This window comes from Hakea prostrata, chromosome 4 (genome assembly GCF_041222555.1).
Source record: "Hakea prostrata isolate BN-2017 chromosome 4, UWA_Hpros_2, whole genome shotgun sequence".
Classification (NCBI taxonomy): Eukaryota; Viridiplantae; Streptophyta; class Magnoliopsida; order Proteales; family Proteaceae; genus Hakea; species Hakea prostrata.
This window is the reverse complement of record NC_142603.1, coordinates 10,854,232-10,980,171: the sequence shown is the minus strand read 5'-3', so window position 1 is coordinate 10,980,171 and position 125,940 is coordinate 10,854,232. Positions and strand designations below refer to the sequence as shown.

At 37.9% G+C, this 125,940-nt stretch overlaps 8 protein-coding genes and 1 pseudogene across 12 annotated transcripts; 4 read left to right on the top strand and 5 right to left on the bottom strand.

Moving 5' to 3' along the window:
• Positions 1-4,569: 4,569 nt before the first annotated feature.
• Positions 4,570-56,126, top strand: PDR2 (phosphate deficiency response 2). Of its 2 annotated transcripts, XM_089152161.1 has the most exons (22): positions 4,570-4,809; positions 5,022-5,278; positions 7,547-7,639; positions 8,373-8,578; positions 19,303-19,375; positions 20,500-20,672; positions 20,747-20,918; positions 25,617-25,721; positions 25,851-25,961; positions 26,051-26,137; positions 27,318-27,500; positions 27,916-27,966; positions 28,051-28,176; positions 28,540-28,619; positions 31,991-32,099; positions 48,870-48,998; positions 51,716-51,781; positions 51,913-51,984; positions 52,253-52,404; positions 52,620-52,731; positions 52,807-52,923; positions 54,605-56,125. In XM_089152161.1, exons 2-22 carry the CDS (start codon positions 5,030-5,032, stop codon positions 55,688-55,690), a joined length of 3,552 nt encoding a protein of 1,183 aa, XP_089008287.1. In that variant the 5' UTR covers positions 4,570-4,809; positions 5,022-5,029; the 3' UTR covers positions 55,691-56,125. The 2 variants fall into 2 exon arrangements, with proteins under 2 accessions (XP_089008287.1, XP_089008288.1); XM_089152162.1 differs by lacking the exon at positions 4,570-4,809 and having other exon boundaries at positions 5,024-5,278; positions 54,605-56,126.
• A 3,881-nt stretch (positions 56,127-60,007) lies between these two features.
• On the top strand, positions 60,008-61,180 carry LOC149017832 (UPF0496 protein At4g34320-like). Its single transcript, XM_089154420.1, has one exon. It carries the CDS (start codon positions 60,104-60,106, stop codon positions 61,178-61,180), a length of 1,077 nt encoding a protein of 358 aa, XP_089010546.1. The 5' UTR covers positions 60,008-60,103.
• Positions 61,181-64,275: 3,095 nt separating this feature from the next.
• On the bottom strand, positions 64,276-68,461 carry LOC149017831 (S-adenosyl-L-methionine-dependent methyltransferases superfamily protein). The gene is made up of 7 exons (XM_089152160.1): positions 68,103-68,461; positions 67,883-67,979; positions 66,050-66,188; positions 65,299-65,381; positions 65,039-65,173; positions 64,841-64,945; positions 64,276-64,708 (listed from the first exon to the last, which is right to left on the bottom strand). Exons 1-7 carry the CDS (start codon positions 68,186-68,188, stop codon positions 64,580-64,582), a joined length of 774 nt encoding a protein of 257 aa, XP_089008286.1. The 5' UTR covers positions 68,189-68,461; the 3' UTR covers positions 64,276-64,579.
• Positions 68,462-68,857: 396 nt separating this feature from the next.
• On the bottom strand, positions 68,858-76,594 carry TIC62 (NAD(P)-binding Rossmann-fold superfamily protein). Its single transcript, XM_089152159.1, has 15 exons — positions 76,311-76,594; positions 75,265-75,382; positions 75,100-75,172; positions 74,966-75,017; positions 74,643-74,819; positions 73,311-73,392; positions 72,839-72,911; positions 72,648-72,758; positions 72,101-72,253; positions 71,268-71,389; positions 71,124-71,195; positions 70,462-70,668; positions 69,707-69,907; positions 69,365-69,439; positions 68,858-69,227 (listed from the first exon to the last, which is right to left on the bottom strand). Exons 1-14 carry the CDS (start codon positions 76,486-76,488, stop codon positions 69,385-69,387), a joined length of 1,674 nt encoding a protein of 557 aa, XP_089008285.1. The 5' UTR covers positions 76,489-76,594; the 3' UTR covers positions 68,858-69,227; positions 69,365-69,384.
• A 1,250-nt stretch (positions 76,595-77,844) lies between these two features.
• Positions 77,845-79,002, bottom strand: LOC149017829 (transmembrane family 220 helix protein). Its single transcript, XM_089154391.1, has 3 exons — positions 78,779-79,002; positions 78,374-78,700; positions 77,845-78,232 (listed from the first exon to the last, which is right to left on the bottom strand). Exons 1-3 carry the CDS (start codon positions 78,873-78,875, stop codon positions 78,156-78,158), a joined length of 501 nt encoding a protein of 166 aa, XP_089010517.1. The 5' UTR covers positions 78,876-79,002; the 3' UTR covers positions 77,845-78,155.
• Positions 79,003-89,036: 10,034 nt separating this feature from the next.
• On the top strand, positions 89,037-94,766 carry LOC149017828 (BEL1-like homeodomain protein 4). Of its 2 annotated transcripts, none has more exons than XM_089152158.1 (5): positions 89,037-89,289; positions 89,514-90,823; positions 91,844-92,229; positions 93,163-93,223; positions 93,784-94,766. In XM_089152158.1, exons 2-5 carry the CDS (start codon positions 89,600-89,602, stop codon positions 94,432-94,434), a joined length of 2,322 nt encoding a protein of 773 aa, XP_089008284.1. In that variant the 5' UTR covers positions 89,037-89,289; positions 89,514-89,599; the 3' UTR covers positions 94,435-94,766. The 2 variants fall into 2 exon arrangements, with proteins under 2 accessions (XP_089008284.1, XP_089008283.1); XM_089152157.1 differs by having other exon boundaries at positions 89,511-90,823.
• A 4,237-nt stretch (positions 94,767-99,003) lies between these two features.
• LOC149017827 (protein DA1-related 1-like) lies at positions 99,004-106,945 on the top strand. Of its 3 annotated transcripts, none has more exons than XM_089152154.1 (12): positions 99,004-99,216; positions 100,562-100,713; positions 101,096-101,186; positions 101,750-101,891; positions 102,501-102,621; positions 102,801-102,884; positions 103,817-103,936; positions 104,041-104,253; positions 104,376-104,438; positions 104,556-104,674; positions 106,243-106,301; positions 106,404-106,945. In XM_089152154.1, exons 2-12 carry the CDS (start codon positions 100,603-100,605, stop codon positions 106,730-106,732), a joined length of 1,452 nt encoding a protein of 483 aa, XP_089008280.1. In that variant the 5' UTR covers positions 99,004-99,216; positions 100,562-100,602; the 3' UTR covers positions 106,733-106,945. The 3 variants fall into 3 exon arrangements, with proteins under 3 accessions (XP_089008280.1, XP_089008281.1, XP_089008282.1); XM_089152155.1 differs by having other exon boundaries at positions 99,005-99,216; positions 101,753-101,891; XM_089152156.1 differs by lacking the exons at positions 99,004-99,216; positions 100,562-100,713 and adding an exon at positions 100,726-100,842.
• A 236-nt stretch (positions 106,946-107,181) lies between these two features.
• Positions 107,182-107,973, bottom strand: LOC149017826 (putative calcium-binding protein CML41 pseudogene; annotated as a pseudogene).
• Positions 107,974-109,801: 1,828 nt separating this feature from the next.
• Positions 109,802-112,966, bottom strand: LOC149017825 (disease resistance protein At4g27190-like). Its single transcript, XM_089153815.1, has one exon. The coding sequence runs from the start codon at positions 112,964-112,966 to the stop codon at positions 109,802-109,804; it is 3,165 nt and encodes a 1,054-aa protein (XP_089009941.1).
• Between the last annotated feature and the right edge of the window lie 12,974 nt (positions 112,967-125,940).

Sequence of the window (125,940 nt, the reverse complement as noted above, 5' to 3'; positions counted from 1 at the left end):
TCATTACTCAATAAACGAAATCTATTTATTCTTTAAACTACATTTGCAACAAAGTTTCCTTCATCAACTGTCATTCAAAGTTCAAACCACTGCCGATCCTGTGAGTTTTCAAGTTTGGAGTTCCGGGTTTTGTTTTCTTTTCCCTTTTGAGTTGGTGGATGGAAAAAATACATAAATTATCAATAGTTACGGTTGTCCATTTTAAGTCATCATGTGAATGGGAATATCTACGAGATGGGATTTAAATGTGCATGGAGGGTATTTTGGGAAACATGGCAGCACCTACATAGATATGTGGGTCCTACAATAATGTGATGGACCATACCTTTATTTCATGCAAAGAATCTTATGAAAAGTCTTGAAGGATGTAATGAAGTATAATTATTTTTAGAAGATATTTTGTAGATTCATATATACGATTTATATCGAAAGAGAACAAGAGAAAAATTTTGTATATAAGAGATTATCTTATCGACTTCCTCACTCACTGGGGCAAATTAGTAAATATGTTTATGTCATCTTATAACTTGAATAAATTTTTTTATTTCATATCAGATATATAGTTAGATGTGTGAGTGCATTTAATGTTAATCATTATAGATATGAAAATATGCAACCTCTCATCTTTAAACGTTAAACCAAATCAAATGATGGGCTGAAAGCCGAATCAATCCAGTGAGGATAGAATTTGATTCATATAGGTGATTATGATTGGTAGTTGAATAAATTGATTTGCTTTGCATCTACCTGTCGTGGTTAATTTCTAAACATTAAATAGGGTTGTTGGTCAATATTGACAATTTTTTAACTCTATTAGAAAATAATAAAATAACAAATAATTTCATATTATTACCATATATTTTCAAATATATCTTACACAATTGTGGTGGCTAGGCCATACTAGGTCCAGCTTGTAACTATAATTTAATTTTACCTCGAATTCAAGACCACGATAACATAAATTTTACTAAATCCCATTTGAGGCTTTGAGTGGAGCAGAGCATGTTCGAGCATCAGGCGACCTTGCAACCATAAGTAATGGTGCCACTTTTTTTTTTTTAACTAATAATGTTGTCACTTAATTAACCTATTTTCAACAAATAATTTATATGCACCATTACCACCAAAATATGAATGCTTCATTAACTGAAATTATTGAAATTTTAATTCATTGCCACAATTTTGTATATAGTTTTAATGCACTTGATACGCATGTCATAAAATCAATTTTGATCTTGATAAGTATCAATTCCATAATAGAAGGGTAGGAAGTACTACCAAAAAAAAAAAAAAGAGCAAGTGAACTTTTGGGAGTCATCAATAGCTATCCAAACAAGGCAAATTGCATAGTTCACCAATGTCGGGCCTATATTAAACTATTACGAACGGTTGACCTAACACAACCTATGAATCCAGCATTTTCATACCTTTGATATGGAAAAAGAAGCTCTATCACTGTATCACACATCAAAATTTATTAGGATTTTTTTGGTAAGAAAAATTCATCAAAATTCAACGACCACCTTTAATGAAAATAATTGGAAAGTTTCTCAAGAATCTTTAAGGATTTTGTTAGGTTTATTTATGACAAAGAAATATTGGATCAACAATTTTCCTCTAGATGAAGAACCGTGTCCATTAGTCACATCCAAAGATTGATGTGAGATTTATAAGATAGAAAATTTAATATGAACCTTTAGATGTGACTGATGGGCATGTGCCATAAATACTTTTAGCTTCGAATGTAAATGTTTATATTTTCTGTTCAAAATCTATTGTTAAGAATAAATAATAATATTTTGCAATGAACTATAATGGTCACAAAACTACCACAACCTGAATCCAAATTGTTAACATAAATTGTTAGCCAACCATGACCCAAAACGCACTGAATTGAAACCATTATTTTACAAATGGGCTATGTTTTGACTTAGTGTTTTTCACCCCAAAACTATTAAGCTCAAACTAAAAACCGCCACAAACTTCACTGTTGACACTCCTAATTAAAATCATAATAAATTTAAATAATCAAATAAAATTTGCAATTAAAAAAAAAAAAACACCATTGTTACCCATGGTTTAGATTGATAGTGGCCTCTAACTTGGAATAACTAATTAAGATGCCGAGACTTTGTCGCTCATTCTGGTGAGTTTTTATGTGTCACCCTTAACATGCTTGTCAGATGTTTGAATCTTTAGAATTATAAGTAACATTAATTAGACACATAATATTCAACGGATGATAATGTTTGTTCACAAGTTCAGAGGCAATTATAAACTAAGAGATCGTAATTTAGATTGCTGGTAAAGCAAGAAGATTGACAGCCACATGGTGTTCATAGATAAAATGGACAGATTAAGATCCATTGTAATTCGGAGCAAATTGCATGTGAGTTATTTGGTTGTTTCCATTTTATTAGTGTTTTGGATTTGGATTCTCCTATTATATTCTCCAATATATTCTCTTTTTGGTTCTCACCACAATGAATGTCTCTTTATTAGTGTAATGTAGTTTTTTTTCCTACCTTAGGCCTTGGCCTTATATTGGTGCAACAATGTCCATTGAACATCAGTGTTCCTAATTTCTGTTTAATTTTGTAAGACACCCTTCTTTCCTTGACATATCCATGACTCTTAGGGCTCAATTTTTTGAGCAGACTCTTGACACCTAGAGGTGCGACTTCTATGGAATTGGTGACAAAGGTGCCTTAAGGCAAGTGAGAGACTCTAGGGTAGAATTGTGTTTGTAGTGCCCATTTTGGCTGGCATTCTTGGGGGCCTTTGCTGGTAGGGGAATGAGTAGGCGGAGTTGTGGACCCTATCATGTAATAACATGACTTTTTGGAGTGAGCACTTGGAAGGACACTACTTTTTTGTAGCACGGTAGCTGTCCATTAACAGTGTTGCTGGTGGAATTTGAGGCCATTGAATTTCTGGTGGTCATCCCTGTTTGTGGAGACCTATGAAGGGATTGCAAGAGTGAGATAGAGATGAATTGAGACAAATGGCCATAGAATGTGGGCCCTGTGTGGATTGTGAATACCTGTACGTGACTTTGTTTGTACATGCGTGCATTAAGTGTGTAGGGGTCATCAATGTCTTCCTTTTGTCTATAGGCTTGTCTAATGGGGTTGGCTCCTTATTTATAAGCGTGCTAGCACCTTAGTGAGGGATTATGTTTTATGGGAGGTGACATTTAGTACTGAGGTCATTTTACTTGGGGGCAGATAATGCGTAAATGATAATTATAGTTCTCTGGGGCAATATGACTTTGGGGGAGGTGATGTTTGGCGGGTATATGTTTTGTATTTTGTAGTTAAATTAATTATGGTATTCATTTTGTTTTTGCCAATGTTTGGGTCTTTGTTTGTAATATAAGATGGTTATTAAGTTAATAATTCATTTGGCTTGTTGGTTATTTTGGTTTTATGGAGGCGTTTGAGGTAATTAAATTAAGTACAAATTTCATATAGACCCTTGGATCTGTAATCAATTACATTTACTACCATTGAAAAAAAATCAATTTCAAAAACACATTACTGTTAGGTAGTAAAGCTAAATGATGATATTAATAGTAAAGAATATTTACTACTTAATAGTAAATAAATATTTGTAATTGATTTATTTTTAAGGGTAGTAAATGTTATTGATTACAATTTCAAGGAGTCTATATGTAATTTATCATTAAGTTAATGATTTAATTAGCTTGTTGGTTTTATAGGGGCGACCCTTGGGTTTCTAGGAGGGGTTGGTTTTTGGAGAGTGGGGTGTGTGTATATTTTGCGAGTGGCGTAGTTTGACGGAAATCGCGTGGGGGATGGGGTTGGGGGATGTTTGAAAGGGCATGGTTGAAAACAACATTATTGTTGGTTGTTTTCAACCCTTTTTAATTTGTCCATTCCATCTTATTGTGTCAAATTGAGGGATTCTATTTGGTGGTTGTTTAGATGTGAGATCTACCATGAAAATTTTCATTTTTCTTTGGACATATATGGCCATTTCAAGCTCAACAAACACATTCCAGGCAAAAAACTACTCAAGCTCAATATTAGGAACTAGCCCAAGCAAGACTGGATCTCAACAGATTTTTATTATGTCCGTTTATGAGATGGAAATTGACTATCCATTTTTTTATAGATGAGTGACATTTGTTCATAGGTTAGATTTAAGGATTGAAAATGAAAATAAAATAAATTTATTCGTATCTTTCAATTTAACCTCTAACCTTTAAATTTAAGTTTGAACTCTGTTGCTCATTCATAAAAATGCCAGAAATTTCTACCAAAAAAAAAAAAATGTCAGAAATATATAGGGTGAAAATCCAGTGCTCGGCTAAGGCGAACCAGTGTCTAATTCCAATCAACTTGGCCAAAGGACTCGAATGAGCATTTTAAGGGAAGAATTTTTGATATCCACTTTTGACTAGTCAATGACTCTCCTTTTTCTTGTTTGTTAAAAAAAAGTGATTCTAATCGGACGTTTCGAACATTAAGGAATATTGGTCACAAACCGATTCCAATCTGACGTTCAAAAGGCCATCTCACGGATGTTGCATTTGGTAATTCCAACGAAAAAGTTCGACGTTTTCAGTCTGTTCCGGACGCCGTTGCAAACTCTCGATCTCGCGATCTGAAAAAAGGTTGCTTGAAGAGGTGGGGAAGCGGCCTTGCAGATCAACAGAGCACACGAGTTACTGAAGATTTTTTCCCCCATTTTATGTCTCTTTCCAATTGATCGAAACCATCCATGCTTCGACCTAACTTCAGTATCTTTTCAGTCGAACTTACTGCCTAGTCTGAGCTATTCAAAGTAATTTCTTTCTTGATTCCCAATTCATTTTTAGGGAATTGACGTTTTTTTTTTGGGTCCGTCCTGTAGAGCTGAATTTCTTCATTTGATGATCGGGCAAACGTTTGCTCTTTCAATTTTTTGTTTGTTTGGGGGGGGGGGGGGGGGGCGGTTTGCTGATAATCTATTGAAAGAGTTTTTTCTGTATGATGTGACTTTGAACTTTGTTGCAGGAAGAGAGATGTCAAGAATCCATATTGGTGGGAAAGTGGTGGAATCGGTTGACTTGCTGAAGAAGAGACACTGGCCATGGCGTTTAGATGTGTGGCCGTTTGCCATTCTTTATGCTGCTTGGCTTCTTACCGTCGTTCCTAGCATAGATTTCGGGGACGCTGTGATAGTTTTTGGTGGACTTGTCGCTGTTCATATCTTGGTGTTGCTTTTCACGGCTTGGTCGGTGGATTTTAGATGTTTTGTCCAGTTCAGTAAGGTATGCTGTCGGTTAGGTTTCTCTGGTACCATTTTCTTTTGTGCTTGCAATCTTGCATAGTTACATATAGTGTATGAAATGTGCACTTGGTGTCTGGTCCCCTTGGCTTTTCATTGTACTGAGTGATATATAGGGAAGGAAAAGTATATAGTCCTAACTATCATGTAAATATGAGTATGACCAATTCAGGAGCTTGCAGGAGCGACTAGGGGTGTACTCTGCAATCAATTTAAAATGTATACTGAATAACGTCTGATTCGTGAAACAAAAGGAGTGATAGTGGTGCAATACTATATCTAAGTGTGCTACTCAGTTAATGTGTTCATGGGGGTGAAAGAATAAACGAGTTAGCACTTATTAATCTTTGAGGGAAAAAGTATTTCCAAGTACCCTCTAAAAATCTGCTTAAGATACACACTTTTTGCACCATGCTGAAGATGTCTGGGGATTGGTCTGAGTGCTATGCATTTTTGTATCTTTCAGCTTTTCATGTATTGATTGACATTCAGGCTTCCATAGTCTAGTATTTTTCAAGAGCTTTACTTTGACATTTTCCAACTCCAATTTGGCTGAAACTTGATGTTATATGGAATCACTTCTTCACAAGACTTGGGCCCCATCTGATCTGCCTTGTGGCAGAGTTTCTGACAATCTAAACGATAAAGCTAGTCATACTTGCACATTTAGTGGTATCAGTTCTCACAGCTTGGGAGAAGTGGCTTACCTTTAACCCAAGAAGGGAGCAAGAAAATGGATGTAGCTGTATATCTTATTTTAGAGGCTTTATGGGTAATGATTACCGAGATGTTTGCGGATCTTTTGCTGGGAAATGGCAGAAGTTTGATGTTTGCATTTTGCAGGATAGGGTGTCTATCCACTGCAAGACGAGTGAAACATGGCACAGGGTCCATGTAAACGAAGCTCTTGTCTTTTAACTTATTATGAGTTTATGTAGACTAAAGAAGTTCGTTTTGGATTTAGTAAGCAAAAGAATGAAAGACCTAAGTCTCATTCCTTGTCATATTGACTTGTAAAAAGTCCCATTTTGTTTATCGTGTGAAACTTGTGAGTGACTTTCATTCTTCTTATGATGTAGTATCGATTGTCAACACTTCTTAGGATTATAGGATTTGCTTTAGACATTGGTCAAGGAACACAATGGATCAGGATAAACTGGTATATCATCCCTGCTGGGGCTCTAATGAATTAACTGCTCCCAGACCTCTTGGTTTAGGGTCAAGTTTGGTGCTTGGTAAACTATAGGCGCTGCATAGGTTGTTCTTTAAAAAGTTGTGGATACCTTGCATAATCAAAACTATGTGGAAACCAAAAACTGTTGACCCTTCCATGAATGGTAGTTGTAAAAAGTTCAAGCTGCCGGGGATATTGCCCAGTTTTGAGTCTTGCAAATGGCACTTTGTGTAAAGTACCCCAAAAGCTTAGGAGTGCCTCCAAACTCTCCCCTCCCAGGACCCTCTGTTTGCTGACCAGCTGTGGGTGATGGCCCATTTGTAGACAAGGGGAATAGTTCCTTGGGCAAATTAAACCATAAAAGTATCATATCATCCCCAGTCAAATAAAAAATTTCATGCTTTCAGCTATATCCACATTCTGTCCAAGTATTCCCTTTAACTTCTTTTGTCCTGTGGCTGGTATATATCACCCGTAAGGTTTGGTTATTTATTCATTTATCCCTTTAAAAATGGTCTTTCTCTGGGTATTGATCTATACTGCCAGTAGTTCTTGTGAGCGTGCAAACTGAAAGAAAGAACCCCCCGGTGATCATGCTTTCGAGCAAGTTTAAAGTATCGGTATCGAGTATCGTATCGGTTAGGTAATTTTAAGAGACGTATCGTCCTGTATCGAGTATTGTATCGCTCTAGTTAATGTATTTTAGTGTAATTTAATAGAGAGATGTATCGAGATGTATCGTATCGGTTGGGTCAAATATGGATACGTATTGGCTAGTATCGTATGGTATCATGGGATACTTTAACCTTGCTTTCGAGGACTGGTTTTCCCCGACGTTGGAGTAGCCACGGGTGACTGGATTAATTAGTTCATTTTATCTGTTTTCATCTAGATTTGTCCTTGTCTGGCACTCCAGTCTGTTCCATTTCATTTGATTGTCTCATTGAATGAATTGGGGTGTCGATGGACTTGGGATATGCTTATTACCATCCTCTGTAAATGGATAGCCTGCAAATTTTTTACACAATTTATTCCACCAATTTGATGATGTGGTTGTTTCCTGAATTGATTGTACAGGTGAAAAATATTCGCCAAGCAGATGCATGCAAAGTAACTCCATCAAAGTTCTCTGGTTCTAAGGAAGTTGTTCCACTTCATTTTCGTAGAACAGTAAGTCTGCTTTTTCCATTTTTGAAATCTTGATTTTCATGTTTCCGATTATTGCATCTGTGGTGTTTTTTTTCGGTTATTGGTAGAATGTTTGTTTTTGCTGATTGTTAACATTGCTTATGGTGAAGATTAGCGTCATTTTGCTGACATTTTAATTGGGAGGACCTTTGGTCTTGTCTAATATATTTTGAAAGTGTCTCTAGATATAATGATCTTAACATATCCTTCACCCTGAAGAATTGACAGCATAAGAAGTGTTGTATTTGATAAAGATGGGGAAAATAATGTTTGCCTTTTATTTTGTTTTGTTTTGTTTTGGGGGTGGGGGGTGTTAAGGGCTACATTGCCAATGTCTTTCAAAATTAACCTTCAGTTTATACACTCAATTGCCCCACGTACTCACAAAATGAGAAGACATCATTAAATGCAAGAGATGTAGGGCAAACAAATTATTGGCTGCAACTAAGAGCCAGTTGCAGAGCCTAAAATAAGGACTTGTGATGTTGTGGCTAGGTCAAATTAGTGAATGACACTCTTGCTTTTCATCTTATGGTTCTTCCTGCCTTTTTCTTTTTGATACTGAAAGTTGGATATAGTTCGTCTTACTTTACCAGCTTAAGTTTCTACCTTGATATAGTTTCAGTAGTTATAGTTTTCACGATTTCATTTTGATGATACTGGTTCTCAGTTCATTTCTTAGCTGGTTAAATTAATCTGCTCTTGCTCTGGGCAGTTGACACATTTGTCATCAACTCCGTCGGATGCAGAGGAAATATATTTTGATTTCAGAAAGCAATGCTTCATTTTTTCGAAGGAGACGGAGACCTTTTGCAAGCTTCATTATCCTTCAAAAGAAACATTTGGATATTACCTCAAAAGTACGGGCTACGGGTCAGAAGCTAAAGCAACTGCAGCCACTGAGAAGTGGGGTCGGAATGTGTATGCTGTCTTTCCACTGTTTGTTTTTTCAGTTTCTAATCTCAGTCAATTGTTGATTATTTTTTGACATACTAGGTTCTTTATTTTTCCTGATAGGTGGAAATTTCTGAAACTACTTTAATTCATTTTTGAGGTCTCCCTAACTCCTTGATTCCATTTGGCTGAATAATAATTCATCGCTAATGGAAGAACGAATATGAAAGGCAAAACCCACCTTCACATAAGGGGAGAATCCCAGGAGTTTATAGTGAGCCTATTTCAGAAGAGGGGGGGGGGGGGACAACGTGTTGACCAGGAGACCAAGAAACTTGAGAATTGACTACAGAGATGGAGTTCCATTTCTGCTGAAAGGATCTAGACTTCGAGGTCCACCTCCTGAGCTAAGTTTCCCACTTAACTGCAACAGGATTTTCCTGCAGATGCTATGTCACCCAGATCTGTTCTGGCTCTGGAAGGCAGACCTTTCTTCTCGTAGGCCAACATTTAGCCAAGAAGCCATTACAACCCACAGAAGAAAAGGGGCATCGAAAATATCCACATCTCTAAAGGCTTTCCAGCATTGGCAGCATTGCGGTGGGCAAGAATCCGATAGCAGATGATAAAAGACTGCATAGGGAGGTAGATAGTGGAAGCTTCTGAAAAGATTGCTTAGGGACGTAGCCAGTGAAAACCTCTGAAAAGACTGCATAGGGAGGAACCAGTGAAAACCTCCAACAGTGAACTTGTGGTGAGGGATGTGTTGTGGCTTTTGAACCAGACCAAATTCTGTCAGAATTTAATGCTACTTCAAGCCTAATAAGATCCCGAGGCAACTGGGAACTAAAGAGACCCTATAGAGAAGCAGAACAGGTAAAAAGTGTCACCACCCTCAGTAGGTCTTCTATTGATGTTTGGCAAGAAACTCCAGATGGTATTCAATAGGAGGGAAGTGCTATTTTTTTTGTTGGGAGGGGGTTGGGTGTGGGGTGACCTGAGCCTCAGGATCTTCCTTCTGAACCAAGAATCATTAGGTGGAGAAGTAGCAATCCAAATGGATTCATTGCACAGGGGACATGACTAGACCCACGTAATGTAAACACCTTTCTTGGCCATTAAGTTCCAAATCAGCTCAACAGTTCTAGCATTATTGACTTCTTTGATTCTTCTCAAGCCTAGGTTTCATCTTTGAGAAGACAAACAGAGACCCAGCTGACAAGGTGGAGAAATTTGGAAGTATCAGATGGGATGAAGCCTTTTGTAAGGGCGATCCAGGATAGAAAAACCATGATACGCAATCCACCCTTGAGGGGATCAAAGGCAAGTCCTACTTGATGGAAGATGGCTCACGGGGAACCACACTATCTTTCTAAAGCAAAACAATTCAGCCTCACTGACTGGCTGACTCACACTGAAAAGGAGAGTAGGGGTGTGGAGCAGGTAGCATGGAGATCAGTGAGTGTGGAAGAGGTTCAAGCAAGACAAAATGGAAGTGGCTGAAGCGTGTCAGCTTTAGGGAAGATTATGAAACCATTTGATGCAAACCTAGGGCTAGGGTTAGCCTCCAGGACCTTCAAATAAGGTTACAGCAACTAATTAGGGTTTTAGGGTAAACTTAGGGTTTCAGCTAGGGTTGAAATTAGGACTAGGGCTGCTGGTCTGTGGCCTTAGGGCGCTGTTGTTTTTTTTCTGTAGTCCAGAACTGAACTAAGAAGAAAAGGATGGAAATTGAGAAGTTTCTGAATTTTCTGGAAATTTCAAAATTTCTGCAACTACTCAACGAAGAAGGTGGAATTGCAGAAAATTTCAAACTCAGAAAATAAAGCTGCTTTGGGGAAACTGAAGTTAGGAATGAAGACTAGGGGTTTCTGCGATTCCAGTGATAGTGGAAGTGTGGGGTTTAGGGCTGGGAATTAGGAATTCCTACTCAGGCTAGGACTGAGGGGCGTGGGGAAGAAGAAGATGAAGAGGAAGCTTGCGGACACTAAGGGGAAGGTCTAGGGTCCAAGGGAAAGTGAGGGGAAGGGGCAGGAATGATTTGCAATTGGGGGGGTGGTGTTTACAAGGTCTGAAACTGAGGGGGAAGGGATGGGAAGGCCGCGGACAGAGCTGGAGAAGATTAGGGTTAGGAATGGGGTCTCTTGCTTACTTGTAATTGTAGACTTTCTGAGAATTCTGTGCTAAATGCTTGAATCAGTGAATGAAGCCTTGAAGGGTGAAGAATATCCAGCCGCAGGGTGTCCCTTAGGATCCGTGATCCCTCAACTCAATTCTCAATTCTCAAAACTCAACTTTATTCAATATTTAAGACTGCCAAAATACATAGAGGACAAGGCTATTTGTAGCCACTCAATACCCAACTAGACTGAACTACCCCTTCCTAATTTGAAACAAACTCCAAATAAGTTTCCTTTAAGGAAACATCTCTCTCCTAATTGAAAACAACTCAAGATAAGACTCCTTATAGGAAATAAGTCTTTCCTAATTTAAAACACCCAACAAGATTCTTGCCAATCAGGAATTTCAAACCAAAAAGGAAACAAAGAATTACCACAACTACTCAACCTTTCAAACCAAAAAGGAAACAAAGACATACCACAACTACTCAACCATTAAGACTCTAAATTAGGAAATAAAACTATTATTAGACTGGACTTGGTCACCATTAATATTCGATCAAGGGGTATGAAATGACAATCCACCCTTGGATGGATTCAGCCCCTGGTTCACAGGTGGGCTTGGGCCCTCTTTGGGGCTGGCTGGGGCTGGATGCATCACATTGGTGAAGGCCAAATGGGAGATCTTATGAGATTACATCTGGACATAGGGTTGATGAGAAGCTGCCCATGCTTAGGTTGGATTGATCTGGAAAAGCTTCATTAGATAAATTGGTTAGGGGTTGGGATAGCCATGGAGAATGGCAACAGAGGAAGAGGAGAACCCGACAGGACTACAATGACCAAAACTGAAAAGCTGGCTCAAGAATTGCAATGGTAAACCCAGCTGATGGAGATGGAAGGAAAGGACATATTATACAAGACACTGATGAAGTTCCAGGATTAGAAATCAAAGGCTTTGTGAAGGTCAGGGCAGCAGGGGATTGGATTTTCTGGCCAAACCTCTGAAAGCTTGGAGCAGAGGAGAATGATGTAACTGAGGGACCTGCCATGATATAAAGCTCCTTGGTTTGCAAGAATTTTGACAATAAATTTGTACAAAAGTTTGTGAAGTTGATTGGAAAGGAAGTTGGATAAGAAAGAGAACCTTCTTTCTTGTGATGAGGTGTAGAAAGGTTTGGTTGGTGCCTGTAATCTATAGAAGAAACTCTGCAGGGTAAAAATGAGGTCTAGTTTGATGGCATTGCAGGTGGAGGAGAAGAAACTCTGTTAGAACTTAGAACCATCTGGACCAGGGTAGCTGTTTACTTTGAGGGAGAGAACAGCAAAGAGGTCTTTATCAGAGGGGATAGCTTGGAGAAGAAGGAACGCAGAGGAAGGGATAAATTAGTTCAGGAGACTGTCAGGGCTGGAAAAGAGGTGAGGGATTGTTAAAAACAGTGATGAAGAAAGTGAAATGCAGAATCTTGATGCCTCTAACTGTGAAAGTAAGCAGCCTAGGGTACTACCAGCAGCGTTAGAAGTTTGGCAGCAGGGGCATTTTGGTAATTTGACAGTCCCACTCGCGTCCACCTGGACCTAATTGAGGCGTTTGAAGAGTCCAAATGATGTAAACCCTAAATCTAGGCTTAGTCTTTAGGATTAATTCAGTAAATCTCGAGTTTTATAACCCTGCAGTTAGGTGTAGCGTTGATTTGAATTTGTTTTAGGGTATAGGAATGGGGTGTATAGGTTCGGGTTTGACTTAAGGTCTAGGTTTTAATGAATTCCAGATCTGAACCTTGCTGTACAGTAAAAGTCAGAACTGAACTTTAATTTTAAGGTTTAGGAAAATTGGGGTTTATTAAGAATTAGGGTTTTCAGGGAGGGGGTTAACTAAGGCTAGGGTTAAAGTCGAAGGTAAAGGAAGGGTAGGGAATAATGATTCTAAAATGAAATAGGTTTTGGATGAAGGGCTTGAGAGATACAAGTGAAAGAGGGTTTGGTGATGAAGATGAAGTGTAGGATAATCTAGGGTTTTGGGTGAAGGAAATGAGGCTGAAGTCAGGTTGAAGGTGAGGGGAGGGGAGGGGTGTTTGAATGAAGTCGGTGAGGGGTTTGGAAGATCTAAGGCTTTGGATTAGGGATGAAGGTAGGGGAATCTAGGGTTAGAAAATTAGGAAAACTATGCTGCTGCAAGGTGGAGTGAAACAGCCACAGGCTGGCAGAGGGGAGGAATGGGGCTGCGATGGGGTAGGTTTTAGAGAGATTAGGGTCAGGGTTTTTTTTGGGTGAGGGTTTCTGCCCCAGGTAAGGACGGAGGGGAAAAGGTGTTGCGAAGGATAAAGAAGAAGAATAGAAGATAAGGTTGGGGTGGGGGATGTTGCACTTTCTTGTAGGAGAGGAGGGAGGTTGAGAACCTGAAAATTTGCAGCAATTTAGAACACTATAGACTCCCTTCCTCAGGGAACCCATGACTCCAATATTGACCTTCAAAAGTCAAGTCTGTCCTTGCAAGCTAGGGGCTTTATTTGTAGCCTTATACTAGGGGACTCAAATACCTATTGGACCTAGGGCTCATGTTCTAACAAGGATTCTGACTTAACTCATCTTAGGATAATTCAAATTACAAGACATGAGAAGGACTAGACTCCTTGTAGAACTTGAACTATGACTAAGGGGAATCCCTCTTTAATTGGGACTCCAAAACTGACTAGGAATCTTCAATAAATTAAGCAAATCAAAACCAAACTCGAAACAAAAGTAGAGTTGGAATCCTACTAACATACTAGGTCCAACTAACCCTAATTGGACTCACTTTATGCACAATTTCTTGTAGGGCTGTAGTGCTGGACTACCACTCTAGGCTTTGTTTTGGCCTTCAGTCTGGCTCTGGATTTGGTTCACATCAACTCTCCTCCGCTTGAGAACATTCATCCTTGATGAGTGGGTGAGCTTCCTTTGGATCTCACATGGTTCTGGATTGATGCCTTGTTAGATCGCAATGATCAGCCTTTAGGTTCTTTGGGTGGGATCATCGGGAGTTGCTGATTAATGTTTGAGTCCTTTTGGTTTGTCTAAAGGGCTTGTTTCTTCTTGGCTTCCTTAGGTATATTGAGGAGCAGGGCTGCAGGAGCACGATTTTTTGGCCTTTGTGCTCAAACTCACATGTTCTCTTTGTAGCTTGTCGGTGATAGTGACGAAGTTGTCCAACAACCATGCCCTCCCAAGAATTCTGTTGGAAGTGAGGAACTATGTTGCACTAGATTTTGTCAGAGTAGGAGTATGGACTTATTATTACTAGCCAACTTGAGATTACCTTGAGTGTGGCACCATTTAGGAGGGATACCTTGTTCGTTTGGGAGTGCTTTTCAGTCTTGAGTCTTGCTCTCTTGACGGAGCCCTTTGACACTGCTTCCGTTGTCCTTGATGGTTGATCTAGAAGCCCTGCTCTGAGTTTGGTGTGGAAAATGCTGCTCCTTAATCTTCTCCTTCAGGCCCTGTCACTAAGATTTTGGAATTTGGACCATGTTCAGGTGAGGATTGTGGTTTGCGTACTCTTCCTTGTACTCAAACTCTTCTAGCTTTGTTTTTAGTAAAGGTAAAGTACCTCCTCTTCAGGAACCTTTGACACAAATTCCGCTTATTTGAGGACACCGGTCTCGGCAAAGTGTCCTTTCTCATGACAAGTATGACAATCCTATATACAATAGGTGTGAAGGTGATGAAAGACTGCCCCTAGAGGTAGACCCTATTGTACACCACTCGCACTATAAGACATCATTGGATCCTACTTTAATAGAGGACCAAAGGAGAGGTGGAGATCATCACAAGGTTAAGATCGAGCTCAAAGAGTTCAATAATTCTCTTGATCTCTAAGAATACGATGACTGGAGCATTGTTGAAGATCTCGCGAGATCTTCCTGAGATCTCGCTTTTGTGAGGTCTCGAGACGAGATCTGAGGTGAGTCTCATGAAATATAAAATCTCGACCATGATCTCGGTTCGACCCGAGATCTTGGCCAACCCATTGTTTTAAATCCCTTTTTTTAGAGCGAGACAGGTTGCGATCTCGACTTGTCTCACCCTCTTTGGCTTCTTCTTTGCCTCCCAACTTGCTGAGACCATGCAAAACTTATTTTTTGTTAGATTGACTCCGGATCTTGACCTGTAGCAAGGTTTAGCACATCTACATCTAGAAAGGAAGATCAAACATGGCGTTTGAATGAGTTCTTCAACAAAGGCCACAACAACTATTCATGGGCCCAAGCCCAAACTGTGAAGGAAATCATGAGGTCCAAAATGATATAAGATCGGGGGAAGGTCGTAGGTGACAAAATGTGAAACATGAGCCATACCCAGCACATCTGTTATGAACTTATGATTTATATTGAACTTATAATGGTTGTATTATTGTATTCTCGAGAGTTGAGAATGTGATGCTTTATTGTACTCATATGGATGGAATTCTATTAGTATTTAAGTTATTTGTAGTATCTTATCACTTACTTTTCATTTATATGTCGTAATTGTTTTATATTTCATGTTTTATAACCTTCATGTTCAATCCTGCAGCATCTCAGGGTTGTTTTCTCACAAAATTGAGGCTACTAGTGCTTAGAAGGCCTAGAATAGGCTAAATACTAAAATTTTGAGCCCAACCTAACGCTTAAAACCTTCGAGATGGGCCTTCGAGTTCACTTGAGTTGGTCCGGGAAAAATACAAGATCTAAAGCAAGATCTCACTTTTTCTCAAAGGTGATATTGCCCTCAAGAGCGAGATCTTGAACCTTGGATTGGAGGGCTGCGCTGGATGACTACTTTGATTGGTATAACTTTTTTTTGATGGAAATAAAATAAAATTCATTAAAAGAAAGACAAAATAGTACCAACAACAATCCTGATCATCCTGAGTCTTTGATTGGTGTGACTTGTCAGAAGATAGAAAGATGAGATTAGCTGAACCAAATTAGTAGGTGCTGTCCGAGATTGGTGGAACACAGCTGAAAGGGAACTGTACTATGAAGGCAGAGAACTTACAACATGGAATCAGATGAGAAGGGAATTGACTGAAAGGTGCCTACCCAAGTACTACAGAACCAGGTTACAAGAGTAGTTCCATACCCTGAAGCAAGGTAATATGTCTGTTGCTGATTTTATCCAACAGTTTGACTCCCTAGCATTTAAAATAGGGACTTGGGAGAGTAAACTTCAGAATATGACCCAATACAAGTTTGGCTTAAAATATGAGATCCAAATGGTACTTGGAGTGACAGATGTATATGACATTAGGGACTTATTTGTTTAGGCCTTGTAAGCAGAAAACTTGCCGTCCCAGAGGAGATACAACAATCAGAATCTTGACTTTCCACCAAGCTCTAAACCCTTCATACTAGCCATCACCTCTATAGTTCCCCCATGAGGTGTCAATCCTCCTAGGGCAGGCTACAAGGGAAGAGGCTCCACCCACAACTGCAGTGTTGGAGAATGTTACTGCAGTCATGAGAAGGGCCACTTTTCTAGGGAGTGCCCTCATAGTAGGGGAGTTGCTGTCCTTGATGTCAATCAATAAGATCTTGAAGGAGGAGTCATTTGCTACCCACTAGAAGCAGACCTAAAAACTTCTATGATGAAGAGTACTTGGACCAAGAGCCTCACATGAATGTAGTGTCCAAAATTTTTGTAGCAGAAGCAGACTAGAAGACTGTAGAAGGAGCTGCATTTTCTACCCCGGACTCAAGGTAGGTGAACATCTAACCCCAGTAATAGTGGAAAGTGGCAATAGTGTAAGTGTGATGTTTGAGGGTTTTGTCCAAAAAGCTGGTCTCAAGACTGAAAAAATCCTCAGCCCTACAAAGTTTCCCTCAATAGTGCCAGACTAGTGGTTTCTTTGTGATGTCTAGTACCCAGCAGCCTACACTCGTACTCTAAAGAGATTTGGTGTGATGTTGTTCGCATGAGGTCATCAAATATTATTCTCAGGAGGCCATGGTTGTGTGATAATGATGTCACCATCATGGGTAGGGAGAATAAATGTTAATTTGACAGAAGGGTCAGAAATTTGTACTCCTACCCCTAAATCTGCCAGAAGAAATCCAGAACAGGCATGTCCTTAGGACAAACCAGAGAAGTTCAACAAAGTGGTGCTAAATAAGGCGGTTGAAAAGCGCCTTACCGCCTAGGTGGACACTTTGACGACCATGCTATAGAGCATCAGTTGCGACTGGCTCAACCTAAGCTCCCTATTGAAGACTCAATTGAGTTAGTTCTCAATGACATGCATAAGACTGCTCATAAACGGTTAGGATACCATCCCTTTCTTGTTATGTGGAAGGGCAAACCTAGGAGTGAGAGCAGTGGTCCATGCTGATGATTTCTAGAGGACTGATCCTGAATTGTATTAGAAGTATATGACCTTCACCCATTCATAGGAGATGAATGTTTTCAAGAGGGAGAGAGCTGATGTATGTCCCCACAACCATGCGAAGAAGACTCTTAAGGCCTGCAAGAATAACTAGGCTTGCTTCCCAGCAGCCTAGGGCACTATCAGCTGCATTAGAAGTGTAATTCAACAACGGTGGTATTTTGGTAATTGGCAGTCCCACCCGAGCCCAGCAGGGCCTAATTGTAATTATGCGTTTGTTGAGTCCAAATCTGTTTTTAAAGTCAGTATAGGATGAGATAAGTAGAAGTTCTATTTAAAATAGAAGTCCAATTTAGATTCTGCTTTTGATGTGTAAATATTAAAAAATTATTAGTGGTGGGCCTAGTCATAAATATTAACAAAAGTATTGAACAAGACTGTTTTGATGAATAAAATTATTGAATAGAGTTGTTTCAGCAGAGATCAAGGATCAAGTGAGGTCCTTGGGTTTCAAGTAGAAGGAATTCTCCTTTGGCAGCACTGTTTGCCTACACTTCCCCATCCCCATCACAGGCTTCTAGACTTGGTAAGTAACAAGCCTAGACTGATTCTCCCTCTTATCCTCCATGCTAACTTACTGTTTCTTCTCCCCTTACCCTGCGGCCTTCCTTTTCTTTCCCTTTGAAACCTAATTTCCATATCTCCCTGACCCTCTATCAGAATTCCCCACCCTTCTAGATCCATATTCCCCCCACTCCAATCACTACTTGATCCCAATATTGTTCCTGTCCCCCCCTCACAACTGCTAAAAACCTTGATCTCCTATAATCACCAAACCTAACGCTAGTCTGAAATCTAAAAATAAGAATAAAACAGTTCATATTTCTTCAACCCTAGATCAAAACCCTAAATCAGACCTGAAACTCCATCTGAGAAGCCCTACAAACCCTAACACCCTGAGCTGAAGGTTTAGTTGACCCAAATTTGACTGTTCATCTATTTGATCTTGGTTTCTTGGCCCTCACCTTACTGAGGCTACATCAGTTAGAGTCACTATGATCCAACCACCAACTAGATTTTTACAGAAGAAGCTCTTACCTTGAGCCACTAAGGAAAGGAGCTCTACTGCTCTAGGGAGGCTGACTTCTCCTTGATAGTAGGGCTGTTCTTATTTTACCTGGGGATTTGAAATACCTCCTCTTGATTATATTTCTCCTGAGATTGAAAAAAAAAAGAGGGGGGGGGAAGGAAAAGAAAAAAAGAAAGGCAATCTCTCTTTTCAGAGTTATCTACCTCTATTAATCTACTAATAAATCGTTTCATGGCAGTTCCATCTGTTGCTTTAATGTGAAAGACTAGATCAGCCCGTTCTGCAAAGTAACTCCGTCTTTCACTGAGAGTTAGAATTTGACAATGGATTTGATTCAGCGATTTGGACCATAGGGACATGTCGAGAATGTTGAAGGGAAATGTAACTGAATGTCGGTGAGTTTAGTCTGCAGTTGAGACAGAAGAGGAAATGTTTTGAAGGAGGAGAAATTATAAGCTTTGAGGGCATGTTTGACATTCTGGAGATTCCTGGAGAAGGAGATGATAGCGAAGGAATGAGCCTGGAGTAAATTATCCTAAGCCACTCTTATCATAAAGATTAGAGAGGAAATCTGGATAGATCCTAAAACCTGGATTGTAATGTCCTTAGTATTTGTTATGATGTTGCTTTTACTTTTTACTACTTGAGCTTTCTCTGGATGTGTATTTATCATGACCCATCGGACCTCTCTTCTTGGGCGGGGTGGAACTGTTATTCTGAGCTAGAACAGTTATACCAGATCCATGTACGGTCATTGGCAAATGCATGTCTTATGCACCCTTCTTCAACTATGAATTTGGTTTCCAGCTTCCGTTAGTTGGATATTCCAAAGTTTGTGCATGACCTCTCTGAATGAGAGTTTATCAGAGTACAGGGCAACAGGCTGACAAGAACGGACTGTCTATGAACTGGAGGAGATAGACAACAGCATTCCCCCCCTCTCTTCTTGTGGCTGTTCCCTTCACCTTTTTCTCTTTATTTGTTTTTTAATTTATTTGTAGCTTGTAAAATCCGAAAATTATTTTGCCTCTGCACTCGACTTTCATCTTTTCTATTTCCATTTTTAGTTATCAATAAGAAGTCCTATGCTGCATAATTCTTTCTTGGACGGATATTTTCAGATCTTTCATTTATAAATGTGAGAACTCTTTGATGGCTAGTATTTCTGTCACTTACTACCCCTTCTTTGGTATTGCAGATTTGAATATCCACAGCCCACGTTCAAGAAGTTAATGAAGGAGCACTGCATGGAACCTTTTTTTGTCTTTCAGGTTTGTCATTAGCTAAAGCTTCTTAAAAACCCCCGCCCACTCAAAAAAGACAGAAGGAAAAAAAAAGTGGACAAAGAAGAAGAAGACGGACTGACCGATTTACCAACTTGGGTCTGACTGCTATTTGTGTTTCCTAACAATTTAAAATGAACTGCACTGAAATTCAGTGCCTGAGCCCTGAAAAATGTAATATGATAATATCAATGGCTACTTGACTCGGACTGAGATGCACGATGAACAGATTTGCTCTTAGGTGGCAAACCGGGAACAGGTTGAGGTCTGGTTTGTAGAACTTGCTTTTTTACACCTGTCCAATCCAGACCTAGTCCAAAACTAGATTTGTAGGAGGGAGCTCATTTGTCCATGTCGGACCTAGTTTCTATCTGAGTTGCTGTGTTCAACCTAACTTTTCTTCCTTGAATATCATGTTTTTGTATAAAGTTAGATACATTAAGAAAATATTGATACTAATTACTAAGTATTATTGTGAAGACTTGAACTCATCTCCAACCATATGGGCATCAAGGTTTTGCCAGCCAAGTTATCAATTTACCCATCATTTTCCAACTTTTAACAAAGCTTTATGTCATTTGATTTTTATCTTAAACATTTCAAGTTTGGACACACCAGGTTGACTTGTGCAGTTGTGCTAGTTAAACTTTGATCTGACATGTTTTTACATTTCTTACCTGAATCGAGTTTTATCTTGGTTAGCATAAATTGCTGCAGTAAGGCTGTGCAGGAAATTAAACACCCCCCCCCCCAAAGGGGCGTGGGGACTGCTTGTGTGGAATGCTTCTGCACTGGCTTGGTCCTTTTTATTTACCAAAAAAAGGGGGTTGTCCTTTTTAGACAGATGTAGCAGCCCTGGTTAAGATTTTACGTCTACTATCTGCTTTAGTCCTTATGTTCCATATGAATGTTATCCGGTCCTCTTACCCTAATGTTAGTGAAATGTTCTGGCCAATGTGCTGTTCCGACCCTTGACTACCATGCCAAGATGCTCTTGACATGGTCCAGTTTTAAATGCATCTGTTTTTTTCTTCACCACTCACTTCTCTTTGTGCTTATTTATTTATTTATTTCTTGCTAACACTAGTGTTGGAACAATTTGACATTTGTAGGTTTTTTGTGTGGGTCTCTGGTGTTTAGATGAATATTGGTATTATAGTTTGTTTACCTTGTTCATGCTATTCCTGTTTGAGTCTACAATGGCAAAAGCTCGGTTGAAGACATTGACTGAGCTTAGGCGTGTGAGAGTGGATGCACAGACCCTAATGGTGCATCGCTGTGGAAGGTTTGCCATCTGAACCCCATTACTACTGTGTCATGTTCTTTTAATCTAATCTTGCTATTCACTTTTGGGTGTAGGTGGGTGGAGCTCCCTGGGACAGAACTTCTTCCTGGAGATGTTGTCTCAATTGGGCGCTCTTCTGGTCAGGATGGTGAAGATAAATCTGTCCCAGCAGACATGCTCATATTATCTGGAAGTGCAATTGTGAATGAAGCTATCCTAACAGGAGAGTCTACTCCTCAGTGGAAGGTGATTCTCTATTTCAATTTGCTCATCTACTTGTCTATCACTTTTGGACATGGTTTTTACTTTTATTTTTAGATTTTTGTGTATGAGGAATTTTATGCACATACCTAGCTCAACCAGTCCCATCACCCCCATCCCCTCCCCCCCCAAATGAAGGGAAAGTTATAAAAAAATAAAAAATAAAAAAATTTAGAAAGTTTTTTAGGTGATTAATTTTAGAGAAGAGGTTTCTAAGTGGTCCATCTAGTAGGAGTTTTCTATGTGGCGATATCTATCATGTGGCAACTCTGATGAGGTCCTAAATTTGTGGACTGGTATACCTTAAGGTCAAGTTTTAGCCAGGTAGGGTTTGTCAAGTCACATGATTGTACAGAGGGTGCATGGAATCTAGAAGGTTAATGGCATACATGAGAAGGTTGGCACATGGAATATGAGACAGTTAATGGATATACATGAGAAGGTATGGATATATAATGTATGATTGCATACATTTATGAAATTTGACGTGTAGCTAGTCAAGATGGTTATATCAAATGGCTGATGAGTTAGATCAAAGGTCCAAGTGTTGCTGTAGAAACAAGCACCAAAACCAGTCACCAAGGTTGTGGCATTCAATTGCTTTAAGAGGTGTCCTGGTCTCATGGTGGTGGTATGTTTCTGTTGTTTCAATGAGCATCTGATAAATCCAAAGCATGATGAAGAGATGGGACCAAATTGAAACTTTAATTTAAAAAAGGTTACCCTGTCACATGAACTGTACCATGAGTTGCAATAGTGATTTGGGTGCTGATATGGACTCTTGGTGTGAGGATGAGCTGCCGGATGTTTGTGGAATAATACACTATAATCTAATATTAGTTTACTTTAGGGGCGGGCCTCGGAGCAATGGGCGGTGGACCACGTTGTAGGCTTGTAGCCAGCCTCTCAGCAAAAGCCACCCCCCGCCTTTGGTGGGTACTATGCTTTTCCAAAAGCCTTAGGAACCTTGTTCGGCCCTCCCATTAATTTACTTTCTGTATTCATTAGGTTCCTGTCTTTGAGAGACTTTATTTATTAAAATCTTAGGCCAAGCTATAAATTGGCCCCATCAGTTCTACTAAAATTAAAACTTGATTAATGGGTTTTCTACTGCAATTGTTTGGTCTGAGAAATACTTGTTTCACCAGGTGAGATAGCTGCAATGAGAGGCTGTAGGCTGAGATACCCTACTATCTCTTCTTGAGAATGATTCTCAGAATGGGCTCTGTATTCAGATTTTCTAGAAATTGTTAAGTGTTAAGACCCAATCTTCTACACTTCACTCACAGCACCCACACCTCAAATTACACTTCATTCACAACACAAAACACTCACATATGCACACAGCAATCAAATAGCAAAGCAGAACTTAATGGAAACTGTAGGGAACTATTTTCATCAATTCAGCAACTGTAACTACTATTTCATTCAGTTCAGATTTCAGCCTAAATTCATTATGTAACGTTCACCAAACTGGAATACATTCATCTATCCACTGTTGCCTGAGAGTTCCCCGTCCCCTGCAAGCTCAGCTTGCCATTTTTCTTCTTACTTCTTGCCTACCCCTCTCTTCTTCCCCTCCCCTCCATATACCCACAAAAGACTAAGTCTTTCCACATGGACCACTTTCTCCTGCCAAATTCCAGGTGTGCTTGGTTGTTGTTGCTCCCAGTAGACTTCATCCACCTGTCCCTTTCTGTCACTTTTAGTTGATCCTGGCCCCTTGAGCTGGAATTGAACCCCTTGCTCCCTTCTATTCTTGTGGGTGTACACACCTTAAGTTATTAGGGGCCTATCAGAAATCATTTCCGGCATCATGTGTTTCTTTTTCCTGATTCGAATTTGCAGGCAACTGTTTCTCTTTCTAACTCGCTATCCATTCTAGAAACTATTCATAAGAAAGAGTGATAAAACTTTTCAGGCTGGATACCAGTGACCTCATTAGTAATCACTGGGGATGTGAGCAAGGAAGAAAATTCGACCGAAATAGGAATTTCGACCTTGCAAAAGGCCGAAATTTCGACGTTTCGGTCGAAATTTCGATCGAAACTGGACACTTTTTGTGAAAATTGGAACTTCAATTTCAGGCCTCATATGGACTCAAAATGATTTGGATTCTTGTATACTACCTATTTCAAGCATAATAAACACAATGGAACTAGTATTTTGTAAAAAACAAAACTATTGAAAATTTATCATTCAAGTATACTAACAAATGACTGGTTCCGACAAGTGCAAACTGTATTGCATACATGCATAGAATCAAAAACATACATGAATTGTTTGGTAGAATGGTTACATATACAACAAGTCAACAAAATAAAATGACCGACTAGATCAAGTGATGGTGTCTCAAATATATTAAGCTAAAGCCTATATATCATATATACATAAAATAAAAATACATAATTTTAGAAAATAATTATTAAAATAAAAAAATGAAAAAATGGTAGCAAATAATAAAAAGATAAGTTTAACAAAACACAATTATAGATCATAGTCCTAGGCTAAACATATATTAATTTCAAGGCAATACAAGATCATTTAAGGCATAAACAAAACAAAAATAAAAAAGGGGAAGTTTGGAACTGTTGGGTGTGGCTCATGCTTCATATTCTAGTGTTGCTGGAGTTTCCTTTGTAGCTGTTGTGGCTTAGGAGGTGTTTGGAGGCAAAAAATGAGCAAAAGTGGTGTTTGAAGGCAAAGGAGTAGTGAAAATTAGGTGAAAATGGGATAGAAATCAACAAAAGCTAAGGAAAAACAAGTTGGAATGCTGATATGTCGAAATTTTGGTCGAAATGGTCGAAATTTCGGTCGAAATGGTCGATACGAAACGATATGGATACATTTCGTGCCTACTACTACATTTCGTTTCGATTTGGATTTTTGCAGGCATTTCGGTCGAAATTTCGACCATTTCGATCGAATTTTCTTCCATGGATGTGAGAATGGATTGTGTGGCCTATGTTGAATTTGAAAAGATGAAAGGAGCGAGTTGTTACGTGGTTCTTAGCCAATGTAGAAGCATGAAGAGGAAGGGAAAAGCCTCGTATCACGAGACTATATATGACACATTTTATTGTGTCCCCACAAGATGAGGATATTGGTCTTCCCCTGATTTTCATGGGTTTTACTGTTTTATATAGTATTTCATGTCTCACTTTCATGGATTGTGTTTACAAAATTTATCTTAGGCTGCGTTTGTTTGCTAGAATAAAAGTGGGGTGGGAAAATTCTTGAAAAAAGTGTAGATTTCTTACTTTTCCCTTTAAATCCCAAAATTGTAGATTGTTTGGTTGCTTGGGGTGGGAAAGTGACAGATAAGCTTCTTTGAATCAAGGAAACTTGTTTGGTGATGTGGCAGCCCAACTTTCCCACCCCACAAATTTGGTGGGATTTTGTGGAAAATTTTGGAAAAGTAAAAAGTGGGACCCACCACCATCACTTTTCCACAAAACCCTTTCCTTTCCTTTCCTTCTCCCTCACCCCACTATACATGGGGCCCACATGTTTTTTTTTTTCCCCCCACTCCTTTTTCCCACCTCACCTTTCCAAACAAACGCAGCCTTATGGATTATTGGATAATCCATATTTTTCTTCATATTCTACTTGGAACAGAATGTGGATCCTTATGAATGTTTATAATGGACGGGAACTAGTGTCATCAGAAATAATTGGGAAAAGACCTAATGATGATGACACTTGCTTTCCATAATGCAGACCGTTTCAATGAAAACACTTCTATAAAAAAAAAGTTTAGGTCTCTTCAATCATAGGGAGAGAATCAAATTGAAATTTGGTATTGGGTGAAATCAACAATTCTGTAGATATCTATGGGTCTGGTCAGTACAGGAAAATCAACTGAAATTGGTGATAAGGATGGAAGGTAAGGACAAAAGAGATACAAATTGATGATAAGAAATAGAAGTTTAAGTAGCTGCAGATGAACTCTTTGGTCCTCACAGTTGTCCACTTACCTGTCGAAGATTTGGCAACTACTGCTGCCCTCGCTTACTTAGGCAGTCTGTCACTTTCCTGTAGGGTTAGTTTTGGGTGGTTAAAACTTGTCTATTATGTAATTTGTGCCATTCAAAAGGTTTTTATTTATTAATCCTATGAGAGCAAGTCTGTACAGTTCTGAGTTGTATCAGGATGTTACGACTTACTTATTGAAGGGGTGGTAGTCTGTAATGGGATTTTTATTTCTAGATGCATAGTTCTTTTAAGCAGGGTAATCCTCTCTCTCAGGGATCTATACATATCATTAGATTAAAGAAAGGAAAGGTATCTATAGATATATACCAACCATTAAATTAGAATGAGATTGTCAAGGTGTCTACTTGGTAAGTTTTTTCTTATACATGCATTATAAAGGCTAAAATGTTGAATACTTTCCTATTTGGCTTTGCAAGGATATTCTCTCTTGTTTTTTCCCCTGATTTTTTGGGTTTCACAAAGATTGGGTGCTACTTCATTGACTTATTCCAAATTATTGGCGAGTTGCTTGGTTGCTTCAATTAATTCCACCTACCATGCGTGGCTGTCTCGTGTGTTCTGGAATTCCTTCTTCTCCCTACTCATTTTCTATTTTATCAACGTTTAGTTGCAAGGCAGGTTTGCTTTATAAAAAAAATCTGGTTCTACTTATAAATTATAACTAGGTGGAACTGATTGTTTCTTCAGGTCTCAATTGTGGGTAGGGGATTAGAAGAGAAGTTATCAGCTAAGCGAGACAAAAGTCATTTGCTCTTTGGTGGCACAAAGATATTGCAGCATACTCCAGATAAGGTAGTTTGCTTCAACTAGTGGAAGTAACTGAATATCATCACTATTGTTGTTGTTGCTATTGCTATTACATGCAACCTTGTTTCAGCATCCTCAAATTCTCACTAGTTGCTGTTTATTTTTTGGAGTCAGTCCTCTCACCTAAAAACTCCTAATGGAGGATGCTTGGCAATTGTACTGCGAACTGGATTTGAGACTAGCCAAGGCAAACTAATGCGGACAATATTATTTTCTACTGAAAGGGTAAATTATTTCTAATCCAAGAGTTAGTAATTTTGGAAAACAATTCCTTTAATTACACACAATAACATTCTCATCCATTTTTTTTTCAGGTTACTGCTAATAGCTGGGAAAGTGGGTTGTTCATTTTGTTCCTAGTAATATTTGCAATCATTGCTGCTGGTTATGTACTTAAGAAGGTATCTTCATTGCTTTTGGAATTTATCTCATCTCTTGTCTCCATCAAATTTTCTTTTGGAGGGGAAAAACTAACTAGCCTTTGTGAGCTTTCTTTTCATGGCAACATCACATCTTCATATCACTTGGCAGAATTTCAAGCAGAGCAAATAGGTCCATGCGAAGTGTATTTTATGAGGGAATTTAATGAGCTGAAGTTTCACAAAATACAAGATTGCCATTATTATTTTGGTTTCTTGTGGCATTTCTGTAATTTGTGTTGCTTCTGACTTGGTTTTAAGTTACTCGTATTCATTTTGAGCTGAAAGTTAACCAATGAGATGGTTGTTAAGTTCTGTCAGTCATTATATCACTTGAAGTCTTGAACCCACAAATATTTCACTGTTGTAGTTGTGTTGATTTTTTTCCCCTTATTGTAATCATGATCCTTGTGACATGGATTTTCATCTTATTGTCATCATTGTAGTTATCATTGTCATTAGGTAGTGATTCCCTTGTTTAGCAAGGAAGCCATTCCTTGTCCACCTGGAGTGTATCCATAGTGTGGCAGTAGAATTGGCATTTGAAAATTATGGACAATTTCTGAGCCATCATTTTCTACTCATATAGTCATATATCTAGTGCAAGTCTGTTGGGCTTCAACATATGTAAAAATAAAGTTGCAAAGATCTGTCAGTTCTGAATTTTGCTATTAGAAGCAACCCCAGAAGAGTCTCTTACATGGTGAGAATCATGATTTGGACTGGGAATGTAATTAAAGTGAGGTCTAGGATACCCCTTCTATCCCTCTGTTTCTTCAAATAAAAAATTAGCTATCCCAAGAAAACATTGATTGGAAAGTCAACCTCACAGCTGAATATGGGAGTGAAATTTAAAAGTTCAATATGATAGGCCATTAGGCCTTGTGGTTCAGATGAGGCTTTAAATTCGATATGTGGCTACTCCAGTTGTTTAATATCAGTCAGTCCGGTCCTGGGTTAATGTGTTCATCGGAGACCATGTGTCTCTTGATGGCAAGAGCCATGTAAAGGAGATTTGTTCTTACAAAATGCATTGTTTGTATTGTTGTACTGTTTCTTTTTTGCATTCCCACTCATGTTATTTCATGATGTTGGGCTGCTTGTGTTAGTATGCTATTTTTATTTCCCTCCTGCATGATAAATGATTTCATCTTTGATGCAGGGGTTAGAAGATCCGACAAGGAGCAGATACAAGCTTTTCTTGAGTTGTTCCTTGATTATTACCTCTGTCATTCCACCTGAGTTGCCAATGGAGCTATCAATTGCTGTTAATACATCTCTAATTGCATTAGCACGACGTGGGATATTCTGTACCGAACCATTTCGAATTCCCTTCGCTGGGAAGGTCAGTAGTCAGTGGGTTGAATGGTTGATGCCAGTTCTTTTGTGCATTCTACACAATCTGATGCCTTTTGGATATCATTTTCCAGTTCATATGTTATACTTAGCACACCTACACTTCTGTGAAGTGATTATTTCTGCTTCAACTGCCAAAACTTGGATGTGGGAACTGCCAATAAACCATATAATTACGTAATGCTAAGATTCTGAGCTATCTTCTTAGGTCAAGCAGCTGATATCCCAAACAATGAGGAGAGAGACCTGTCCCTTATTTTCTGTTCCCCCTTCCCCTCTCAAAGATGGTTAGGTGTTTGCAGCTTTATAAGAATACAGTGTGTTAAGTAATGAAACTTCCATGTGGCCTTGAAGTTCATCTGGAAGCTATGCATCTTATACTGTGAAGCATCTCTTCTCTGCAGGTTGATATTTGTTGTTTTGACAAGACAGGAACTCTCACATCAGATGACATGGTACGGCTGTTGCAAGGGTGGGCCTGCTTTCTATTCATTTTTTGTCTTTCATATAGCTTATGATTCTGCGTGGGTACCTTTCAGGAGTTCCGTGGAGTAGATGGACTGACAGACACTATGGACTTACAGTCAGATATGACTAATGTGCCTGTTAGAACAGTGGAAATTCTTGCTGCTTGTCATGCCTTGGTGTTTGTTGACTACAAGCTGGTACACTAGAATTTAGTTTCCAGGGATGAAACAATGTCTACTAACTTCATATTGCTTTTGCAACTCATTTAACCCTGCAACACTACCAAGCAAGATGCCATTCTACCAAATAGAAAGCTTTTACTTCTTTTAAATGCTGATTTTGATTACTAGACCGTAGATGAAATGAAAGAGCTGTGGTATAGAAACTGAGCCAGTGCAAGAAGATATTTACTGAATTTTGATACTCGTGGCACTGCACTGAGTCTGTATGTAGTGCCTGAGATCTTCCTCAAGTTTCTGTTTCATCTCTGCAGATTTCATCTGCTGGTTTAGAAAAGTCTATATCTCCAAAAGATTGTTTAAATTCTTCTTTTTTGGTAGGTTGGTGATCCTCTTGAAAAGGCAGCACTTAAAGGAGTTGATTGGTCTTATACATCTGATGAGAAGGCTATGCCCAAAAAGTAAGTTATAATACAATTTGAAATTAGTCCTCTAGTTATATTTGTATGAAGCACCAAAATTTAGTAGTTCTTATGGTTTCACTCTTGAGATGTTATCCCCATGGTTTGAGATCTTGATCTTGATAGGGATCTCGGTCTCTCAAAAAACAGAGATCTGACGAAACCTCGGCCAAGATCTGGTAAAAATCCTCGGTAAACTCGAGGGCCCATCTTAGTGGGTATTAGTGCTTAGTTTGGACAAGACTTTGGTATAGTCTATTTTTGGCCTTCTAAACTCAATGATGGCTTTAGATTTGTGAGGAAACATGTGTATATATGAGTTCCAACTCGGCCTTTACTTTGAAACCGATACACCGAAGGAATGAATATGCATACTTATAAAACACAACTCGAGGTCCCATCTTAGTGGGTATTAGTGCTTAGTTTGGGCAAGACTTTGGTATAGTCTATTTTTGGCCTTCTAAACTCAATGATGGCTTTAGATTTGTGAGGAAACATGTGTATATATGAGTTCCAACTCGGCCTTTACTTTGAAACCGATACACTGAAGGAATGAATATGCAGACTTGTAAAACTTGAGATAACAACAATTACTTTAGATAAATTGATCGTGTCGCCAACCAATCAAAAATAAAATCCTATACTATTCTAGCTAGTAGAAAGTACGGGGTCGAACTATGGGGAACTAAAAGGCTAAGTTACTGAGATTGAATTCAACAAAACCTAATTTTAAATTAAATCTATTAATCAATGCAAAAATTTTAACTATGAATACGTGAAGATTTTTGGGATTTCGAATCCCCAATGCTTTTCACTAACTGATATAACTCTACGCTTCTTAACAATGGATGGTCTTTCCTAGATATGCCTTATCTTTGCAAGACTATCGTCCTTTGCCGAAGTTTGGCACACTTAGTTTGCTTAGCTATAGAACATCTTTGGCCAGACTCAAACACAATCAACTAGAATATATAGAACAATTAAATTAATGAAATAAGCAATGGTTCATCTACATCCCAAAGAAAAGGAACTAGCTACTCATTATAACAAATAAAGATAAAATTTAGAGAGAGATGAGAGCCTCCGCGTTCGCCGTCTTCCTCTTCTCTTACCTGCGCATAATGAATTCGTCCTCTTTACCCATACCTTCAACCTTTATGTGTTCGAATTCTGGAAAAACTCAAAACTAGAAAGTTGTAGATATTGTCGTTATCTTTCCATAGCATCTTGAATCACCACAATCCGAGTTCATACGAGAGAGATATGCACAAAATACTCAAGGTGGGTCAGTTTACCCGATTTTCAGATCTTATTACCAATTTGTTCCTTGGACCTCCACCTGTTTCCAATTTGGCTAAGATTAGTGCTCTCCTTGCATTAATTAAGTTAGATATCAGCTTTCATGATTTCTTGGGTAGCAAGATTGAATCCAGTGATTTTATTTTAATTAAAATTCTCTAATATATTTGCCAACTTTACTCCACATTATCTGTAATAACCAAAATCACCTTATTCCTGAAAAAGACAAAATTACACAATTAGCTCTCTTTTAATTAACTAAGTATGGAAAATTAAATAAAATAAATAATGATAAATACATGCTTATCAGAAATGAAAACGTAAAAGTTTAAAGTCAAATAGTACTTCAAACATGTTATGTTCACAATTTCACATTCCAACATTGGTGTACTTATAAGTTCCACCATGAGAGTACGAGAGTAAAATCAATGACTAAGCAACTCCTTTAACTTCTTCGCCACCAGCACCACCTCCATCAATGTAGAGCATAGTTTTTGAGGGGAAAAAAACCGAAGTTTTGGAAGAACACTCACCTTGCTTCAAGATTGGTTCAAATTCTGTATACCTTTGTTCTAGATGGGCTAAATAGCTTGTTGATGCACCCTAGGAAGAGATCTGACCAACTTTTGGGCAAAAAATCCAGCCAAAACACCATAACCAGGAAAGGCAGGAGTGTTGAGATAGGTCGAGATCGAGATATCTCGACATGTCTCAACTGAGATATGGTATACTACTATACTTAGAGACTGGGTTGAGCTGAGACCTTGTGAGATATGAGGATCTCAAACCAAGATCTCGAGTTGATCGAGATCTTGGCCTAGATCTTGTATTTTTCTGGGATCATCTTGTTTGGCCTGAGATCTTGTCTCGAGGTCTCAGAAAAAGGAGATCTTGTGAGACTTCGAACTATGCTTATCCCCCTTACTTTGGACTCTTATCTCTTCTTTTTCTTTGGATTGACTATTCTGTAGCGTTTGCCAAAAAAAGGGGAAAAAGAGAGAGACTATTCTGTAACCAATTTGTATGTGCAAACTTTAGTTGTCCTTTAAAAACCAGCTGAAAAATAAAAGGAGGTGCTAAAAACCAAAGATAGATGGCTGCCGCATCCATGATCACACTTGCCCTGTACCAGTCTTTAATGTAGTATAGCACATTTTGTATCAAACGGCAGCTGTCTTGCTTCTAATCATGAACTTCTTAGCAAGGTTTGGACTTTAGCATTTGAATTCTTTGCTACTGCAGTTCTGCAGGGTTGTTTGCGTATTACAATGGCGTTCATCTTTGCATCAGCAAGGACAACACAACCAAGTCTGAAAAAACCAGTTCCCCTTTCTGCAAGAAGCATAATAATATGCTGTCATTTGTCCTGTTAGGTTTGGGGCCAACTTATCTCCCCAATATGGAAATACCCAACTGTGCTGTGGTGCAAGGATTGCATTCATTACTTTTGTATTCAACTTTGGAATCCCTTCCCAGAATAAAAAAAAGTATTTGTGGAAATAGGTTACCGTAGAATCACATGTATAGTTCCTCCTCCAAAAGACTCAGAATGGTACTCGACTAGAAACCTAATCTAGCCCCACTGGAACAATTATTTGCAACTTAAATTGAACCACATAGAATTGGTTCAACTGAACTAAGCGATGAAAACTTAAAATAAACCAGGTAAAAGAACAATCTAAATAACCCTGTATGCGACCTTATTACCCATAGTTTAGTGATGCAGATCCGGGGTTCAGAAACCATTTATTGGATTATTAACAATAGGATTTAATTAATGAAGGTTTGGTAATTACTGGAATTCTAAAATAAAACAAATGTGCAGAACAGAGGAATCTGACTTATGTTAGAGATGGGAGGGCAAATTTAGAAGCAACTATAAGACAAAGATGGTGGGTACTAAAATGCAAAGTGAAGGGGAAAGAAATTGAAATAGCAACCTGGTTGTCTTCAACCTCATGGCTCATGCTGACAGCTTGATACAAACTGCTTTTCCCATTATTATAGATAGTGTACTGCTTGGAACTATCTTGTATAGTTGTATGTAATATTTGTCTTCTCTGGTCTTGCAGGGGGGGTGGCCAAGCTGTGCAGATTATTCAAAGACATCATTTTTCTTCTCACTTGAAGAGAATGTCAGTTGTTGTACGTGTCCAGGAGGAATTTTTAGCTTTTGTGAAGGTTTGTTGTTTGTATGCAGTTTTAATACATGTTTGTAAATATCACTTGTTTCCAGTGCTAAATTCGACTTTCTTTTTGGAAACTTTCTGGGTCTCCCCTGTGGTTATTCTCTATTTATTTTTACTCTCTTCTCAAAAGTTTCACTTCTGATTCGCCCTAAAATGTAAACTGTTACCTCTCCTTCTCCCTTGATATTTCAAAATGGCCAAATCACCCTTTATTTGCGCCCCTTTCAAAAGATTAACTCATTTCTTTGACTTGTTCCCCCTCATTTTGCCCCCCCATTTTTTTTTATAGGAATCTGTTATATATGATTGGGTGTATTTTTATTATTATTTCCCCACCCTCTTTCATGTATGTTTTTTTAAATTTTCCCCCCCTCTCTTTAGATAGATTCGTATAAAATAGATGAGAAATAAAAAAGATACATCTTATCATGTTTAATAGATTCTAATAAAAGATGGAGGAAGAAAGAAAAATTACGTCTAATCACATTTAATAGATTCCTATGAAAAAAGGGAGAAAGAAAAAAAAATATAAGTTCTCTATAAAAGAGGAAGAAAGAAAAAAAATATATAAAAGAAATACATCTAATCACACATAATGGATTCTTATAAAAGAGGGAGAAAAAGAAAAAGAAAAAGAAAACAAAGAAACTCAAATAAAAGAATTGACAAAATAGATTAAAGAGGTAAAAACAAAGGGAATTTGGCCATTTTGAAATATCAGGGAAGACGAGAGATAATAGTTCAATTTTTTGGGAATCAGGGGTGAGACTTTCGAGAGGGGAGTGAGAGTAAATAGAGCCCCAGTGTAGGGGAGACAAAAATTTTCCTTTGTTCCCCCACTCCTCCTTAGCAATAACCCATAGGGATGTGTTTGATTGAAGATCTCTGCTGGTTAGATTTTCTTGGTGCGATAAAGTGCTCTTTAATTAATTGTTCTTTGTATTATGCTTTTTAATTACTGGTCTAGTAGAAGACTTAAACCAATGCTAGAAAGTGGCTTAAGCCCGTGCTGGAAAATTGTGAACCTTATTTTATAAAATTCACGCAGACCCCGCACACCGCACACACACACACACACATATGGTCTTGAGGGGAGATACACTGTATGGACTATGGTCTTGAGAAGATGAGGATGGACCAGAAGACATTGGATTCATCAATTTAGTTATTTGAATGAGACAAGTATAATACTTTATTTTTATAAAAAAAAGAAAGAGCTTTCCATTGCTAAAAGTACCATTTGAAACAGCCATTCAAGGCAAAGTATTCACAAATTTCTTTTTATTTTTTGGATGAATAAATATATTTATTAACCAAAGGGAAGAAAAAAACGAAAAAGGGGGAGGGGGAATACAAATTAAGGGTGGAGCCCAGCCTATAAAGAAGAAAACAGAAGTTCAACAGAAGGCACCAAGCCTTAAAACAAAGCTAAAGGGAGAGCAATGAAAGAAAATAGCTTATACAAACTAGGGAACAATAAGACTTAGTTTTTGGTCCTATTCTTTTTCTTCTTCCTAGGAGACTTAGAATCAACATGGAAGTCTCCATGAATTTGGTAACACTCCTTGGGAATATGGTTGCTTCTCCTGCAACCATCACTATAAGAGGCAAACGTTGAGGTAGGGCCGGCGTCCTCGCACAACAAGGGAAGGTATATATTGCTACAAGCAAGCTGCCTATAATCAAGAAAAAGGGGGGGGGGGAGGGGAGCACGAGATGGAGAAGGGGGTAGCCAATGTCTAGAGAAAATTGGATGTCTCCAAGACTGGAGTGGCAGGAAAAGAGGAAGAAGTGATCAAAAGAGTGGGGTGAGGAGGGAGAAGCGGGATGGAGAACCCTTGCAGGAAGGTAGAGGAATCAGAGGGTGGAGGGGGCCAAAGATGGTTGGGGGAGGGAGGGGGCTGGAGAGGCAAGGAGAGAGGTTGAAAGATAGACAGGCACTAGGTGGGGTAGGGGGAAGGTAGGCTGGGTAGGGGGAGAGTGGAGGTATTGGGCAGAGGGACGGGGGATTGGAGGGCTGGTTGGGAGCAGGAAGGGGAGGGAGAGGGAAGGGGTTGGGAACTAGGATGGGCCAAAGGGATTAAAGGAGGCTGGGGGTGGGTCAAGAGGAGGGGGTAAAGAGGGTTGGCCTGAGAGGGAGGATAGGCGGATTGGGTTGGGCATGAGGGAGGAGGGATAGGAGGGTTGAGTTGGGCCTAAGGGGAGGGGTGAGGGGGTAATAGGTTGGATGGGATGGGCTGAGGGGGTAAAAGGATGGGTTCTAGTTGGTAAAAGGGGTGAGAGGGGAGAGAAGAGAAGGGGGGGGGAGATTGTGAGAAAGTTTAAGCAGCGGGATGTCTTCGGCTGGCAAAAGGGGTGGTGTGGGGAGTGTGCAAGGTGGGGGGAGAGTTTATGTGGGCTTGGCTAGGCCAAAGAGGAGCAGGGAAGATTTGAAGTCTACTGGGGAGGTTTAGGGCCTGTAGGAAATGAAGAAGAGAGACATGAAGGAGAGGAGGTTTAATGAGGCGGCGTTGTGTGGGGTGAGGGAGAAAATGGCATAGGAGGATGAGAAAACTGGGGGATGAGTGGAGGGACCCACAGGGATGAGGGAGAAGGGGGTCAAGCAGAGGATGTACACAAGAATGGATGATTCAATTCCAGGTCGAGATTCAGAGGAAGAAGCATTACTTGGCAGGAGAGGAAGGTGGAAGAGGACTAGAGAGAGCACTACTGCATGTGGCATACGGTTAGGTTTATGGTGGTAGAGAGCTTAGGGTTGATAGGTTCAGCAGGTTCTGGGTCATGGGATCCCTTGAGAGAGCTTAATCTGGTAGGTTTGTAGCAGGGGGTACTCAGAAGGGGGTTTGCAGGGAAAGGCTATGTTCGAGGTCAATCTCCTCTGACAATGCCATGAAATGATTTTCCTCTAGCTGAAATTGACTAGCAGAGCTAGCTGGTGGCGCATTGTTCATTGCCGGAACTTTCGCCTTTCTTTCTTCCCTCTTTGGTTCTTTATTCTGTTCCTTCACTTTCTTTCTGTGTCCTGCAGATCCCATTGGGTTTTTTTTTTTTTTTTTTTTTTTTTTTCCCCCCTTCTCTCTCCCGGGGGCCCCCCCCCCCCCCCTTTTTTTTTTTTTTTTCTTTTTTTCTTTCCTTCCTCCTCCCTGCTGTGTTGCTGCCCCCCCCCCTTTTTTTTTTTTTTTCCCCTTCCCCCCCCCCCCCTTTCTTTTCCTTTCCTTCTTTTTTTTTTTCTTTTTTTTCCCTCTTTTTTTTTTTTTTTTTTTTTTTTTTTCCTTTTTTTTTTTTTTTTTTTTTTGGTAACCGAAACTTTAATTAGAAGAGTGGCAAGAAAAAGCCAAGACATCCTGATTACAAGCTTCAAGAAGCCAAGGAATGGAATTAGGCCAGACCGTCCTACTTGCCAAGGACAGGGCCTTCCTAGCTAGATAATCGGCTACCGAGTTAGCCCATCTAGAAACAAAATGAACCGACCAAGACGGTTCACAGGAAAGAAGTTGGCGAATGTCCTCCACCACCCGATAAGCATCTGACTCCACGGGAATGAAAGGATCCACAAAGCAATGTGTGAGCCTCTGAGAATCACATTCAAACACAACATTCTTGAACCCTGCATTTAAACACCACGAGATCGCCTCCCTTAAAGCCAAAGCTTCGCCCGTGAAGATGTTGGAGCATTCAACAGGGATTGAGATGGCAGAGAGGCAATAACCGTTTGAATCCCTGAGCACGAACCCCAAACCAGCTGTGCTTTCGTCATCTGCCATAGAGAAATCAGTGTTCATCTTCAACCTTCCTTCAATCGGAGGAGTCCAGTACCTGAGCACGGTCACAGAGGGAAGGCACACCGGCCCTAGAGAATTCCAGAAATCCGTATACGTTTTCCAAGCTCTCTCAACAATGCGATCCGGCTTCCATAGCGAACCTTTAAAGCTAAGGTCGTTCCTTGCTAACCAAATTGACCAACAGGTAAACAAGAAAAGACTTAGAACTTCCCTGTTTGTTTTTTTATCTGGAAATTTCAGGCTCTCCCATCTGTTCAAGATCTGAATCAGGGACCTCTGATTGTTGGTTTCAATGATATTCGAAATACCCATTCCAAACCAGATTGCTCTCGACGACTCACAATCAAAAAGAATGTGATCAATAGATTCAAACCCTTTGCAACATCTTCCACAGGTAGGATCAATCTTAACCTGTCTTATTTGCAAGTTTTCCCCTGTAGCAATCGCCTGATTCAATGCCTTCCATACAAAGGTTTGTATTTTTGGATAGCACTGAGCTTTCCAGATCAACTTCCAAGTCTTTGGATATACCTCTTCCCACTTATGCCTCCGAGATGTTGAAGGAGAGAGTGAAGTTCGAGCATCCCTATTATTGCATAATAGATGATATGCACTCTTCACTGAGAATACTCCATTAGCAGCTCCACCCCAAACGATTTTATCTTCTGTTGGTAATCTCCCTAATTGAATTTTCTGAATAGCCATAGCTTCCTGAGATGTAAACAATTGGTATAGTAAAGGCCTATTCCAAGAACCTGTGATGGGATCAATTAGCTCAGCTACCCATTGAATAGAACACCAACTGGGTTTATCTGATGATACTCTGAAATTAGGTAGACTGGGAACCCAATTTGAACTCCATATAGGTGTGCTCAACCCATTACCAATTATCGATATTAAACATGCCATAAGAACTTCTCTTCCTTTCAAAATGCTTTGCCACGCCCACGAAGCTGATGCTCCTCTATGAGCATCCAAGAAATTACAATTAGGAAAGTATACAGCTTTCATAAATTTTGCCCAAGGAGATTCAGGCTGAGTCCAAAGCCGCCAAGCCACCTTCGAGAGTAGTGCCCAGTTATGTAACACAGGATCCCGAAGCCCCAATCCTCCTTTACTCTTGGATTTGCATAGCCTGGTCCAAGACATCCAATGGATCTTTCTTTCCTCTTCTTTCTGCCCCCAGTAGAAGTTTGAGATTGTCTTCCTTGTTTCATTATGTAACGAAGTCGGAAGGAGAAAGTGAGATCCAGAGTAAGAAGACATAGCGAAGCAACTTGATTTGATGAGAACCTCACGTCCCGCTTGAGACAATAATTTAGCCTTCCAACCATGGGTCTTCTTTTTGATTTTTTCCCCTACTTCTCTGAATAAATCAGATTTCTTGACTCCAAAGTCGTATGGAAGTCCAAGATACTTCGCAGGGCCATCTCCATATTTAATCTTCAGACTTCTCGCAATCCATCTCCTAAACCGAAGAGGAGTATTGGGACTGAAAGTACAAGAAGATTTACTTTCATTAACTTCTTGACCACTGGCACGGCAGTAAAGATCCAGGCTTGCCTTGAGGTGGTTGATCTGTTGGAGATTAACTTCAGAAAACATAAGACAATCATCAGCAAACAAGCAAATGTGAAATCGAGGAGCTCGGTTTTTCACCCTTATTCCTTTAATTAGATCATGATTTTCCGCCTCTTTCAGTAAAGAACTGAGCACCTGGGAGCCAAGAATGAAAATGAAGGGAGAGAGAGAGTCACCTTGCCGAATACCTCGAGAGGGGCAAAAGGAACCTTTCTCCACCCCATTTAAAAGAAGAGAATACGAAACTGAAGTGATGCATTCCATAACCAAATTCACCCATCTCAAAGAAAATCCCAGTTTTAACAAAGTAGCTCTAATAAAGGGCCATTCAAGTCTGTCATAGGCCTTCCGCATATCCATTTTCATGGCAAGAAATTTTTTCTTTCCTTTCTTTCTATGTTTCACATAATGAAAAATTTCATGAGCCATGTAAATACTATCAGATATGAGCCTACCAGGGACAAATGCCGATTGAAATGGGGAAATAATATCTGTGAGAGAGTTCTTGAGCCTATCCGCAAAGATCTTAGAAATGAGCTTTACCACCACCCCGCATAGACTGATTGGTCTAAATTGATCTGGAGCCTCTGGGTTGGGGGATTTAGGAATCAAGCACACGAAGGTTCTGTTCAACTCCTTTGGCATAGAACCGCTTACGAAAAACTCTTTCACACTTTGGCATATCTCTTCATTGGTGATATCCCAATATTTCTGATAAAATAATGGGGGAAAACCATCTGGTCCAGGGGACTTTAAAGGTCCCAATGACTTCAAAGTAGAGAGAATCTCATCATCCTCAGGGGTTTTACATAGTAAAACATTCACCTCCTCCTCCACCATAGGATGTACTCTATCCAGAACTTGGGATAAAGCCGATTGAGAAAAGCCCTCAGATGTTACTGCACCACAAAAATGATCTAGCAAGAGATCATGAAGTTGATTCTCATTGGCAGTCCAAGACCCATCCTCTTTCTTTAGCTTTAAGATTCTATTCTTTTTTCTTCTTTGAATTGTAGAAGCATGAAAGAAAGCAGAGTTCTTGTCACCCAACTTGATCCATTCAATTCTAGATTTTTGATGCCAAAGCATCTCTTCTCTACAAAGCTCCTCATCAAGTAGATCCTTCAACCTTTCCTCCTCATCCATAAAATTCTTATAATCATCCTTCTTTTGAATCAGTTCAATCTGAATTTTCAGCTCCTTAATCTTCTCTTGAACAATGCCAAAATCCTCCCTATTCCACTTCTTATATTCTTTTTTACAATTTTCCACTTTTTGACAAAAGGGATGCAATCTCTCCCTAGAACCATTGGACCTCCACCCACGAGCCGCCACCTCTTTGCATCTAGGATGTCTCATCCACATGGCCTCAAACCGAAAAGGGCGAGAGCCTCTAACCTTGCCACCTACCGAATCCAATAATACGGGATTATGATCTGAGCAATAGGCAGGTTTAATGGTAACCGCTGCATCCTCAAATAACACATTCCACTCAACGTTGGCCAGAACTCTATCAAGCTTAATTCGAATATTAGCATCTCCTCTACGTCTATTATTCCACGTAAAGCACGGCCCATGAGCTCCCAGGTCCATTAGACCACAATGAGAAACCATATCTTGAAATCGCTTGATGTCCCTACTACCTTTTCTATTACCACCCTCCTTTTCATGCCAATTCAAATAGCTATTAAAATCACCTAAGCATAACCATGCACCTATTTTCTGATTGCTGATTCTCATAATTTGATCCCATACACCTTGCCTCTGCTGTCTAACTGGAGCCCCATACACACATGTCATGAAGAAAGATTTGCCTTCACCCATAACTTCCACATCCACAATGTGCTCATCCGCTGAAATGAAGTTGATCCTAATCCCATTTCTCCAAAACAATGCAAGACCCCCAGCTGATCCTATAGCATTAACACATATGAAATCATCAAATTTAAGCTTTCTGCTCAACTCTGAAATTTTAATCTGCTGACTCTTGGTTTCAGCTAAGAACATGATATCCGGTAACACAGAGATGGAGAGATTCTTTAGAGCCCGAATTGCCCTGGTACTCCCCAGACCTTGGCAATTCCAGCTAAGGATTTTCATATGGCCCCATGGGACTGATAAACCCCAGTCTCCACGGGTCCAGACAATAAAAAATGCTCCATTTCTTCTAGTTGGAGTTCGGCAGAATCAGATAACTCTACTGGTTTCTTCCTTGGGCGGCCCTTTCTGCTCTTAGAAACGATTCTTGATGGCTCAGCAACGTTTAACTTACTTCTCTTTTCTGGAGCTGGGTTGAGCAGAGATGCTTCTGCTAATACTCAGAGGAGGTGGGTACCCTGGCTCAATAGATGGTTGGTTTGGGCTTAAGGTAGTTGAAATAGTTGGTTTGATTTCAGACACAGGTAGATTTGGGCTTAATATAGTTGAGACAGTGGGCTTGGGTATTATGGGTATAAAACCAGGTGGGCTTGAGTGGGTAATGTTTTGGGAGATGGTAGGCCCACAAAGGGTATGGCCAATTTGCAATGTACGCCCCGTCGAAGGAAGAGAAGTGGTACAAAGAGGGGAGCAGAGACTCGCATCTCAAGTATAACTAGGAGGGAAAGTTGACCTAGGTAGTTCTGTGGCCATGGATTGAGACAGGTTAACGTTCGCCAGATGATTCAACAGGGATATAATGGCAGGAGAGTGATCTGGACTGTTCCTGAGGTATTCTTGAATGGGTTGAGGAAGTTGATTTTGGATTTCTGTATCAGGCTGGAAATCAGCTTTATCCTTCTGAGTAGAAACAGCCAAAGCCATTGATGAATGAGGTAAAATACAAGGGGTGATTTCAGAAAGTAGCTTTTCATACCTATCATCAGATTGGCAAAGAAGCTGTCTGTTCCCATCAGTCAAACGTCTTTCTCTGTCAAGAAATCCAGCATTGGTCGAGGACCCTGCAGCTCTGTTCTCCATCGAAAATTCCGCCTTCCCGGAGTACGCCCTCTCGCCCGTTGGAGTTTCAGCAGCACCAATATCTCCGGCCTCCGGATTACCAAGGTCGAGGGGGTACTCAGAGCTAGTCCCTTCATCTTCCACAGAATATTGCTTAGAGAAAATGATTTTGGCCGTTTTGATGAGCCGAGCATCGGTAGTCAATCCCCTGATTTCCCCAGTACATTTCGGGTTTGGTCTGTCCCTGCAAAAGCTCAGTTCGCTGCAACCATGACTTTCACGATGAGCTTTAAGGTCCTCGAACTTCTTGATGCATCGATCTTCTTCGTGACCGATTTTTCCACAGAAAGGACAATATGATGGCAGCCTTTCATATTTAACCATAGCTTCAACAGGAGGCCCCTGAAAACCTGTCACTCTAATTTGCACTCGCAGGGATTTTTGGATATTTATGCGGACTCTGGCTCTTAGGTATGAAGTTTTAGTGCCAAACTGCATCCCATCAATGAGCATAACCGAGCTTGTTTCCCCCAACTTTCTTACTAGTTTCATCACGATAATAGGATCCAAGAACTCAGTAGGAACATTATGGATTTGAATCCAAAAATCGCAGTATTTGAACTCCCAGTTTTTCTTCTCATTCCACGGTTCCAGAACAATGAGATTCCCACCAACCGTCCACGGACACTCTTTCATGACATTCTCTTTATCCAATGGGTGTTGAAACTGAAACAAGAATTTCCTTTCTTCCAGTGTTATAACTTCCACATTATGACAGGTGTTCCATGCTCTAATAAGCCCCTCTGTTATTGCCTGTTTTCTGAAATTTCTTCCTTCCATTACACAGCCTGCAATAGTATTCTCCCATGATTTAATCACTCTTACCTCATCCGCTGCATCCAAGGTAATTTCATCGTCCGATTCCTCTGAGCCATAATCCTCTCTAGGAGTATCTACCTGGGTAGAAGCTTGGCTATGCGAAGAAGGAGCCCTCTGTCCAGAAGTTCTAACAGGAACTAGCATTCCAGATGAAGATGTCTTTTGACCAGTAGAAGCCATTGAGAAGTTAAAAAACTGAGGGGGTAATGCAGATAGTAGAAAAACTTGGAGATTGGAGCTATTGAAAATACTCCGGACACAAGATCAAGATATAAAACAGTCACGCCGGAAGGCGGAGGAAGTACACGCCGGAAGGCGGAGGTGAAAGTTGCCCTTTGGAATCACATTTTCAACTACTAGGAACTTTAAACCAAAGCCAAAGGAGAAGATCGCTCCATTCGTAGTTTTAGATACTATAAGTTTCTTCACATTTTCCTTTTCCTTTGTTTCTTTGTTACCCATAAAATATTTTTAGTGGTCATTTGTCTTCCATCCATAGTTTTAGTTGTTATTGGTTTCCCTTGTTCTCACTATGTATACATTATCCTTGTTTCATTACTGTTATTTCCTTAACCATTGTTTTGCAGCCCATCAGAACCAACACGTATATTTATTTTCCTTGTTATCTATCTTTAGTTATTTCTCATCCCATTTTTATTTTTGCAGCAGATACATTTGCATTAATCCTTGTTTTGCTTACATTTTTTTCTGTGCTGCCTTTCCATGTTAGAAATTGGATCTTGATTACTATTTTCCTTGGTTTCTTGATAAACTTGTACTCGTATCAGGGTTACCATGCCATAGTCCCATCCTCATATTTCCCTAGTAATTCTTGTTGGTTGTGTTCGTTAGCCTAGGGCTGATATGTTGTTTGATCTGCATTTTTATCAGATTAGTAGCTGCTGCAATTCCCTCGTATTTTACTATTTCACATGAAGAATTTTCAAAATAGTTTCCTAACTCTGAAATTCATCTAAGGAAATAGAAAATTACTAACTCTAAGGATTAGTAATCAATCCTTGAAGGTTCCCCTAGATTCTAGGGTTCCCCCTCCATGAAATCTCGAGCTCTCTATAAGAAATGTTGCCTTTTTTTGTTCGGTGGGTGGGGTTTTTTTGGATTAATGTTTTGGTAGTCAAATCGACATGGTTGGTTCCAAAACTTCAAGGAAAGCTTCTTTTAATATAAGTGAGAGCTTTCAAATTGAAGACACACACTTACACAATCTAGTGATTTGAATTTGCACCCTTGCTTGGTAACATGGTGGGGGATCTCGCTCTCGAGCGAGATCTCACCACTCCAAAATAGAGAGATCTCTACCGAGATGGCGAGATCTCGGTCGAGATCAACCAAAATTTTGGCGTAATCTCGGTGACCCATCTTGGTGGGTTTTAGGGCCCCGGTTGGGCTGAAATTTGGTATTTAATTTATTTAAGGCCTTTTGAACACATTGGTGGCCTTAGAATTGTGAGAAAATAACCCTAACTACGTCTTCTAAGTCAACCTTATGTGTAAAACCGAAATGTAGAGATATCAAGTAATTCATGTTATCAACTATAAAGTATTAAATACATTACACATCAAACTATCAAAGAACTTAAATGGCTTCAAAATTTTACAACCATAAGAAGTTTTAGACTTTTAGTAAGTCATAAATCATAATCCATAAGTTCACAATCACAATCACAACAAGTATGTGAGTAATAAGATTACAAGACTACAAGACAACAAGAGTACCACTCAGCATTCTGCATCAACTGATTTTGAACGGTGGCCACATATGACTCCCAAATCAACTCATCACTATAGTATGTCACATATAGGTTTAAATGTCACATTAAATTGGTTTCCATGAAAGTTAGATCAAAGCTTGTGAATTAACATATATTTACACTCACACACCCATTGTAGAATATTCTATTTGTAAAAAATTCAAATTTGGGGGAAAATCTTACCTTTGTTGTAGATCTAGTTGAAATAGGCTTGAATGATGATAATTTGATGTTTTAAATGTCTTAAAGATGTTTAGAAGTTGAATCCCCAACAAATTCCGACAAAAAATCATGTTTCTGACAATTTTTTGTGGTTGCAGCGAGAGAGAGGCGAGATCTCAGCGAGATATGGCGAGATCTTGGTGAGATGTGGCGAGATCTCCCATCTCGCCTCTCATCTCGTCTCGCTATATCAAAATAGCGAGATATCTCGCGAGATCTCGCCGAGATCTCCCACCATGCTTGGTAACAAAGGTTGAACCCTTGTTGATTGTAAACATGTGGTATTGTAGGCTTCACTGAGTTTGGATCTTTGAATGATACAAGACATAATTGTCAAGTAAATTAGACACTAATCAGCAATTAAGACGAAAATTAACCTCCATTGAGTCCCTCTTCTACAACTTTCTTTGGAAGGGCAAAAGAAACCACCAGTTTTCTCCACCCTATTAGTTGGAAAGCTGTCTGCAAGCCCAAATCTAAGGGATGCCTTTGCATCTAGAGAATCAGAGATTACAACATTGCGTTGATGTAACTTGGATTGGCAACCGTAGGGCACCTAAGATTTTGAGCCCAAAAGATGCACCCATGGGCTCGGTGAACCATAACCACCCCCACTAGGATCCAACATCTACCTTTTGTTTTTTCGATTGGACAAGTGGTAATAGTCCCATTTTGGTTAGGAGTCACCTATTTGCTGTATGCTTCTTGTTAGAATTCCATATTTACTCATACCTTCCAAATTGGACCCCTCTAGGGTGAGATGGATAAAATCTTTGTTTGAGTTGAAGTCTTAAGTCAAGTAGGAGTTTTAAGTATTAGTTTGCAAGTTAGATTTCAAGTCCGTTTTCTTTTTAGAAGTTTGAGTCCATTTATGTCTTCCTTCATGTAGGCTATAAATAAGCCACTCTGGGTTGTGACAAATCAGATTTGAATTATTGAGTTAAGGTAAAAATTGAAGGAAGAGCATTTTAGTTGTGGGTTCCCCTTGGGGGGTAGCCTGCGGGCGGTGGGTTTGTGAGACTGTGTTTGTTAAAGATCTTCTACTTTCCTTCCCCTACAATTAAGTACTGCGTCCGCAACCCATTCTAGTTTCCTCTTCTCCCCTATCCGTCCATTGCACCCTTCTGTTTAATTTTCTTGAATTTTCAGACTTTTCTGAAGACCAAATTTCAAGGTCAACTGTACACCCTTCTAACAGTTAGATATGTCCCGAACTTTGGGAACCTTATCCCCATCCTAGTGACCTTAGATCCAAATTTTACCCTTTTGACTGTCTGAATTCATGGTATAATTATTTTTTTGAATTTTCGTACATCCCAAGACCCTGGAAACAAGAACCTTAGTATCTTTGATCTAGCGATCCAAACCCCACCAAACTTGGGGAATCATATCTCTATGTTATTTACCTACCATCTTCCAAGTTTCAACCCATTATGACATCTAGACTCAAGTGTCCATCTTAAGGAATTTATCCATATCTCTCATGGGATGGGTTTTGTATCTTTGAGATCCATAAAAGCATATCTAACTACAAAGCATTAACCTTAACCTTTTTCCATAGGAAATCATCCCTTCACAATCCCTATCACAAGGAAACCCCATATCCCTTAAATTCCCAAAACTCTAGAAACCTTAATTCCTCTCAAACTGTAAAATTTCAAAACCATAAGTGATAAAATTCCATCCCCTTCAACCATAGGGTATTCTGAACCCTAGAAGATTGCTGGTTCTATAGAAGAGGATCGTGGAGTGAGCCTAAATCTAGGGCATACATCATCCAGCCAAACCCTAGATCCTAGTTCACATCAGCCGGCCTCCTCAAGCTCATTTAGAAAATCATCTCTGAGGAAGACTCCATCTCAGGCGCGATTCCTTCTAGTTCACCTTGGTCCCTCCTTAACCCTCCCTAATTTGGGGGAATCTCGTCACTCTCTGACCTCTTACATCGTCGGCCATCTCTCTCCACGTTGTCGATAGCTCCTCCTCTTTTTGGATCAATCCTTGTTGTCTTGCTGGAACGCGCTCCTAGGTGGCAGGTGGCTAAGCACTCTACTCTTCCGATATCCCTAGAAATGCCCCTCTCTCCCTCTTCATCTCCTTGGGCTCCTGGTGGCCCTTACCGGCTTCATCGTTGCCGTTGATCCGATTTGGTTTTGGTGTTGGCTAAGACTAAATCACTTGGCTCCCCTGCACTAATGGGCTCTTCTCAACCTCCTTAGCTTGGATCCACGTCCGCTCCCCTGTCCCCTGGGCCACCTCAATTTGGTTTGATGGCCATATCCTTAGGTAAGCCTTCACCACATGGAGAGCCCTCTCCAACTATCTCCCCACCCAATCTCTTCTCCTGTATCCTAATATCCCGGTCTGTCCCCAGTGCATCCTCTGCTCCTTGCTCGCTAGAAAGCTTCCCACCTTTTCTTTGCTTGTCCTTTCTTTGAACCCACATGGCGCCTCACCTTAGCTTATATGTAGCACCATTGCAGGCAACCTCGGCCCTTAGACCCGAATTCTTGTTGGGTGTTTGCCACGTTCAGGGGTACCTCCACTGTAGATATGGTTGGGAAGCTGGTCTTCAACATGGCTCAAGATCTCACTCTTGAGTGTGATCTTGCTCCTTCCAAAAACTGTGATTTCAACCGAGTCAGCGAGATCTTGGTCGAGATATGATTTTTTTTGGGCCAACTCGATGGGTTTTAGGGTCGAAGTTGGGCTCAAAACTCGGTAGTAAGCATAATTTAGGCCTTCTGAACACAATGATGACCTTGGATTTGTGAGAAAACAACCCTAAGTATGAGTTCTATGTTGACCCTAAGTGTGAAATTGAAATGTTGTAAGATTGGGGAAGACAAGGTTATACAACAACAACAACAACAATAAGCCTTGTCCCCGGCTACATGGATTCTTGCCCTCCAATCAGTTCTGTTTGAGGTCATGCTAGATACAAGGCCTAAGGTATACATATCCTTTCTCACCACTTCTCCTAAGGTTATCTTAGGTCTACCCCTAGCTCTTCTAGTTCCTTCAATATGGATTATATCACTTATTCGTTCAGGGGCATTTATAGGTCTCCGTTGAACGTGGCCGTGCCACCTCAAACGACTTTCTTGAAGCTTATCTCTTATGGGAGCAACTCCCAGACCAACTCTAATATGATCATTTCTTATCTTATCCATCCTAGTTTTGCCACTCATCCATCTTAGTATCCTCATTTCTGCTACACTGAGTTTATCTATATTATTCTTTTTAACAACTCATCACTCTGCACCGTACATCATAGTTGGTCGAACAACGGTCCTATAAAATTTTCCTTTAAGCTTTAATGGAATATGCCGGTCACATAAGACCCCGGACGCACCTCTCCACTTCATCTACCCTATTTTAATTCTTTGGGAAACCTCATCCTCTAAATCACCTCTTTTACTTATGATTGAACCTAGGTACCTAAAACAATCACTCTGAGGAATCTCTTTATCGTCAAGTATCACCACCTCATCATCTGCCCGATTATGACTAAATTTGAAAACTAGATATTTTGTTTTCGATATACTAAGTTTAAAGCCTTTTGATTCCAAAGCTACTCTCCATGATTCTAATTTGGTATTAATCCCCACTTGGGTCTCATCAATCAACACAATATCATCTGCAAAAAGCATACACCAGGGGACCTCATCTTGAATGGTCTTTGGTTAATTCATCCATTACCAGTGCAAATAGATATGGGCTTAAAGTTGACCCTTGATGTAGCCCAACTGTTATCGGGAATTCATTACTTTGTCCCAACACTGTTCTAACACTAGTCACCGAACCATCATACATATTGTTAACTATATCTACATATTTACTTGCAACACTTTTTTTCTCTAGTACTTGCCAAATCAATACTCTAGGGACTCTATCATAAGCTTTTTCTAGGTCAATAAATATCATATGAAGGTCTTTCCTACATTCTCTATACCTTTCCATAAGTCTCCTGATTAGGTAAATAGCATCCGTTGTAGATCTTCCCGGCATAAACCCAAATTGGTTCTCCGTAACTGTAGTTAAGTGTCTCAAACGGGTTTCAATTATTCTCTCCCATAATTTTATCGTATGGCTCATCAATTTAAAATGCCCCTATAGTTATTACAACTTTGAATATCTCCTTTATTTTTGTAAATTGGAACCACGACGCTTCTCTTCCATTCATTTGGCATTTTCCCTGTGCTCATAATCTTATTAAACAACTTAGTCAATCAAACCAGTCCATGGGTTCCTAAGCTTTTCCATACTTCAATTGGGATTTCATCAGGTACTTGTGTCTTGCCGATTTTCATCCTCCTTAAAGCTTCTTTTACTTCGGACATCGAAATTCTACAACATGTAATATAGCACCTTTAAGGCTTATAAATGAAAAGTAAGCGTATTAAATACATCAAATAACTTAAATGTCATCAAAATTTCATCCGTACGAGTATCACAATCTCGACTTTAGAATAGAATAATAAAATTATACAACCATTAAAAGTTCCGTATAAGTCATAATACATAAGTTTATAAGACAAGCATAGAATGATTGATCTTCCTTTGGTGTTATAGATGTGCTATGAGTAGTTGCAAGTGAAAATTCAGTTGAAATCCGTAAAAAAAGGGGCAAAAATTGAGAGTTACAGCAAGATATGGCGAGATTTCAAGCGAGATGTGGGAATCTCGCCCTTCATCTCATCTTGCCTGCTTAAAAAAGCGAGATATCTCACGAGTCTCAAACCATGGTCTTCAACTCTTGTATGTCCCACATTTGGCTTGAAAGGAGTCTTCACAAATGGACTTCCAAATCCAGATCTTCTAACCAAATTTAGAAAGCCATCTGTAAAGAAGTTTGCTCAAATATTTTGTTGTATAATCTTGTGAGAAATGAGTGGGATAAGGTTAGAAGGTGAATACAAAGAGTTTCCCCCTTCTCCAGACCAAAACAACAAATTTGTAGCCTTTTTGGTGAAATTTAAAAAATCATGATTTGAGTCATCGCATTTTTATAGGGTGCCTGAGACCCAAAAATCAAACACTCTCTTAAAATCTTGGTTGGAAAGCTCTCAATCGATATATTACATTTTCATATCTTATATGCTATCTCATGTCGACTAGGTTGTGATACTTGTGATTTTTGAGATCTCAATGAGTTTTTGAACTTCGTATGCTGGTGGTCTAGAGTTTCGTAATTTCAACTTTTGAAAGGTGTGGTCCTGGTTTTGGTTGAAAAACAAAAGAAACCAAATTTTGGTGATGTGTCGAGGAATGTTAGATATTGTGATTTAATGTTTTTCCAAATTAGGCTCAATGATTCCCCTTTCTTGTCCAGTCCAATGCTTCAAATATTGGGGGTTGCATCTTAATTGTTCAGAATATTATGTTCATAGTGTAATCTGCAAAGATGTCTGTGCTCTTCAAGTGCTGAGTTTGTCTTGCTTTTGTCAATAAGGTGATTACTGCTTATTGCGTGAGAAATATGTAAGACAGCATGACTATAGGAACATGATATAACTTAAGGTTCCACTTGGCTTCACGCCGAACCTATAGTTATTTATTATCTTATAACATAGTTCCTTATTTCAGGGTGCCCCAGAAACTATTCAGGACAGGCTGACAGATTTGCCGTCATCATATGTTGATACCTACAAGAAGTATACACGCCAAGGATCTCGAGTCTTGGCCCTTGCATACAAGCATCTTCCAGAGATGGCGGTATGGATGGTTTTTGTTTCCATTCCCTTGTTTTGATGGATCAGGAAAATTTTCAATGCTTTTTCAGTTGGAGCGTTTGTCACTTTGCTCCAAATTTGGTGGTGTTTTTTTCTTTTTCTTCCTGTACAAATTGTTTACGCATCAGCTGTCGTGAAATAAGTTAGAAATATATCTTCACTAGTCTGAACTTTTTTCCATTCATTATGATGTTATTTCTATCTAATCTTCCTTTTATTCACAACACAAAATATAGACTGCCCTTATATATTGCAAATTATTCATTCCACTACAAGATGGGGAAAACGCTATTCAATATATAGTTCACTATATAAAGAAGCAAAGCTCAGAGGTAGAATGCCTAGAAAATTGTTAGTATAGTCATGTATGATCTCTTTAAAAGTACTGTATTATGATCTCCGTAGTTTTCTGAACTCTGAAGCTCGGCTGGTTAACATTAGTAATCTCCCTAGGTGACCCGATGAGAATCACCAATCAGTAGATGGTGGAAATTGTAATTAGCTGACAGGTAAACATTGAACTAGGATAAGTGATGTAAACTAAATCTAGGACCACCAAATGAAGGCCCAAGGGGATTACTAGCACCCTACGGCCTTACCAGCAATCCTAGTAATTTCGTCCAAGTATAGGAGTATTTTTTTAATTTTGCCAATTTCATGGTGTCCTAGGTATGAGTCTCACTGTCCATTTTGTTGTCTGGACCCTACACTTATTTTTTATTTCTCATTTGGATTAGTATTCTGTGAATTATTGCAGAGTCATTGTCTGGGTGTAATTCCCAATTGTGTTGGGATCCCCTAATTTGAGTCCACCTTTATTCTACATTTTATGAGGACTCCATATCTGCTCTTTGAATAAGGGTTGAAGTTCTCGAGGGTAAGTTATGGAGGCTCCTTGTGCAAGTTAAGGGTCTTAGTCAATCAGTGGTTAAGAGTTAGAGTCTTAATTGGTTTTCCAACTTTGAATCCTTTTATGATTTCCTTTTAGAGGCTATAGATAAAGTCTCCATTATCTGTAATTAACAAGTTGAATGGAATAACATATTGAAAGTTTGGAAACAAATAAAGTCGTGGGCTTACTTGGGAGGGCCAAGGTGGATTCAAGAGTGCATCTTCTTCAAGTGCAGTCATTGTTCTTCAATTTCAGCAGTCCTGTTCCATCTTCAAGGTAGTAAACAACGCCCTAACCCCATCTCTAGCCTTCCCTCTTCTTCCGTCATTCATATTCCATCACGAATTTTTGGACTTATCGTAAGACTCAAATTTTAAAATTAGATCTGCATCAATCTAATTGTTAGACCTGTCCCAAACTTTAGGAGCCTTATCCCCCATGACTTTGTTTGAAAAAAAGCCAGCATAAATAATGGTCTTGAATGGTCAGAAATTAGATATCATAATAGGTGAAGAGGGGTGATTGAGTGGAGAGGCAACAAGGGAGGATGTGGGGCTGTCTCAGCCAAGGAAGTGTCTCCTGCACTTGGGCTCCCTCCTCAGCCTCTCATAAGACAGTTACATTTTGCCAAATTTTCTTCATTAATATTGTGGGAAAGGATGTACGGTCTGTTACTATTGTAGATTTAAAACAACTACTCAGCTTTATCCCAACTAATGGTTGGGGTGCATGGACTCTTCAAAATATCAGAGGGAAAACTGAGATCCACAAGAAGGGAAATCGAAGTAAGAGGGAAAAGGATAGCTCAGGAAATCCGAAAAATGTGGCTACATGGTGTTGACAGCATAGATCCTTGTCCTCCAGTAGGCTCTCTTAGAGTCATACATGACATGAGTTCCAGACTTCAAACGTCGTTCTTCACAACATCAGCTTTGGTCATTATAGGCCTGCCTTGATGTAGCCTTAGAGCTTGAAGAGGTTCAACTAGGGCCCAGTTTTCCAGGATCTCAACTCAAAAAGTAAGGCTTTAGGGTCTTAAGATTTTGGGGTAGTTGATTGGGATACACAAGTAAATAGACTTTGGTGGTTGGATAGTTCTGGAGAGATTTAGAGTACCGGGGTATATGGATGGATGTGGCAGGTTCATCAGATGTGGGGCGAAAAGTTATTGGAATGGGATGGTGAAACTTGGAGAGAACTTTTGTAATGATCCCTAAAGTTTGGAACCGTTCTAATGGTTAGATTGGAGTAGATCCAAGTTTGAAATTTGGGTTTCTTAGGGAGTGTGAAAATAGAGAGAGGAAAAAAGGGGGAAATTAGGGTAGGGAAAATTTGGAAGATTAGAAGATTAGGAAAAGAAGATTGGGGTTGCGCATAATTTAATTTACCTTTTGTGATATTCTTGAACATCAGCTTGAATGAGGAAAGATATAATTGTTGGGAGAAGAAAAGAGAAAAATAAGCACTTGCCCACCCTTATGTTGACTTCTGTATTGTACTTTCGAACATACAATTGATCTGCATCAAAGAGGACCCCCTGTTGCCTACTTCATTTACCTGGGAAAAACTTGATTTGAGGGACTTAAGATGATGTGGTCATTGATGATACACATCTAAATTGTACGAGTGGCATTCATGCATTAATAGATGTTGTGGACATTGATGATACACATCTAAATAGTATGAGTGGCAGTCTTGTATTAATTCTTTTCAATATAAACATCACTTTCATTCCTTTACATCTGAGAACAACTGCTGTAAGTATGTAGTATTTGTTATAATGCTAGAAATTTTCCATTGCATGACAGGTTAGTGAAGCTAGAAGCTTGGAAAGAGATATAGTGGAGACTGGTCTTACTTTTGCGGGCTTTGCAGTAAGTGATCCTAATCTGTAATTATTTCTTCTTGTTGCTTTCTTCTTACCCAATTGATCTCTTTTCATTCAGTTTACAAGTCAGCAATATATGAAATACATTGCCAATACTTTGTGTTGTCTGTGATTCAGGTTTTCAACTGTCCTATTAGATCAGACTCAGCTTCTGTGTTGTCTGAACTGAGGGGATCTTCACACGACTTGGTATGTTGCACACATCCAAACCATGACTTTTCTTGATTAGTATGTCAAATACCAGGGTAAAACGTATGCTGGAAGGAGCCAAAGCATACCTCTGTTGAGTTGCTTCAGTGATGGTATATTTGGTGCAAAGTGCATCTTTTTAAGCCAAAGTTGGCAGTTGGAACCCTTGCTGTTGTCTTTTTTTTGGTTACCTTTTGTATCAATGTTGGCTTGATAGAGTATTTAATTCTTTGAATATCTTGACTAAGATGAAGTTCTTTAATTGTAGGTTATGATTACTGGTGATCAAGCTTTGACAGCTTGCCATGTCGCCAGCCAAGTTCATATTATTTCAAAGCCGACATTGATTTTGAGTCCAGCAAAGAATGGAGATTGTTTTGAATGGATTTCACCAGATGAAACTGATATTATTCCCTATAGGTAATGTATAATTAGCCTGCCAAAGAGGCTGGCACTCAATTTTTTCCTAGAAAACATCATTTGTTTGTTGTCCCCCCCCCCCCCCTCCTTTTCTTACACTTTGTCTCGTCTGTTAGTCTTCATGTCTTAGATGAAGCTGAAATAAAATTCATAGCATCTGTTATCAGTATTTTTTTTCTTTCTGATATATTTTACTTGAGGCATTCTGGTTACAGTGAGAAAGAGGTGGAAGCTTTGTCATCCTCCTATGATCTTTGTATTGGGGGGAACTGCTTTGAAATGTTGCAACAGACTAATTCTGTTCTCCAAGTCATCCCATATGCGAAGGTTGTGATCCACTCTGTTCAAACTTATATTAGATAGTTGCTTCAACTTGATAACATGCCACAACAATGCTTTCAGGTTTTTGCAAGGGTTGCTCCTGAACAGAAGGAACTTATCTTGACTGCTTTAAAATCTGTGGGGAGGATAACATTGATGTGTGGAGATGGAACCAATGATGTTGGAGCTTTGAAGCAGGTGAAAAACATAAATCTTATATTTTTTTTCTTTCTATATTTAAACATGTAACTATTTTAGGACCTACTATTTTAGGCTTTTTAGATTAATTGAAAGCCGGGGGTGTCCTAGGTTTGTATATTGTTTAATTTTTTACACTGTACGGTTATAAAATTTATTATATGGTCAACAATTGTAACATACAAGCAACACCAGGTTTAAGAAAGAATATTATGATAGTCAAAAGGTAAAATCGTAAAAGTGGTCCGGGGGGGGGTAAAATGCCGAGAAAATGTGTAGTGCTATTCGGTCTTTTATGGAGTCTTTGTTATTACAATGGAGTTATGAACAATCTATTTTGGTTAGTTCATTACTAGATTTCTGCCAAACTATCTTACGTCATTAATACGAAGGAACAAGGAACATACAAAATTTTTGGAAAATTCAATAACTTAAAACTAAACTCTGCTGCATCTGACTTTTAGTTCTAAGTCCAGTTTAAAAGGGATGACAGTTCTTCAAGGGCTGAAATCTGGTGATTAAGTACTAGGTAATGGAACTATCCTACTGGAATTAGGAAAGTACCAGAAATGCGGAAATGATGATAGATTTCTAGCAAGTAAAACAGTAGTCTACTGATGATTACTGTTTCTCTTCTGTAGATTCACCCTGGTGTCAATCGGGTTGATTCCTGACAAGCCTTCTCTTTAATTCCTTTTATTTTACCTCAGTTTCGGATTTTATTTTTACACAACCCTGCTAGCAACCTGCTTAATCAGTTACTAGTGTTAGATTCTGTTTAATAGATTTCCAATCAATTTCAGGTTTCCCATTGCAACTCCACTTCTGAGATCCGGGTTTCTGGATCTGATTTATTAAACCTTATTTTCTGTTTACTGGTTAGTTTTAAATAAGGAGTTGATTAAATTCTACTCAGAATTCCTGAAGTTTCTGCTGTTGACTCTCTAATCTGTCTGGTTTTTCAAGTATTTAATGCTAGTTTTCTTCTGCTATGTCATGGAATTGACCATTAGGTTCAAATCATTTTCGATGGATTGTTCTTGTCAAATAGATCGACCAACCAAAGTTTGAACGTAATAAAACCTGTTCTAATAAAGTTATTGAATCTTTGTTTGTGGTTTGGTTCATACCTGCAATTCTGTATTTTCATTGGGGTTTCATAACCCAAATCCTTTAGGTGATCTTACTTTTGGTGTGGTGCAAATTCAAGGGCCATGATTGTATGGATTGTGCCAAGAATATTTTTCTTGTTCAAGGTCTTCAGATGGTATTACTTTCGGAGTGGACTTCTTTTCTTTCTGCTCTCAGGACATAGTTTGAATTTTCAGCCTATTGTTTTATGATGTTAGATGATCAATCATACAATCTTCCTTTTAGAGCTCATATTTGCACTCTCTTGCAGCAAATATTTTCCATGTTTAAGAGCTATATTTTTTCTAAGTATACTATTTGCAGTCTCATGTTATATTTGGTTTAGTGTTGCATGTCGTATAGTATCAAGTGCAATCTCTCATACACCTATGCAGTTTTATTTCATGATAAGAAAACCTTCATAGTTCTCAGGACACTGAATCTCAGAGGCAGCTAATTAATCTTAGCATCTGCATTGCTTCAATTCTTTGTTTGATAACTGTTTAAGGTTTTGGGAGGTATGAGATATTCACTCTCCAAAATCTTTCAGGCCAATGTAGGAGTTGCTTTACTCAATGCAATGCCACCAGCTGATTCTAGAGCTTCGTCATCCTCACAATCTTCTACGTCCAAAACAAAGCCAGCCAAGTCAAAGAAAGCAAAGTCCGTCTCAGAGTCAAGTGGTAATAACAAAGGTGGTATCTCCACATTGGACCCTAGTGCTCCTTCAGGAAGCAATCGCCATATTACAGCTGCCGAGAAGCAGAGGCAGAAATTGAAAAAGCTTATGGATGAGATGAATGAGGAGAGTGATGGTCGTTCAGCACCTATTGTCAAGCTTGGTGATGCATCTATGGCATCACCCTTCACGGCAAAACATGCATCTGTTGCCCCCACCATAGATATAATCAGGCAGGGCCGCAGTACATTGGTAACTACCCTCCAGATGTTCAAGATCCTTGGCCTCAACTGTCTTGCAACTGCATATGTGCTTAGTGTAATGTACCTGGATGGTGTCAAGCTTGGTGACACACAGGCCACAATTAGTGGAATCTTCACAGCTGCCTTTTTCCTCTTCATTTCTCATGCACGCCCCCTTCAAACGCTATCAGCTGCCCGGCCCCACCCAAACATCTTCTGTGCATATGTCTTTCTTTCCCTGATGGGGCAATTTGCAGTTCACATATTTTTCTTGATTTCTTCTGTCAATGAAGCTAGCAAGTACATGCCAGAGGAATGCATAGAACCAGACTCAGAATTCCACCCTAACCTGGTGAATACTGTTTCATACACAGTGAACATGATGATCCAGACTGCAACCTTTGCTGTCAACTACATGGGCCATCCATTCAACCAGAGTATCCCTGAGAACAAACCATTTTTTTATGCTTTGTTGGCTGCTGGTGGGTTCTTCACAGTCATTGCTTCAGATTTGTTCAGGGACTTGAATAACTGGCTGAAGCTGGTGCCACTTCCAGAGGCATTACGAGGGAAGCTTTTAATTTGGGCGTTACTAATGTTCTCCACTTGCTACATTTGGGAAAGATTCTTGAGGTGGGCTTTCCCTGGTAGAATGCCAGAATGGAAGAAGAGGCAACGAGAAACAGCTGCCACCCTACAGAAGAAGAATTTGTGATTCCAGAGCATACATTACAGTCAAGTGGCCGTGAGCTCTGCTGATGTGCCACTAAATAGCAGAAAGGGCACAAGATGACAGCGTCAATGCAGTAGCAATATGTCCCCATTAGAAAAACCAGCTGTGATTTTGATCCACAATGATGGCCTGTGGACATTTTTCCCCGGTAGTTATGGCCAAATAGACTCTGCTTAACTTCAGGGTTAGCTTTATTCTTTTCATGGGAATTCGGTGAAGTGCTGAGGACTATCAACATTCTGTAATATCATAAGAACTAGGTCAAGGTGTAAAAAACAGGGTAACGGGCCTAACGGCTATGAACATTTAACATGAGGTTTCAATTTTTGAGGTACCCATATAGCTGCTATCTTCTGCCTGGAAAAAATAAAAATAAAAATAAAGCTGCTAAGTTGATTATTTGACCCGAACTAGTCAGATGGGAAAATGTAAATTTATTCCCTTTTTGAGGAGAAAGACTCCTTTAAAATAAGAGATTTTTACATGAGCCCCTCCATTTTCATGGAAAATAAATTGCACCCCCTCTAAAATCAAAACCTTGCAAATATTTTCTTCACCGTTAATCCCGTTACTTAGGATAGTTAAATAATTTTAATATGACCATATTACCCTCAAATATGATAACGTTGAACTTCTTATTTCAAGAATTTTTTACATGAGCCCTTTCCATTTTCATGGGAAACAAGGTGCACCCCCTCTAAAATAAAAAAACCTTGTAAATATCCCCTCTACCGTTAACCCCGTTACTTAGGATTGTAAACTAATTTTAATATTACCATATTACCCTCAAATATGATAATGTTTGAACTTCTTATTTTCAAAGCCATACCACCTCACTCCTCACAGATACTCACGATTCTTCGTAATCTTTCATCACCACTGCCAATCAACGCCCACAATTATCACCGGAGAGACATTTGAGGAGAAGCAATGTGTACCTCATTTGCATTTTTTTTCTTCTCAAGATGAGGTATGCACTGTTTCTCCTCAAATGTTGCTCTGGTGATAATCTTGGGCGTTGATTGGTAGTGGTGACGACATATTACAAGGCATCGTGAGTAACTGTGAGGAGTGAGGTGATATTGCTTTGAAAATAAGAAGTTCAAATGTTACTATATTTGAGGGTAATATGGTCATATTAAAATTATTTAACAGTCCTAAGTAACGGGGTTAATGGTAGATGGGGTATTTGCAAGGGTTCTTTTTTTTAGAGGGGGTGCGCTTTGTTTCCCACAAAAATGGAGGGGGCTCATGAAAAAAGCTCTTGAAAATGAAGTTCAAACGAACCATATTTGAGGGTAATATGGTCATATTAAATTTATTTAACAGTTCTAAGTAACGGGGTTAAAGTTGGAGGGGGTATTTGTAAGGTTTTGATTTTAGAGAGGGTGCGATTTATTTTCCATGAAAATGGAGGGGGCTCATGTAAAAAACTCTTAAAATAAAGTTATTATCATATGCAATTCCAGGTTAGTGTTGGACTTGGGTTATAACTGGTTTGTTTATTGCATCTCCCATTCTAATAGGTTTAGTCAGTAATTTGATAACTTGGGTTGTGTACAAAGGTATTAGGTATAGGGGTCAGGCCGTCAGAGGTTTTGAAATATACTAATCCAAAGGGGTTGGGGAGATCACCTGAGCATAATGAACTGGTAACACCTATAGAAGAGCATTAGAATCCCAGCAGTTGTTGCCACCAAATCTAGGGGAAGTAAACGAGTAAGAATACCCTAACCAAGAAAGTTGATACACCATCTTCAACTACCCTTTTTTTTTCTTCTTTTTTTCATTCATATAATTAAAAAAAGTACAAACATAACCGCATGAAAATACAAGGTTCGAAACGAACTAAGGAGCGGACAAGGACCAAACTGTCATACATGCAATAGACAGGGTCAGCCAGGGTAAGGGTTGGGTCAAGCCCAAAATGGATCACGTCTTCAAAATCCTTAGAACAGAAACACCAATAAAGCACTAACACCCACATAAGGGGACAAACACAAAAAAAAAAAATGTGGGTCTCATGTGTAGTGGAGTGAAGAGAAGTAAAGGAAATGAGTTTTGTAGAGAAGTGATAGTGGTGGGTCCTATTTTTTACTTTTCTTAATTTTTCTACAAAGTCTCACAAAATATGTGAAATTTTAAAATGGCTTGGGGTGGGAAAGTTGGGTTGCCACTATCTCCAGACAAGTCTCATTTTCCCACTCCAAGTAAAATCTACCATTTTGAGATTTAAGGGAAAAGTAAGAAATATATAATTTTTTCAAGAATTTTCCCACCTCACCTTTATTCCAGTAAACAAACGCAGCCCTAAGGATTTATGAAAAGAATACAGTGTTCTTCCAAATGCGAGATTGAAAAAAAGAAAAAAAAAGAAAGAAGAGGAAGTAGGAAAATACTTTTCCTTCAAAACTATAGCTCAGATTGATGAAGGCTCACGAGAGACAGGAAGACAGGTTTTGTCCCAGCTAATGATTTAGAATTGCACTTCTCACCTATGTCAAGTGTTTTAAAACTACTAACAATAGAGTCCAACTTGTGGCAAACCTACTTTGGTAAGTAAAACGCATTCATATAGTAAGTTGGGATTGACAATGAGCAAAGATAATTAACACCCTATCCCCTGCAAAGCTTAGACAATTAGCTCGCTAGGTATATATGTAGCTTAGAAGAAACTAAGGGCCTGTTTGGTTACATGAATCCAGAGATTTCAAACTCTTGGATTCATGAATCTGAGAATTGTACCCGTTTGGTTGTAAAAATCTCTAGATTCATGAATTCTATAGATTCACCTTTTTACACTAAAAACGTGAATCTGGAGATTTATGGGTAAGGGGTGAAATCCAGAGATTTCAAAAAAGCTATACATTTGCACATTCACAAAAATCATGTAGATCAAATAGTTTTTTAGGATGAATCCACAGATTTCATTCCACAACCAAACACTTAATTTTATAAATTATGACTCCATAGATTTGAAGTCTATAGATTTGAAATCTCTAGATATTTGAAATCTCCAGACTCATGTAACCAAATAGGGCCTAACTGAATTAGAAAATCAGAGTAACACTCTTGAGATCTTGATTAAAATAAAGATGTCCATAGATGTTTACTTTTCCTGTCATATCAAGAAAATACCAATTTGGTTACTTAGATATTCTTTGAGTTCGAGGAGAGACATTTTTACTAAACTAGACACTACTGTTTTTGTGAAAGAGTTTTGTTGTTGTTGAGGTCTTGGGTTAACTTATTTCATTCATGAAGTCAAGTCACTAGAGGATTACTACTAGAATTTAACTTAAAGCAGGAAATGGGTAATGCAGTCATGTTAGTGATGGGGTTGTTAAATATTTCTCACTTCGTCATCCATCACATCATCGACCACACTAGTGATCTAACAATCCTAATCAACCAAGAAAATTATGGAAGAGACGCCTCAACGAGAGTCGAACCTATAACTTCTTTACTAAGAGGTGTATTTCTTACTGCTAGAACAACTCTCTGTTGACAAATCTACAATCTACAATCAATAATTATTGCCTCTATTTAGTGTTAAAATTTGTTCACAATTATTAGATTATTAGGGAGACAAATAATTGCATGCATTGAATAGTATAAAAAAGAAAAGAAAGGGAAATATCCACCGTCCAATTACCAAAGTACCCAACATTTTAACCATTGCGAACAAAAATCTCCTTTTATCAAGTGACAAATTTACTGTTCTAGACTTCTAGCTTGGGACCGTGGAGACATATTCACCGTCCGATTTTAAATAGGATTGACACAAACTCACAGTTGAGTAAACTTCTCGATTCCCATCCAACCGTCAACATTAGATGTTATATCTCAAAAATATAGTGCCGTTAAAGGAGAACGAAATTAGAAAGTACGGTGTTTCCTAATGCAAGTTACTACGCTCCAATACTAGCCGTTAGGTTTGCAGGTTGCTTCGACCGTTGGTCAAGTGGTACGCTTCGCGCCACTCCAAAGACGGAAACACCTTCATGGACAAGAATAGCCCCCAGTGACCAGGACAAAGACAAGAATAACCTCTAATAAATAATTGCTCTCAATCGAATAACGGGGGTAGTTTAGACTTTATATGGGTAAATTTGTTAAAAATCACATTTCTGTGGTTTTTTGAACGTTGATATTCGAAATTTCAAATTCGAAAATTGAAATTTTTAGGATAAAAATAGAAACAACCATGGTGGTTACTTTTGTAATTTGAAAGAAAGACGTTGTTGACTTGTTTGCATCCTGTAGTTTCCAATTTTTACATCGCCGCCGACCGACACAACCACTCGTTTTCCGGTTAGTTTTCATTCGTGTAAGCCGTTCATTCTCAATCAAAATCTCATAGTTTATCTGTTCTGAGTATTGCATCAATCATCAATGGGGGCAAAATGCAGCAGGAAGGTAGGGGACGATCGTCCCGTGATTGATCTCGATACAGGGCAGTTGAGCTCAGTAGAATTTAAGCTCGATCGGGATTTGCACTCGTTCCATTCCATTTTGCGGAGGCAGAATAAGCGTGTGATCAACACTGTTGACTCAGGAGTGGAGGTTCGGGCTGTCTCACTGGATTCACTGAGAGATGTCACTGAGAACCTGCTTGCGATGGACCAGCAAGTCGTAAAAGTGATATTGGATTGTCCTGACGATATATTGAAGACAGCAGAGCTTTCAGAACTGGTGGAGCATTACTTTGACAACAGTTTGGAAACTCTAGGTTTCTGCACTTGCTTGGGGAAGTGTTTAAAGAAGGCTCGTGACAGCAAATTAATTCCCTGGGTAGGTGCGTTGCAAGAATTTGAAAAGCATGATGGGTTTAAAGAGAAGAAGTATATGGAGGAATTGAAAATCTTTAGGGATGCTGGATACCAATTCTGGAATGATTTCATCGAGCACTTTCAGATCGTTTGCCAGAATCAGTTGTTGATACTGAAGAAATTACAGAGTCAAACGAAAAAAGTTGATAAGAAGCTGAAATTTGCAAAGAGATGGAGGAAATTTTCAAAGTTTTTATTTTCGGCAACTTTTACTGCCATTGTTATTTCTGCTGTCGTAGCTGCTGTAATGGCAGCACCTCCAGTTGCTGCTGCCTTGACAGTTGCAACTACAATCCCAATAGGAGCAGCTGGGAAATGGTTTGACTCAATCTGGCAGAGCTACGAGGATGGACTGAAAGAACAGAAGCATGTGATGGACTCAATGCAGGTTGGGACACAGATTGCTATCAAGGACGTTGAGGGCTTGGAAATGAAGATCCTGGCTCTAATGGAGAATGCTGATTTTGCATTAAGGCAAGAGAAGTCAGTGAGGACTGGAGTGGAGGAGACGAAGAAGAAGTTGGAGAGTCTGATGAAAAGCGTAGAAGATTTGAGAGAACAAACTGACAGATGCAGCCAGGATGTAGGTAAGGCAAGGACAGTTGTTCTGCAGCAGATTATTAAGCATCCCGACAACTGATGAAACATGTTTGTATGTTCTGCTGACCACTGACTCTGTAATTTTCATTCTGTGTATGTTCTGCCTCAATTGGTAACTCCATGTCTTCGTTGGAATGGTTCCCCATTTGGTGGAGAATGTAAGAAGAAAGACTTGATAGTTAAAGTTCTTAGGTTAAATTTTCAACTTTTCATTGGGGGTGTTTTGTTCTTGGGGGAGGGGGTTTCACAAAGTTCTGGTCAACTATTGTTGGTCTTATTTGTTTGTATAAATGACACCCGATTGCAGATCACTGGTTATAAATTTATTTTTGTGATTTTCCTTTCAATAATGAAATTGTGGAGTAAAATTCACCCTCTGTGTGTGCGTGTACTAGACACTGATTCTCCATTATCAACGATTCAACGTCTTTGATTACCATCTTAATTATACAGTTTATACCTTGATTGCACCTTACTGTAGGATAAAATATCTGAGAGATTAGAGTTCTTTCAGACTATGGCAAAAATCTTGCACTCATAAAGCTTTAATGAACTAGCTCTGTGATATAAATTCTGACTACCTGGCGTGTGGATTCTGGTTGGCTCTTATTGAGTGCTTTTCTAAAGTTCAAGATGTATATCAAATTTAATAGATTGTGAATGTCTAGTCCACTAGCCACAGCTGCAGGCTTAGTTCAATGGTACGGGTTTGTTTTGGACCCTATTGCCATAGTCCGTGGCGTGGCCTCCAAAGTTCAGACTGTAAACTAGTCCCATCCAAGGTAGCTTTAAACAAGTTGTAAAGAGGGCCCCTTTTTATACTCTACAAATAGCTGGGTTCTTCCCCTGTTAGAATTTTCCTGCATAATTTATCGTTTTAGAGATCCTTTTACTGTGGTCAGAAGCTACTTTTCCTTGTCTCTGGGGTGGGATTGGGTATTGAGGCTCTGCCCTTCTCCTTCTTTGCTCTTATTGGCATATTGGGGTTCACCACTTTTTCAATGTCTGTAAAACTATTTACTGAATCCTTGCAATGGGACTTCTTCTAGCATCTATGATAGAATTTGTTTTGATTGATCAAGGCTTTCTATCTAGTTGGGGACATGTTTGATGATATAGTCTAGTTTCAGGCTTCTGACTCTCATTGTTGAAGGAGATTCAGCCAGTTCATAGATTGGATGAGTTTACACTAACAGATTCTTTGGAGGTTTTCACATGTCATTAGGTGCATCAGAGTTACTGCTTCTATAATGAACTGGTCATTTGATTGGAAGCCCAGGTCTGCTAATGACATTGGCAGATTGGCTGGCAAAACAGGGGTTAATACGTTAATTGAGAGTTTTGGGGGTTCTCTACCACTTGCAGATTAAGATAATCTTTTATGATGCTACTTTTCTGGAGATTACATGTTCAGGCCAGTCTGTCTCCTGGGTTTCCTATTTTCCTTCAGATCTCAGCTGCACAGGCCCCAATTTGGAATACTTGAATGTTATAAGGTGTCCAAAGACCAGGCATAAAACTTGAATGGAAGAGAAAACTATTATGTATGCCTCAATTTCTTGTACCTGACTCGATGTATTGTTCCATTCTCATATACTTTGGTGGTGAACTGAGTGACCTGCTTTCTGAGATCTGTAATGGGAGTGGAGGGCTTTAGCCTGTGGTATTGTTTTCTTATTACCCGTTTGGAGCACTGTTTATATGCCTTGTGTTTTGTAAACTAAGAGTTTTTGATTTAGGTCGTTTTGACTGTTACTGAAGGATATCCGTTGTTATCTTCCTCCATTACATAGTGAAATTTCTTCAGCTCACCTGTGGACATAGTACTTTGCTTGGTGTGTGAATCACATTTAAAATTCCGTATTGCCTTGTTTTGTTTCTGCATTTGTTTGTTATTTTTTGGGTGTATGTTCTAACGAAAAGTCCTGCAAAAGTGCCTTTTAGTAAGATGCCGCCCCTTTTCATTTTGTTTTCTTTTTTCATCACCCTCATGGGCAGTGAGGAAAAAAATTAAATGATATTGTTGAAGTTGTGACAAAGTTGGACAGAAGAAGCCAGCAACAAGAAGAAGAAGAGAGAAGATGTTGATAGACTCACAGAACAAGTGAGATAGGGAGGGAATCTACCATTTAGAAGGAGAAAATCCCCTACTGGTACCGATAAGATCTATACCAACTTAACTACTAAGGTTAACAATATATTAAATAGATCTAGAACAGAAACATAAAGACTAAAAAGTACCTCATGTTAGACAGTGTAGTCTTAAATTTAAAAAAAAAAAAAACCAACTGGAGTGTAGGAAATGAATGTGCGCATAGAAAAACTAGAACAGGAATCAACCATCAGATCCAGGCCTGAATAGATATAACTGTGATAAAAGCAATGGACTGCAACACAACAAACTACAAGAAAAATGTCTCCCAGTCCCAGCTCTGACAGAAGAACTGCAAAAAGGAGAAACTTCTACTTGCAGTAGCACACAAGCATATCAGCCACCACCAACAAGAATGGAGGAAAAAATGTCAATGAACGAAGAAATCAGGATAACAGTACGAGTGGCAGAAAATACTGAGAATCGGTGATAAACAATTCATTACTGTAGGCCAAAAATGTTAAAAATAATAGAAGAAACTGGAAAATAGTAGCAGGGAAAGATGAACAAATCACCACTATTTGCTTCAGATAAACACAGAGAGAGATCTCAAAAGAGAAGAATTCCAGGCATATAAGAAATCCATTATTACACATTTTAATAAGAAGACAAGTATATAATCTTCAATGACAAGATGGAGGCAGATTGAAAATAATCTATAAGAGAACCGATAAATAACTAAGATTGAAACTCACAGTGGCGGAGGAGAAACAGATGTTGAATGAGAAATGGCACAAGGCCTATTTTAGTTGTAAGCATGGAAGACACCATGTACGTTATTCTGCAATTCATGTAGCAGTTGCTCTCAGACGTCTTTCAGCAGAGCAACAGACACGACCGTTTTGGTGAGTATGAGTTATGCATTTCCTGTATTTTACCCTTTGTATAAATAAGTGGCAGAATAACGAGCTTACCAAATGACGTGTGCTCTACACATTGTGGGATTTTTATTTGCAGCAGCAGCTACATCTACAAAATATAATCGGGCAGGTGCAATTAAAATGGTGGGAGCTTATTAGTATTTATAAATCTTTCATTTTACATTATAAGATTCAATGTTGTGTGTTTGCAAATATCTTGGTTTTACTTATCTGAAGAAAATAAAATGTACTTTTCTCAACTGTTGTCTTTGTTGAAAAGTTACATTAATAATTTTAAGGCAAAAGATGATCAAAATGCCAGTTTTTCAGTATGCTGCAAAATTACTATAGAACACAATATCTTCAATAATACACACCCTTTCTCCATGACATGAAACACACTGTATAGGAGAACCTCTTCTGACATTTAAATATCATACTCATCAACATTGGTTCGGAAAATATAGTCTTCATTCTCCAACTCCTCATGAAGTAAACTAATTGATGGCATATCAATTCTCTGGTTGAAACTTTTACTGTCTGCTGATCTCCTCCCCTAGATCAATCAATGACAAATACAAATTCAAACCAAAAAATGTAAAAAAATAATAACTAAAGATTCTAATGAACTTTCAGCTTACATGAATATTAAATACAATTCTAACCACAATTGGAGTTTTATACCAACCTTCTTCAGGATGTAGAAGAAATAGTGGAATCCATCACCAAAAGTTTCCCATTCCATGGACCAAGTAAACTCTGGAGCTTCAAACAGTGGACGCCTGAAGTGTGGCTAATGGATGTACAAATTACAAGCAGAATGAGTAGATAATATAATACATAAGGGTATGGGAGAGGGGAACAGTATGGTTCATATGCTTTTTACCTGCCCAAAAGAAACTGAAATGAAAATCCCATTAGGTTTCAGAACCCTATGGACACCTTGAAGCATTGCTAAAACCTTAGTCACAGTTGTTGGTCGTGGGTTCCACGGGTCACCACTGTCCACGAACAATACATCCTTCAAGATTAAAATGTTCACATGCATGCCTCAATCAAAAGTTTAGATAGCATAACCAGCAAATGCAAGACAACCATGATTCTGAAAAGAAGAAGGAAGAAAATCCTTGCCCCATCTATGTTTACCATGGTTCCCTTTTCAACAACCATATCGAAGCACTCATTGCCAAAGGGCAGATCTAGCATGTCAGCCTCCACAACTTTAACGTCTAAGGTGATGGAAAACATGATGAATGGTAATGAGTTAGAAATTCCAATGACACAAACAGGGAAGTCACCAGACTTGCACTATTGCTCACCTCTTCAGTAATTAAAAGATAATTAGATTGCATTATTGTCAAGGTTAGTACTTCATTTGGAATTGATGAACTGAGTATTAACAGTAGTACTTCAAGTTTCTATTGGAGAAAGTCATTACAACATTTTTCTTTTCTTCTTTTTATTTTATTTTTTTAATTTAATCAAGACTAAGCAAATTCTCATCTTCAGGGTATCCTCAACAAGGTCATCAAAAAAACAATCCACAGGTAGAATGAAAAAATATTCTTTTTCTTCAAAAAGAAACTCAATAATGGGCATGGATCAGGACTAGGGCACATAGAAAGGGATTCTGCACATACCCAATGGCCACTGCATTAACAAAAATGAGCAGTTCACCAAAAACCCAAAAAGGACGCATAGCAAGGTTGAAGTGACTTTGTATTCTATGGAGGGGGAGGGGAATGTCTGGATATCTGATGTTTCAAAAAACAGCCATGCTATGGTTTCCTTCAAAAGATTTATCTTATTTTACAAAAGGTAACTTTTATATTCCATGTAACTCCTTGCAATAAGAAATTATTATTTGTGAATATTTTCGGTAATGCAAACTACTCACCATTGTATCCCTTGGCCAGTAACCGTTTCTGTGTCTTTTCCACAGCAACAGCTGAGATATCAATGCATGTTATTTCAGTAATCCCATCTTTGTATAGTTCTTCACACAACTGGGAGTTTCCACAGCCAAGCTCCAAGACCTTCATTTCAGTTGTTGCAACAAAAAGAATGTCACCATTAAAAAACATGGTTTAACAAAATTTCAAGTCAGAACAACAAGAAGATGCTAACTGAGAGCACACTTATACAATTGAACATAAGAGACAACCATATAAAAGTTGCATCATCCAACAAAAATATTTAATCATTCCAAATTAGTATAAGACCAGTTATGCAGGATCAGTTATCCGATGCAGAATTGATGACAAAAAATTCCTGTGGTTCGGATTGGTTTGTTAAACCTTGAACCAGTGTTCAGGTCGAGTTCTTTGTGAAGGATATTGTGGTTGTATTCTCCTCAAATTTCCAGATATTTTAGGAACCTAATATCCAGTGCGGAAGTGGGTCCCATTGACTTAATCAATTAATATTCCCTTCTAGATTAAGGAGTTATATCAGATAAGGAAATTCTCAAGCAGCTGGTTACAATTGGTGCTGGTTTTCCAGGTAAGCATAGGTTGTTTATTTGTTATTAAGCTTCTTAAACTATCACTGTTTTGTTATTAAATTAAGGAGTCTTCAGGTTCTATCCAGATATATTGCAACTTGCAAGGCTTCACAGCCCCATATGATTTGAGAAATTGAATACCGTCACTCTAGTCTGAAAATCTGCCACAAGCAGATTTATCTCAATTGATCTATATCAACCACAGCATAGGTATTCTTGACATAATCCAATACATGGTTTTATTCCAACCATTTATGAGAACGATCTCATTTGGATGTGGATTAATTTTTATTTGGATTTAGGCTTTTTTGTGCAATGAACAATGAGATTTCCAATAACTTCCATCAAGGTTGTATTCAAATAACCTAAAGTCTCAGATCTAACTTGGATAGTTTGGTTTCCCTTGCTAGACTCTGGAGGCTTAAGGAAGAGAAAAGTATAGACTTGATGTTATATATAAGCAATGCAAAGAATAAACATCTTCCTGCCAATGGCCCTTGGCTATAAACAATGGATCAGTTTATGAATTACGTGTCATGCTAAGGAGAGCCATGAACAATGTGACAATGATTTTGCTTCCTAGAGACGTTCTCATGCAGACAGATAGAACCATAAGGGAAACATTAATTTATAATTAGAGCAAGGAATCCAAACAAAAATTGAGAAATAAAAGTGAAGCAATAAGGATTGAACCAGGAGTTGTGGAAGTGCAGGAGTAGAGCACAATTAGTTCATCCATTCAAAAGATTCGAGGAAATATAGATTTGCAGCAAATTGCCACCATCAATACAGGAAAGAAAATTTTCAGTTGGCATCCAATTATTTATAATCTTCATAATATGACTGAAAACCAAGGTTGGCTCAATGGTTTCGAATTTTGGTCATGTATGTTCACCAGGAAACATATGGGATCATGTGCCCACATAGCAGGTAAGACAGAAATCATAACCCAATTCAAATGTTCATCTGTGGTCCTTGTTCTCCCCAACCCCGTCCCCTAAATTGTAAATGATTAGAGAACTTCCTAACATATTGAAGTATGTAATTATTATTGTTACGTTGTTCAATTGGTTGCATTGCAACAGTATGAGCACCATAATCCGCAGCAGAATCTATTCTCAATTGATCCAGACATTGGCATTCAAAGTTGATTACAACCTTCTTCAAAGGGAGGAGGGGCTGAAAGATTTTTCAAGAACACACAGACCCGTAAGGGTGGATACGTACAGAAGCATTAGGTTTCACATGTTTCTGAATGAGATGGCGAAAATGAGAATAATCCTTCAACCACTCGTAGTGCTCTTCGGATGAAAACCTCTCGTCCCTGGAAAAGAGGAGAGGGTAGACGTTCACATCAACCCAGTTTACCAATCATTGTTGCCAGTTGAGAAATCCAAAAGCAAGACCCAAAGAACAGAGTTTTCGCAAAATTGCAAAAGGAACTCACCAATAGTGAGTATCAAGGTAGGCCAAAACGCTCGACGGACCAACCTCGCCTTTCTTTGCCACGGCGGAACTTTGCTTAGCGGCCATGTGTGTTACCTGTCAGCCACTCTCGATCACGCCTGGTAGTTTCCACTTTCCACAACGAAGCCCTATAAATATCTTTTGAGTAAATTAGGGTTCAAATCGTCTGCATCAGTATCGGCCGGGTTTGGCCGTATCGGTGGTATCAGCCAAAAGAAATTCTATTTGAATTTTGCAGAGCAGGTGTTTCCTCTGGAGTTTGGATCCTCTACCTAAGAGGAAAAATTTCAAACAACCAAGTTTCTCAGATCAACTCAAGCTGGAATTTGATTTCCTGAAACTCACAATAATTTAAATTTGGTTGGTATCTTATGCTTTAATCCACCGATGTGAAACAGCAAGAAGGTGAATCCTGATGAAGAATATGTGGGCAACAACCTACCCCATGGATTTGAATGTGCTTTCATTGGTTGGAGTGATTTTACGCTATTTCCTGAGCTTTCATACCAAATCTCTCCCAAAATCCAATTATATTTGATAAGATTTGACTTCAGTTGAAGTTCATTTGTTGGAGATCCAGAAACTATAAAAAGAGGGGCTTTTTGGGATAAATAAAAAAAAAATGCTCAAATCCTGGTAGATTGATTTCACCATGTAAACCCACGGATGTCATGAATGTTTTAATCATAAGAATGGTATGAAAGGCTCATCCTCAACCTCTCTAATCTGTAAAGATGTCCCATTCAGGCAAAACTGATCTCCCATAAAAAATGCAAATATTCTCAAAGATGGAGACATTCAAATTAGAACAGGTTTAGCTACTCAAGCAGCACTTATACAAGCAAATCCAGGGTTTATGGTAACAATTACAGGCTCAAAAAATTGGGAAGCCACTGCATATGTTTATTAGAATGAAACATATGATTTTTATGTGCATCCGCACCACATCCACCTAGGTTGTTCAGCCAATCAGAACAAAATGATGAGACAGTATAACCAAAGCTTCATATGCAGGAAAAAAACTACTGCATTTTCAATTCCTCGTCCCTACAGAAACTGAGGAAGTGCATAAGTAAATCTCTGATGCCTCATCCCAAAGACGGATCTGAAACATTAAAACACCAAGTGTAATTAGACTGGATTTTCAACTTGGATTAAGTATGGAATCAGTCAATAATTTCCAGGAAAGTAAGGGAATTCACTGGAATTCAAAACAACGGAGTTTGGAGGCGCAAACTTCACCTGTTACATTGAAGAAGGTCCTAAGACTTCTTTGGGGTTGGTATAGGTGAGGTCGGAGGCTTCAAATCTTCATACCTGTTCATTGAAGGTAAAAATGTAAATGGAAGTTTGTACAGTAAGATTTTCCTGGAAGAATGGAAAATTTAATTTAAACATATAACTAAACAGGGATACGATCTTCCCTTAATTGGAGACTAAAATAAAATACATGGATTATGATCAATTCATGGTCCCTAGCCTAAATTAGATTGGACCAATTCAAGCTATAGGACACTTTTCTCTAGATTTTCATCAAGCAAATATGAAAGGTAACAGTAAATAAATGAGCATGCTATGGCCTACATAGAAAATGGTGAAAGTGGCTTTGATTTTGGTTCCATAGAGTGCTGCTTGTCCATTGGCCTATCAAGTGCTGCAGGTTGAGCTGAGTCATTGCCGGATGTGGTCGATAATGGAGGAGCACCATCAGCACTGGATGCAGAGACTAGTGACATTGTAGGTACACTAGGAGAAGGTGAAGTTGGTGGCTTCAAATCATCATACCTGAAAAACAGATCATATAAATTAGTGAAAATAACCCCCAAAAAAAAATCTAAACAAATTGGGAATAGCAAGAAGCCAATTTGTGCAATGATGTAGTAACTTACATGATGCCCACAAAAAGAGAAACGGTATTTCTATTTAAAAGCAACCAAAAAGAAAACTCAACTTAGCAAATTGCTTCACTAATTGGAAATTATTCTCAGTCCTGTAGATCCAAAGAGAACAAATAGAGAACTATAAAGATGTAAAGAGAAAAAATATTCATAGGATTTTTATGTACTTTCCCTCCCTCTGGATATGGGAGCAACTTCTTAACATGGTAATGGTAAAAAGTTTAGATTGTCCATATGACACATATGTACAGACAAGCAGTGATCTCTAGAAGTTTCACACCGTACTGGTAAAAGCAGTAGCAAAAACAAGAGTGGTACCTCCAATTTGTATTTGATGGTTTAAAAGAAAGAAGCCATAACAGAGTCAGCAGTAGTAACAAAAGGGATGTTAAAGTCAGGGCAAGCCAACACTAAGAATAATAACAATAGTAATTGTCTTACGCATAATAAGGCGAAAGGTGACTTTTCTCCTCAGCTGGAACATCGAGCAAGTCATTTCCAATCACTTGGATAGTTGCACTCTTTGATGCATCACTAGGCACTGTAGATGGTGAAACAACACCTACTGGTGGTGCAGAGCCGACAAATCCTTCCTTGGAACCACTTGGTGTTGCAGTAGGAGAAGTAGGTGGCTTCAAATCATCGTAACTGTCAAAATGATATTGCCTTGTAAAGGAATCATCATGTCACTATCCTATGATACCAAGCTCTAGACAAAACTGAGGTACACAGTATTAGGAGAGGGAGGCTCTTATACAGCACTTCAGTTTTGCTAACGCCTGCTGTCCCTAGTATCCTAACTGGAGGGTAACAGTTTTCATGGACTCAAAGGTGAAGGTTGAAGATGAAGATTATGTTGGTTTCAGATCAGAATAATTGAATGCAGCCAATAAAAATTCAGCGTAAACAAACAACGGAAGCTGAGCTGCTCTTAATTAGACTCCAACAGTTTACACAGTGAGAAGATAGATGCATAGTTTTATTGCTATCCGTTTGGGTAGATTGACTCAACTTCTTCTCAGCAGCCGTACTTGTAGATTCTGGTAAACTAGTCTGAACATATAAAGGGAAGACTTTGAGCTGTCTGTTCAGACCAAACATACCTTGTTTTGGTGACACCAGGGGTAGTGCTTGGTGTAGGAGCTGGCGAGGTTGGTGGTTTCAAATCTTCATACCTGTAAAAGCCAATATGTGTTTGTTACAACAAACTTCTTTCCAATAGAGGTAACATTGGTTAGCTGCATTACATAAAATATGGAGAGAGTGGCTTTGTTAGCTGTGCTTTCGCTTGGGCCTGTTCTTCCTCAATGGCAGTGCTCTTAGCTTCAGGTTCAGGTGAAGGACCGGGTAAAGTTGCATCTTGAAATCCCTGATGGAGAAGTAAATTATTTTAGCTCGTCATAAACCTTTTTCTAGAGAGTGAGACCAATTAAGACAGAAATATGAAGTGGCCAAAATGTCGACTTGTGCCACTGGGGCTAACCCATTCTCCAAATCATTTGTAGTCAATTTGTTTGTTAGTACGGTTTGTGTAGTGAATTTTAGATTTATGTGTGTATTGATGCATGCCTGAATGTTTGTATACACACCTACAGAGAATTCAAGCACCTTGAAACAGTAAGATATGGGTTTATTATGCTAAAATCAGAAGAAACTCAAAGAAAAGAACCAATAGATGTAATCCAAAGTCCTAAACATAGAAAGTTCAAACTTAATTGATGAAACTGTAACCATATGGCTTCCTAATCAACACTGTAGTTTCTTGATTTATCTTCACTCATTTAAAGTTGACTATGCTTTCTTGATGAAAATTGTTCACATTATTGCACTTTATGGATAAGGGTACAAATTTCCTGCAGTCAATTTCTGACAATTGTATCTCCAGCAGGAGTTCAGAATCCTGTGGTTGAAATACCTTGGCTAAGGTCTTGACATTGATTTGTCAGACAGATGAGTCAACATCCAATAGATAGGACCAACTAATATTCTATTCAGTGCAGCTTAAAAATTGAAACTCATAATATCCACAGCAGTATAAATATTGAGTTTCTCCTCCTTAGGTAAGAATCAATTGAACTACCTCGGATGTGAAACTATCCACACGTTGAGATGGTATCTTAGCAAGAAGCTCCTCCATGGGTAATAGTGGTGCAGTTGTTTCTGCAATTACTTCCACTACCTTACAGTATGACAGGCCTCTATTTTTCGCCATAGATGCCATGAGTTCTGCCACCTACAGTGCGAGCATAAAATGTGAGAAACTGAAAGGAAAACCAGTTCCACCTCGTTCAAAAAAAAAAAAAAAAAAGGGACAAAAAACAAAATTTGAGATGGTGTATCTATCTTTACATTGCATGCAATTATTGACTAAGGAATCAAATGTTGACCTTATACATCTCGTATCTAGCATCAATAAAATATCTACTATTTGTTCACAAGAGGTCACAATTTCGGAACCAAAGCATGGAGGAATATTTCATTCAAAAAACAAACATGGAAGAATGTGAATGTGGTGACAGTTTTCCTCAATATCCTTCATGCCCTTCAAACAAACAGGACTTAAGATATTTTTAGCATCGTTTTATATCACACCCCTTCTGCAAACTAATACATCTTTTGATGAGTACCTGAAGGTTTGAGACTTGGCCACCAAATAAAGTATCTTCTGTTGCAAGGGTAATATTATGAGTCTCCTTGTAAGCATCAGTTGGCCTCTCCATTCCTCCAGGCCTAACTATCTGAAAGTCAGTAATAAGTAAGGGGGAACAACATCCAGGCCATGGATTCAATTAATATGAAGCAGCAAGTAGACACTCACAGTGTAAGGAAGACCACTGGCTATCAATGCTTCCTCTGCCTTTCTTTTCCAAATGAGGACTCCCCAAAACAGACTTTAGCAGCAGAATTGAACGTCAGACAATTCATTAGCCATTTCAACTGATGAGAGATAAAGTGTATGCTACTGCTCGATCTTAATGTGAAAGGAACTTCCATAAAAATTATGACAGAATTTCCATGTCATTCTCTTGATAACCAAAGCAACAGAAGACAGGAAGGATGGAGAAACAAAGGCCCAAGTTCCAAGGAATCAAGGGAAAATGTAAAGAGTATAAAACTTACTCAACCTCCCCCCCCCCAACATAGCTCCAGCTACTAATACCATGAGTTAGCGGTCCCACAAGACAATTTTTGTGACGGCCTCTATGGGCGAGATCACTTTTGGTTAATAATGAATCAGAAAGTTTATACAATGCTTCAGTATAAATTTGGAAATTCAACCTTATACTTACTTTAGAATAGCAGCAGGAAATCCAATTTTATTTGTTCCCAAAGATGTGAGCAAAATGAAGTGGTCAACTTGTGCAACAGCAGCTGTAATCCAGAAAACTAATCAATATTCTCTTATCTGATATCCAGGCTAACTCATAAGTTGATAAAAACACTATTGGTTGGGTGGGTACAGGGGGAGACTCGCGAGATACTCGCATCACAAGCGAGATGAGAGAAGGCGAGACGCGAGATGGGAGACCGCCACACCGCCGAGACTCGCCATATCTCGCCGAGATCCGCAAGACCGCGCAACCACAAAAGCCGAAACGATTTTTGCGGAATTGTTGGGGATTCAACCAAACACTAAGACATCTACAACACAAATTATCACATTCAAGCCTATTTCAACAGATCACAACAAAGGTAAGATTTTCCCCCAAAGAATTTCAAATAGAATATCACAAGGGGTGTGAGAGGAAAAAGGACCACAAGCTTGATCTAACCATGGAAACCAATAAGTGACAGTAAACCAATGGACAACAAGGATGAGTGACTGGGAGTCATATGGGCCAGAAGGGAGCGAAGCGAGGAACCTGCTGTCGAATCTATTACCACAACCGGATGTGATGTGAACTATAGATTATGATTTATGACTTACAAAGTCAAAACCTATGGGTAAAAGAAGCCATGAGTCTTTGATAGTTGAGTGGAGTATTTAATACTATAGTGATAACAGAATTACTGATCTCTACACGGACAAGGGTTGACTTAGAAGATGTAGTTAGGGTTATTTCCACAATTCTAAAGCCACCAATGTGTTCAAAGGCCTTAATAGACTAACCAATTTCAGCCCAACCGGGCCTAAACCCACCGAGTTCGCCAAAATTTTGGAGTCTCGCCGAGATCTCGCCATCTCGGTCGAGATCTCTCTATTTTGGAGTGGCGAGATCTCGCTCTCGAGCGAGATCTCCCACCATGGGTGGGTATGTGCCAGTCCAAACCCCGGCCCACACAAAAAGAGATTTCAAAAGAAAAAGAATGCTGGTGGGTTAGCCAGATGCATCCTTTTTGTCCTGGGTTTGGGCAGGTTCGGAATCAAAATGGTGTCCATGTTTAACCAAAATCCAATGAGAAACGGTAATCAAGTCAAGGAAAGTAAAGCCAAATTTGAGAAAAATCACTTAGTGCTACTTGATGGTTCAAGTTAAGTGCTACTAGATTTTCTGGTCTGTCTTTGAGGTCACATTCCTTAATTTGAAGCAATAATCCAAGAAAGTAACAGAGCCTGAAAGAAGAAGAAAAAAATCATTGAAAAGTAACAAGAACAATGAAAAACTCTTAGTTCTGGTTACCTGCATCAATAAGGTTTTTAGTAGCCTGATAGTCAATTCGATATGGTCCAGTGATATCAAAAACTTCTTTCTCGCTGGCACCTATGCAGCACAAAACCACAGATGCATTGCCTATTGCAGGTATGATCATATCTTGATTCTCCAGATCACATTCCACAATTTCAAGCTTCTCTACAGCTGGGCTAAAGACCAAACAATGTCTGTTAATGGGTTTTAAAAAATGTCTAGTCAACCACAAATATCATATGTTCACATGGACTTTTTTCTTTTTACTCTTTTCTAATTTCTTCATGTTTCAAGAACTATCCAGCCAAAGGTCTTACGTTGAGTTTCCCTGTTTGCACCTTCAGTATTGATTTCCATTTGTCGAACACTCTGTAAGTAATGGGGAAAAGTGTTAATCTCATAAACTCTATGAAATGAAACTAGAACAGACAGCCTCTGAGTAAAGACTTACTTGCACAAGGCTTTCTGCTTTCTGAGCACTCCTCACACCTCCTCTAACTCGGAAACCAAGTTTTAGAAGCTCCCTGATAAAAAAAATTAACAGTTAAGAACTTGACATACGATGAACTAAAATAATCATTTCATTTTTGAGGTGTAGGCTGCAGTGAGACCTAACCTTACAGCACGTGAACCAACTTTACCAGTAGCACCAGCAACAAATGCAAGATCCTTATCTTTTTTCTGGACTTCCTGTTTTATGACATTTAGCTTCTCTTGATTGGAATTGGTCACACCTAGTACAAACAGAGACATGAATTCATTGATGGAATTGAAACAAATAAACTGAAAGCATATTTTCTACACTCTTCTACAGTTCAACTTGCAAGACTATTAAAGGAAAAGAACAAGCAGGAGGTTTTGAAAAGGAATATTTTCTCCATCATGTTCCAGTGTCATCTTAGGCACAAAAACTTCCTCTCCTGTTCCTTAAATTTTATGCATTCCATGTTCTTTCTAAGCATGGTATTTCTCCTATAAATCAGTATCGACCAAGACAGGGAAATTGACATTATGGTTAAGCTAAGCAGACCCAGTCAGTCAGCAAAATTATTTCAAGGCCGGTATAATTTTGACATGAAAAACCAAAATTCTCGGTACATGAATAGAAGGGGAGTATATTAACATGCACTTAAAACATTATCCCCAATCCTAATGAAGACCATTTTTTTCCCACTCAATTAATTTAATATTACTACTTCTATACTTAGATTAATTAGTCCTTACAATATCATCAAAAAATACTTGATTTCAGTTACTGGTGATATAGTAGTATATGCGAATGGTCAAGCAGATCGAAAGACCACTACTGCACCAAACCCACTTGGTAACTCCTTAGTAACTATTATAAGAATGGGCAACCTCCCAAATTGCCTAATGCGATAACTACTATTAGTACTTCTTCCAAATAGCTTATAATTTGACACAGATGACAGCGCTACTTCGAATTCAACAATATAAAGAATTGCATTGGGAATGCGGGTTAAATTCGGCCATTGAAACATACTTGCCCATCGTTTCATATAATACAATTAACAAGACAGACCCTTCAGCGAAGAACTAGATGATTCAACTTATATGTGCAAAGAAAACAATTGGGAAGAAGGCCTGATCGAAGAGTATTGTAAAATATAGAGTTTCATAATTTAGGAAGATTGAGCATACCGGAAGCCTGAGCCCTGAAATAAAGGAATTTGAGCTTCAAACCATCTGGGTACCTGTTACTACCAGGAAATGTAAGGCCTCGACAAGATGGGAACCTGGGTTTTCCGCTTGAAACCTTTGGTGAGGAAGAAGAGGGCGAAGTCCTTAGTTTGGGAGACGACAGTGCGAGAAGCTCCATGACTTGTGATTTCGTCCGAGCATTACAAACAATAGTACGAAATAGAGGAAATGCAGCACAATGATAACCCAACAGATCTGGATTCGTTTATGTTTTTGTGGTATCTTTCAGATTGGCTTTTACATCCAGCTTCCACTCCTCAATCCTCGTTCCTCATTGCTCAACTGTGGATATGCTGGGACCCAAACAAAATTTAAATATATTTTTATTTTTATTTTTATTTTTGTCAAGGGGTGCTTTTATGTTAAGTAACTAGGGGTGGAGAATATTACATACCCTATCAGGAAAATCGAATCTGGCCTCTCCAGGGCGGATTCACATCGTTTGTAATTTTTTTCCCTACAATTTCCCTGTAATTCCCTCTCAAGATTGTGCCAAGTGGCATTAGGGAATCCAATGGTCATCAAATTCTAAACAATCCGTATATTTATGTCTCCTCTCTCTTCCCCAAATTTAAAAAACCCTGAATCCTCTGCGGTTTTTCCATCTCTCAGAGTCACTCTCCTGTGAAATTCATAAAATGCCCTCTTCACTGTGTCTCTCCCTATCGCTGTCAAAGACTCTCTTCTTCAAGTCAACAATGGAACTATCAAAATATTTACAGAGACCCATTAATATACAGCAATCATTCCAAAACAAGGACCCAACTTAGGAATACACAAATCAACAATAAGCATCGTGATGAAGTTCTAAAATTACAGAATTGGTAAACTCGGCATCAGAATGTGAGCATGATCAACAAACTATTGATGGCCCCAAGCATTTCCTGTAAGCAATGCAAGGACTTGTACAGCATTTACCACTGAACTCAAAGGCACTGACCACAGCAAGACTAGAACGAGCAGATACGCAACGGCAATAAGAAATTGAAATTGATCAATAGTTATTTGTTCCTGTTGATGTGATAAAGCAACACATTATAACATCAAGGAGCTATTGAGAAAATCGCTGCTTCTTCGGGATTTTTCTAAATTTCATGAAGAAGAGAGTCTTCGACAGCCGATAGCGAGAGACACAATGAAGAGGGCATTCCCTAATGCCACTTGGCACAATCTTGAGAGTGAATTACAGGGAATTGCAGGGAAAGGAATTACAGACGATGTGAATCCGCCCTTGATATGTATGTATATTTGTTGAGATCTAACGTTCATTTGGGCCAACTTATGTGCACCTTGACTATATTCCTAGGGGAGAGACTTTATACACTTAATATGAGTTGGGCTTTTCCCCTGGTCTTCAAGGGATTCATACTTTGATCTCTTATATGAAAGCATTGGTCTTTTACCAACTGAGCCACCTCCTCAGGGTCGCCCTTGACGTATAGTGTTGGTTAATTATAATACTGGCTAAATTGAACTTCATTGGAGTGTACCTTCTCCACTATGTGGAACATTAATTTTCTATTGTGGCACATTATATCTTTTTATTTTTGGTAATAGGAATAGTGTATTTTAAGTAATAATACAATAAAAATGTCCAAGCAACTTAGAAATTTTAATTGGTTTATATAGAGACCATTGAACCATTGGGTATTCCATAAAAGATTAAAAACATTATCTCTGTCAGGTGTTCGACTCCCCTTACACAGTTACACCATCAGGTTTCTGTGATTCTCATTTAGAATATGAGCAGCTTCATGTCTCTGTTTTTTCTCACAGTTTCTGAACTCACTTCATATCTTCCTTTATGAAGACAAAGAAGACCACAGAAACGCCGTAGCTAACACCCACCAATGCTGCCATCCCTAATCAAATTAAACCAGCAAAACATGTAAGAAAATCAATATTATCACCAAGGAATGATGCAATACATTTATCAGGAAAACTAAAGTAAAAACCACAAATAGATTCTCAGGAAAAATCCCCCAGAAAAGAATGATTCTCACCGTATTCAACATATATGGGAACATCCATGGCCAGTTCCTTTTTTGAATTATCTTCATGATTGTCAGTTGAAGCTTCCAGTTGCAGAAGCATGGAAATCAAAACCAACCCACTTCCAATTTTCTCTCTTACCACTCTGTTTTCCAAATCTAATGACCAAAACCCAGCCAATCCATTCATGTGATCTTCACTCACAACCTTGGTAAACAAGAAAGCTCCAAGCCATAATGTCAAATTTGCAATTCTGCTTATTGCCTTTAATGGGGAGGTGCCATTAATTAGGTTAACAACCGAAGCGCAGGTATACAGAGTAACCCAGATGAACCAGTCTGACGTAGTAAAAGCTACAAGGAATTAGTTAACAGGCTAGAGCAGCACATCAAGAAAGTTGGATAAAATACACTTACCTTGATCGTTGATCATGAACTGAACCATTGCAGAGTAAGCGAACAGAAAAGCCATCAATAGAGAACACAAAGCGAATGATTTTGAGAATCTTGCCATTTTTGTTTCCCTCCCAATGCAAGCTCTGCAATAGATATGGAGATTCAGATATCAAACCTAGGAAACTTTAATGGCGAAGTCAACGTTTAGAGCATTTATAAAAACAGTCTACACGTTTGGAGCCAACAACTGGAATTTTCTTTTTTCTTTTTTTTTTTTCTGAAATTTTTTTACCTAGACCTTGAATTACCTACTCAAATGTGAGCCTCACACACAATGTGTGGTTTAAAAGCGTTCCTACAATATTTTTTTCTCTATCATCTAGATATTTTCAGGTCTACAATTTCTAGATGGGAGAAATGAGTAATCCACAGCAGGAACAGGAGCTGGAGCTGGGGTATAGAACAAACAATCTCGTTTTTTATTGTCTTGATGTCCTTTTGTGAATTTAATGTTTCTAAAGACTTCTTAAAAAAAAAAAAAGTGTTTAGAATCATGTAATTATATTATAGAAAATTTTAAAATAAAAAAATTGAGAATAAAATTGCATTATATTAAAACCGTTATATTCCAATGCAAGTTAATTGAGTGGTAAGATTCATACTTCTCAGGAGAGGTTGTGGGTTCGACTCTTGCGGACTATATTTACAATATGAAAAAGAACATCTATTAAATTTTTTTTTTTTTTTCATTTAGTGTTTGAATCCCCTCAAGGCCATGGTTGAAAAAAAAAAAAAAAAAAAAAAACCCTGTATATCATACAATAATTCTATCCTCGACATATAAAAAACACCTATTAAAAAAAAAATCCTTCTAATGGAGTGACTAGTATAGAATTAATATAATTGAAAAAAGAATTTTAATAAGATTAAAAAAAAAAATCAATACCACCCTTTGAATTGCTCCCTAATATTATGCAAATCCTCAGTTATCCAATTTATCAATCAAACCCCCCATTTCAAACAGAGTTAGTCTCAACTTGTTTTTAGTTATACATTCTAACATTATCTTCACATCTTAAGTTTAAAAACACCACATTTGAATCACATCTTCCAAAATCTATAAAGATTTATAATTGAGAGAGAAAGAAGCGGTAGATGGTAAAAGGAAGAAAATGGGAGGTGGCCATCCTGTGGTAGGTAATTCAAGAGTACGATAGAAATTTAGAGGCGAAATCATATATGGGCCCTACATATAGAATGTGTGATAAAAAAACGTCGGAACCAGACTCATTGGAAGATAGATCAAGCAGGAATATGGGCCTGAAATTTAGCCCAGGAGTATTCGTGCTCGGTCCAGGATGCCTAGGCGTCCATGTCTAATAGCAGATTAGGAAGGCCCAGGTTGGCCCAAACCCACCAAAGCCCAACCTGAGCTAGGTTTAGACTGGGGAGGCATTGAGCTCAGATAGATCGTTTTTGATATTGCTGTCTAGAGAGAGAAGGAGATGAATGAAGCCAAAACTGTGATGCACATTAACCCATCAATGTTAGGGTATGACTCAAATGCCTCAACAACCCAGAAACAAAACCGGATGACACGGTTTTAGATTCTGAAAACGAAAGCCACATCGACAGTTATGAACTGTCTAGGGCCCCTGCATTCAAAAACCCAGAACAGTAGTCCCAACGCCATTGCCAAAGAGTGTGGTTTGTGCTACTGCTAGCTGCAGCTTCTTGTTTTTCTTCTTCTTCTTCTTCTTATGGACCCCATGCATCCACGCACCCAGATAAAAAGGACTCAAAGCACAGACCCTACCACAGGCTGGCACCTCCCCCACTCTGGTTTCTCAGCCATTTTCCACTTGGGTTGGACCACTACGACTCCCACATGGCCATGGCCACCCTTTGCCGGCCAGGCTAGCTACTTGTTCATCCATTGATGATCACCAAAATTAAAGACGCAAATATGAACAGTACCCAGAACTGGACCACAACCATCTTATTGCGCGCGTTAGTCCACCTCTCTCTCTCTCTCTCTTCTCTTCTTCCATAATATCCCATTTATCTTCACCTCCTTCGTCTCTTCTCCATTCATTTGCACCAAAGTGCTTTGCTGCTTTAATAATTTCATTTCAATATATGTCGTTTTCCTATCCACACCCACAGGTGACCATCGCCCAAAAGGAATGGCCCTTCCTGCCAAAGTCTCTGCTGTTACTTGCTATTCACTTGTCACTATATATTATCTCTCCTTGATCAATTTCATCCTCTCTCTCTATCACTCTCTCTCAGTGAGGAGAGAGCATGATGATTGATCTTTCACCATCGTCACTCTGCCCCACTTCATAATTCTTTTTGGTTTTTATAAAGTTTTTGGGAGGGTTAGAGAATCACCCATTTCATAAAACTTGCAGGTTGGAAGAAAGAAATTAAGGGTGAAAATGAATGAAACATGAGAACTTGTCTGCAGTTTTAGAGAAAAGGAGGGGGAAGTTAATAACTAAGGAGGAGGCCATACCATGAGAATGTTGGTCTATTTGAAGGGTACCTTCTGCATGCTGAGAGAAATATGAAAGCGACTACCCGTTTTGACCCTCATCTCTTGGAAATAATTGGGCTACCTTTCACACAGACACAGTCCTTTGAGAGGGATGTGTTCCACTGTTGGCTTTTATATATCCCTTTTTTTAATTTTTTGGTAGGAGAGAGGAGGGTTGTCATGTATCTGAATCATCGACTCTGATTTGACAAAAATCCCAAATCTCAGAGAAGGGCAACCACTCTCAAACACCCCATTTCCCTGAATGAGTTTCATGTTTTCATGTATCCTAAATTTACTGGGATTTTAACCTACGGAGGGTAAAGAATTGTACGTTTTTTATACTCCACCACACAGTTTTAAAGGGGAGATTTACTTATGAACATTGACAAGATAGATTAGAAGTGGGTCGTTCTCCTAAATATGAGGAGGGGTGTGAGAAAAGCACAATTCTCTACCCGTGCGACGTTAAGATACTCGACAATGAAATTAAGACTTCTTTATATCTCTCTCTACCTAAGCCCTTTCATGCTTTAAATGGGATCTAGTGACATGGATCCTTAATTCTACAACCCATTCATCACTTTGGCTATTTTAAGTTAATCACTTGTCATTTTAATCAATCTGAATTAGCTAGGGATACAAGTTTGTTATGATGACCTAACCCTGCCTTGAACCCAAACAAGATTTAGGCTCAAAATTATCACCTCAAGGAAAATAATAAGATATTAGGCCCTAAATTAAGGTCACAGTTAGGTTAAGACTGAGTGTTTGATTTGGCCCTTCTACCGCTTTATAAGACATTTCGTAAATGTATTGGAGCAATGTGTTATTAAATGGGTTGTCTTATTATTTTGTGGTTGTAATCAGGATTAGGGTCAAGGTCAAGTTTGAGTACTTGATGTGACTCAATCCAATCCGATTCAATAATATTAGTATAAAGTTTAAGGGTGCTTAAGATCTGGGCTAAAGTTTTATTACACCTAGTCTTACAGGTTCTGTTGCAGCCCTAATTTGATTAAATGCCATAGCATGGCAGTGTTTAATTAATGCAGCTACTTCATCAATTTGATAATTAAGGTGGCAAGTCCTTCAGGGTAGGAGGAAAGAGGTAAGAGAGCTTCCCTTACGCTACCTATATTTGTTATACACAAGGAAAGTAATGAAGTCATCTGAAACAAACGCCTCCTTTTGTTATGGGTTCAACCACACGTAACTCTCATCTATAAAAACAAAAAAATAGGGACGCTGGGTTTAAAAACAATTTGAGAGAGATAGGACAAAAAGTTGGGGGTTGGGTTTAAAAACAATTTGAGAGAAAAGAAAGAGAGATTATGATTGGACTTTGAAGGTTGCAATTGATCCACAATTGATTGAGACTTGGAAGTTGGAACAAGATAGGTTTTTTTTTTTTTTTTTTCTTTGATAAATATATTATAAATGATGTTTCTAACATTTAATTGTATTTTTAAAATTTTCACATCCATTATGATATTCAAGAGAAAAAAGAAGAAAAAACAATTAGGAAAACATCCTCTGTGATGCAGAAAGTCTGTTGTGCATATCAGTGCACATATATACTAAATGGTTAGCTAAAAATGCAAAAGCAATTATAAGACTATTGAGGATTATAAAATTTTAAATTAAATTTTTAATCACAGTCTCTATTTGGTAGAAAAGTACACTATTGTGTATAGCAGATGATTTTTTTAATTACAGAACATGATCCAAGTTTTTTTTTTTCTTTTCTATTCTTAATTTCAAGTAAAAATAAAAAAAAAAAGGAAAAGAAAAGACCAAACAAGAAGAAGGGAGGTGTGAAGAGGAGCAAGTATGACTGATTCCAAGTATTCTCTTTTTTTTCTTTTTCTTTTTTCAATTATCGGAAGATTCAATAAGGACAAGTATGTCTTTTTTCTATTTGAAATTAAAAGTGCTAGATACATGGGTCATTTGTGATAGAATAAATTCCAAGAGGTGAACCTCAAGGGTTTGGCTACTAGTGCCTCATAGTATGAGTCAGGGGTCTAATCTCCTTAGGTTAAGGGCAAACCCCTGCCTAATATTTAAATTATACATAAAAGTTTATCATGAGGATGTAGTTAAGGTGCATATAAATTGACAAAAAGAAGTTCATATCTAAAAAAACAAAATTCAAGAACTGTAGAGGTCAAGGGCTAAACTCCATATTATATTTAATTATATATAGAGCCCTTTAAAGATGTAATCAAGATGCACCTAAATAAGAAGAAATCCAAAGGATATGTATGTAATTTATTTGATAAAAATAATTTTACTAATTTATGGCCCCACATTAATGAGAATAAATCTGATTGCTTACACACATTTGTTTTGATAGACACGCAATTGGTTTTCTTCCTTCAAAAATTGACTCAAAATGCACTCAATCTTGAGTCTATTTTAGTTTTCCTCATAACATAAACCTCAACATGGATGACTCTTTCAATTTTGCTGACCAAAGGAAAGATGAATTGGTTGGTAGTGAGGAGAAGGTGACCAAGTTAAGGAGTAAGTAAAATATCACTTTTCTTAATTGGTTAATTAGTCTCAAAATTAAGTGGCTAGATACCTTGCTTGTGGAGAAAAGAAAAGTATATAAAGATTGATAACTTATATAATGTACACCTCATTCAGGGTAGAAAATAATGGTTGGTTAGGATTTACCATCATTAGGTGAGAGGTATATTTTTATGTTTTTTAAATTCATTCATCTTCAAACAAGCAATTGAAATATGATTACAAATTTGATTATCCATTTCTATAGATAGATGAGTGTCACCCTTCTTATATTAATTCAAAGGCCACGTACATAAATTTGATTAAAAATTGTATGTTTACAAAACCCACAAGAAAACTAGTGTTCATATAGCTAATTAAGTGCCATTTGACTTAGGTTGGAAGCTCTCCAATGCTTAAGATCTAGTGTGAGTGATTATACCAACCATGATTATTAATTAAATAAATTAAATAACCCTTTTAATGTTCAAGTGACGAATGAAGATAAACCCTAAAAGGCTGACATGGTCCTTGTTAGATTATTCTAGACCATTAGAATTAGGTGAGTGATGATACTATGAGAACCCATTTAAAAAATTTTTTAAAAAATTAAAAAAAAAAAGAGAAAGGTTGCTAATTAAGCTTCTCATAATTTTGAATCTCTAAAGTTAAGCTTCAAAGTGATTTAGTGACCTAATAACAGATTAACTTGTACTAACTTGTACTAAGTCATGCAGGTTGATCAAGAAGAAGAGGGAAAGAGTTTTTTTTCCCCTAAAGTGTCTCCTTTGCTTCCATTCTCTCTCTATCCCTGTCTCTCCTCACCAAGTTATATATTTTTTCTATCTTTATTAGCTAAACTGAGAGGGATGTTCATGGCACTCATCCATTAGCCTGTTTTTTTCCTGCGCTATGAATAAGAAAAATCTATTCCCCCTTAATCAGAAAAAATGAAAAAATAAATAAATAAATTGATTGATTGAAGAAGATAGGGTGATGATAACATTTTCTTTCTTTAGCATTGTAACAATGAGGCTTGTCATGCCGTAATTGGGTTTATTATTGTCCATATCAGTCCTTATTATCCCTAATGTCAATCGTATATTTATATTGAGTTTTCTTATTGACACTCACTATTTTAATAATCTATAATTTTTAAAATAAAGTAAATTAATGCTATCATTTTACATGTGTATTCATAAAATACACTAAGATTACGACAATTTGTGATAGTAGCATATAACCATAATCAAATCACTCAAATTCTCTTTAAAGTAATTGATAAGTTAATTTCAAACTATGGTTTCAGCCAACTATAATCTTCGTAATTATGAATTTCCTAACCCATTTTTTTCTCCTTTTGGGTAGCTAGGTAGTTTACTGTCTTCTTCATTAATGTTATTGTAATTATGGCTGGAAAGTGTAGTTCTGATCAGTAGACTCTTTAGAGCTAGTTAGATAAAAACACTTCTGCAACTATAATAGTTTGTTTGTATACCTTGAAAGGGAAAATGATGTACATATATATATTAACAAGAAACGCCCCTTTTGCTGCATGGATAAAAAAGACCCAAATAACATTAAAACTGAAAAATAAAAATGATCAGTAGGTGTAGAAGAAATCAACAGGCAGAAAATGAATGATCTCCTGATTCAGACAAGGACCAGCTTTTGCTTGACTAACATTGAATGGTTCCTGATTCAGAAAAGGACTTCTTTCTCATCCACCTTATCTTTACCTCCTTTTCCTCTCTGGTCTTTGATGTTTGTTGCTTCCTCGTATAACAATGAACCTTGAATAGTCCATGAAGAAAGGATAGTTTCTAATCCTTTATTTTCTGTCTCTGTGTAGAAAGGGTAGGGGTTGTTTGGCAGTGGCGGGGGACACCCTAAGGCTATCCCAGCAAAAACCTTTTCTTTTGAGAAGAGAAATGATTAATGTCTTTGTCTCTGCTGCTACTGGGAGGACTTAATTTACAGTCTCACAAAGGAAGTAATAAATTACTGGACAAGTTGTAGTTGGTAGTTTTGCAGTAACAAGAACGTCACTTTTCTTTGCATCTCATGCCCATTTTGAAGTTTCTCACCATTTGCACCAATTTTAAGGAACTGTCAAAGTCATTGATGTTAGCTTCTTAACTTTATTGGTTTTGTATTTTGCTTCACTCAAATCTCCACCCTTCCCCTCCCTTTCAAAACCCTTCTGTTTGTATGAGAATGTGAAATCTGAAGGTGACACACCCAGCAATCCATGTCCCCAGCTTTAGCCTTTAACTGTTCAGATATCAAGAATTAATGGTGGTGAGTGGTGAGTGGTGAGTGCAAAGCCCTTTTCATATGTGGACGAAGGAAGGTGCCAAGTCATGGTCCCCCACCATAAAACTTAAACCAAATCATAGCTTGGATTCTTTCTCTTCTTTCTTTCCTGTAAATTGTCAAAAACTAAGTTGCTACCATTTTGTATTGGTATATGATTCTCTTACCCCCCCCCCCCCCCCCCCCTCTTCTCTCTCTCTAATTTTTACAAAAGATTGAAAAGAGAGTTGGATAGATAGAAAGATAGATATACCATCATTGGAAGCCAAGGGTGGTGGCACTGTTCTTGCTTGCTTTAGGCTTTTAATTACTGGTGGTCCCTGGAAAGCAAATGCAGTCTATATCATCAACCAGGCCAGAAGATAAACGAGACACAGAAGCAGGTTATCAATGGAGGATTTCCCTCTTCCAGTCCCTGAAAGTATAAACCCAGCTAACAAATCCATGAATTTAATGGATTAATATAATATCCAAGAGATTCTGAAGCATGCATGGAATGAGACTAACCTTTTTCTTTCTTATCTTATATATATCCTTTTTTTTTATATATTTCAATTCAGCTATTATACTTATTATCTTCAACTCTCTTGAATGATACAAGCAAATCAGCACGCCAAAAATGAAAACCATAAATGTTATTGTAGAGTATAAAAATTATCACCACAATAGATTAGGGTTTCATGGTTTTGGAAGTTCTTGAGATAAAGGCAATGAAGAAAGAAGAATTTGGCAACATGCATAACTGTAAATCTAACTTTCAAGTTATTTAATGCGTTCGTACACCAACAACCTCTTCATGTGGTTTCGCTCTAGAATTATTGAGGACATTGGTATACATATCAAACATTATGTTTGTTCAGAAAAATCTATATGATTAAGAGGAATAATAAGTTAGCCACATTTCAGGATATGCGCAGAAGTGGGGAGGCTTGATTTAAATCGAGCATGAGATGTATGATTTATATCTCATAGATAACTCGGGACGGTCCCCCTCACTCCCAACCTCCAAGTAGGTAGCGGATACGAACTTAATTGTTCCTTTATGCATCAACAGCTAATATTTGAAGGAAGCCTTGGTCCCCATAATAAATCTCAAAACTATTTTGATCATAATTTTTTTTTTATAGAAATTATCTTAATGATTAGCCCAAGGCAATAAAAATAAAGAAGCAGTTTGACACGTGTGGAGCCGACTTTGGCACGTGAGGGCAGATGAGATCTTAGAGAGAGAGAGAGAGAGAGATGTGTTAAAGTTAAATTGTGTGGTCTCGTGGTCTCTCAAGTCCATGGAGCGTGTGAGGTTCTCATGACATCATCCAAAAGTTCAAGGCCTGATGTCCTGAAAGAAGGTTGGCTTGTCATCTATCAAAATTCTGTTTGCAGTTGGGAAATTTTTATCTTTCACCTTCCCCTCCCCAACCTCTCTCTCTTCTGTGTCTCATACAATGTGGTGACCCAATTCCTATTTTAAACATATGAGAGAGTGACATATAAAAAAGGACTTATTTTTTTTAATTATCGATTTTAATATAGTAATTTTAGTTAGAGAAAATATAATTTTATTATTTAAAAAATGATGATAACATATTGATGCTGAACTTTCACCAAGAAAAATATTGATGCTAAAAACTTTTGGAAGGTAGATATTGTACGGTTCAATTTTTCGAAACGAGTTGGATTACGGTTTATGTCAATTTTTTGCTAAAACAGATGTTTACAGTGTATTGAATATAATTGAATGGAACTTTTAAAGCCTAATTTCATTTATTAGCACTAGTTGTTGATAGATAATTGACATTTTAATTAATGGCTATTTAATGGAAATTATGAAATATATGATGGATTATCTTCTAATTATTAAGAAGGTAATATTTGATATCAAACTAATAAAAATGAAACCCTAGAAAGTTCAGTAAAGTGTTTACATCGAGAGGGAGAAGAGATTAACTTTTACTAATAATAAAGAAAATAGAAGATGGGTTTTTTTTTTTTTTTTCTTTCATCATCTTCTCTATATTTACAAAGAATTTTCTATAACACTGTCAACTCTTACCCGAATTTGAAGGAAACGATTGCGTGGATATTGATTTGCGCCCATTAATATGCAACGTTGATTATAAAAAAAATTCATTAAAAAAAAAAAGAGAGAAGTAAAGAAGACTAGCACCAAAAATTAAAATCAAGTTGCGAACAATATTCCCAAGAAACTAGAAGAAGAAGAAAAACAAGGGAATTGAAAGTTTTTGTTGGGGAAGTAGAGCCATAGGAACATATGTGGTACAAACATGGCCATCTTACCAAACCCTAAAGCGGTTTCACATGTCTTTCATAAGTCATACGTGCGCCACCTTTGTCGACATTATCTTGTGGCACGTACGTGTCTTTTTTTATAGGTAGGCCTCTCATGTTTTCCTTCTTTATTATTAGTTTGTTTCATTGCTTTCGCTTTCTAATTTTAAATATCTTTGCCTAACTTAGCTCTAACAAACGGTTAAGATTAAGAAAACAAATTAACACAACCCTAAAAAGGACAAAAATAACAAAAACTCATCATAGTGATAATAGCAAATTAGTCATAAGATTTCATTGATGTAATCTTTTATCATTCATAAGATAAAACTTAGTTTATTAGATCTCTAAAGGCACCTACACATTAATAATGATGTTATTTAATTTTGGTCAATTAATTATAATTGACTTAATTTCATATAGAATTATTTTAAACTTTTGGGGCTTCATTTGAATTGAAACGGAACCTACCTATTATCCAAATAATTTTGATAATATTTAATGTTGATTTTGTAAAGAAATAAAATTATTTTTCCGTAGAAAAGATAATAAATGTTAGACATTCAGGTGCGTGTTGGGGAAGTGAAGAATGAATAGCGACCCGTCCCTTACGCCCAAACTCTTCAATTATTAAATGCATTTTTTTTGGGTTTATTTTATGGGTAATTTTATGCTCCCCTCTCTTTTCAGAAGGCGATTCTAGTCTCAATTTGTAGAACACTCTCAGAGCAAGAAAGAGAGAAAAGGAGAGAAAGAGAAAGAAGGAGAGAGAGAGAGAGAAACCCAGAAGAATTCAAGAAGCTTTCAATCTGACAGAAGGAAAATGATGTCTGAGAACTTAGCATCCTTTTGGTCCCTGCAACTCTAATAGGTAAGCAACAAAGCAAGACCCAGCTTCACAAAATTAAAACCAAAACCCATCAATTTGAAAAACCCAGTTCAAATTCCTCTACTTTTCTCTGCAACTCGTCTTCTGGGTTTCCTTCGACCAATATTTAAACCTTAATTGCTTGTAATTCTCTCTTGTTTTGGTTCTCTTTATATTTATTTAACACTTTTCTTCTAACGAACTTTTATGGGAAACATGAGCAGCAGAAGACGCAGAAAAATTTGGGGGAGGCTGAGAAGAAGGAAGAAATGATGATGATGATGATGATGCAGAAGAAGAAGAAGATAATGATATGGGAGTAGCTTGGAATCCTCACTGCTCAATTTCAAGCTCAAAAGATTGCAAATTGGCCTCTGGCAGTGAAATTCCAGTGAATTCTATGTCCCAAGGCTTCCACCAAGGGATCTTCAGCTTCTCTAATGGATTTGACAGATCAACAACATCAGTCCATCACCACCAACCACATCACATCGCACAGCAGAGTCGGAGGGATAAACTAAGGGTGCAAGGCTTCGACCCACCACCACCACCACCGCCATTGGTTGGCATAGAAGAAGTATCTGGTGAGCTTCCAGGTTACGAAACTGCCGGAATGTTGTCGGAGATGTTCAATTTCCCACCTGGGGCAGCTACAGCCGCCGACCTCTTGGACAATCAGATGGGTTCAAATTACCGTCTGTCACGGCCAACTCCGGTGGCGAATGAGTGGTATGGAAACAGATCACAAGGTATGAATGCGGATTCAGCTGCAGCCATGCAACTTTTCCTCATGAACCCACATCCAAAATCACCTTCTCCTCCACCACCTCAACCCACTTCTTCTTCTCACATGCAAACCTTCCAATCAGCCGGCGTTGCAGCAGCAGCAGCTGCTGCTTTTGGTGATAATTCAATTCATCACTCACAGTTTACATGGGCTGGAGGAGATAACAACAATACCAAAATCTCTGGGGTTGTGGACAGCCAAGGGCTATCTTTGTCATTATCTTCTTCCTTGCAACAATTAGAATCTGCAAAAGCCGAGGATTTGAGAATTGGTGATGGTGGAGTGTTGTATTATGGTTTAGGAAACGGCGGTTCCACCACTGCGGCGGCATCTTCTTATCCATCGATGAAGAATTTGAGGAATCATCCTCACAATCCGCATCAGGAATCATTGCATTTGCAAGCAAGTGTGGGGATTTTAAGCCAGAATCAGAACCAGAACCACCAGCACCATGGGCAGCTTCATGTAGGGTATGGGTCATCATCTTTAGGGATGGTTAATGTTTTGAGAATTTCTAAGTATGCAAAGCCTGCTCGTGAGTTGCTTGAAGAGTTTTGCAGTGTTGGGAGAGGACAATTCAAGAATAAGAAGCTTTCTTCTAGCTCTAACCCTAATCAAGGCAGCAACACCACTGGTGCTGGTGCTACTGGGTCGTCTCCATCTTCTTCAAAAGACATTCCTCCTTTGTCTTCTGCTGATAGAATTGAATACCAGCGCAGGAAGGTCAAGCTGATATCTATGATTGATGAGGCAAGTAACCCCTCTCTCTTTCTCTCTCTCTCACACACACACAAAATATAAATACAAAGCCATTATCTCATTCTTTTTTCAATAAGATCACTTCAATTGTTTTAAAAAGCCGGAGCAGATGGGAATTCCGGCGTATCAACGGACTTTTATTTGTTTAGTGATGGAATATTGACAAGAGCCGGCGGCCTAACAATAATAGTATTCCAAATTAAGGGTTTGTAGTTTAATATTGTTGAATTCATAAAATAAGGAATCATAAATACTAACAAGTTTTAGAAAACGTGACCGTTTTGAGATTTTAATGGCAAAATCATCAAACAATCTCTTTTCTTTTGAATTTTCTTTTTAATGGGACTGTGAGATTGCAGTAAAACTTCTGGCTTTTATTTTAGTTTCTCTTTCTTTCTTGTTTTGTATATATTTTAACTTAACAAAACTCTCAAGAAGGATTCTTCTTTTTGCTTTCTTTTTCTTCCATGGCAATCATTCACTGTAGCAGGCTTTGATTCTTGTGTTCATGGGTTCTGTTTTTGATTGAAAATAAATCAGAAAACAACAAAAGAGTCCCCACTTAACCATTGATTTCCTGGTTATGGAAGTCTGACTTACTTTGCTGTTCCAGCCAGGAATTCTGAGTTGCTGAGCCTTCTTTCGTGAGACAAATTAATGTCAACAACCATGATCTTTTATTATTTATAATGAAAAGAGGGGAGGAAATTTGCTGATTTTTCTTCTCTTTATTTGAATGATAACGACAACCTTTCTTCCTTAGAACAAATCAATTTATCAAATTAAAAAAACTAAAGATGAAAGTCATGAAAAGCTTCCTCACCTAAAAAAAAAGGGAAGAGTTGGCTAGTGATTATGACTGTTCTCCTTCCATCTCAAGTTTATTATTTTTCCAAAGATTTGGGCAAATTTCATTCATGGTTCTTCAGGGTTTTTAATTTTTCACATATCTTCATACGTAAAGCATATGATGAAATCTATATTGATGAGACAATGACATCTGGGTTGCAGGTTGAAAAGAGGTACAACCATTACTGCGAGCAAATGCAAATGGTGGTTAACTCGTTTGACTCGGTGATGGGTTTTGGAGCAGCGACTCCTTATACGGCGCTGGCTCAGAAAGCGATGTCTCGCCATTTTAGATGCCTTAAGGACGCCATAGCTGCACAATTGAAGCATACCTGTGAGCTTCTGGGTGAGAAAGATGGCACAACAGCTACTGGTGTGACCAAAGGAGAGACCCCTAGGCTTCGAATGCTGGAAGAAAGCCTCAGACAACAAAGAGCTTTTCACCAGATGGGTATGATGGAACAAGAAGCTTGGAGACCTCAGAGAGGCTTGCCGGAACGTTCTGTTAATATTCTCCGTGCCTGGCTTTTCGAACATTTCCTTCACCCGTAAGATAAAAATCCTCTCTACTACTGTTTTTTTATACCACTTGTTAGGCACCAATGCATGGAAGCAACATATAAGGAAAACTCTCAAACCCTTGATCCAGGCCATGTTTAAATTTTTCACAGTACTTGAACAGTGCTCCAAAAGCTCAAAAAAAAATGGAACAGGTTGAATCTATCCCAAACTGCACACCTCATATACCGAATTGGGCCTTATTAATTAAGCACATAAAACTATAGATACATGACATTGAAATAGTCTCAATAAAAATTGCTAGGATCTATTTTGTTTTGCAGAAATAATGGAGTTCGACTTTAGTGTGCACACAGTGTTGTGAACGGTCGAGATTGAGTGAGATAGATTTTGATCTCGACAGTTTGCAGCAAATGTTGCGCTTAGTTGCACAACACCCAAGCAATTTCTTGAGACTGGGTTTGCCTTTTAAACACATGCAATGGTTCAAAGCATTACAAAATACACACTATCGAGAACCAGCAATTAAATCATCACCAAAACTGGATGTTTTGTTTTTTTCTAGTCACCATTTGTTAAAAGTAATTAAGGATTATGATCTCCGAGGTTATAAAAGCTGATGAAAAGCTTCTTCCCTTAATCATTGCTGTTTTGAGTCTAGAGACTATGTGGTTAGTTATAGGGAAGTAGGAGAAAAAACGAGCAAACTATGACCTCATCAAATCTACTCTCTCGTTACTTAAATCAACTAATGGATTTTCTAAGTAATAGGACTCGAAATTGAAAATGAATTGACGAAGAGTCAGTGCAGTAATTTTTTGTTCTTTCCTTCTGCAACTCTTTTCTTGTCTCTTTAGATTCTCACGCCTTAGCAGGTAAAGAAACTTTGTGCAATCCCATCTGGTAATGATCAAAAGGACCTCACCGCGTCGTATTCTGAACTTTTCTTTTCTTTGTTTCAGGTACCCTAGCGATACAGACAAGCATCTGCTGGCTCGACAGACTGGTTTATCCAGAAATCAGGTCCTTCCTTTGCTCTCTCTCTCTCTCTCTGAAAAAAAAAATTCAAAAAGAAAAAACTCTAGAAAAGCGAGAATATTTAATGTTCTTTATGCATTCGAGAATCCAAGCTAAGCGTGTGAGGAATAGTAAACCCTAGGTAGTTAGCGACTATCAGTTGTTTCAGTAGGGCTTGCATGATCTAGGGTTTCATTTCTCTTATATCTATTACTTCTCGTTGCAAAGCTTTTGCCTTTGTCTCTTCTGTTTTCAAGATGACATCTGAAACTGTGGAAGCAGAAAGACAGAGCAGAAGCAAGTACATGCATGGACTATAACCATGAAATGATGAAATTACATGACAATGAGAAATTTAAGAACCCTAGAAAAATAGTCAATGTATTCGGAGACTCCATATCCCTTTAATTTTCTTGGAATCTATGCCTTCATTAAAGACTACTTGGGACATAAAATAATGGGAGGCAGCTCTTTTATTTTGTGCAGTGTCATGTCATGGTTTGTGGAAGGTTTCTGCTTTCTTTCTTTTTTCTAAATGGGTTTGGTGATTGAATTGAAAATTTCAGGTATCAAACTGGTTCATTAATGCAAGGGTTCGGTTGTGGAAACCCATGGTAGAAGAGATGTATCAAAAGGAAGCGAAAGAGGAAGAAGAAGAGAGAGAAGGAGAAGGAGAGAGAAGCCAACAAGGTCAAGCCAGCAGCTCTGCACAGACACAGACAGCTACAACAGCAATAGCAGCAGCAGAGACAACGACGGAATCAGCGTCAGCAACATCAGCTACGACAGCAATGACAGCAGTAGCAGTGCCAGTGCAGCTAACTCCACCATTACTAGCAGGAGGAGGAGGAGCAACCACTGCATCATCTTCAAAAATTACTTCGAAAAGATCCGAAATCAATAGCCACGACAACAACCCATCATTCAATGCAATCAATAGCCAATGCTTCTCGGTAAGCAAACCCAATCACTCTTCCACCACCGCCACCGCCGCCCATAACGACATGCAGCAGCGTTTTCCGTCGAACCAGGTACTTGATGACACCTGTCGACAACAGGGTCATGGTGGAATCTTAGACTATGGGTCCACCACCCTTCTCAGGTTTGGCAGCGCCACCACCACTACCGGCGATGTGTCGCTAACTCTTGGCCTCCGACATGCCGGTAACTTGCCGGAGCAGAGTCCGTTCGCCGTCAGAGATTTCGGAGGATGTTGAAAATTTGGTTTAATCTTCATTATTTCATTACACCTATCCTTAACCTCTCCCTAAGGAGAACGAAACAGAACCCAAAAAAAAAAAAAAAAACAGAAAAAGGTGAAATTATAAGGGGGAAAAGCAAAATAAAGGAAAAATCTCTCCTCCTTGTCTCAGCCTTTAATGCATTTTTCTCTTTCGTCTCTTCTTATGAAGGAGAAGTGAAAGCTAACAGTTAGAGATATATTTAATTTGTATAGTAGCTTGTCTGTAAAACTAAGGTTTTGGCTTCGCACCTTGAACTTGTTGAGAAATAATTGAGCAAAGGGTAATGGAGAATATAAGTTGATAAAGGGCATTAGGGGAGAAATGAGGATCAGTATGCTACTGCATGGTAGAGATGAAACAGCACAGACAGTAACAGTGATCATGAATTTAATGGAGTTCTTTAGCAAATTGCATCTTTGACCCTTCCTTAACACATGCTCGAATTTGGTGCCAACGATTTTGTTTTCTGTGAAAGTTCTTTGTGACTTGAAATAATATGCGTATTGAGGAATGGAGGTTGGAGCATGCCAAGACCTCATTGGTGTTACTACTTCAATATAAGGAAGGTGTTACGTACCACTATGTCAAAAGCACGTCCACAACAATAACAAAACTTATCCAAACTTAATGAAGTCGACTACATAGATTATTGTTTTCTAATCACCTCTGTTTGAAGCCTTTCTAGATACAAGGTCTAAGCTATTCGTTATTTCTCTTAAGGTTATCTTAGGTCTAACTATTGTTCTTCAATTTATGTTAATCATGATTAAATTGTTTTTCCATACATGAGGCATTTACAAGAATCCGCTGAACGTGGTCGTGCCACTTCAAACAACTATCTCATAGTTTATTATTCATCATAGCAGCAAACAAACCAGTTCTAATATAATCATCTCTAATTTTACCATTCATCCATCTAAGCATCCTCATTTTATTTTCCTTTTTTTGTACTTCCAACTTCCAGAGGAGAATCAATATCCATGGTTGCTTAAAATCTAAAATGAAATGAACAAATGCTTAAAGTCTAAAATGATATAGGAGATAAGGCAATCAACATCATTTACCTAATTTTGTTCCTCATTTCCGGATAGAAGGAAATAAGTTGTAACCACCAATAATGGACCTACATCCTACTAGATAATCGGCTTGAGTTTGAATGATTTGCAATGGTCCCTTCAAAGAATTGATTCTATCTTCACATAATTTCGGTTTGGATTAGAGAACATAAGGAGCATCGATCATCTCATCTCATATCATGTGAAAATAATCGAATTCTAGTTTTTTATCATAACATAATAAATTCACTTTCATAAAACGTGTTGTTTTAGAAATAAATCTCTAAATAAATAAGAAAAATCATCTAAATTGTAAACTTGGATACTGTCAGCAAAAGCATAATCACAAAATATGAAATCTCAAAGATTATGTCCATGGCTGAGTAGAGATGGATGGGTTTTATATTGAAGAAAAATAGACTAAAACCTAGTTGTCTTCTGCTCCTTATTTAATGTGTTGAAACTGTTTTTATCAGAAGAAGCTGTGTTCTGTGTTTGGCATAAACCATGCAGAGCCTTAAATAATTTGAAGTGTTAGCTAGGGTTTCATGAAGAATTTGGTGGGTAGTTGTCACTAAGACAAAGTAGTGTAACGATCGTCCCTATTTAGGTTAACTTTGTCTTGCTCTTGACAACCAAAATAAACAATTGCAGAAGTGGTAGAAGAAAACAAAGAACAAAGCGTAATAAGGGATGAGACAGTGGAAGGGGGTCTTCTCTTTGATCTCATTGAACCATCAACAACAACAACAACTAATAAGGTGGGGTAGGGTGGGCCCACTAATTTGTTGTGTTGTTGAAAGCTAGCTACTCTCTCTGCTAAGGATGACCTACATACGTACGTACAGCAAAAACTACACAGCACGCACGTACATGGGGAGCTTTCTTAAAGTGAAGAGGAATCGATGGGACAACTCATGCTTCTGAGTTCTGACCGGGTCAGCACGGTCCAGCCTTCCCTGTTGGTTGATGTCCATACGCTATTGGTGCAGGTCCTGGTAGTTAATTAATTATGGTGATCTGATTGGATCAGCTTTTTCAAATTTTGATTTGAATGTTGTTGTTTAAACAGCTTTCTAGAGATTCTCTAATAAAGGAGAACTGATCAAAGTTGGGTATCTGCGAATTTATAACAGTGCGTGCCTCTTTTATGGGCTTGTTGGGCAGCCCATTTGGCCCGCTCCTTGTGCAGTCTCTTTAACTTGAAGCGTGGTAGATGGGTTAATAGTTGGGCTTTAGTTCGCTTATTTATATGGAAGTCCAGCCCACGTTAGCAACATTTATTTGAACGCGTGTATAAATGGGCCTGAAGGTTCTCAGTGAGCAACTCTCTATTTGAATCGTGATATTGTTTATAAGGCTAAAGTTTGCAACTCAAAACGTGTAGTTTTGGACCTTTTGGTCCATTTTAGCATTTCTTTGCAGGAGAAAGATTCCAAATTTTTCCATATTTGAATGAATATTTTAAATTTGCTGATTTCGTGCCTTGTGTGAAAAGGGTTAGGCTAAGTCAATTTCCTAATTTCAATTAAGTTAAACTAGGGGTTTTGTCTTATGTTTGGCCCAATTAAAATGGACCAAAATTCTAAATGACTCACTTATGTGGGATAAATTATAAATGGCGCCCAACTTAAAGGATGAAGTTAGCGTCAGTTAACTCTTATTGCTAAATAACAAAAATACACTCTTGTGAAATCTAAAAAGAGAAGATTATTAATGCACCATTGTTTCTCATATCATATCAATCCCTAGGTAGGTGAAGGGGATCATTTCTTCCTACACCTGGGTGGAAACCACTATTACTATCGCCATTTTTTGTTCCTCCTTTGGTAGAAAGTAGTACCATCTTAGTTCAACTGAAATAAAAAACGGGTTTTCATATCAAGGTATACGACCCATTGAACATGGTCATGACACATCAATCAACTTGGGCTTGATTAGGTTCTAATCACATCACAGAAATATGATCATTCTTTTAATTCCAAGAGGTATACAACATATAGTGCCTTCTATGCATGCATTGTACATTCTGTTTTCCTTTTTCCAATGTGAGACTAAAGTTTTTACATATTAAATAAATATTTAAAAAAAAAAAAAAAATTATATATTAATTAAAATAAGTTTTAAACATTACAATACAATTTTTTTTTGATAGAATTAAACATTACAATACACGAAAGCAAACAAAAGGAGGTTTGTAACTAGGGCTGGGCTGGGGTTGGCCTCAAGAGATGTTCACCACTGAACCACTTTATCTAGTTGTTGTCCTTTGATAAAATATCTCTTATATAACATCTTTTCTTCTGATAAATTTTCTTTTTTTTTTGTCTTCCCCTTAAACACCAAACAACAAATCATTTTTAACAGGCACCCATTCTATGTGACTATAATCAAATGCTTCCTAATTTTTCTTCTACTTATCAGGATGTGAGCTTTCACACTTGTATCAAAATTGCTTTCAATGTTAATAGTGAGAAAAAAACTGTTGCTTTCAAACGCATGTTAATTTTCTTTCCTTATCATGATGGTTTCTTCTTAATGGTACAAAAAAAAGAGACCCCACCAGAGAAATTCCCTGATTAGCTTACCAGTGATGGATCTAGTCAGTATTCAGAAATCCATTTCACCGGCCCACTCTGAAAGAAGTGATCTTGATAACGATTGAGACGCATGGAGGCATGGAGCATCGATTCACGGCACGGAGGCAGCCATAAGCCATTTCTACAAAACAGATCTGCTCCCCCTCTGAAAGTAAGATTTCTAATCTCCTCCGAAGCTGATTGTCTGGTTCAAAAATTAATAAAGATACAGCCGCGCGCCGCCTTCAAGTCCAAAAACTAAACTTGTCTAGTTGTCTTCCACCTTTAACGGCAAATCAAGTTCCACTTCTACCTTTTGAAGATTAAAAAAAACCCTAGAAATTTATTTCTACAATCTGATTTTTCCGAGTGAATTAGATAATGGGGAAAAATCCAAGGTGTTGCTCATAAGTCATTTGGTCAGTGTGAACTGACGTCATTGGAGAAATCGTCTTTATGTGTGAATTGTAGTAGTCAGAGAAATCGTATTTGGATTTGGTGTGGTTTGCAAGTGGCACCACACTGATCACTGTTAGTTATTCACCTCACCTGCTTCAAAGAACAGTGTATTAGCGGTTGCCATTTGCCCAGTTATTGGAGGGTAAAACAGTTGAGTTCCATTGACTTCATATGAATTCTCTACAGACAAGACAAATTAGAGGAAGCACCCATGTTAAAGAGTCATGGCTCAAAGAGTGACGGTGAGATTGATTTTTGAATAGAATTTTCCGTTTCTGGGTTAAATTTTTATGGTGGTTTGGATGAGAATCTTACTCTACAGTGTTGATTTTTTTCCCCTCTTTTTTTCCCACTTTTTCCTCCGATGTTTGTTTTGCAAGGTAGGTGTCCTTTCGCATTTCTCAAAAGATCAAGGTTTCGTCCTTCCAGAAACTCTTTTTCTCTTTCCCTTTCACATCTGTTTGAACTAGGTAGAGAGAGAGAGTACAGAGTCCAGAAATTGGGTTTTTAAAGTTCAATGGTTCTCCTATTGCACTTGTATCAGGACGAGTTTCGGTTTCTTCTGGAGAAAGGTATGGACCCACATGCAAAAGGGACTCCAAAATGATAGAAATGCGGAGTACCCAGATGGTTTTGCTCCGATTTATTTTGGGTTTTCAAAGGTACGTAACGAGGAAATAGAAGCTGCGGGTCTGCTTTTAATTTCGTAATCCCTATTGAGCTGTATTCGCGTGAAATTTAAGTACTGCTTCATCTCTTTTTGTATTGAATTTGATTCACTGATATGATGCTTGGAGAAATGTATGTGAGAAACGAGGGAATTTTTAATGTTTTATTTTTCCGTCATCTTCTGAGCTTTCTTTCTTTTTCTTTTCTCGCCTTTCTCTGGTAGATTCTTATATTAGATTATTGTTTGGATCATCGAGTTCAGTGGTAAGGAATATCTTTTGTGAATGTTCTTCATGCTTCCAATCCTTTGAAGTATCTCCGGAACTTTATTTGATCTGGTACCTTCTGCTTCATCTGGTTTTGAGATTCTCTATCTGTTTAAAGTGAGTGAGTGAGTGTCGACGGAGTTCAATTGTGTCCTTTTCACCGAGAATTCTCATATCCCAGTTAATTAGTAGAAGCTGATAGAAGTTAGATACCATGAACAACATTTAATCGCAACAATGGAGTTGGACTACTTTTTGTCTGGTAGATATCCAGTTCTATTCTCTGAATAATGGGTAGCAGTCCATATGTTTTTATTGGGTTGGGATATCCTCTCAATTTGAATCACAGTTTGGTCTAATTATGTGTGGATATCCTCACAGCCTGAACAGTGTCTATTGCTTCTGGGTCTCTACCGGTAGATTGACTAGATTTGAGTATTTTGAATTTTTGTTCTTCCCTTAAGGTGGCTTTTTTTTTTGTTGGGGGTGGGGTGGGGGGAGGAGTGGTTGCATCTTAGTCTACCGGTTTAGAAGGAAGGATCAGACGACAACTCATTTAATGATAGTCTCAAAAAATAATGGTAACTTTTCTGCAGACACTAATTAAGGCATCATACCTGTATAGTGTTTCTGGTTGTATGGCATCAGAATGGTATGTGGTTGATGGTATGTTGACCATGTATACAGTTGAGAATTAGGTGCACTAATGAAGGTCTATGTTGAATACTGACCTTGAATCCTTTGATTTTTTTTTTTTTAAAAATTCTTTTAACTTGTTCTAGATGTGAATATTCTTCATGCTTCTGCAAATCTTATATAGGGGATTTTTCCTCAGTGATTAATTGCATATTGCTAACCTTCTTTTCTTTATATATATTTTTTTATGTATATATAAATTTGTTTTGCATTTAACATTTATTTTCTCTTCTTTCCAATCCTGATAATTGGTACAACTATAAATATCTGTAGAGTTGCTACCATAGCATAAATGATACATCCCTCTCTGTGTTTCATAGACATTTCCTTTCTGTACTTGAAATTATTTTTCTTTAAAAGGATAAGTGCTATGCAGGAAAGATTTTGTCAGAGCATGAGCAAATAGCATCTAACCTTATGGGTTGGCTAAACAAAATTTTGAAAGGCTCCAGCCATAAAATCTCAGAAGGGCAATATCTTGGCAGATATGGGGATGACAACGTTTGGAAGGAACCTTCTAGTTCAGTGGTAATTTAAGTTATTGCTCCTTGTTGAGATTCTTTTGTCTGTCTTTGAGTTGGCTTGATGGTTGCAGGTATAGCTGAAAAGCAATACTCTGTTTTTTTAAATCCCAAGTTAGTTGATATTGAATTTGAGGTAACTTTGAGGCTGAGATATATGAATTTCAGTTGTTGCATGCGCCCACCACCTTCTCCTCTCCCTGCAACCTTGGGGCATTTTCGTGTTCTGTTTCTCCCCGTATCCTTGGTTAGATGCTAGAACACGTTGACAATGATCCAGTCCCTCTCTCTCTATCTCTCTCTCTATCTCTCTCTTATTCCAGCTTTCTGGTGTTGTCTTCTGCCAAAATTTTCGACTTCTTTACTTATTTCTGGGTAACTTGATGTAGGATGTGTGGTCGGATTGTGACAATGAAGACATAGATCATGCCATTGCACTTTCCCTTTCAGAAGAAGAGCAGAAGGGAAAAAATGTGATTGGTGAGTCACGTCTCTTCAGTTGTCACTGATTGTTTTCTCCGATCTTTTTAATTCCTTTTGGATGACAAACTCAGCTTTATCCCCAACTAATGGGGTTGGCTTCACGTATCCAAACAATTCAAAGTGGAGGAAACTGAGTTCTAGATGATAAAGGGTAATGAAGAGAGGGACAAAAATGGAGTGGGAAATGACAATTGAAAGATGGAAACTCAAAAGAAAGATGAAAGATAAAAGTAAGAGGAAAGAGGCATAGCACAGCAAGTCAGTAGAACTCAGATTAACATGGATCCTTGCCCTACGGTAGGCTCTATCTGAGATCATACTAGCTTCAAGGCCTAGTCTCTCTCTTCTATCTCCTTCAGTTGGGATCTTCACTCCTTTCTTCTTAGGAATGCTTATGTTCTTTCCGTTCATCATTCATTAGCTCAGGTGTTGGACCTGAAGTCTGGCTCTTGGCAGAGTATTTATAACTAAAGTTATAACTATGTTCTGTACTGTTATGATGCTCATGTTTTCCTTTTGAGTACTAAACTTCTTTCACTGTCTATTTTTGCTTATCTTAGTAGATAGTGGTAGATCTCCTTTGGAGGAAGATGAGCAGCTGGCTAGAGCACTGCAAGAAAGTTTGTTTGTGGAATCTCCTCCACGTTATGGGAGTGGAAATATGTTTCAGCCTATACCCTTCCCCTTTTCGACTGGGTTCAGGTATGTTGTTCTTAGATCAGGTCTGACCTAATTTCTGTTAATCTGAAACAGTTGCTTTTGGTTCTGTTAGTAATCATATATTTATATCTTTGCTTCAGTTTCAAAATTGTTGTTTTATGTCATGCAAGTTGATTGTCTGTGTTTCTCATAATATATGAATCTGAATTCATGCCAATATATATTGCCACTTGCATGTATGAATTTAGGTTATATATTTGGAGTTGTGGTTTTCCCCTACAAGTATACCTGATAAACATGCATCTAACACCCAAGGAATATCATAGCAGAATAAAGTTAGTTGATACAAGTGGACATAATTGTTGGAAAAGGAAATCTTCTGGATTGAGGCAATCAAGACCCAATGAAGGGTGTTCTCATCCATCAAATTCTTCTCTTGTTGGGAAGGTTGGATAGAGCTTGCTGATTGAGTTGAAAACTCAATAATCTTTTGTTAATTAGTGTTTACTGATTAGGTCTTTGTGTCATCCTTGTGTATCGGTAAGGCTTATTCTTTGGATTCTAGTTCTGTTATGTAAGGTAATTGTCTCTCATATTCCTGCGCAGACATCCCATCTGAAACTGATCTGGTTATTAAACTAATTTGTGTAGAATTTGTGCTGGTTGCAACACAGAGATTGGCCATGGACGATATTTGAGCTGCATGAATAAGTTTTGGCACCCAGGATGCTTCCGTTGTCATGCTTGCAACCTACCTATTTCGGATTATGAGGTGGGTCAACTAGTTTAGATTTCTGTCCTGGTTAAATCATAAGTGAAAAACAGAATTATTTAATAGTTTGGCTGATTCTTTTGCTTTAGTTTGTTGTACCAATAAAATAGTAAAAATAAAATTTTTTTCCTCTAATTTTTATTGTTTAGCTAATTATTCTTTCTTTTTTCGTTGTGTAGTTCTCAGTGTTTGAGAATTACCCTTGTCACAAATCCTGCTACAGGGAGCACTACCACCCAAAATGTGATGTTTGTAAGCACTCTGTAAGTACTGTTCTTGTTACATGATCATACTATCCTGAGTCTCTAGGTTCTCCATCCTCCTTCCTCTCCCCCTTCTTTCCCCCCACCACCTCGGCCATCCCCCGAGAAACAAAAAACCCAACAAAAAGAAAATTAGTTGCATTGTTCATCACTCAGGGATGTGAACAAGAATATTTTATTAGTTTCCACTGGTGACTCAAAAAGCAAAGGTGTTGGATTGGTTATTGGGACCTCAAGAAGCTGAAGTGGATGGTGCCTCATGGTCTCACTATATTACATGGTCCCACTTTAGTAAATATACGAAGACAAAACTATTGTACAAAATGGTTGAAACGTGAAAGTCATAAAAATGAATTTAATTATTTTTATTTACGTGCTTACAACCAAATGAAGCTTAATTTCCACACTTACAAGGTAAAGTGAACTGTGATTGAGATTCTAACAAGGTGCTATGGGCAATATATGTCAATGGAGATGCGGTGTGAGATGTGAAATTGACATGATGATCCACCAGAAGGTGAAAGTTTATCCTCCAAAACATTCAATGGTGGTATGTAAATATATCCCAACCCCAGGGAAAACAGAATATTCCTTTTGTTGAAATTGCTATTGGCAATACACTTTAATATCTAAATATAAATTTATTTAGAATATTTTTTAGATGATATGAAATGATGCTTTTCACATAGTTTAGAGTGTACTAAATGATACATTGGAGTGGGTGATCAAACTGGTTTTGGGCATTAAGATATGAGTAAAGCAGGAATTGAGAACCAAATTCATTTATGTACTTCCTCCAATATTAGAAGTCAGTACTTATTGAGAATTTATTTTCATGGTGGGCAGGGTGGAACTACCTTGTTGACGTTGGTTTGTTCTGAATATTTCCTACTTACTCTTAGCCTGTGGCTGTTTTGGATAATTTTTTCCAGATTCCAACAAATGCTGTGGGTCTAATTGAGTTTAGGCTACATCCTTTCTGGGAACAAAAGTATTGCCCATCGCATGAGCATGATGGAACTCCCCGGTGCTGTAGTTGTGAAAGGATGGAGGTTGGTGTGAAGTACTATCTTTGTAAAGATTGATTCCTAGTTCAAGAAATTAAATTTCCATGTGTTTGAAACAAATTAATATAGAATCTACCCTTGATTTGCAGCCAAGAGACACAAGGTACGTCACCCTAGATGATGGTCGGAAGCTCTGCCTGGAGTGCCTGGATTCATCTATTATGGATACTAATGAATGCCAACCCCTCTACATTGACATACAAGAGTTTTATGAAGGACTGAATATGAAAGTAGTGCAGCAAATTCCACTACTGCTGGTTGAGAAGCAGGCACTAAATGAAGCCATGGAGGGAGAAAAGAATGTAAGTAAATATGAGTTCCTCCTCTCAAGTTGCTTTTGAAATAAAAGAGTTTGATGTCCTATTTTTTGTTTGACTATTAAATTCCTTTAAATTTCTTTTTCTTATTTCTTTGTTGTGCACAGGGTCATCATCACTTGCCTGAAACTAGAGGGCTCTGCCTGTCAGAGGAACAAACTATCAGCACTGTAAGAAGGACGATTCTCTGTTGTTACTCTTGAAAACCTGGGTCTTGTGTGCTCTCTTGGATATGTTTCACGCATTGATAATGCAATGTTTGTTCTGTTTATTCCTTGTAAAACCAGATTTTGAGGAGGCCAAGATTTGGAGTAGGAAACCGCATCATTGACATGATAACGGAGCCATATAGACTGACCCGCCAATGCGAAGTGACTGCAATTCTGGTTTTGTATGGTCTCCCAAGGTATTTTTTTTAGCTATTCATTATTTTCACCATGTGATTATTTCCTAGGTCATCCTTTGGCTCAGCATCTATTGCAAAAGTATGCTGCTTTTATGAAAGAGCATTTAGCTATTATTATAGCTTAACATAATAATAGTTTTATGGTTTTAGGGGGCTATTTTGGGTGCTTTCATGACCTCCTTTCTTCTTTTTCTCTTCCCTCTTCCTCTATAAAGTTCTATTGTACAATTGCTTTCTTATAAGCAGTTTACCTTTTAAATGCCGTTTTGTTATTGGTCCTTGGATAGTTGGCAGCAGACACTAATCACATCATCACAAGGGATTTTCTTTATTAAGTTTTAAATTAGGGCTGTGGGAAAGGAGTAGAAGACATTGATATTATTTGAATTTCAGAAAGTCTGTTTGAATAGTTTTGCCTGTTGCATTTAATTTCTTGAAATTCAATCCTCTTCTGCAGTTTGACCAACAAAAATGAAAGTAAAATTTAAAAACATGAATGTAATTCTTTCTTTTGGTCTGTCGGTTTTTCAGATGACCGAAAGATGACCAATATATAGTGAACATTTGCATCTTGAGTATTGGGTGATCTGCATATCCCTTTAAAACTTAATAAGAAAAATTATAGAACAATCACTTGGCTGTTTCTAATGTATGTTATGGACTTCCTGGCAGTGATGAAGCATCATATAGTTAAACTCAATTTAGTGGAGATGAGGATGTTTGAGATGGATGAGTGGCAAAACTATGAAGGATAAAGTAAGAACTATCGTATTAGAGATGGTTTGGGAATTGGAATTAGCTTGGATACATGATAAGCTACAAGAGAGTCTTTTGAGGAGGCATGGTCATGTTCTGTGGAGGCCATTTAAATTCTCCGGTATGGAGGAGTATATGATTCAGTTGAAGGAACTAAAAGAGATTGTCAGATGTAAAATAACCTTTAGAAGAAGTGGTGTGGAAAGACATGCATTTTTCAGCCCTTGTATCAAGTATGATCTTAAAAAGTTGATTGGAGAGAAAGGATCCACGTAACCAACTCCATCCAGTCCATGTAATGCTGAGTTTTTAATTTTAATGTCAGTAAATGCTTTGAAAGCAGAAGATTTTTTAGACATCCTTCTTTGTAAAAATAATTGGAAAAAAAAACTTAAAAATATTTATTGAAGCGTCGAAAAATTCTGTTAAAAAAAATATCATGAAACGAGTAAAGTTTGTCTTTTTCTGAGTGAATAATGAAAAGAATTTTAGTTTGTTCCATGCTTTTTAATTTGATGATGGCTATAGATGCTAAGCTTGAAGTGTTGGAAAAACAGTAGCTGCTAAACTCTGGGGGTCTCAAGTATGCATATATTAGTGTAAGCACATGCATCTAACCAGCTTTATTTCTTTCTTTCTTTCTCTGGCGTTCTCTTGGGTAGTGGTTTAATTCTAAGCCAGAGCTGCAAAGCGCTCTTATGTGAAGCAGTGGAGAAAATACATTGTATAGTAGTATTGGTTCTTGAATCTGTATTATTTGCTTATTGTGGGATGACTTGTTGATACATGACCAAGGTTCTCTCTGCACACAGATTACTGACTGGTTCAATCCTGGCTCATGAGATGATGCATGCGTGGCTAAGGCTTAATGGTGCTCCCAGTGCTACCATTGTTGTCACCTTTTAAGTTTATGTTAATTCTCCCTTTGGATTCTTAGTGGGTTTTGTTTGTTGCTAAAATATTTCTTTGATAGGCTACCGCAATCTCAGTCCAGAGGTTGAAGAGGGCATCTGCCAGGTACTGGCTCACATGTGGTTAGACTCAGAGATCATATCAGGTTCGGGTAGTAATGTGGCTTCATCATCGTCGTCATCCTCATCCTCATCGCCGGCTCCTACATCATCAAAGAAAGGAACAAGGTCTCAATTTGAGAAAAAGCTTGGGAATTTTTTCAAAAACCAAATTGAAACAGATACCTCATCAGCATATGGGAATGGGTTCAGAGCCGGTAACAAGGCAGTGTTGGAATACAGTTTGCGGAGGACCCTTGACCATATACGGCTGACAGGTAGCTTTCCATAGTTAAGGGCGTTGATTCATCTGTTATATGGTCTTTCATTTCCCTTCCCTTCCCTTCCTTTTCATGGGGAAGTTGCTTGGACATATCATATCATATTATACTTCAGTCTTTAAGGATGATGTGTGTCAAAATAGAATAGAACCAATCTCCTTAGATTATAAACTAATGCCAAATGTTTAAAATAATTTCAATATTATACCATTTTACTTTCCTTACTTTCCTTCCCTTGCTACACTTTCTACTCCTGAACTCATAATTTTATCATAAGAAATTAGGCATGTGTTCTTGTTGCTGTCTCTTTGAGTTCCGGGGACTGCACATCCCTCCCAAGGCATGTGTTCTTGTTGGTTGTGCCTAATTCCAGTAGCAAATTCTACCTATTTAAAGGCTTCAACAAAAGAAACAACAAATAAATCCAGGCATGGCACAACAGATGAACAGACAAAAGGACTTAGAGATTGTTTAAAGCCATCATCTGATTAAATTCATGGAAATCAGGCATTCCATTGCCATCGAGGTTGAATTTCTGAATCATGGCTTTGCATTCATCAAATTAAGGATCTTTCATCCCCAAGGCGACTAAACATCCTCTGCAAGCCCTTGGAAGTAATGCAACCAGAACCCTTCTCCACTTCAAAACATCTCAAAAACTCTTCTGAGATCTTCATCTTTCATCCCCACCTTGATCATCATGTTCCGTCAACCGAACAAAATCTTCCAAGTCCTTCAAATTGTCTGCATCTATGTCAAGGTCATCAATCACACCCTGACCCTGTTCTTGAGATATGTACTCTCCTATGGATGCAAAGTAGGATCTGAGTTCCAAAACCAGAGATCTTCCCATCACCATCACTGTCAAAGCAACCATATACATCTCTTAGTTGGTCCTTTCTTGATCGATCTCTGGGTGACATCACATTAATGCTGTACCACCAGCAGCACTAGCAGTACTCGATCCCTCTTGGAGAGCGTGGGTTGTTCTTTGGACTTGAAATGTTGGACTTTTGGAAGAACGAAAGCAGGGGAGGCTGGGCTTGAAGCTCTTGTTGGAGAACCATTTAGATGATGACGGCGGTGGCCGGCTTGGAATTGGTAGTCGTTGACATGGTGAGAATAAGGCCAAAGGGTGTGTGTTTCTTCGCAAGGAAATAATATATGGATCGAATTTATGGAGACTTGACAGTCGAAACCATGGGGAGAGGATGCAGACGTACGTCAGGGTGGTGGATAACCATGGAGTCATTATTGGAAATGCTTTTCAGAGACTTTACGTTCTTGGGGAAAGAAGAAGTTGGGAAGAATAGCAAAGAAGCTGCGTAAGAGAAACAGAGAAAGACTTGGGGGCTGATTTTAACAAAAAAGAATGACTTGGGACTGAGAAGAGCTGCATGGCAACTTCCTAATCTTTGATTTTAAAACAGAATTTGGAAAGATCAATACCTCATTAAGCAAGAGGTTAAGAGTTTGTCAGTTTGACTCTCTTGGGTCGAAGTTTTCTCCTTATATTTAAACATCACCTGAGGTGTGACTCAAGATATTTTTAACTCCCCCAAAACATCATTCTGCAGGTTAGCAGAGTGCTAGGGTAGAGAACTAGACTCGAGTTTTAAAAGCGTAAGCCAAACAATTCAAGCGTGTCTACTCATGGATTTCAGTCAAGTTATGTAAGATCAGCTTGTGTAGCAAGCTTCCTTCTAATGAGATTCAATTCTCTTGCATAGTATAGAATAAGAACTAACTAGAGACAATTTTCTTCCATGTTTAACGGTTGGATGATGAGTGATTCTTAATTCATTTGGAGCTCTATTGGACCTAATCGAACTGCAAAGTCTGCAATGGGCTACTTGACATAGACATTACAAATTAACATTTTGTGTTAATTAATTTGCTTTTGGCTCATCAATCTCATAGTTGTTTAATTTTCAACTATAAATTTTATATTTTAACTGGGCCAACAATTAAAACAAAATTGCAAGCCAGCTAGCATCAGACTAAAACCAGAAGAATAAAGTAAGGAGTCGAAATGTGAATTTGTTGAATTTTCCACCGTTTAATGACAATATATTATATAAATACAATTAAATGTGTAAAAATAAATAATAAATTAAATAACATGTACACAAAAGGATCGACAGAAATCGATCGCACGCTACAAAAGTTGAGATGATCGTCTACTTGCAAGTTGCAACCAACAACAGTCAACAGGGAGACAAGACTAGCATTTAAAGCAACTTCATATATAGTGCTTTAACTTTCAATTATTAATTTTATATTCTAACTATACCAACAAATAAAACAGATCAGATTAAAATCAAAAAAATAAAGTAACAATTGTTGTAATGTGAATTTGTTGAGGTTTTGCACCATACATTTTAATTACAACATACATGTGTAAAAATAATCAATAAATTAAACAATATGTTCAGTAGTTGTAGGTTGAGTGAGGTTTTTGCACCATCACACATACACACATAAAAGATAAATAATAAATAAATAACACACTGAGATACACATAAACACATACAGAATCGAAAATTAAAGCCACCATCTTTAATTAGTAGTCGTTGGGCAAAAAAAAAAAAAAATGTGTGCAACATCTTTCCATTGAACAAGCCCGCCTTCCTGACAAGTAAAGTAAAATGACATGTATCAGAAATCAGCTGTTGTACATTTACATACTAAAGTAAAGTAAAGTAAAGAAATGCTCCAATTAATTTTACCGAAAAAAAAAAAAACTCCAATTAATTAATTACTCGATCCATCGGACTTTTCCTTTCGATCGGTTCCGAATGAAAGTTAATTAATTAATGGGTACGTATTAAGTACGTATTAACTAACCTCTCTGTTGCCGTTGCTGTTGCAACTAATTCCCAAATCAGCTCGTCTCATTTTCGAATCTTCTCATAAAAACTGAACCTGTTGGACGGATCATGCATGGATGTTTGTGAATTGAAAAAATACAACTGTGTCAAAAGAATGAATTGAAGAAGAAGAAGAAGTTAAGACAGACAATTATATATATATATATATATATATATTGAATAACTAACTGACTCATTAACTAACTACATTCATAAGTAGTAAGTTACCTTCACCCTTTGTAGAAGGAGCTGCTTTTCACTTGGATCATTCCATTCCAACTGGTTGAACCATCTTTTTTCTACTTGTATCGAGCTTAGCCTTGTTGGGCTCTCCAGACTTAGGGGTAGTCTTTTCAACTTGGGGCATTGGAGAATGACCAATCTTTCACAGACTGGGAAAGAATAATTCCCAAATGTTGATACCCCTCTGCATATTGCTGAGAAGTTGGGCAATCCGACTAATTCTAGTTTCCTTAACCGAGGAAACTCCAGGAGTACTGAGTTGTTGCTGCTCTCGCTTGCTCCATGTTCAGCATTACTACTACTAGTAGTAGCATCTGCAAATAATTCCTCTAAAGCATTGCAGTCAGCGATTGTTAAAAATTCAAGTTGTGAGAAGAAACCTTGATCAGCTGCTACCACACTCATCGGACAGATGTGCTTCAACGCATCACATCCTTGAACACGCAGGACCGTCAGGTTCTCCAAGCATCCCTTCAGGGAAGGGGAAGGCCGGCCATGGCCATGGCCATGATAGATTTTCTTCAACTGTTTTAGACGAAATAGATTCAATTCTTCCAACCTTTTGAATGGGACAACTTGCTCTACCCGATCAACACTACTACTACTACTACTACTACTCAAAAAATACTCCACATCCGAGACATCAAAAACATCGAGAAAGCGCAAGTTGTTTAAACCATTCGATTTTCCTCCTCCTCCGGATTCTCCAATGAAATATCCTGGATAAATGCTCTTTCCCGGGGCCGCACCACGGCACTTTTGGATATGTAGCTGCTCTGTTCGTTCCAACAACTTGCCGACCCATTCGTTAGGAACCGGGAGTGTAATATCGTAACAAACCATTCCATTCCCACCGTTGGATTTACGTTCATGTAAAAAGAATTGGCCCCAAAACTTATTGGGTCTCTCACCCAACCATATAGAAAATCGTGACAGGTTTGATACTAGTGGTAGTGCTCCAGAATTAATGTTGATTAGAAGTTGTATGTTCGGTACCTCTATTTCAAGCATGCTCAAACAACGCAAGGATGCCAACTCAGACAAACGAGCCGCCCCCCCGCCCCCCGTATTAATTGGTCCATCTTCTTCTTCTTCTTCTTCTGCTTCCCACCCCTTAAAGCTCACCAACAAGTGGAGTTCTTCCAAGCGAGATAGCCTCGACACAACTCCTGAGGGAATAATCAATCTACGGTTTCCTGACAAATTCAACGACTTAAGATTTGTCATTCCTCCCCAGCTGATCATCTCTTGGGGTAAAGTCTCTATATTGCATTTAGAAAGACTAAGGATTTCAAGATTCTCCATGTTCCCAAACGATGAAATATCTTCTACCGGATTACCATCTAGAAGTAACACTCGAAGCTCTTTGAACCATGAAGAGACTGGTGACGACGATGGTATGGAACGAATCCCATTGAGACTGAGATCTAGCACCTTGAGCGACTTCATACCCTCAAAACATCCACTAGAGATGTCCTGTAAGCGTGGATATTCTTGACCTCGTAAAGATAAGGTCGTGAGGTGGGGACAACTCGGCATTTGTTCAGGAAGTCTCGTGATTATATTTTCCATTAGTGAGAGGCGCTTGCATTTACTTCTTGTTTTCTTCAAATCCGGCCACTGACCCAATCCTCCTCTGGCTTTTACAACAAAACCATGTTCTTCTTGAGACGCAATCCATATGGCCACATCTCGTACGATGTCATGCATCTTAACGCCACTTCGATTTTCGTATTCGTCTTCAACATTTAACAACAAGCAAGACCGTTTAAGCATGTCAAGCACTGTATGCAATCTATCCCTTGCTTTTCTGAGGGTTTCAATATCTTCAAATACCTCTTCACCCCACACAAAAGGAAACAATTCATCTTCCCCAATGAGACGATCTTCTGGAAATAAACAACATAACAAGAAACAAAGTTTTTCTTCCCTGCTTCTGAGATAATCATAGCTCAATTTTATGGAGGAGAATACTCTTTCTTCCATGCCGGGAATTGTTGAGGTTGAGATTGTTGATATCTTCAGTTGGGAAGCTGCATCCTGCCATATCTGCAAGTCCTTATCTCGCAATGACCTTCCAATTGTAACGAGTGCCACTGGCAAACCCCCACATCCTCTAACCACTTCGGCAGCCACATAATATAGTTCTGGAGAATCCACACGACCACCTGCACTCCTTCTGAATAATTGCCACGCATCTGCTTCAGGCAACACCTTCACTTCCACAGTGGATTGGGTCCGCATTTGATTGCAGACTTCTTGGCTCCTCGTTGTGATAATGATGCTGCAGCTGCATTCCGTTCCATCGTTGCCTTTGCCATCCAATCCGTCCCCATGGCTATAAGGAATTCCAACTTTGATTAATTCCAGTGGTTCCCATAGATCGTCCAAGACTATGAGAATTCGTTTCTCCTTCTCCAATCTTTGCAACAAACGGCTTGCTCTTGCAGATTCGTTCTTCTCCTTAAGTTTCAAACCTAATTTCTCTGCAATTTCACGTTGAATCTCTGTCAAAATGCACTTCTGAGACACGGTGGCCACAACGACTCGATCAAAGACCCCTTTTTTTTTCAATTGCTTAGCGGTTTCTTGGACCAAGGTCGTTTTCCCGACCCCTCCCATTCCATAAACTCCGATTAGGTTAAGCTTCTTGTCCTCCAATGCCTCCACGATTTGCTTCATGGCCGATTCGGTGGGTGCATAAAGTTGAAAATCATGGGTGTTCATGAATTCAATACCAGGAGGAGGTGGAGGAGGAATTGAAACGACACCAAATTGACCTTCACTTTGGAGATTTTTTATTTCATCGATCTTGCTCTTTGATACTTTACCCACTCGATAATGAACATTGCAAGTGAGGCATCCCTTGTTTGCTTCAAGTTCTTCATGCAACCTTGATACCTCACCTTCTGCAGCATCAACTCTGGCTAACCAATTTTTCACCTCTTCTTTGGTAACTCGACCTCTGTTTTGATCGACTTCCACGGACCGTTGGACGTCTGTTCTCACTCTTCCAAGTTTTTCCATTTCATTTTTGAGTTCATCGATGTTTCTCTTGTAGTGAACAAGATAACCAAGATGAAGTAGAAAGGGAGGAACTAAAAGCTTGACAACTTCCGTTATTATGTTCATGACTTAGATATGAAATGACAATGAACTCTGAAATCTGAGTCAAGCTGTTGCAACTTACACAGACCTGCATGGACAAGATAAGTGAGAAAAGTTATAGCAAAGAAATGCTTGCCAATAAAAATAGTGTATAGCATGTGACTCTCTGGAAGTAGTGATCTTAACGTTGTTAAGGGGTTAGGGTTTAAGGAAAGGGTTTGCTTGATACACTCCACCTATAGTATCTAGTTTCGATATCTAAGCAGTTACTTTGAGCTAGTATTTATAGATAAAACTAGGCTCTACAATTGGTGGATTTTCGCATAAGACCCATTCCATTTGTGGGTCATACCCAGTCCCATGGCCTATATTAAAACATAAGTTAGGTATAATACTTGTAAAAAAAACCTACGCATACAAGCGATGATCAATTAAGTAACATAATTATGTAGCAATATTACCCTTCATCTTTTCCTTCTTGAAACAAAAAGTGAGTTGTCAATGTGACATGTAAATTTTTACCAAAAAAAAAACAATGTGACATGTAAATTTAAAAAAGACAAAAATCATGTCATGAACCATATTAATAGAAAATGCCTAACAATTTGTGATTGTAACGAAACAAGAAAACATAAACAATGGAAGAAAGAATTAAGTATGGTGACTCACAATTCACAAAGCACTGGAAAAACAATTATATATATAATATATGGAACAAAGGAAGAAACAATTAATTATGGTGACTCACAAAGCTTTGGAGATCAATATATGTTATAATTACCTGTTTTTGAGTTGGTGGAGGGAAAGTAGAGGAACCTAGAGAGAAACCAATCTAGTAGGAGATTTCATAAACTCAAAGGTTTAGAGCAATGAACCTGAAGCCAGATTGCTAATGTCAACCTCCTCAAGGTCTAAGTCTCCATGGATGACTTTATGACCAAGCAATGCTTCATCAATTAGTTTAAAGGGAGTTAGTAGAAAGTGTTTCTTTTGGGCATTCCATGATACAATATGATGCTAGTCGATACATATTCATATTGGATACAGTCAATACAATATATATGGACATGTCTCTCTTTTTTTTCTTAAAAGTCATGGATTGGATTGCACCAAATTATTAATTTTTGGGTGAATTGATTTTTCTTAGGAAACCCTTTAGAAACTACTCAAAAAGAAGTTTTTTTTTTTTTTGGGCGGGGTAAAAGAAATAATTAGAATAAATTTAATAAAATAATAGAAAAAAATTATGTCTCATTTTAATGGTTTGCAATAAAAAAGGGTAACATCTAGAATTTAAAAAATATAATGCATGTTGCTTCATCACTTAACCTTATAACTGTAAAAAGATTTGATTGATATATAATTCAAAATATAAGTGGCATAAACATAATAATAGAAACAAAGAATTATTATTAGAAGAAGAAGAGGGAAGCTGGATGTTAATACCGATGATAGCTGCAAAGAGCAAGATAGACAACTAGACAAGCATAGGAACAAGTGTAGGTGAAATTTTTGGTGCCTCAAGACTGCATGTGATAGAACCCTGCTTTAGTTCCTCCTAATTATCTAATGCTTTCTCTCTCAACCCTGTTGCAATTCGTACTAATCAGTGCCATTTTAAAACTAGGAATTTATCCAATTGATGGGTAGAACTAGGAAGAACCCTTATAGATTATTATTTAATCTAAAAATACTCCCTAGTTTAAGGAAATCCTGTTATACTATCTTCCCCGTCAAGATTGATGCATAAAAGTATGTGATGGTAGTGATGCCAGTGCTGTTCGAGCTGAGGTAAAAGGCTGAGGAAGGAGAGAGGAGAGAGTAGAGAGGAGAGAGGAGAGAGGAGAGAGAATAGAATGGAAGGATGACAGTAAATTTGATATTACAAATTTTTTTTTTTTTAAGGATAATAAATGTAATTAATTGTAAATTTAGGGGTCTATATGCAAATTTATCTAACAAACATGAATGTAAAATATAACAAGTTATTAAAATTAATGTTAGAGCAAAAATATCAATTATCACCATCAAGTTAAAGAAAAATACAAAGAAAATATACAAATTCAAAATAACACGCCTGACGCGGATAGACATCTACGCAGGCGCGAACAAAAATTTAACATAAACAATGGAAGAAGAATTAAGTATGCTCACTCACAAAGTCTTTGGAAAAGCAATGATGTAAAAAAGGAAGAGCATTTAAGTATAGACTCACAAAGCCTTGGAGATCAATATGTTATATCTTCCCCACATTCATTTTGAAATAAGGTAACTAGTCAATAGAAATGCCTTCCTAAAAACGAAAACACCAAAAGCCTTATCAAAAAAATTTTAGCTTCATTATATGAATAAGTGAAAGTGAAGTGATAAATGAGAAGAAAAAAGAATTACCTGTTTACCAATGCTGAACTTGTTTGAGTTGGTAGAGGGAAATCAGAGCAATGGAGTTTTCTAGGGAGAAACCAACTCTTGTGAGGGATTTCATAAACTTCAGGTGACATGTGATTCCTTTCTCATCGAGTTTTATAACCTTATGTGCCGACAATTTGAACTTGCTTTGCTTGGATTCTCATGGATGGCTTTCAACAATGTCAAGCAATAATGCCTTGCTCATTTTGTTTCAAAGGGATCAATTGGCTTGAATATGCTTTGCTTGGATTTCATGGATTGCTTTTGGATTTGTCCAAAAGAGATGCCTTGTCCTTTGCCAGGGTGTAGAAAGGATTTTTTTTATAGGGTTTTACTCCAACTTGGATAAAGAGGAAACTTTATCCTCTTGTTTGATGACTCACTAACACCAAAAGAAATTTTGAGTGTTTTTGGAAGTAGAAACATTTTTTTTAAAATTTGATAAAACTTGCTTCTGGAATCAGATTTAATATCTCTCATCCTACTTCTGCAACTCCATCGCCAACTCCAACTCTCATCTTGCTCCTGCAGCAAATGAAAGAGTTCTATCACGGTACAAGAGCTTTTTAGCAGGGCACCATAGTTAAGAATGTCAAATTCCATTAATACCCCTCACTAAAATTATTTCGATTAAACCTAACCCACAACCAACCTTTGCTTTGAAAAATATATGCAACAACGTACAGTCGCATCAAAAGTGTTTTTCAAAGCAAACATTTTTTCGACATTTTAATTTATATTGCAAAAATCACCACTGGCAAAACAAATTTATCAAATGGTTTTTGACTCTCTTTTTCTTTTCTTTTTTCAAAATAAGAAACCCCACAAACTGTTTTTTGGTGGGCTATCCAGCAAGTCCTCAAACTCCACTCTCATTATCAAAAATACATTTCTAGAATGCCCTTTTTCTTTTTTGCCAAAGAAATTTCATTCAATAGGCAGGAAAAGCTCATGGAGTTAGCGATAAATAATTTCAACATCCACAAAGTGAAGAGTGGCCATAATCCTATCTGCAAAGGACATAGCCTTCCAAACCAGAGAAATTTGTTTTCTTGTTAATATAATTTTGTAAGTTAAGCTAACGTGATGAGATGAAAATTTTTTGGACTTTGTCCAAAACTGTGGACGTGCATGTTACAAACCCCATTAATTGAAGGTGTTTTAATCAAGCTCAGGAATTTCCCTGTATTTTGTGTTCTTTTCTCTTTTTTTGGGGGGGGGGGGGAGATATTGATATGTGTGTGTGCGCTATGGATCTTGAAAAACATAAGAGTCTGTTTAAAAATATCATCTCAGTTTCATTTTTTTTTTTTAGTAAACAACACTTCATTCACTGAACTAAGAGAAATACAGACACAAAAAGACAGGAAAAATACAACAGATAGATGCATGAAAACACAAGGTTTGGTCTGAACCAAGGAGAGAAAATTGACCAAACTGTCGTACATGCAATAGACAAGGTAATACAGGCTAAGGGATGGGTCAAGCCCAATAAACCCTTAGAACGAAATCTGTAACAAATACATCACCATATAAACACCAACACCCACAGAGGGGGAGACACACCACAAAAGCGGAAACTTACACACCACAAGGGCGGACACAAAACACGCCTCAAGGGCTGACACAAAACTCACCACAAGGACAGAAGTTCGGTTGTCGCGTTGGTAGCATCAAAAGTGTGGAGAAGGTTCGGACCTGCCATCGGCTCTGCCTGTAGAGGTGTACCTATCAAGCTCGCCGCAGAAGAAGTTGTACTTTCAGATTGAAGTTGTTCTATAGTATGCACCAAAGGTAGCTGCAACCAGAGAATTTTTTTTTTAATAGCGGAAAAAGGGGAGAATATAAGTGCCGCAACTAGAGAGGTTTTTATTTTTTAACCGAAGAAGGGAGAATAGAAGTGTGGGAGAGAGGTGAGGCGAGGGGATGAGAAAGATTGACCGGAAAACAACAGATCAAAGCCAAAAAACTACAGATTTGGGTGAGTGAGCAGATGAGAAAAGGAAGTAGGTGAGCAGATGAGAAATGGAGGAGAGAAAAGGAATGAGGATGGCAGATGAGGGAGGTGAGCTGAAGAGCAAAGTGAAAACACCGGATTTGGTGTTCAACGCAGGTGAAGAGAAAAAACCAAAAAAACAAAGAGAGGTGAGTAGATGAGGGAGGAGAACAGAGGAAGAAGGATGATGGTGATCAAAAGGAGGCGGAGAGACTACAGAGGCGAGTCTTCCGCTTCAAACGGTGGTAGGTGAAGTGCCGCTCAGCGTCACCAGAGAGAAAAGCAGTCTGACTCCAGTAAGCTAAGGATCTCAATTTCATTCAAACATTAGGTTCACAAAATTTACCATCAAAGGGTTTGTCGGTTGGTACAACCAACAACTCTTAGTGACTCGGTCACGGGTTCAATTTTGCTTAAAGTTATCCCTTAGTGAATAGGTCATGGGTTCAATTCTGCCTAAAGATTGATAATTCGATCCCAATATATAAAAAATAACCTGTCTTTTTTTAAAAAAAAATCACTGGATTAAGATATATAAGCAGCCATTATTCATCAACCAATAATTGTCGACATTACCCCCAACTATTTAAAACTGTTTTTTCACATAAAGAAAAATGGCCCGTTTGATTTTGATTAAAACGAGCCCTATACTTAGAGACGCTATTTATTAAATTCTCCGACACAAACTTTCATATTTGATTCCCCTGAAAAACTAAACTCTCACATCTTTTTTTCCCCTAATATTATTTAACTGCCCAAGTTACCCCTTTATTTGGCTGATCCAATCGTTTTTTTTTTTTTTTTTTTGGTTATATCGGTTTCTCTCTTTTAAATTGGGTCAGTTCGCATTATTTTGTTCAAAACTATTACTTAAACTACCAAACTAGGGTGCATTTTTCCTATTTTATCAACCAATAAATCAACTTAAAAAAAACAAAAATGAAATCAAACGTGAACTTTAAATAACCGTATATTGAATATTTTTAAGTTTGAAACGTCTCTTCTTCGACCTATAAACACCCAAAAAAAAAAAAAGACTTATCTTCCCTTCAACTTACTGGGAAAACTTGAAGAGAAAATGATTAGGAAGCCAATGAAAGGACAAGTCCTTCTGTGGAAGAAGCATTGGTCCAATGCTTCCTCTCCTTCCTCAGCAAACGATCAAAGTTCTAGGAATGGCAAATAAAATTCAATTCAGATATGAAACACAGACTAAGAAATTGCCGACAACGAAAAATAAAACGGAAAACTGACACGGCGACAAAACAATCAAGTTCAAAGAATGGAAAAAGATTCATATTCAGATCCCAAACATGGACTAAGTCACTCCTCACAAGCAACAAAATTAGTACGGAAAACCAACACAAGGGAAATGCGGTTTTAGCTAGTTGTGACAACTCAATGCCTTTTGCCCTATTCTCAATAAATCACTATAAATTGTTTGTGTATATTCTCCCAAAAAATATATATATATATATATATATATATATATATATATATATATATATATATATGGTCTCGTTTCTTAAGCACCTTTTTCGTTAGACTACCAATGAAATGCTGTAATTTTTCGTTGAAAAAAAATAAAAATAAAAGAAACAATACAATGATTGAAAACGAGGTCATACTTTTCGGTTGAAGGGTAAAATTTCCTGCCATCTTTGAGGTAAATTGGAAGAGAAAAGTAGACAAAAATATTGATTTCATGTTTGAGATTTAGTGAGTAAGTTTGAGACAAACAATGTGAACCGACTACAATATAAAAGAGAAAAACCACTGTATTAGAAAAATAGAAGACTAACATGGGTATTAAAAAACATCAAGGGAGAAGGAGAGGTGAGAGGTGGATTTTATTAGAAAAGGTACAATTTGTTAGGAAGTCCTTTGAGGAGAACTAGTACCTGATTTCCAGTTCTCCCATAGGAAAGTTATAATCTTTAATTGTATATTCATGCCCTAATTTCCATTCTAATTAATATGCTAATTTATGTTATGGTTTCATGCCCACACCTCGAATGCCCCCACTAAAAGTGTAAGCCGTAATATCAAGTCTAGCTCAATTAGGTTTCTATTTCGTTTCTGATACTCTTCAACCCATATTTCTGGGGATTGTAATTCTCCAGAAATATTTAAAAAAACAGATCATTAACCTATTATCCATTGCTCACACGTTGAATTATTTAAACAGATTTTGCCAAACGTGTAAATAGAAAATTTGTAAATCTCACTGAGCATATAGAGAAAATGTACATGCAAATATGAGATTTAAAAAAAAAAAAAAAAAAAAAAAAAGCATATATGAGATTAACAATATTCTAAATGAATACTGCTTCTATATAAAAAATAATATTATAAATTAATATTTTACACATGTCAATTATGATTTTCTATACATATCTTTGTTAGGGTAATAATATCATCAAAATATTGCTGGTGGAAATTAGTATTCTTTCTTTTAAATTTGGATCCTCAACTTATATAAAGAGAAAAAAAAAAAATTTGAGATTGGATACATGTTAAGAATCCAACAATGTGATTGAAAAAAATCTTCCTAAAAAATACATATTAAGAATCCAATAATGTGATTGAAAAAATATAGATATCCTCTCCACTTGACATGTACATTTATTTACATGAGTATGGAATCCACACTATCTTTGGTTGACATGAATTGTCCCTATGAGTGTGCCTGTATAGATGGAAGACCAAACTTGGTGAAGATGATCTGAACGCACCATGTAAGTAGAGAGGTTCACAAAATAATAATAATAATAATAATAATAATAATAATAATAATAATAATAATAATAATAATAATAAAATCTTACCATGAATTTGATTTATTCAAATCCTTTAGAATCGCTTTCGATTGATTTCACTCTGCTCGTATCGAATCAGCGATCCAATTTCTAATCAGCCCATGCTTTTCACCATTTTTTTAATTTCATTTTTACCCGCCAATTTCTAAGCATTCAAGCGACGATTATTTGAAAATTGAGGACATGCAAAAGTAGTCTCTGAAGACAACGACACCAAACGTGGGGATCTCCAATTGCTAGTTTTGGAGGATTATGTGAAACTGAAAATGACATGTTTGCACAAATTATAAGCACAAAGCTAATAAGATGAACCCATGGTGAAAACCCTTTCGAAAAATTTTAGCTACATTCATATAGCTAGAGAAGTGAAAGTGAAGTGATACATGAGAAGAAAAAAGATTTACCTGTTGCCAATGATGAACTTGTTTGAATTAGTAGAGGGAAAACAGAGGAATGAATTTTTGTAGGAAGAAAAAACCAATTTAATAGGGGATTTCGTAAAGTTGAAGGTTTAGATTCGCATCATGGCGCTTTCATGACCGCCTTTCTTCTTTTTCTCTTCCCTTAGCTTCCTCTGTAAAAGTTCTATTATACAATTGCTTCTTATAAGCAATTTACCTTTTAAATGCCGCCGTTTTGTTATTTGGTCCTTCGATGGTTGGCAACAGACACCATTCACATCATCACAAGGGATTTTCTTTCTTTATTATGTTTTAAATTAGGGCAGTGGGAAAGGAGTAGTAGACATTGATATTATTTGAATTTCAGAGAGTCTGTTTGAATAGTTTTGCCTGTTGCATTTGATTTCTTGAAACTCAATTCTCTTCTGCAGTTTGACCAATAAAAATGAAAGTAAAATAACCTCAGAAGAAGTGGTGTGGAAAGACACGCATTTTTCAGGCCTTATATCAAGTATGATCTTAAAAAGTTGATTGGAGAGAAAGGATCCATGTAGCCAACTCCATCCATCCAGTTCAAATAATGCTGAGTTTTTAATTTTAATTTCAGTTAATGCTTGGAAAGCAGAATATTTTTTAGACATCCTTCTTTCTAAAAATAATTGGAAAAAAAACTTAAAAATATTTATTGAAGCGTCGAAAAATTCTGTTAAAAAAAAAAAGAAATCATGAAACGAGTAAGTTTTGTATTTTTTGAGTGAATAATGAAAAGAAATTTAGTTTGTTCTATATATGCTTTTTAATTTGATGATAGCTATAGATGCTAAGCTAAAAGTGTTGGAAAAACAGTAGCTGCTAAACTCTGCATGGGGTTCTCAACTGTGTCGAAAGAATGAATTGAAGAAGAAGAAGAAGAAGAAGAAGAAGTAGTAGTTAAGACAATTGAATAAATAACTAACTACAAATTCGTACCTTCCCACTTAGAAAAAGGAGCTCCCTTTCCCTTTTATCATTCAATTCCTTCAACCATGTCAATTCTACTCCGATCGAGCTTAGCATTGGTGCGCTCTCCAAACTTAGGGGTAGTCTTTTCAAGTTGGGGCATCCTTTAATGTATAATTCCTTCAAGACTGGGAAAGAATATTTCCCAGTTGCTGATACCACCCCTCTACATATCGCCGAGAAGTTGGGCAATCTCACTAATCGTAGTTTCCATAACCGAGGAAACTCCAGGAGTACTGAGTCGTTGCTGCTCTCGTTTGCTCCAGCAGCAGCAGCAGCAGCAGCAGCAGCAGCATCTGCAAATAATTCCTCCAAAGCAGAGCAGTCATTGATTTCTAAAACTTCGAGTCGTGAGAAGAAACCTTGATCAGCTGCTACCACACTCATCGGACAGATGTGCTTCAACCTGGGACACTTAACAATATATAGTATCTTAAGATTGGGTGATGGTAGTACCATGGTCATCTCCCCAATAGGTTTTAGGCTCTCGTGTTCCTCCTGCTCATTCATTGTCATCATCATCGGCAGCACCATCATCATCCTCCTCTTGGCCACTAATTATTTCCTCCGCACTATCGCAGGATTGAATATGCAAATATTCTAGCTGCAGAAGAAGACCTCGTGCAATATTCAGTGGAAGGATGGGATTCAACGCACCACTACACGACCCAATTCTTAGGACCCTCAGCTTCTCCAAGCTTCCCTTCAGGGAAGGCCGGCCATGGCCATGATAGACTTTCTTCAACTCTTTTAATTCGTATAGATCCAATTCTTCCAAACTTTCGAATGGGACGACTCTTTCTACTCAAAAACATACTCCACATTCGAGACATTCTTAACCAAGAGAAAGCGCAACTTGTTTAAACCACCACTTGATTTTCCTTCTCCTCCAGATTCTCCAATCAAATTATCTGGATAAATGCTATTCCTAGCTCGCACCAAGGCATTTTTCAATACCTAGCTAGCTGCTCTGTTTCTTCCAACAACTTGCCAACACATTTGTTAAGAACCGAGAGTGCAATACCGTAACAAGCCATCCTACGGTTGAATTTATATCCTTTAAAAATGAAATCCATATTAGATGCATGCATGGTGTCTCTCACCCAACCATATCAAAAACTGTGACGAGTTTGATCCAATTGCTGCTGCTCCAGAATTGCCGATCAGATGTTCTATGTTCGGTACCTCTATTTCAAGCAAGTTATAACATGGCAAGGATGCCAACTCAGACCAATGAATGATCCATTGGTGCGTTATACACTGTCCGATGGCCTATATTAGAACATAAGTTGAGTATAACACTTGTGCAAAAAACTTACGCATTCAAGCAACTTTTCTTTCTTGAAACAAAAAGTGAGTTGTCAATGTTACAGGTAAATGTAGTGACATTGGTCTGTTTCATATAATAATGATAGATGAAGGGAATATGCTCATCACAAGTCTACGGTGGTCACTGTCTTAAAAATAAATTTATAACAGCAATTTGAAAAGTGAAAAATGAAAACTTAAAAATCAAATCAAATTAAAAAGTAGATATAAAAAAACTAAGAAATAAGGAACTATCAAATTATGGTTAATTTTTTCTTAATTATTATGGTAATAATGTAGTTTAATATATCAAGTGTAAATAAGTAGAATAACACCTTAGGATTATTTGAAAATTTTAAATAAATAAAAAATATCACATCATTATTTAACTAATAGTATTTAACAGTAAGAAGTAACAATAATTATTGGTAAGTCTAAGCTTGTATTAGCAATTTCAAAAAGTATAGAGAATAAAGTAGTAATTAAATTATAATATAGGAGAACAACAGTAATTATCCCACTAAAATTGTAATCAATTTTTATATAATTTAATTATTTTTTTCAATAATAAAATAAAGCACAATATCTTACAATCTTACAAAATATATTATACTATAATATTAAAATATTCAATTACAAATGGGTCGTAAATAAGAGGACAAAGAGAGTGAAGAGACGGCTTTCTTTTCCTTTTTATTTGGGTAATCAAAAGACGGTTTTAGTTTCGAGGTACATTTATCATTTTTTTAATAAGAGGTTATTAGTTAATTATTTTGGGACTACTTAGTACTTACATTAGGAGATAAGGTATTCAGTTACTAATGGGAAACTGATAAGCTTATCAATTATTATTTATGATAAAAAGTGATCATTTTAATATTATTGAAATTATAAATTGGAGACTTACCATTTTAGCATACATACCTTAACAGCTTAGGGCATTTTAGGGAGTAAAAATGTAACCATGGCTACTGAGTTTTTATAATAGTAGTAGAATATACATGAAGAATATATATATATATATATATATATATATATATATATATATATATATATATATGAAAACCACGGGACGCAAATATGCCCATGCATGAAAATCGTAGAGGGGCCTAGGAGGCGGTAGAGGCACTATTGTAGACATGTCGTCTCAAATCCTTCCTTTACGAAATTAAAATAATAAAAAAGACATACCAAAAAATACATTTTTTAATTTACTTGAGTTCCCTTTCAGTTCCCTAAAAGATATGAAGAAACTTAAGGAACTTGAAGTTGAGCACTTATCATATCAACTGAAGATTAATTAACAGATATATCAAAAGTATGGAATGCAAATATGCCCATATATGCATGAAAATTGTAGAGGGGCTTAGGAGGCGGTAGAGGCACTACTGTAGGCATGCCGCATCAAATCCTTCCTCTACGAAATTAAAAAAAAATAAAAGAAAAAACATGCCAAGAACTACATTGTTAATTTATTCGAGTTTCCTTTCAGGGTGTAAAAGATAGGAAAAAGCTTAAGTAACTTGAAGTCGAGCACTTACCATATCAATTTAATTAATAGAATGGCAAGCTTGTATATATATGTAATGGAAGAGAGGAAGAAACAATTAATGGTGACTTACAAAGCTTTATATCTTGCTGATAGTAATTTTCAGATAGGGTAATCAATCAACAGAAGAAAAGCCTTGCTATGGGTTTGTCCTTGCCAAAAGTAAACCTTCAAGAAAAATATTATTGTTAAAATGAAATACCTAAACTTTGCCCATATAAAGAAGTGAACGTGAAGTGATAAATGAGTACAGAAAAGAATTAGTCGTCGTTTCTGAGTGAGTGAGTTGGTGGAGGAAAAGTAGAGAAATGGTTTTTCCTAGAGATGGAGAAACCAATCAATAATCTAGTAGGAGATTCCATAAACTCAAAGCAGATTATTAGAACCTTTTTCATTGTAGACAAACAGAGCCAGCCACGTTCTTACGGGGCGGGCATCGTAAGTAAGAAGTAGTAGCACAAAAACCTCTAATGAAACGGGAGGAGAACAAAAGTAAGAGTTTGATGAGAAATACCTGAGTGACGTTCTTATCTTCTCAACCAAAAACAGACGACTTCAGTGGAGAAAGAAAAGAGATAGATATTGCAAGTCTCATCCCACAAGTCTCCTTAAATAGACTGGTTGTGTGTCTTCTACTTAGTTTAGTTGAGTGGTTAATTGCATATAAAGCCTTTAATTAATTTAAACCCAACTTTAAGTCTATGTCACAACTCATGTGACAAGTGAAGAAAACTTTACAGACCTTGAATCAAGGAACTTTAATTCTTTACTCAGGCTGCGTTTGTTTGCTGAAATAAAGGTGGGGTGAGAAAAAAAGGGTGGAAAAATTCTTGAAAAATGTATAGATTTCTTACTTTTCCTTTAAATCTTAAAATGGTAGAGTGTTTGGTTGCTTGGGGTGGGAAAGTGAGAGACAAGGTTCCTTGATTCAAGGAAGCTTGTCTGATGATGTGGCAGTTCAACTTTTTCACCCCGTGCTATTTTAAAACCCCACATATTTGGTGGGATTTTGTAGGAAAGTTGGGAAAAATAAAAAGTGAAACCCATCCCATCACTTTTCCACAAAACCCTTTCCTTTCCTTTTCTTCTCCTCACCCCACTACATGTGGGACCCACATTTTTTTTTTTTCCACCCTTTTTTTCCCACCCCACCTTCACAAACAAACACAGCCTGAGTGAAGAAAGAAAGTTGTCGGTGGAAACTTACTCAATTATTTATAAATCTTATAAAATAAATATTTTTGATGTGACGAGTGAAGAAAACTTTACAGAAGACCCTAGAGTGAAGAAAGTGGTGGGACCGTGGGAGGGAACTTTTTCAATTTTAAAGTTAATTTTAAATCATATATTATTGATGGGACTGACGAGTGAACAAAAACATTAAAGACCCGTTGGGAAGTGAAGAAAATGAAGAAAGAGGTTGGGAACTTTCTTAATTTTAAGTCTTTAGCAACTTTCCTAAATTCAAAATCATCTTCTGTATTTTTCATTAAATTCATCTTCCGTTCTAGTCGATA

Excerpts from the sequence above, each read along its gene's own strand:
- PDR2 (XM_089152162.1), top strand. The coding sequence starts at position 5,030 with ATGTCAAGAATCCATATTGGTGGGAAAGTGGTGGAATCGGTTGACTTG. Across the intron at positions 26,138-27,317 it reads CTGGTTATGTACTTAAGAAG|GGGTTAGAAGATCCGACAAG; the intron begins GTATCTTCATTG and ends TCTTTGATGCAG. Across the intron at positions 27,967-28,050 it reads CTCTCACATCAGATGACATG|GAGTTCCGTGGAGTAGATGG; the intron begins GTACGGCTGTTG and ends GGTACCTTTCAG.
- LOC149017832 (XM_089154420.1), top strand. The coding sequence starts at position 60,104 with ATGGGGGCAAAATGCAGCAGGAAGGTAGGGGACGATCGTCCCGTGATT.
- LOC149017831 (XM_089152160.1), bottom strand. The coding sequence starts at position 68,188 with ATGGCCGCTAAGCAAAGTTCCGCCGTGGCAAAGAAAGGCGAGGTTGGT. Across the intron at positions 66,189-67,882 it reads ATGTGAAACCTAATGCTTCT|GTCTTGGAGCTTGGCTGTGG; the intron begins GTACGTATCCAC and ends ACTGAAATGAAG. Across the intron at positions 64,709-64,840 it reads TCTTCTACATCCTGAAGAAG|GGGAGGAGATCAGCAGACAG; the intron begins GTTGGTATAAAA and ends TGATTGATCTAG.
- TIC62 (XM_089152159.1), bottom strand. The coding sequence starts at position 76,488 with ATGGAGCTTCTCGCACTGTCGTCTCCCAAACTAAGGACTTCGCCCTCT. Across the intron at positions 75,383-76,310 it reads TTTCAGGGCTCAGGCTTCCG|GTGTGACCAATTCCAATCAA; the intron begins GTATGCTCAATC and ends TGTTTGTACTAG. Across the intron at positions 73,393-74,642 it reads TAAAAACCTTATTGATGCAG|CTGCTGTTGCACAAGTTGAC; the intron begins GTAACCAGAACT and ends TCTGGATTACAG.
- LOC149017829 (XM_089154391.1), bottom strand. The coding sequence starts at position 78,875 with ATGGCAAGATTCTCAAAATCATTCGCTTTGTGTTCTCTATTGATGGCT. Across the intron at positions 78,701-78,778 it reads GTTCATGATCAACGATCAAG|ACTGGTTCATCTGGGTTACT; the intron begins GTAAGTGTATTT and ends TTACTACGTCAG. Across the intron at positions 78,233-78,373 it reads TCCCATATATGTTGAATACG|GGATGGCAGCATTGGTGGGT; the intron begins GTGAGAATCATT and ends TAATTTGATTAG.
- LOC149017828 (XM_089152158.1), top strand. The coding sequence starts at position 89,600 with ATGGGAGTAGCTTGGAATCCTCACTGCTCAATTTCAAGCTCAAAAGAT. Across the intron at positions 90,824-91,843 it reads TGATATCTATGATTGATGAG|GTTGAAAAGAGGTACAACCA; the intron begins GCAAGTAACCCC and ends TCTGGGTTGCAG. Across the intron at positions 93,224-93,783 it reads CTGGTTTATCCAGAAATCAG|GTATCAAACTGGTTCATTAA; the intron begins GTCCTTCCTTTG and ends TGAAAATTTCAG.
- LOC149017827 (XM_089152154.1), top strand. The coding sequence starts at position 100,603 with ATGGGTTGGCTAAACAAAATTTTGAAAGGCTCCAGCCATAAAATCTCA. Across the intron at positions 101,892-102,500 it reads CCCTTTTCGACTGGGTTCAG|AATTTGTGCTGGTTGCAACA; the intron begins GTATGTTGTTCT and ends TAATTTGTGTAG. Across the intron at positions 102,622-102,800 it reads TACCTATTTCGGATTATGAG|TTCTCAGTGTTTGAGAATTA; the intron begins GTGGGTCAACTA and ends TTCGTTGTGTAG.
- LOC149017825 (XM_089153815.1), bottom strand. The coding sequence starts at position 112,966 with ATGAACATAATAACGGAAGTTGTCAAGCTTTTAGTTCCTCCCTTTCTA.